The sequence below is a fragment of the Labeo rohita genome, chromosome 25, assembly GCF_022985175.1.
Source record: "Labeo rohita strain BAU-BD-2019 chromosome 25, IGBB_LRoh.1.0, whole genome shotgun sequence".
Taxonomy (NCBI): domain Eukaryota; kingdom Metazoa; phylum Chordata; class Actinopteri; order Cypriniformes; family Cyprinidae; genus Labeo; species Labeo rohita.
Window position 1 is genome coordinate 5,105,034 of NC_066893.1, and position 144,179 is coordinate 5,249,212.

Here is a 144,179-nt window from a genome sequence, read left to right on the forward strand (position 1 = left end):
ATTTTGAACTTCCAAAATGCAGTTTAAATGCAGCTTCAAACGATCCCAAATGCAGTTGTACCAAAACGATCCCAGCCGTGGAAGAAAGGTCTTATCTAGTGAAACGATTGGTTATTTTCATATAATACAATTGATATACTTTTCAATGTCAAATGCTCTTCCCGACCTGTTTTTTTTCTGGTTCATGACAGTTAGAGTATGTCGACAAACTCCCATCTCATGTTCTCCCTCAACTTCAAAATCGTCCTGTATCACCTATATTTACCTTGTTTGGTAAGGATGTTTGATCTTCTTCACATATTCACTTTGCAAGGACTGGGTCGATACTTCTGCAGTGATGTAGGATGATTTTGAAATGATTTTTGAAGTTGACGGAGAAAATACGATCTGAGTTTTTCGATATACCCTAACTATCTTCAGCCAGAATACACAGAGTTCAGGGAGAGCAAGACAAGACGGGCCTTTGAGATTAAAAAGTATTTAAATTGTATTTTTTTAATGAAAATAACCAATCGTTGCGCTAGATAAGGCCCTTCTTTCTTGGCTGGGGTTATTTACAACTGCATTTGGGATCGTTTGAAGCCGCATTTACACTGCAGTTTGGAAGTTCAAACTCAGGGCACCATATCAGTCCATTATATGGAAAAAAATGCAGAAACGTTTTCCTCAGAAAACAATTTCTTTACGACTGAAGAAAGAAAGACATGAACATCTTGGATGGGGGTGAGTACATTATCTGTAAATTGTTGCTCTTGGAAGTGGACTTCTCCTTTAAAAAAGACTTTTTTTTTGTGAGCTGTGCGTCATACCTTGCTGCAATATTGGCAATGGATGCTTTTGCCCCCAAAATTTCACTTAAAATGTCACTCATACAAAAATAAATATATAAAAATAAAAATAAAAAATCACTTATACAAACTTCTATCTGTATCTCCAGCCGCAGCTACCAGATCATTCATTTACCACTGTTTGCGGAAATATGTGAGCGGCGAAATCCAGGCGTTTTGGAAATCGCTCTGAGGGAAGATTTCTCCATTTAGCAATGGGTTCCAATTGTTCATGTGAGTTTAACCAACAGAAAGCTGCTTGTTTTGAAATAGTCTTCTTTGTGAGCTGTGCTTCATACATCTTTACACTATTGACAACAGATGTTTTTTGCCTGCAAAATTTCACCGAAATTTCTCCATTTACATTCCTATTCCCAAATGATCTGGAAATCTGCGTGAGGGGCATAAGATTTCCTAACTTAGATTTTGCAATGACTTCAAGTTGTTTACTCAAATTTGTTGCACTGACTGACAGAAAGTTGTTTGGTTTGAAAATGACTGAAGCTGGGTTTCATACAGTCCTGCAATATTGGCAATAGATGTGTCTGCCTCCACCAGAATCTCCAGCCGTAGCTACCAGATCATCATTTACCACTGTTCGTGAAATTTTGTGAGTGGCATATTTCCAGTCATTTCGATTCGGAATCCAAGCAATCTGGAAATCACTCTGAAGGCAAGATTTCTCCATGTAGATTTAGTAACAGGTTCAAATGTTTCATTTGAATTTGACCAACAGAAAGCTGCTTGGTTTGAAATAGTCTTCTTTGTGAGCTGTACTTTGTACATCTTTACACTATTGACAATGGATGTTTTAGGGATGCAAAATTTCACCAAAATTTCTCCATTTGCCATTAATTGCGAAATTTTGTGGGCGAAATCCTGTCATTTCGATTCCTATTCCCAAACTATCTGGAAATCTGCATGAAGGACATAAGATTTCCCCACTTAGATTTTGCAATGGATTCAAGTTGTTTACAAAAATTTATCCCGTTGACCAGCAGAATGTTGCTTGGTTTGAAAACAACTTCTTTGTGAGATGTGCTTCATACAGTCCTCCAATATTGGCAATGGATGCTTTTGCCTCCAAATTTCCAAATTTTGCCTCTAATGTCAATCATACAAAAATAAATCAATAAATAAATCACTCGTACAAATTTCGGAATAGTTTCAAGTTGTTTACTCAAATTTGTTGCGTTTATTAACAAAAAGTTGCTTGGTTTGGAAATGACTTCTTTGTGAGCTGCGCTTTTTGCTGCAATATTGGCAATGGATGCTCTTGCCTCCAAAATCTCACTGAAATTTCTCTAATGTCATTTACACAAAAAAAGGCATACTGGTCATTTCGATTTGGAATCCAAGCTGGATTTGGAAATCTGGAAATCACTCAAGATTTCTCCATGTAGATTTAGTAACAGGTTCAAATTGTTCATGTGAATTTGCTTAAAGAGAGCATTATAACTAAAATGGACACTCATAAGTGACTAATTGGGAACATCCTACTGCAGAAGCACATTGTGCTACACAAAAAGCATGTGACTCTCTAAAAAAAGCATATGTATCATAATGCATAATAATCTCAATAGAATTTGGTGTTGGTGTTCATGTTGCCAAGCTAATGGTGCAGATACAAATAGTCCTTTTAATTTGTGTGTGTGTTTTTGCCTTTTATTATGACAGGACAGTAGCTAGACAGGAAGCGAAGTGGGAGAGAGGGGGATAGGATCGGGAAAGGTCCACGAACCGGGCACTTAAAGCGTAACAGTGCTATATGTTGCCGCACTGCCCACAAGGCTATTGGTGCTTTTAAATGTAATTAAACAACCATTTTTAATTAGAATGAACTATTTTAATCAATATTTTACAGTATTAAAAAATATTTGTTGCAATTATTTGTTGCATCTTATCACTCACTATGTTTTAGTGAAGTGTAGAGATTAAGGAGTTGCCAGAAGTTGTGAAATGGTCAGGAAATACAAACTCAGAACCTAAGATTGATGGACGGAATAAAAAAAGTGATATTGTTGTAAGTGAAATACTATTTGTATGGTAAAGTCATCGTAAATCACGATTCCCGCTGTAATGTAGATCATTCCCAGCCTCTGCGTATCCTCAGCTGAGGTGAAGGTAAATAGTTTCAGAGGCAAGCCAGGAAAACAACTTTCAGTCAAAACAGATGGATTTGATGTCTGAATGAAGACATCATGAGGACGAAAAAGCAAAACATTTTAATTACAAATAGATTGGCTGCTATGATGTTGTTGTGTGGTCTTTTTGTAAACACCAAAGATTTGCTTTGAGACTAGATGGAGCTGTTCCCTTTGTCTGCCCTCCAAAAAACAGAATTACACAGGGCCAGGCCAATGTTTGTACAGAACACCAAACTCAGGACACCCCCAGGGGCAGAAAATGTTTGGTCACATGCCTTGTTCTGGCCTCAGATTAGCGTAGCTAACGTTGTTTTTCCTTTTCTTGTTACTAAGCCCAAAAGTCAAGGATTCACTTACAATAACATTAAATAATACGCCGCTGTTTTTGATCTCACTGGCTTTACCAAAAAAGAAAAAAAGAAAGTTTCATTGTCAGACAATAACAGCGTGAAGCACATTTAACAGAATGGGAAGGAGGCCAGTTGAAATTGTATCTGCATAAGAACTTTAAAAGATTACAATCTTCTTTCTAAATGCATATAATGCAATAACAGTGCATTTCGATTATCTCCTGTGTACTTTTTATATCATTAGATTGTGGCATAGAGCTTACCATCTTGACTTTTCAACCCCTGGAAAGCCTCAAAATAAACATCCTCTCTGTTTACAACCCAGTGAAGACCTGCTGTTGGTGTTTTCACATACTGTGACATCAGTGCATCACATTGAAGCTCAAAAATAGGATATTAGTTGTTTGAAAGTTGTTTACTCTTAAAAATGAGATACAGACATTAAATTGCAACAAAATAAACATGAAGACACCATAAATATATATATAATGGCATGTACTGGGGCTGTATTTCCCCAGAGGGACATTTACTTATTTGCTTATAAGTTGTTCATTTATAGCTCATGTGACTTAAAGAAGAAGTCCACTTCCAAACAACAATTTACAAATAATTTACTCACCCCCTTGTCATCCAAGATGTTCATGTCTTTCTGTCTTCAGTCGTAAAGAAATTATGGTTTTTGAAGAAAGCATTTCAGGATTTTTCCCCATATAATGGACTTCATTGGTGCCCCGATTTTGAATTTCCAAAATGTAGTTTAAATGCAGCTTTAAAGGGCTCTAAATGATCCCAGCCGAGGAAGAAGGGTCTTATCTAGCGATGTGATTGGTCTTTATTTTTTTTTTTTTCGAAAAATAAAAATTTGTATACTTTTTAAGCACAAAAGCTTGTGTAGCACAGGCTCTGGGATATGATTCGTAGCGTTGTGGATGCGCGTCTAAGTTCATCGTCTCCGGCTCAAAAATGTAGAGTATGGTGAAAAACTCCATCTTATTTTCTCCTACAACCTCAGAATCGTCTGACATCGTTGTACCTTTTTGTTTGTACTTGCACTTCCTTAGTCTTTGTGCGTTCGCGTTGAGTCTGTAGTTCCGCGTCACCTTTCGACATGATTCAATAGTACGTAGCGATGTGAACGTGCATCCCAGAGCCTGTGCTACACAAGCTTTTGTGCTTAAAAAGTATACAAATTTTTATTTTCCAAAAAAAAAATTGAGCAATCATTTCACTAGATAAGACCCTTCTTCCTCGGCTGGGATCGTTTGGAGCCCTTTGAAGCGGCATTTAAACTACCTTTTGGAAGTTCAACATCGGGGCACCATATGAGTCCATTATATGGAGAAAAATCCTTAAATGCTTTCCTCAAAAACCATAATTTCTTCATGACTGAAGACAGAAAGACATGAACATCTTGGATGACAAGGGGGTGAGTAAATTATTTGTAAATTGTTGTTTGGAAGTGGACTTCTTCTTTAAGTCACATGAGCTATAAATGAACAACTTATAAGCAAATAAGTAGTGGAGTTCTCCTTAAAATGATTCCAAATTTTCAATTTAATCTCATATTTTTTCTTCTAAAAACCTAAGGAGAATTAAAAAGATAGTTCAAACATTTTACCAGATATGTGACCTTGGACCACAAAGTTGCATTCACATAGTTGTATCTTGGCCAAACGATACATCATTGGATCAATGGAAAGCTTATTTATTCATCTTTCAGATGATGTATAAATCTCAGTTTCAAAAAAATTGACCCTTATGACTGGTTTTGTGGTCCAGGGTCACATGTGGTCACATATGTTGAATTTTATTTATTTTACTTTATTTCTTCCCAAATGAGAGTCAGTGGAGTCTAGTTACCCCAATGGACTTTTGTCATTGTATGGGCAAACGCATTTGCAACCTTTTTTTGTGTTCTTCAACAGAGAAAATCATACAGATTTGGAATGGCATGAAGGTAAGTAAATTAATAGATTTCATGATAGTATTTTTGTGTAAACTAATCAAATCTGAGCATATTCTTTGAGACTTTGAGATCTCAAACTTCTGATTTGGAGGCGTATTTATTCTCAGAAAAACCTTCTGTTTAAGAAGCATGGGCTTAAGAAATATTCTTCATTTACTCTCCATTTAATCGCATTGATCTCTAAAAGAAACAATTCAAATGAATAATGTTATTTTTCTTTTACATGGGTTTCTTAGACATTCATGGATAATAAAATGGGCTTCACTCTAAGAAAATCTACTTTAAAGTAAGTTTTTACATAAATGTCTTCAGTGCTGTTACATTATTTCACCTTTCCGAGTTATTATGGCTCCCACAGGCCTAGCAGACCATCTGCATGAAGGTGTCGAGCTAGAAAGATGAGTCCTCAGTGTGTCGTCCAAGCCTAACGTCTCACTTCGCGTGTGGAGAAGACAATAAATGCGAGGCTTTTCGTGGAAAGCAAGCCGATTCTACAAACGAGAAGCCTATTCACTCCAATGACAACAGCACTGACGCGAACTCCCGGGCACCGTTCGTCTACACCAGGGACTGCATGGCTTCTCACACAACAAAGTGCCAGCTGAACTAACATAACCTGGATTCAATTCTCCTGCAACCATTTCCCATCCAGTATCCACTGTGCGCAATTAGTACTGAGGCGTTTCGCCCTGGCCAAGAATTGTGATTTTTTTTTTTCCCCTTTATTTTTTTAACCATACCAAAACCCCCCCTAGCCGCCAAAAAAACAGTCCAATTATAAGGAACAATTCATCAAGTTGCAAGCACAAGTCTTGGAACGGCGACAGCTACAGAAAAACAAAAAATGTGCTTCTAACAGAAAGGGAAAATCTGTCTTTACAATCCCTAGGCTTCTCACTGCCAACTTTGTGCTGGCTGTTGGGTGAGCGGAAATGAAAGCGTGCTAGATTCTACCCCCCGGAGAATAACTCTAACCCTGCAAAGCGCAAATCAAACATACAATCGACGTCACAGGAAACCATTTTGAAGCCTAAAACCTCCCAATGGAAGATCCATTTGAGTGCCGCGGGTATGTGCGAGCCGCTACGCCTCCCTCTTTCAAGGCTTCAGCCGCAAAATAACCCAAACCATACCACACCGCCAGTGCTCTGAGGACAGGACGCCTTTCTCTTTCCTTCGCTCCCTCCCTATCGCAGTCGTTTTTTCTCGCCATCCCATCTCTCATTCTTGTGCTCGCTTCATCCAACACACGCAAAACTCCTCTCCTTTTCCCACTCTCTTTTGTCTGCTGCTTATCAACAAACACACGATTGTTTTAAACAAAAAGGCAATTGTGGATCAAGTTTATGCAGACTAGAGATTGAGGAATGGCAGCGCTTGATTAGAAGCACCAATTTGAATCAAGAGGTCTTTTTTCGAGACTCCCCTGCCCACAAACCAGGAGTTCTGGAGTCAGTAATGATCTGTATCGTATTGTGTTTAATTATCCAGGATCTGTGTGAGGCCTGGTGCCAAACCCTTGTGCTTTCGCCTTAGAGGACCACATGACCCCAACGCCTCCCCTTCCAGCCTGCTTGACATTTGAAAGATGGGTTGAAAGGTCAGACCCCAAGTAATCAAAGAAGTTTGTTTTGGCACTCCTTTCCCCTTACCCCCCCCCATCCCACTGGCTGGGGAAAAGCCTTGCCATCACCTCGCATGCCTCCCTGAGAAACAAATACGTCCTTAAAGATCATGGTGGGTTGAGGCCACACATTTGCTTCGGTCCAGGGTAGGCACCAGACTTCGCCGCTGAGCTAAAGGAAGTGGACGCAAATGAGAACCAGGACACATCAGAAGGTTTCCCTCTGAGCTAAAGGTTGGCTGAGGTTTCCAAAAATGTACAATTCATACACCGACCCTACAAAAACACGTGAAATTCTCTCGAGGGGGGTTTGCATTCCAATCACCTATTGGTCGCGCTTAAATGAGATCAGAGGATGTGTGCGTGTGTGTTCTTTGTTCTTTCAGTGATTAACAATGCAGCGCTGCCTAAACTATTCCCAGCAATCTGTTTGAGTAAGGCCAAGGGGGGCGTCACATAACCATTAAATAAAAAACCACAGCATTCTCAGACGTTTAAGAATCTCCAAAAGAAATCCTCAAACATTTATTGTATGTCCCGCCTGATATCACTTAATCAGACTCTAATTTTTCAAGTGACGCAATTCAATTAACCTTCCAGGTTCCCCAACTTGCATTAGAATCAAGCTTGGTAGAACCTTGGATTAGGAGAACCTACAGTAGTACAGCCAATCGCTGCAAGAAGAATGAACATTGTCTAAATGATTCTCGTCAGTATGATTCTGTTGATTATGTATTTTAAAGGAACAGATTGGGTGGCCACATACTGGCAAGACTAAAACCCTAGCCTAAAACCCTTTTCTGTCACATTCAGAACATCAAAACAGCCCCACCTCCTGTTCTTTGCGTTTCATTATGATTATTAGCTTGTTTAAAATGCAAATGCGGTTCTTGAACAGCTGCTTTGGACAAAGACCACCCAGTGGGTATAAGGCATTGTTGATTGCAGATAAGCAGTAATGGGGTGCCGGGGGAACTTATTTACCCCTCTGAGGCACACCACTATACAGGAGACTTGCAAACACATCACTGGTAAAAAATAAAATAAAATAGTGTCCTAATTTGGGTGTAATAACGTGTGTCAAGATGAAACCGATCTGGTGTAAGAAATGTAAACGTGCCGGATCACACATTTTCTCTGTGTTGAGACGTGCAACAAATACACAAGAGTTCTGAGATTTGACTGATTAGTTGATGTTTGGGATCTGCTAGCTCTGGTTGAAAGGCTTTTTCCAAGAAATAAATCAATGCAGGATGTCTCGAAGCAACTGGTTTTACCTGGTAATTACGTTAGCACTGCGTAATTATACTGCTTATTTGAGACTTCTGGTTCTTACTGAAGGGACAGCCGTACTGTGTGACCAGATTTTTTTCATTAAACTTAAATATTACTTACAGAACCTAATGACGCTTTTCTACTGCATGGTACGGCTTGGTACATCTCACTTTTCGGGGGGGTTTCCACAGTGTACAGTAGCTAGTATCTGGTACCTTTTTTAGTACCACCTCAGTTGAGGTTCCAAGTAGAGGTCTTCTCAGGTCCTAAAATCTGTACCTGACCCGAATCGACCCGAATCACAATGTGCATTAATTTTCTTTCTTTCTTTTTTTTTTAAAGAAAAACCCAACCCCAGAGAGACCCGATGAAATTAGACCCGAGTTCGATCTGACCCAACTGCATTTATTTTCTAACCCGAATGTAAACGGCATTGACGTGTCCATTGCCTGCAGCCCCAAGTCAGTAAAGAAAAATCCCATTTTCCTACTAACTGATCTGGGTTACATTTCCCATACAAAGACGTAACTTGCTGATTAACCTCTGTAGTATGTTGCATTGTTGTGGAAACGAACTAGCTTGTCATGACTGTTTTCCGAATACGGTCGCATCTCTGCCGTTTGAACCACAATAGTTCAACAATGTAGTGCCATTGTTAATGACGTCACCGAGTAATAACTTCTGCTATTTAACTGATTAGAGATCTCTAAAATTCTGCTATACTGAACATGGCACCTGATGACTAATTAACTATTTTTTGTTCCGTCATTTCGCTCTATTTGATGTGTGATGTGCGCACTATTCAAAAACGGCGCTTACAGAGGACGCGAAAAATACATAGATTAAAATTGCATTTATATTTAGACAGAATGAAAGATATAGATCACACTGCATGCTAGCTTGCTTACTGTGCCCAAGAGCAAACTAATACCAGACCCTTGACTGAGGCACTTGTCAACTTAGAAAAATGAAATGGCTGTATCGTGGTCATTACACAAGGTGGCAGCCAGTGTTGCCAAGTCCGCGGTTTTCCCACGGAATTGGGCTACTTTTTACACTGTTGCCGCGGGTAGTTTTTGATGTCCGCTAGTTGAAGCGAGTTGTTGTGAAAACCTGGCAACCCTGGTGGCGGCACAACTATAACTATCAGCCTATAATCCCACCCACTTTCGAAGCCCTACTAAACTGCATTGGAAAAGCAAACCGAGCCAAAGAAAAGCGAGTCGAGCTGAGTCATGCCAAGCCAACTCGTACCACACAGTGTAAAAGCGCCACATTGTACTATAGCTTTGTGCCAACATACACTGATAATTAATTAAAAAACTACTACAAGTAAATCATTTACAGTTGACTTGAATGAATGAATCATTTTGTAAACCTCATCAACCAATTTGTTGAAAGATTTGACATTACTACGCAGGAAGTTATTTAAGACTAAAGTAGACGTGGCATAATGGGAAGTTCACAAGCTCTGACGTAGCATCTGGCAAAATTGAATCTCAGCTACTTCCCCGAAATCCTGATTGTTTCCTTTCCTTTGTAAATGTAAAAAACAACATCATCTTTAGGTTTGGACAAATGGAGAGCAGGTGCTGAAAAAGCACAAACAGCTGGTTGTTGACACAAATCTTAAGGACCTTTAGTTTACAATTGTGCTGGGTTTGTTTCTTATTTTGATTCTTAAAAATATTGCACCCACTGTTATTCTGCAGCACCAAAAAACTGCTATTGCTAACTGCTACTGATAGCTGTCTGACAAAGGCAGTTGTTTATATTAGATACTCTTTTTGTGAGAGGGAAGATCCTTTACTATTTTTATTTGTAAACTGTGGTATATTAATAGTATGGGACAGTGGACATAATCTAAGCTCATTCCCCTGCACAATACAGCTGTGCATATGGGCACTTCAACAGAGCTTCCTGCTGGGCCGATAACACTGCTGTTTGTGCACTAGGCCAAGACAGAAAATGTGGGGTGACAGAGTGCATTGGCTGAGCTCAAATGAACCAACAGCAACCTGGGGGTGTCAGGAATGTCTATGGCTCCTGTCCAACCCTCCCGCTCACTATGGGCCTGCTCTGGTTGTCTTAGAGAACATCTTTCAGAGACACTAAAACACGTAGTGCGTGCAAAGATTTGTTTCTGAGCTATTTATAGGAAGAGTATTTATCGGGCCATTCTTTGCTGGAGATCACTCAAGGCGACAACATGCCTTGGAACTAAAGGAGCATCAATATATTTCCAGAATGTTGTCAAAATCGAATGCTTGCCCATTAGCTTCATGATCGACACTCAAATGTTGCCAGCAAGGAATTCTGCTAGGTTTGAGGCTGTGGAGAGATTATGTTTATTTTAAAGACCCAGATGTGTCTCTCCAAGGCCTAAGTATCACTGAAAAACAGCCACATCTACGAGTCAAGAATGACAACATATTTTATCATCAGGGGATGAAGCCCCCATTACAGTATGAAACAGCAAGACCACACAGGATGATTTCAAAAGCTCGCATTTATTAAATAGACAATAACCGTGATGTATTCATATTGTTGAAAAAGTTGGTTTATCTTTCTTGATAGATCTTATAAATTCTGCTTCTCTGAGAGAAACAAGCTAGTTTATAATAGGTCATCTGAGTCGTGCATATTTGGAGAAAGCTAGCAAAGATACTCCCTACCAGTAGACGCTTCGCAGGTATGCACTTGCGTGCAGCCAAAAATGTGGCTTGTTTGCGCAATTGTGAGGAGGAAGAAAAACTGTATTATCAAACAGATGAGGGATTCTGCATTCCAGTACATTTTATAGATTTTAACAGCTACGTAATCAGAGCATTAGGGTTAGGGTTAAAATGGGTCTAGGATGTCTGGACAAGCATCAGTGACAATCTAATGTAGCCAGGAGTGGAATGAGGGAAGTCAATTTCAAGTTACAGCTAGTGATGGGAGTGTGCGGAGTTTCAATTACGTCATCTTCTATCTTAAGCCGATGATGTCATGCCAGTTCCAAACTTGGCGTAAAAATAGGTTCATGCCCACTTTTCTTACAAGAGCCAGAATGAGAGGCAAAGAGAGTCTTTGTTAAATATTCAACCCTCTTCCATTAGCTTTCCATGGACGAACAGCGAACACGGCTCACTGTCAATTTCATAAGACATTAAAGAGCGAAGAGATTAGATGGGAGAAGAGCATGCGTGCGTCGGATGGATGACGCATCTTCCATAATCCCTGAGTTCTGTATTATTTTCCCTTACCTCCTAAAATCTGAGGTCACATTTTGTTTTTATCACCAGTAGGGGAGCATCATTTTAAAACAAAGCAATAATCTTGGAATACAACCATATTACTCCTATTACTGCTGGTCTGAGATCAATGATCCAAGGCTTCCCAAATCCAGAACATTATGGTCAATATCAGCGTGTTGGGAACATTATGTTAACAAATCAGGAAATCTGTGCCAGCTGTGTGTGTAAAGCTCAGTTAAATGCATTGTGTTTCAAGGTTTTTATAAGGTTTGGGCAAGAGAAGGGGAGTTGATTGGGTTGTTGAGGGGAGGGATGCTGGGACGAAGGGGGCCAACCTTGGCAACCACAGCGAGACTTCCCGAATATAACGTAGGCTCTCCTCATTCATTCAAGCAATGAGGATACTGGACAAAAATCCACCGTTCTTTCTTTGTTGTCCAGCTGGTCCCTTACAAGGCATTTTTTGTCTTAAATCAAATTGCTTTATTGCAATGCAGGGGGTGCTTGAGTGCAAGCACAAAACAGTGGGCAAATGTTATCAATATTGACATTCTCCCTGGCGAACACCAGGTTGGCTGGGTGAAGTAAGCCGCTCTGGTATGAGAGCTGGCAAGCCTTTATCCAACACATCTGTGGGGAATAGCTAACTCGAGAGCCAACAAAGTTGAAGAAAACACAAAAACAAGTCATGCTGTACTGCTTTATTGGAATTGAAGTATGCAGTTTTTTAAAACAGCTTTCAGGAACAACATTAAGAGCATGATTTCGCACGAAGAACCAGAGAATCACTTCATTAGATTGACAACTTTACCGCAAGAAGTTCATGAACTACCTTGACGATCCGCGAGGGGAATAGAAAAGCAGTTTGGGGGAACTTGAAAGAAAAGGAAGAACCTTGCAAGGAAGACGTCGTTTAAGCAAGTTTCGGAGACCTGTGGGAGGAGAACATAACCTGAAAGGCTTTCGTGACATGGCAGATGCTCAGGAGTGATCATATGCTACATAGACATTAGCGTTCATTGACGGAGCACATGATTCTATCGGAGTAATGGATTTCCAAGCCTTCTCTCAGACAGTGTGTCTTTCCATAGAGTCAGATCAGATCGCTGCAAACGGCCCTCTATGGACGCTGGTCGGATCACTGTAAATGGCTCTTCCTGCGCAAATACATAATCTACAATACACCACATTCTTCATTCAGCTGTTGCCTCTCTGAAGTCATTCTTCATTCAACACTTGTCTGTCTAGAGGCCAAACCATTCAGTAACTCCTCCTCTTCTGGGATCTGGTTTCTGCCTCTGACGCTCGTCCTCCATGAACTTCTCCTGCATCTCCTCAACAGAGCCCTCCTCGTGCTTCTTATCCTTCTCGGGAAAGATATCAGGAAACTGGAAGGTTTGCTGCTGAGCCTGTAAGAAAAGCAGGAATTGTTATATCAATTGCTGCCATGAATTGGTTTATGGGAAACAGTAGTTTTAAAGAACGCTTCGTGCTTCTTGTTAAAAGCAGTAAATATCTACGCTTGTAAAATCTTTAATGCTTAATGTTACTGACAGAAATTGTTAATCCATTTCACTTCACTAGACAGAACAACATGCCCTTTCCGCAGCTCTGCTCTCAGCCTCTGAAAAACTCCAGAAATAAATAGATTTGCCACATCTCAGGGGCCTGGTCCTTCTAAAACAATCTCATTTTTTTTTTTTTTGAGAGACAGGAAGGCAGGATAGGCCTTGTACATGACAGCATGTGCTAGTGCTGCCGGTCCGTCTCCATACCAGAGACCATCAATATTGTTCCAAAGATAAAACAAGGTGTGGCAACAGCAGGAGGAAACAGGGAAACAGCTAATGAAAAGCAGTGCCTTTCTAAAACAAATGCTTCTACTGGGATAATCTATTATTTGGGCCTGTTCTTTGTAACAAATGCAGCAACTTTTAAGTGAGCAAAGTGACCAAAGAATAGTGGAATAAAAAAGGAAGAAAGAAAGAAAAAAAAAAACCAAGTGAAACACTTAAAATCAACAGCTTGGCCTCCAAGGCTCAGCAGTGGCGCTCCAACCCTACCATCTAGGAATGCGAAACCCCACACTATAAACACAGAGTCCAGCCAAGTGAAAGTACAAGAACCAAACCTATTAAAAACAAGACCTTAGTAACAGAGTGCTAAAATGAATGCCAAAAAATGTCTGTTCCTTCACCTGTAGTAAACTCTCCCTGGAAAAAACACACTATGACTAAAGACCGGCAGGGGGACCTGCTCGCATGACAATCCAAAAGTGCAATTCAAAAGTTTGGACGTTCTAGCCCTGACTGATTAACAAAAACAAGTCACCACATGATTGTCCAACGGAACATTAATGCACCTTAAACAAGTGCCTTATTGTTGGCTAGCACTAATGTTTATACATAATGTGTACAAACTCTTGTCTCAGGCTATGGCAAACACTTCCGCAGTTTGATCTAGTAACAGAACAGTATTAGTATTACCATTTCAAATGTAAACGCTGCACTGCATATTCACATTTATTATGTAATAAAAGCAGTCGTTAGGAATAGCACATAATATATTATCCTGAAAGTACTGGATGCATCAATTATGCATTGACATGTCTCATTTGACTCGTTCCCCCTTCACCCCGTGTGCAAAAAGTACTATTATCTGAAAAAAAAAGGAAGACTAAAGGATGGAACAAAAATGTTGTTGTTGGGTTCAACCCAACATCTGTCCCTGTTATACTTACTGACCCTCCCCCATCCCTCTATAATTCAGGCCCTGAACTTACACCATAAACTGTACACATTCAGAGGCTTTACATCAGGGATAGACATGCAGTCTAAGCCCCAGTGAGCAAGAGAAGTTTCAAATTATATTAGGAGTTAATGGCTGGAAAAACAGTAGTTTTAAAAACATGTAAAAGTACAGGAATTAATGCATTAGTGTTTTAGCTAAATGTACTAATACTTTTTTGCACAATGGTTTGTGGAGATGTACTATTGCTTTTGGTCTAAAAGGGCCACTTCCATAAAAAAAAAAAAAAAAAAATCTTGATAATTTACCTACTCTCACGTGATCCAAGATGTTCATGTCTTTCTGTTTTTATTTGCAAAGAAATTACGTTTTTGGAGGAAAACATTCCAGGATTTTTCATCATATAGTGGACTTCAATGGGGTTCAACAGCTTGAAGGTCCAAATTGCAGTTTCAATGCAGCTTCAAAAGCTTTAACACAATCCCAACCGAGGAATAAGGCACTTATCTTGCAAAGAGATTGGCTTTTTTCAGCTTCACACATTACATGATCTTGTTGGAAAGGTCTGTGTACTTCAGTTAAAAAGGTAGGGTAGGGCGAAAATCTCATTTTCTCAACTTCAAATCATCCGACATCGTTTCTTCTTTTTTTCCCCATAAAGGGTATTTGACTTTGCATGTTCGCTTTGTAAACACTGGGTCGGGTACTTCTGCCTACGTCACAAGTGACCTTTCCAACGCACTTATGTAATGCCTGAAATCGAGCTAGTGCAAGATGAGCATTTGTGGTTAAAAAGTATACACATTTTTATTGTTCTGAGAAAATGACCAATCGGTTTGCTAGACAAGACCCTTATTCCTCGGCTGGGATTGTGTAGAGCCCTATGAAGCTGCATTGAAACTGCAAATTGGACCTTCAACACGTTGGCCACCATTGAAGTCCACTACATGGAGAAAAATCCTGGAAATGTTTCGGAGGAAAACATTCTTTTCCTTTAAGACATTTCACAAAAGGGGCACAGACTTACAAGAAGTTTCCTAGGAGGAACCTGAGTCATATCTAGCAACCAAAATATCAAACTTGGAGGTAGGCTTGGGCCCATAAGCAACCACCTAGTAATGCCCAGCAATTACTCAGAACACCATCTATCAAGCAATATCCAAGCAATCATCCTGTCATCCTGACATTAGGAACCACTCAGGACACCTACTAGGAAATACTTGGAAGGTTGTCATAGTTTGTCATCCAACATTGTGGTGGAAAATTGTATACTGCAAGCACCACTCACAATTGTAAAAATGTATTTATAAAAACAGGTGGGTGGACAGGGGAGCGTCTCTTTGAAAATAGTCCTTGGCAGTTCCGTTTGGTGACGCTAGTGTCACAGAAATCACAGACTTCACCTGATTAGTCTGGTTTATACAGCAATTAGTAGCCCACCTTCAAAATTCTTACGTGTTAGTGTCAATGACTAGAGTCTGGAGTCACCCTAAATCAGCAGCCGCCCTAACACTAGCACTCTTGGTGAACTCTAGTGACTCACATCCCACAATCACTTCCACGATCAGCCAAACGGGAACAGCTGGCATGACTTGGGCCAGTCTGAAAGGATTAGCAGTAGATGGGGTTTCCGTACATAAAGAACCACCCTCTCCTCTTTAGTCGCTGCCTTATCTCCACTGTTTGCTCTATGACGATGACGGCTGAACTGTTAGACAAACACAGAAGCTCAGACTTTTTAAAACGTGTCTGATGCTCTTCGTGTTCCCATAGATGAGAGGGAAAGGGAATTAACTAGGTATCTTCAGGAGACCAAAAAAAAGTCAGGTAACATCAGAAAACAGAATGAACTGTTTTGGGATTATCAATGAAAAGTTAACAAGTTCACTAGCAAAACACTCCTGCGGGAGTGGGATCAGGACCTGGGGGGTATGCCGATATCTCCTCAGAGATATTCATTTTTCTTCTCATATTTATCTCCATTTTCTTGGCAAATCGCTGCTGTGAGAATGGAATGATGACAATTGTGATTTATTTTGCACCATGTAGTTAAAGCCAAACAAAATGTAAAAATCTGAGACATTCTTTGCATGTGACTCCATTTTCAAGATGTTTCATGACGAGGGCATGTTTGCGTAATGTTGGAAGTCTATTAACAAGTTCATTACCAGACAGGAGAGCAGGAAATGCAGAGAAATGCTTGTAAACAGCTCCCTCTGCCAGTCTCACTGGGTGGGCCACACTGCTACTTCCTCTTGAGTCCACAGTCTTAGCTGACAACCGATACTCACTAACCACAGATATTTGGCTGCCCTAAGATACCTCATATCTCTTGGTCTTGACGCACACCATACCAAAAAATGAGGCCGAATCGAGCCAAAAGTCACAACTATGGTGGGATAGTGGGGACAGGCTCCTGATAAAGAGATGATTTGTAGCTTTAATGGTTCTTGCAAATCTAAGTGGTAATTCTGGGCAGTTCTATGGCTAGACAGAAATTCCAAAGCTAGTCTGAGTAGCAAAGACCCAGGTTGGGACAAACAAATGGAAAACTCCCAGACTTGACCACAAGGGAGGAGCCGGATGTTCTCAATGAGTGCATGACCTCTACTCCATCTCAATAAACTCGCAAATTTGGTGTGACCTTTAAACCACAGCGACCGACAAAATGCTATGTGGATGGGATTGTTTATGTAAATGTATGATTGTGTTTAAGTGGAATGCAGTCTATGTACAATCCAAAAATGTGTAAAAACAATATGGACAATGGGACTATTTGGGACTATTGTAGCATTTTGTTTTTGGGGAGTGTTGTAGCATTTCATTTGATCTTAAGAAACAACAAAAATCATGGGTTTGATTCCCAGGGAACTGAAATTCCCAGGGCTCCAGACCAACATTTGAGAGCAGTGGCACCAACGCCACTAAGTTGTACGGATGGCAGTGTCAGGAGCAGATTTGGTATCTAAATATAGACAATTTAACCATAAAATTACTACTGTTTTGCATTAACAATGCAGTTACCAATAATATTACATGTTCACTTCTTGTTTATTTCATGTTCATACAGATTTGACAGTAAAGCTGTCAAAAGCTGTAAATTTACTTTAATTAGTACATTTTTAGTTAACAGTAACATGCAACACCTATTTTTTTTTTTTATAGAAAATGTACATATTCTGCTCTTACTAAATGTACCATTATTCTTATATAGTATTATATGGAAATGACCAACAACTTTAGTGATTGTGTAATTTAGTCGCAAATTGAAACTGAAGTGAACGTTTGTGTTTTTCAAGGCACTTCGTAACTTTTCTTACTTCATACACAAAAAAAAAAAGTGTAAAGACAAAATCTGATTTCTTGACGATTTGATATTTTATAATAATGATTTATAATTTCAACATATAAAGCAACAAGTAGAAATAAATGACTAATAAGCCAATAAGTGCTCCTTTGCTGTCATCTGGTTATAATGGTGTTTTGATGTTTTTTTTTTTTTTTTATACATAAGCATTTGTTTACCAAAGTATATTTCGGTCATCCCATTAAAAATAACATTCAAATTGGATCATTTTAGAGCTTTAAAGTGCTGGAAATAGTTGAGTAAAAATGTGCTTAATTTCTCTCTTAAAAGATTGTATAAATCCTGAAATTAATAATGTAATAACATTCGACTTTTTATGAGACAACACCATGGTTACTTCTGGTTTTCTGACGTACGTCAGCATTGTTTATAACAGAGAATTCTGAGCAGAATTTGAACAAGTTCTCAGAGGAACCTTATTCTGCGGCAAATTCGACTGAATCTTGCAGCGCTGTGCAGTAACAATGTTGCGAAATCAACTTTGGTTCCCGAGTGAAGCTGCTCTGAGCTCGGACGAGTCTGTTTGCGTTGCGGTCCGAGCGGATAAACGATCCGCGGTGTGCAGCTCAAACATAGTGCGGTTTTGTTCTGCTTTTGTTTCGTTTGCCGTTTCATATTTCTCGTATGCAACAGAAATGTCAGCACTTACGAGTTGAACAACGTGGTGGACCGCTCACAAAATTTAGTCGACTGGCAGAATTTTATTTATTTTTTCCTGCTTCTATCTCTGTCTCTCACTATTCTTTTCCCCCTCTCTTTTCTTTTGTACACCAGAGATTGAAGGAGAAGTTCAGGAGCCTATATGCGAATGTAGGGGTTATCTTTGATTGCTGTTGACAGGGTCCAATATTCTGGGAAACCAAAAAATAGTCAAATGGTCGCAGTCTGGAGCCTTTGTAAGTCACTTCGGATAAAACCATAAACCATAAAAAGCTGACAGTCATGACAGAACGACAGAAATTCATTGTCTCGGAAAGCAAAGACAATTACTTCTACAGGTGTGGAATGGAACGAATGAGGCAAGTTTATTACTCCAAGAGCACTGATCAGTCTTTGTCCCTGCATTTGTTGCTCCCTCTGTGAAAAACAGCACAGAGCAATAGTGCTAATGTAAAGCGTTTCAGAGAGAACGAAGGATTTGGCTCATCTGAGGGCCAGCTGGGCCCGTGCCAGTCTGTCTGTCTGCTCTGCTTCACTCTGACGCCTTGACTGCCTCCCAGCAGAGGACCAGCGTTTGTGCATAAACACTTCCTTCGGGCATGGGTATAGTGGCCCAGCTGTCAAAACCTGACTGGCCACAGCAGTAGAGAACATGATTCATGCAATGCGTTCCCCGTGCCAAGACACAGCTGCCCTGCCAAACATGTGTGGGGGTCCAGAGCCTTTGTTCCCAAAACCACTCTAATGAATCCTCAACGCCAGGGAAAAGTGTGCGGAGGGAAAAATTAAACAAAACATATTATATTTCCTCAACGAGGACAGCCATAAGCCAGACGTTTTTGTACCCATTACTGTAAAACAGAAGCAGGTTTCCACTGCAACTAGGGAACTGTTTCTCGTACACACTGGCGTAGACAATCGGCTGGCACACAGTCTGGCTTGTTAAATCATTACGGTCAAGCCAAGCGCTCGGTCTAAAGGAAGGGGTGGCAAAGTCTCCATTCAGAGCAGTATCAGCCCTCGTGTCATTTTAAACCACTGAGTCACTCGTTCCATGTTTGCAGCGATGACAGTTGTGACCAGTCGACTTGTTCAGACTTGCCCAAGTTCTGGCTATTTTTTGGTTCCCCAGGATATTGGACCCTGTCAACAGCAATCAAAGATAACCCCTACTTTCGCATGTAGGCTCCTGAGCCTCTCCCTCAATCTCCGGTGTACAAAAGAAATGAGAAGGGAAAAGGAATAGTGAGAGACAGAGATAGAAGCAGGAAAATTGAGAAGGTGGTACCATAACAGGAAAAGCATTGCTAGTCTGAGTAATTTATTTTGAAAATGATACCGAAATAAAGCTGGGTGGTGCCTAGACATCGACACACTGATGAAAACAGCGAAAGGGTGGAAAAAGGTCAGGTTTAATAGTGTTTGAAGTAATACTAAGTGAGAGTGACTTGAAGGAAATGCGAGAAATACACAACTCATAAAGGACGCGGAGTGGAGGTGGAGGCAGGGCTTCAATATCATCTCCTTTGCTTGCGTCCGCTGGCACTCACAGAGGCTGTCTCGTAGTGGACGTACACTGGGGAGCCGAGTGTGTGTGTGCGCTCGCTTCAAACAGGATGCCAGAGACCCCGCTGGCCTTTCCATTATTCATGCTGTGCTTCTTTCATCCGAACACAGCCTTACGAAAGTCCTTGTGGTGGATGAAATACTGTACATTTGCAATTTAAAATTGGAGTTCAATAAAAAAAAACTGCCTAAAAATGCGCAACCAAGTCAATGTTTTGTACCTTATCCACCATTAAAAGAAAAAAATCCCATCAAATGTCTTATCTTTCCAATTTTACAATGACGAATTTACATCGCACCTTTTTATCTACAATGACAAATGAATAAATCATACCTTTTTGTTGCACAACTGTACCTTTTCTATACTAACCTAACTACAATAATAACGACAAACTTGTACCTTTGCTATAATACAATGACAAATTTACCTCATTACGTTTGCTACAATGACAAGCTTAAGGCCGCGATATATTTCAAATGAAACCGATTCCTATTTACATTAATCTACTTCTTTTTGCCCCCAAACAAACAACGAAAAAGAGCTTCATCTGAAATATATCGGGGCGTTTGCCTTGTAGCTTTTTAGTTCTACAATACAATGATACTTGCATCGTGTACTTTTTATATTTGACAATCTTACCTCGTAACTTCTGTTCTACAGTACGGTGATAAACGTGCCTTGTACGTTTTCTAATTGATGAACTTACCTTGTACCTTTTCTGTTTTACAGTACAAATTCTAAACGTACCTCAAAATTTTTCTAACAGACAAACTTACCTTGTACCTTTTAGTGTTCTACAGTGCTATGCCAAACTTACCTTGCGCCTTTTTAAATAATAACCTTACCTTGCACCTTTCTATTCTACAATACGACGATAACTTAGCCAGTACTTTTTCTACATTTCTAAATCTCAGTACCTTTTCTAAACAAACTTACCTCATAGCTCTTCTATTCTACAATTGTAAACTTCAAAACGTGTTCGAAGGCATGCAACACGTGAACTGCTCGTAGACATGTCAGTTTTCTTCTTTCATTACTTTGGCTTACAGTACTCTGAACTGCAAGCAATACATGACAGCAGTGTTGTAGGGCCCTGCTGCATTCATTCACCGCCACTGAAGCCAAACGTTGCCATCTAGTGTTGATAAGATCACAATGTGAACTTTCACGAGCCATCAACTTAAAACAGCAAAAATTGCAAGGGTGTTAATTTGTGCAGGGCAATCGGAGGGGGAGATGTGTGTAACAGGAAGGAACCCATTTGAATAGAAAAACACTAGTGTGCCTTAGCAAGGTTGAGTTTCACTCGGTTTTGTTCGGCGGTAATTGAGCAGAGTGTGCTCACAAGTTCAGGTGGAACATTGCGATCCGATCTGAAAGGTAGCCTGGCTACCAGCTGATCCAGACCGAAACACGGCCCCAAAAAACAACGACTCAGCAACAAGCTCTCAAACAACAACAAGCATCCATTAGTACCAACAACAGTTGCCTTGTCTTGCCAACTACTGATGCTTGCAACAAGACCCTTGTAGAAAAACCAGGGGGAGGAGGGGGCGAATATAAACACAAGCGGGCAAACTTGAGTGTTCCCGCAAAATCTTGGCTTTGCAGGGCAGTGTTTAAATGAGGTATGTAGTTGAGCGAAATGCCAAATTCTGGCAAGTTGCACAATGGTACAGATCAGTGAAATTTAGTGTAGGGGGTAAGTGATTCTGATACTATAACATGTGCTATGTGCGTTACGCCAGCCAGCGCGGGAAACTACAGACGCAACATCAACAAACAGAACCTTTATACCAGGACCGAACAGGTCACGGCCTTGCAAAGGGAAGCACAGGATATCATTGCATTTAACTACAGCGTTACTTGCAAAGCGGTCGTACGTAAAGCCTTGATATTGTCTCAAGATTTTATGTTGCTTAAGATTTCCCTGACCCCTGTCTGGACCTCCCTGTTCTGGCACGGCTCCAAGGTGCCCTCGCTCACCTCGCTTCATGTGTCGACTCCATCCGTAACCCCCTCCTCCTCCTTGATGAACTCTCTCTCCTCCCGCACTCCTCCCCACCGTGGGGAGGTCTGATGAGAGAGTGGCCGTCAAGGAACCGTACTAACACACGGCTTTTTCAACAGGCCTGGAGTTTGTAAAATCTGGGGGGTTCGGAGAGGGGGGACTCGTAGAGAGCGTTCCTCACCGTACTGCCTCTGGAATATTAGCTGATGTAGTGTGTTGGGGGGAAGGGCCGGCGGGGGGAACCGTCGAGGGTATCCAACCACAGAACACTCCCCCACATGTGGTGTCAATTAGGAACAATCTTGTTTTTACCCACCACTGAAAAGAAAGGAGGGCTTTTCTTGGGCAGTGTTTTTTTCCTCTTCGCAGACCTGCTGGAGGAGAAGAAAGGGGCCGGAAATTTGGTTTCATATCAGTGTTTTTCGCCGCAGTCTGAGATTTTTTAGCTCGCAAGTTATTCGCACGTAAATAAGCATGACTTTCTGAAAGACTGAACAACAAGGAAGTAGTTCTCTCCTGAAATGTTATGGCACTGAATCTGAACGAAGACAAATGCTAGGAACAGGATGCAGTAATTCTCTGAAGCCAAGTCCCTAACTGGGTTTATGAGAAGGTTAAATTGACGGCGGCGCAAAGCCACACAGGAAGTCATTCAACTCTTGACAAGAGGAAGTTCACCTTTAAATATTAATTTGTGTTTTGCTTGTGTATCCCATTACAAGCTGTTCTGTTTTGACAACTTTAATTATTTATCCCAGCCTTGATTGATGGCTGAAAAAACGAGAGCAAACAATCCAATGCTTCTCTTGAAAACTAAAAACCGTAAAGAAACAAAAGCAGCTTTCCCAAATGAATCAAAGGAGATCAGATTAAGGTATTTTCACGCCGGCATACTTCAAACACGGTCCGTATCAACAGCCCAGGGCTCAGCCCAAAAGCAGGTGTGAACCCAGCAGCGCGGTACGCCACTGGATCACGACCAACGCTAACGTTCCGATGCCCCGAGAAACAACTCTCGCATCCGCCCATGATAATAACCACAGCTCTCCGAGAACTTTGTACTGTAAGTCCTGCACAAAGTCTGGCATGTAACCAAAGACGACCTCTTGCCTTCTTGGCCAAAGCCAGAACCCAAATGATGCCTTTCTCAGGAGGGCAGGGGCGAATATGTGGGAGAGACAGAAACTAAACAAGCAGCGATGGGACTCAGGGAGTCGAACACAATAAGGTGAGGGTTTCGCATCAAAGAGTACCTGTGCCTCTGGGTTTTTTAAGGGAACATAAGCTGTGATGTGTCATCAAAACGAAGAAGAAACAAAAACGCAGAGCCCAAGCTTCGCATTTCTTATTGTGTTTAATAACTTAAACTAAAAAACTGCATCTGACCCAAGTACCCATAATCAATAAAATCTTAAAAAGGTTATTTGACAGTTGAAATAGGGCTGGGCGATTTGTCAGATTTTATTGATTAATTCGAATTTAATGTTTTGCCATGTTTTTATCTTATAGAAATCAATCGATTTTAAATCGAAATATTGCTAGAGCTGCCCTCGACTATAGATTTCTCTGGTCGACTAGTAGTCATTCATTTTAAGCATTAGTCGACTATTAGTCGATCACACGTACAGTCGACTGTCAAACGATTAATCGCGAACAAAACATTTTTTGAGTTTGCCTAATATATGTGTGTGTACTGTGTGTAATTATGTGTGTACTGTGTGTAATTATGTATATATAAATACAAACATATTCATGTATATATTCAAGAGATATTTACAAGTATATGTATTTATTTTAATTATATATATATATATATATATTTTTTTTTTTTTTTTTTTGTACATAAAAACATTTTTCTTAAATATATACATTACCAAGTATTTAATAAGTATTTATATATACATAAAAGTGTGTACTGTGTGTAACTATTATTAGGCAAACTCAAACTTACATTTTGTATGCGATTAATCGCGATCAATCATTTGACAGCCCTATTAATAAGCCATATAAATAAATGAGTCATTAATTGCCTACATACACAGCCTAAGCGCTCAAGTGCATGCAAAAAACCTTGCCACTGTGCACCGGCAGATATAATAATTAGGAAATTGTCAGGGAAAAACAGCAAGTAGGCTGCATTAATGTTTTAATAATTTATTGATCAACTAGTGCTTTGTTTTCGGTTTAAGACATTAAGTCGTCAACACTGAATTATCTCATCATGCATGTTTCATATGGATTACATAATCTGAGAATATTTGTTTTCTATTTGAATTGGTTCATTTAAAAGTAGACATTTCACTCTCTATAGATATATTTTTCATGACTGTAAGGCAAGTACACACAGAGTTTCGAAGTGACGCACACAAGTTCACAGAGACCGAGACGGCAGAAAGCGCATCCTGTTCGCTTTCATTATTTTACAAAAGCGCAACGTTTCGTTGTTATTCTGAGTGCACACAAATAAATGTAGTGTCTTTACAGCTTGAAAACATGTATTACTTTTATCTGTATGACCAAAAATTATGGAGTATTTTAAGAGCAAGTGACCGCACCGGCACCTCCATCTGTAATGTAGTAAATGTGCGGCCATGTAAATTTGCTACTACATACATCTTTGAGGTCGACCAATCCTCTTCTCATCAATTAACACTAGAACTACAGGAATTCTATAACTACTAGAATTGCCATAGTAGTCATTCTTAGACTGAACTGATTTCTATGTCATATTTACATTAGAAGCTTCTGTTGATGTTTTAAAATAAATCATTATTTGACAGGGACAATTGACAGTCAAAAAACTGGCCCAGAATTAGCTACAGAGCTAAATTCATTTGTTGTTTTCATAAAGATTTGAATGTCTGTCATCATATTTTATGAAGTCATCACCTTAAAAAAATACAATCCTTTTTGTAATATAGCCTGTACTTGTGTAAGAGCTACTAGTCCGCTCCCAAATGAATAACAGCAGTTGTCGATTTGGAGGCGTCCACTCGGCTTTTTTTTTTTTGAACGGGAATTTTAGTTTAGCAATAGAATATAAACACAACGTCACGACAGACGTGCATTTTCAACCGTGGGAAAAGTCGCAAAAGTTTAAATTATACTTTGTCTGTAATGTCAACGGTCAATTTGACCGCTTTGGCCATTCAAGGTAGAAATACTAAGAACTCTTAGTATGTTGTTGGTATGAAACTGTTAAACGTCATGTTTACACAGAAAAATCAATGGAAAACCAGCGCAATCGAATACAGAACTACTACTGCATGTCTGATATTTCATGTTTGCATTATGATGACAGGCTGAAAGCTCCTGTTCATCGTTTTTACAGAACATTTATAGTTAATAATAGTCTACTGGTGTTATACCTTAGTCATTTTGAATTTGAATGACCTTGACCTTTGAAATTGTTTTCCACATATTATTTTGTAACATATTATATGTATAGGACAAGTTTATACAAGTTCATATTGTAGTTACATTTTTTTACATTTTTATTTTAGATTTATATTAAAATTAGTTAAACATCAATATTAAATATTAAATATTAAATATTAAAAAAAAAAATTAAAAAAACAATTTTTTTTGCCATATTGCCCAGCTCTACTTTGAATTGTCCTGGGCGATCAATGAGGGAACTTTCTAAAAATCAAGATGGCAAGAAGAGGCCACAAGTACAGAAAAGGATTGTGACAATGCATCAGACCCTTTCAAATCCGGGACCCAACAGGATAACACTTACCAGTTGAACATATGCCACTTTGTAATCCGGCCTCTTTACTCGCTGGTTTAAGTGGTTTCGTTTCTTGTTTGTACCTTGGAAGGAGGAAAAAAAAAAAAAAGGAGGTGATGGGTATTTAGTTAAAAGATTATTGCAAAAATAATTAACAATTGCTCAAAATAAATCAATTTAACAATTAAATAATTAACACTAGGACGCACAAATTACGGTAGCCTGCATCGTTTCATACTGAAGTGTGAATAAAACTATGCGCATACATGTCAGATCTGCGTAACATTCAGCAGCGGTCACTCTTAAAGTAATAGCAGCCAAATAAGCTAATAACCCAGCTGCTGTGATGTCTGTTAATGAAAGAACAAAAGAAAAAAAAGATGAAATTAATAACTTTTGTAGCTTTAAGGATTCATCTATATTTAATTTAGTGTTTAGTGTTTGGTAATTGATTCATTGATTTCTTCAGTTGATTTCTGTATATTTCCTACTTGCTAAAGGGTACAATAATTGGTTTATGTGAAGGTTGTTTTAAGTTTTAAGTCTAATAAATATTAAAATTAACAGCTCTCAGTTACACTGCCATGCTGAATTGCTATAGTCAATGGTTAAATATTAGGGGGAAAAAAAATCCTAGAGACGTGATTTTCAAAAAAAATGTGTGATTAATTAGTTCACTTTTGTTTAATCGATTGACAGCACTTTTAACACCTAATAAGTCAACCAGCAATATCTGATCAATGCTGACTAGTAAGACCTCAGGGGATATAAAAATAACCTTTCTAACTCACTACTCTATAACTGTGCTGCAGCTGGGTATATTTACATTGACAGAATTACACCTTCAAAGAAGATTGTTATGTTTTGCAGAACAGCTCAGATATCCAATGTGTCTTTTAGGGTAACAGGGGGTTGGGTTTATCTGTTAAGAAGCCCCTGTCTTCAGTCCTGTTAACTGTGGAATGCGTGTTAACCGTTTCCCAGCTGGCCATGATGTAATTGCACAAAGCCTGCTGGGTAATATTCACAAGAACTCAGAGAAAGAAGTCAAGAAGTACATCTGAACCAAATCACTTCTCAAAAAACACGACAGTATAAGAAGGATAAAAAGATTAATTTATTAAAAACATATGACTCCGTGTGTTGTTTCAAATTAAAATATCTTTACAGTATGACATTTGGTTCATTCAGTCTGGAAGGTACTTCCGAGAGTTTAAAAGTATAGTATTTCATACTACAAGTTCATATTAACCATGTCTACTAAGCTCCAAAAAAAAGACCAAAAAATACAGCAAAGTGCAGTTCAACTGTGGTCTATGTAATAGGTGCTAGGCCAAAATATATGGTTGAAGTCAAAAGTTTACATACACCTTGCAGAATCTGCGAAATGTTAATCAATTACCAAATTTTTTTTTTACTTCGTACTGACCTGAATAAGGTATTTCAAGTAAAAGACTTTACATATAGTCCACAAGAGAAAACAATAGTTGAATTTATAAAAATGACCCTGTTCAAAAGTTAATTAATTCTTAATACTGTGTTGTTACCTGAATGATCCACAGCTTTTTGTTTAGTGATAGTTGTTCATGAGTCCCTTGTTTGTCCTGGACAATTAAACTGCCTGCTGTTCTTCAGAAAAACCCTTCAGGTCCCACAAATTCTTTGTTTTTTTGTGTATTTGTTCCCTTTCTGACAATGACTGTATGATTTTGAGATTCCTTTTTTTTTACAATAAGGACAACTGAGGGACTCATATGCAACTATTACAGAAGGTTCAAACACTCACTGATGCTCCAGAAGGAAACATGAAGCATTAGGAGATGAGGGTGAAAACTTTTTGAATTCGAAGATCAGGGTAAATTTCACTTATTTTGTCTTCTAGGAAACATGCAAGTATCTTCTGTAGCTTCTAGGGGTGTAACGGTACACAGATGTCATGGTTCGGTACGTACATCAGTTCGAGGGTCACGGTTTGATACGATTTCAGTACAACGAAAAAAAAAAAACAAAACAAAAACAAATCTACTATGCTAGGTTTCTTTTCATTTATTTTAAACAGACCGTAGTACAAATTACAATTTTTTCCGCCTACATGTGAAAATACTAAATATTATATCAAATTAAATGTCATATACATTTTATAAAATCTGCAGTACATATACACATACAAGGAATAAAAACTTGAAATATATTCAATGTAGTTAACTAATAGACAAGTGGGAAAAAACTGTGCGACACATAACGTAGCCCATATTTGCTGAGTTTCAGTTAAGTTTTGTGACAGAAAGGAAAATCAAATGGCACAAAGTGACATTCTATTTGTTTTTTGTTTAAGTTGATTTTGCTGGTATGAGGAAAGTTGAAGTAATCGTGCCGGCACACACACGCAAAACGTATCAGTTCCAGGCTTGACAGCACAGTTGGTACTTTATCAAAATAAAACACAGTGAACCAAACATCAGCAATTAATAATAGTTTAGCATTTGGATGCATCGCAAATATGGAAATATTATGGAATATTTGGATTTGTGCCGAATGAGAGTGTCTAGTAGTCTGTTTTCAAGCGCACAACTCCTGGCATTCGCTGTTCTTCTGCTGGTGGTTATCAAACGGAGTAGCAAATTGCATGTATTCGTTTTAAGGCCCTGATGCACCAAACCGAGATGCCTGTACCGTGAAGGTTTGGTACAAATACATGTATCGTTACACCCCTAGTAGCTTCAGAAGGGCAGTACTAAATGAAAAAAAAAAAAAAGATATTTAGGCAAAATCTGAAAAATGTATACATCTTTATTTAAGTTTTTACCCCTGGCTCTTAATGCAACATTTTTTTTTCCTTCTGGAGCATCAGTGAGTGTTTGAACCTTCTGTAATAGTTGCATATGAGTCCGTCAGTTGTTCTGAGTGTGAAAAGATGGATCTTAAAATCATACAGTCATTGTTGGAAAGGGTTCAAATACACAAAAATGTTGAAAAAACTAAGAATTCTGAGGGCCTGAAGGATTTTTCTGAAGAACAGCGGGCAGTTCAGGACAAGCAAGGGACTCATGAACAACTATCACTAAACAAAAACACACAGCTGTGGATCATTCAGGTAACAACACAGTACTAAAAATGAAGTGTATGTAAATTTTGAACCAGGTAATTTTTATAAATTCAATTACTATATGTGAACACCTTTTATGTGAAATATCTTTTTCAGGTAAGTAGTAAATAAAAATAACATGCATTTTGTTCGATTGCTCTTATTTTGGTAAAACAATTATCATTTAGGAGATTATGCAAGGTGTATGTAAAGTTTTGACTTCAACTGTTAGTGAGTGTTTACTGTCTCAGTATTTACTGTACTGTCACAAAGAACTGTTGTTATACAAAAAAACCCTTTTCTTTAGATTCCTCTAACATGGAAGAAAGTTCTGCAGCAATATAAGGTTTGAAATAATCCATCAACATTTTGGGGTGATATCTCTACTTAAAAACCTGCTCAGCTAAAAAGTTTCAATTGCGGCTTGTGTGATGAGTTTTTTTAAACAGGATTGGCAGTCTTCCTTTACTAGTACAAGGAAGCCCTAAACACACAAACACTCCCTCCATTTAGGGTCAGCTGAACGGTCAACCCGCAAAACAGGTGAGAAGCGCTTTTGTTCATGTATGCGAACCCTGTTTCCATTCCCGTACTCCCACCCAACATTATATAGTATAAATAAATATTCAATCAAGCTCTCTTTTGAGGTTGTGTGTTGGCTGGCTACTATTATGTTACAAATCCCAGGCCTGAGGGGTAGTTATAGAAACCCCTTCCAAAATAGTCGGTAGGAAAAAGAATAGACGCCTTGAGCCCGGGGGTTCCACCCGCGCCCCCCTTTTCTCTACATCCTTTAAACCATCAGCGGAGTGGAGCCCATGACGCAGAGCGGGACACCTTTCTCTGACGTGGTCTATTTCACCTAATGGGTGTTCCGCACTTTCTTCTGCTTTTACGTTGTGGCTGTAAAAATGGCCACTTTGCTTATTGGCCCTCTCCAGCGTTGGCGTGGAAACCGCACGGAAAAATCCCAGTGGCGTAAACCCAACTGGCAGCTCGTAAAAGTGGTTCCCTCTGCGTTAACCAGACGGTAAAGCCTGTAATAACCCCAGCATTATTTACTTACCCTTAGGCATTATTGTTTATGTCATATTGCCATAACCTTTATGCTTTAAAGGAATAGTTCAATTTTAAAATTATGTCATTTAGTCACCCTCATGTTGTTCCAAACCCATATGACCTATATTTTTGGAAAAGTAGATATATTGAAAAACTCTTTTCCATACCATGACAGCTCAAAGTGACCACAGCTGTTAAGCTCAACAAAAAAGAGAAAAACTTAAAAGCACCATTATAAGTTGTCGATACAAGTTAAAGGCGTATTTCACCAAAAAATTACAATTCTGTCATTAATTACTCACCCTCATGTAGTTCCAAACTCGTAAGACCTTCGTTCATCTTCAGAACACAACAATGCAAATTTCAAATCCACAAGGAGATATTTCGTTTTTACAAAATCCCTTTTCAAGAACTACAACGTTAGTTTTCCGCATGTGATGATGTCACAACGCAGTCCATTAGAATATCATTAAAATAAATCCCGCCTTGTTGGAGGGAGGGTAGGGAAGAGGTGGGGGATTAGTCTAACTTTAGCGATGCAGCGCGGAGAACCGCGTCAACGAGCCGCAGCGTGGCAGGAATAAACACCAGCACTGAGTACAGTGGCCACTTCAGAGCAGTAACGTGCCGCAGACGTGTGCAGTACAGGGGGTCGAAACACATGTCGAAGCCGCAATCTACTCCGGCTGGACATCGGAGCCGTAACGTGTCGCAGACGTGTGTGTAGTGTGGCAAGAGATTTATTCATCATACAGTGTAGAGAGCTTTACTTATAATGCAAGTGTTTTTTAAAATGCATAAACTTGCACTAGAATAGGCTAATCAGTAATGATGTTCTTTGATAATGGCTGCTTTTAGCCTTGTCCTGGCACTCCTAAGCTTTATTAACCCCCCGGAGGCCTCCTGTAGCGAATCAATGTGTTTTTGTAAGAAAAATATCCATATTTAAAACGTAAGAATCACTTTAATCTAGCTTGCACTAACAGTTGTACACGGAACTTGCTTCTTTGACAAGGGGTGTGGCAGCACTGAAACACCGTCTAAGCTGTTCGCCAATCGCGACGCAGTGGGACAGCTAACCAATCACAACACATTTCGTTTTTCGGAAGGTGGGCCTTCATTAAACCCAGAACTAATCAAGCTTTATATGCCAGACTGGGAGAAAGGTATTGTAATAACGTAAATTATGTTAAAAATAATGCGTTTTTCGAACCACCATTTATTTATTTATTTATTTTAAAGGGGTCATCGGATGCCCATTTTCCACAAGTTGATATGATTCTTTAGGGTCTTAATGGAAAGTCTCTAATATACTTTGATTAAAAATTCTCAATGGTTTTGTAAAACAACACCCTTTTTACAGCTCTGCAAAAATCATCTCATTCTAAGGGGTTGTTCCTTTAAATGCAAATGAGCTCTGCTCGCCCCGCCCCTCTCTTCTCTCTGTGGAAAGACGGTCTTGTTAACATTAGCTGCATTTAGCCACGTTTAGCCGCTAAACTTCCTAACTATCACTTTTATAAGGAAAGGCGATCGCAAAGATTCATAAAAAAACGTTCATACTCACTTCTGCTGTAAGTAAAGCTGGATCATGAATGATTTGCACGAACATAGACGGATATATGTAGATCGGGAGGCGCATTCCATTCACAAACAAACGTAATCTACTGCATCTTCAGCGGCTCAGATGTCGGGAGTAAATGACGACCACTATGTTCATTATTACATCCAGCAACACAACACCTCAATCGGAGATATTCTTGTCTAACTTACATCCCTGCTCCGGCACCAAAACATAGAAAGTTACTGGACTGTTACAGCTGGTCTAAGGTAAGAGCTCATGTCAATCAACTATCGTGGGAGCGGCCTCTGTGGGTGTGACGGCACACCGACAGGCATCTGAGAATAGCTCGATTTGAAAAAGGGGATATTATTTTTACAGATTAATTAAAAACCACTGCATGGATTTTTTATCATTATAGGGTAGATTTGTACATACACTGCCAACACACATTAATGTTCAAACAACATGAAAAAGTGAACTTAGCATCCGATGACCCCTTTAAGTTATATTTTTGGCCTTTTTTGGGCCTTTAATGGACAGGACAGTAGAGAGATGACAGGAAAGTACTGGGAGGAGAGAGGGGAGCAGGATCGTCAAGGGACCTTGAGACGGGATTCGAACTTGGGTCGTCGCGAGCACAGTTGTGCTATATGTTGGTTCACTAACCACAAGGCTACTGGCGCCCACTACATGGACAATTTAACAATGTCCGTACAACCTTTCTGGTTCTTGAACATGTCAGTTGCATTGCTGTCTATGCAGGGTCAGAAAACTCTTAGATTTCATCAAAAATATCTTAATTTGTATGGGTTTGGAACGACATGAGGGCGAATAAATAATGACCTTATTTTCTATATTTCTATATTACTACATTCAGCGTTTTCTGAAATCAAACAATATTTTTGTTAGGAGCAGACCTAAATTCTACTCACTGATAATCTTCCACACAGTAAGCTGTTAACTTGAGAACTACAAGCGGATCACTGAGTCACTGAGTTTAGAACGTAGATTTGTGAATGAACTGTTTGTCTGGTTTGCCAACCAGATGAACCAGTTCATTGAAAAGAAAAAGCTCAGAACGTACAATCCTATACTGACTAGGGCTGTGCAATTAATCAAAATACAGTTTTGATTTCAATTTCGGCCTCCAGCGATGCAAATGCAAATTCAGTAATCGAGATAAAATGGTAGGGGTGTGCGATATTGACAAAAAAAAATATCATCTCAATATGTTCTGGGATTTTATCAATAATGATAACTAGACAATATTTTGCGGAGTGTGTTATTGTGCTGGTATCTTAAGGACTACCATGGATGGCTGATTCTAAATTTTTTGATGTTCTACTTATTCTGTGTGGTGGTCAGTTCTCACTGATAGAAATTAATCTTCTCCAATAAGTTTAAATTGATTTTTACTTTTTATGGGCATTTTAACCTTTAAAAAGCCATTTTGTCTAAAAGTGTGCATTATCTTTTAAGTCAAATTCTTACACTTGGGCTGTTACCAAGCAAATGAAATCAGTATCAACAAAGTTCGTCTTTTTGGACATACAGAAGCTGCATCTGAAGTGGCATTTAGATGCATTTACACACTGTTTAATGCAGGTCATGAATGCGTTTAACATGCATTGTGGTGTCTAAAATGTAAGTCTCTTAATTCTCGTTTATTGAACTGTTGTAAAAAAAAAAAAAAAAAAAAAAAAAACTATATGAAGTGTCGGACTTCGATGTCGGGTGATTCTGAAGTTGTAGGAGAAAATAACATGGAGTTTTTCGCCATACTCTACCTTTTTGAGCCGATGAACAGACGATGTACTTGTGGTGATTCAAAGACGTGATTCAAGTACTGATGGGAAGTTCAGATCATTTTACCGACTCGGATCTTTGAGTCTCGTTCAGCAAAATGAACGAATCTTTTTTTTGAGTCATTTGACAGACCCATAAGATGAATGAACGACTCAATAAACCCGAAGACTCGAAACAGGTGAACTAATTCCAGAACAGAACCTTACAGGATGTTGTGCATGCACAACTGAACGAATGTAGATGTCATAGCATATGCATGCGCATTGCAGAGCTAGACAAGATGAGCATTTTAAGTTAATCGGATGCTAAGTTCACTTTAACATGCTGTTTAAACATTAATGTGTGTTGGCAGTGCATGTACAAATTTACCCTATAATGATAAAAATCCATGCAGTGGTTTTTAATTAATCTGTAAAAATAATATCCCCTTTTTCAAATCGAGCCGTTCTCAGATCCCTGTCATTGTGGCGTCACACCCACAGAGGCCGCTCCCACGATAGTTGATTGACATGAGCTTCTTACCTCAAATCAGCTGTAACAGTCCAACCTCCATGTTTTCGATGCCGGAGCAGGAATGTAAGTTAGACAAGAATATCTCCGATTGAGCGACTGAGGTGTTGTGTTGCTGGATGTAATAATGAACATAGTGGTCGTCATTTACTCCCGACATCTGAGCCGCTGAAGATGCAGTGGATTACGTTTGTTTGTGAATGGAATGTGCCTCCCGATCTACATATATCCGATTATGTTCGCGTGAATCATTCGTGATCCAGCTTCACTGCCAGCAGAAGTGAGTATAAGGGTTTTTTATGAATCTTTGCAATCACCTTTCCTAATAACATGCTAGTTAGCGAGTTTAGCGGCTAAATGCAGCTAAAGTAAACAGGCTCATCGCTCCACAGAGAGAAGAGAGGGGCGGGGCGAGCAGAGCTCATGTGCATTTAAAGCAGCCTCAACCAGAATGGGATGATTTTTGCAGAGCTGATTTTTGACAAGGTAAAAAGGGTGGTGTTTTACACAACCACTGAGAATTTTTAACCAAAGCATATTATAGACTTTTCATTAAGACCCTAAAGAATCATATCAACTTGTGGAAAATGGGCATCCGATGACCCCTTTAAAAAGGGACCCCTTTTCTGATTCACATCACTCCTGGCCAGCTTGGTTCATGGCTTATAGAGCTTTAACAAAGACTTTTTTAAAATCCATATTTGAAAAATAAATGTTAAGAAAAAACTTCCAGAACAAGCTGCACTTAAAAAGGAGGCGGGCACTAATGCACTAATGCAGACAAAATGATTGGAGAAGCCTGGCATGCTTTGTCAAACGTCTGACATTTTACATGTAATACAAGTCTTTTTTATTTCAGTGTGATCCTCACATAAAGCTGTTATGTGGCTTCAGGATTTTTCAGGAACTTTTTTTTGTTATTTTTGGCACCTTACAGATGTTTTTCACTATGAACTGTAATTGTATGAAAAAGATCTGCGTGGAAAATTAAGAAAATTCTCCATTTGTGTTCCAGAGAAAAACAACAGCCTACAGGTTTGGAATGGCACGATGGTAAATAACTAAATGACGAAGGTTTCAGGTTTGGTTGAGCTACTGCTTTAATACCGACTGTAAAAGGGAAAAAAACATGATTGTGTAACTCTTTTGGCAAACTTTTTGAAGAAATAAACAGGGCAGGGCATCTTAGGACAACTGTCGATCGGAACGCTACGGCCACGGATGGAGAGATAAGCAGCTGTGAGTGGAATCACGCAAACCACTCCTTCTTTCGCTTCCCTCCCTCAGTGTCTCCCACTTCATCCGAATTCCAAAAACACAGTTCCCTGAATTAGCCTTATTGTTTATACGTATATTTTAAACTCCCGCCCGGCTGTCAAGTATCTCCAAAACATCTTGTCAGTATTGATCATTCTCATTGACTAACATACATATCACCCCTATCTACAGATTTTTTGAAAACCACCCCTGGAGCACAAAAACAAGTGGTAAACACAGAACGCTGGTAAGTTGTTGTTGTATAAGGGCTTTATAAAGTTCAGGTCAGTTGATGGAACCATGACTGCTGTCGTCAGTTGAGTTTGGCTTGCGTTGTCAGGCTAGTTGACAACAAAACAGAGTGAGCAGAGGTGCAAAAGAGTGAAGGGGGGCTCACAGGACATGCTCTCGCATTCAAAAACAGCTGGCCGGAACGTACTGGAACGGACCAGAATGGAGAGGTCTGTTTGTTTTTTGTTTTTTTTAATCATTGAACATCTAAAAAGGCAACAATTATGACACAAGATGCTAAAAAGACGTAAGACGTGATGTCTGCAGAGTGTCTGTAGAGTGTCTTTCCAAAACAAAGCTGTGCAATTTAAATGCCTGGTATTACCAAATAGAACAGCAAACAGATTTTTCCCAAAACAGATCCAAAATGGGCTGCAGATACACAGTTTTACACTTTTCAAAAATACTTACTGTTTACAAATTACAAACTGTTTATATATACATTCATAAAAATAAAGGTGCTTTAAAAGGTTCTTCAAGCGATGCCACAGAAGAACCATTTTTGGTTCCACAAAGAACCATGTCTTTTTTACCTTTTTATAATCTGAAGAACCTTCTTTCGCCACAAAGAACCTTTTGTGAAACAGAAAGGTTCTTCAGATGTTAAAGGTTCTTTATAGAACCATTCAGAAAAATGCATTTTTAAAAGAAGAAGATGAATTCAATGTAACGACAAAGTTTTACTCACAGTACTGGATCCTTGTGCGTACAGCTGCAACAGGAACGCTGTAGATCTTCTCTAGATAATTTCTGACATCAAACTTGGTCATTCTTGAAGAAAATTGAAACAGACAGAGGTTCAGAGTTGCCATGGAGTAAGAGAGCAAAATATGAGAATCTATGGCGTACTGAAGTAAGACCTTAAGATTCATGTCATATGGAAACATTTAAAACAGAGATTCCCAATCTTTTTTGGGTCGGCAATCCATCGTTACGTTCCAAAAATCTTGTGACCCCACAAACCCACCCACATAACAAAATTAAAGATGAACACTTGAGGATCTCACAGGTGGCAAATTGCGCTCATCTGCATCTCTGGAGACCCTAAAGTTGAGACCCCTGAGTTTGATTTTGAAACATTCTGTTTTTCGAGGACTGAACTGACGTAAAATGCATTTTGTGACATGCTTTCTCGAACAAACAAAACAAAATTGTATCATTATGTTTTGAGTTAAAGAAAACCCAACGAGAACCATTCAGAAAATATGACGCCGGAGCTAACGGGAAGAACATAATGAACTGCTTTGAAAAACAAGGATGTTTGTTCACAAGTCAGTCCGTGTAATTTTTTTCTTTTGTAAAGGAGAGGGTTTCCAAGAAACCCAACAAACAGATGCTCCTTCGGAAAGAGTATTGTACGCAGATCTTTCCAAGTCAGCACCAGAGTGTGATGCCCAGATTTCATTGAAGTGGAGTGGAGTTTTGGCCGCGTAATTTATGTGAGAGAAAAGATGCGTACAAGCGTGCGTTTGTCTGTGTGAAAGTGAGAGAGCGAGGCGATTCCTAGAGAGCAGAGCACTCGAGCCACAGTGAGAGGAGTAGTTAGCAGACCTAAGTGCTTTCTGAGATCTTGGAGTGGAGAAGCTGAGATCTTTTTCAATTCCGGCCTACTGGTGACCTCGACAGCTTCCCCATTCATGACTAGCACTGTATAGAGCTGGAGCATCTGATGTTAAAAGGATAGTTCACCCAAAAATGAAAAATCTGTCATTAATTACTCACAAAAATTAGGATATTTTTGATCAAATCCGAGGGCTTTCTGACCCTGCATAGACAGAAAGGGTCCTACCACGTTCAAGGCCCAGAAAGGTAGTAAGGACATCGATAAAATAGTCCATGTGACATAAGTGGTTCAATCGTATGTTATGAAGCAACAAGAATATTTGTTATGCACAAAGAAAACAAAAATAATGACTTTCCATGTCGGTCATGACGGACATTCACACGAGTACCATGACGCAGGCTTGGAATAAGAGTGAGTAATAATGACAGAATTTCCATTTTTGCATGAATTATCCTTTAAATGTACAGGTGTTAGATCACAGGATTCAATTTTCTATCCATCTCTTTTTATGCTTTTTGAGGAGGATAGAGACCTGACGCAGAGTGGAATCTGAAGGATGGAAAAAAGAAAAAAAGAAGAAGAAAAAAAAAAAACCTTATTAAGCCTTGGTGCTCACTTGGGAAATACAGAGTCAAATCTTATTTTCTTTCTTTCCTTGATACTTTCATGACATCTTCCTCTTTATCTGTCAAAAATGATGAAATATGCTAATAATTATTTACATTAGGGCAGTCACTAATGGTTATTTTGGTAATCAAGTTGTTGGTCGGTTATTCTGACACTTAAATAATCTGATTTTTTTATTTTTTTTGGTGGCAATAAAAATAGACCTAAGCAAGCAATGGACTTTAAAATGACCTAAAATACATATACAATAGCAATGAGGCAATAATAATTTGTTCAAATAAAATATCAAAAGCAAGTAATAAAATGCTTCTCATGAACAAAACATCTCAATCGCACTAAGCTTTATAGTGATTTTTAAATGTTTAAAATTTCATGACGCCTTAGAAAATGTGTGTAATAATGCTTTTTCCCCATCCACGTATAGAGCTGGAGCCCTTTGATGTTAAAGGGATAGTTCACCCAAAAATGAAAAATCTGTCATTAATTACTCACACACAAATTAAGATATTTTTGATCAAATCCGAGGGCTTTCTGACCCTGTACAGACAGCAAGGGTCCTACCACGCTCAAAGCCTAGAAAGGTAGAAAGGACATCGATAATATAGTCCATGTGACATCAGTGGTTCAATCATATGTTATGAAGCAACAAAAATATTTGTTAATAGTTGTGCACAAAGAAAACAAAAATAATGACTTTCCGTGTCTGCCTTTGTTGTCAAGGGTGAGTTAGATGACAGGACGGAATTTTCTATCTCTTTTTATGCTTTTTTAGGAGGATAGGGACCCGACACGGAGTAGTATCTGAAGGCCAAAAAAAAAAAAATAAAATAAAATAAATCTCATTGAGCCTTGGTGCTCACATGGGAAATGCAGGGTCAAATCTTATTATCTTTCTTTCTTTGATAATTTCATGACATCTTCCTCTTTATATGTCAAAAATGATGAAAGATGCTGAAAATGTAATAATTATTTACATTAGGGCAGTCACTAACGGTTATTTTAGTAATTGAGTTGCTGGTCGATTATTCTGACTCTATCTTTACTCTACTTATTCTGGGATAGTTCACCCAAAAATGAAAAATCTGTCATTAATTACTCTCACACAAATTAGGATTTTTTTTTATCAAATCCGAGGGCTTTCTGACCCTGCATAGACAGAAAGGGTCCTACCACACTCAAGGCCCAGAAGGGTAGTAAGGACATCGATAAAATAGTCCAAGTGACATCATCAGTGGTTCAATCGTATGTTATGAAGCAACAAAAATATTTGTTGTGCACAAAGAAAACAAAAATAATGACTTTCCATGTCTGCCTTTGACGTGCATTCACAAGAGTACCATGACGTAAGTTTGGAATAAGGGTGAGTAAGGGTGAGTAATAATGACAGAATTTTAATTTTTGGGTGAATTATCCTTAAATGTACAGGAGTTAGATGACAGAATTGAATTTTCTATCAATCTCTTTTTATGCTTTTTGAGGAGGATAGGGACCCGACGCGGAGTGGAATCTGAAGGCCAAAAAAATAAATAAATAAATTTGAGGGCTTTCTGACCCTGCATAGACAGCAAGGGTCCTACCACATTCAAGGCCCAGAGAGGTAGTAAGGACATCGATAAAACAGTCCATGTGACATCAGTGGTTCAATCGTAGTGTTATAAAGCTATGAGGATACTTTTTGTGCACAAATAAAACAACTTTATTAAACAATTTCTTCTTTTCCGTGTCAGTCTTTGACGCGTGTTCACGAGAGTGAATTTCTGGGTGAACTATCCCTTTAATGTACAGGAGTTTGGCATCAATCACTTTTTAGGCTTTTTAAAGAGGTTTCGGACCAAATGTGGAGTGGAATCGACTCCACATGAGCAGCATGGCTTAACATATCTGGAAAATGACTAGGCCACATTGCTAAGACTTCATAATGGAAGGCAAAAAAAAAAAAAACACATGGTGCTAACATGGGAAATGCAGGGTCGAATTTGACCTGCAACATATCTCCATCCTATTTCTTTCTTTCCTTGAGAATTTCATGGCATCTTCCATGGCCATGCCTAGGGGGTTAGTCAGTTGATGAAAATATAATAATTGATTAAAATAGGGCTGTCACTAATGATTATTAGGGTAATCGCGTAGTTGATTATTCTGACGATTAATCGAGTAATTGGATACTTGTTTGTGGTAATATAGACTTATAATACATATATGATAGCAATGAGGCAATAATAATTGGTTCAAATAAAATATCAAAACCAAGTAATCCTGTGGTTATTTTGAACAAAACAGTTCAATAGCATTATGCTTTATTATGATTTTTAAATGGTTTTAATATTTCATGCAGGTTTTAGAACACGGTCTAATAATGCTTTACAAGGATTTTTGCCCATGGAATATGCCAGTTTGACACAGGCAATATGCAATAGAAGATTTTTTTATAATCAAGTACTTGAATTTAATCAAGGGATCATGACAGCCCTAGATTAAATCATAATATTGTACAATTAAATACTTTTCAAATTAAAATAATCAAAATAAAACACTTTGGCCTGCAACATATTGCAATCCTGTTTTCTTCCCTTGATAATTTAATTTTCCACTTCAATTATCAAAGACAAAATAGTGAAGAGTGACAAGGGTTTGCGAACCTCTGGGGGTTTGTCAGTTCATGAAAACGAAATAACTGATTAAACCATAACATTGTGTAACTGAATCATTTTAAAATAAAAACAATCAAAATAAAACACTTACTAAAAAAAATATTTCTGTTAATTTTGTGTAAAGAGTGTTTCAAATATTTTTTTTTTTAATCCACATAAGCAGCACAACTCAACGTGGCTTAAAAATGAATTCAAATCATTAGGCCACATCTCTAAAATGTCATATTAGTTGGTAGAAAACCACCATATTGAGACATGGTGCTCGTATGGGAAAAGCAGGGTTACATTTGGGCAATATATTCCAATCCTGTTTTCTTTTTTCCTTAATAATTTCATGACATTTTCCACTTTATTTTTCAAAGACAAAAAATGAGTGACAAAATATTGGGGTTTGTGACCTCATGAAAACAAAATAACTGATTAAACCATGACCCTGAATAATTAAATAAATTTAAAGTAAAAAAGTAATTTAAAAAAAAAAGATTTAATGTTTAATTTATGTAAAAAGTTAAATTAGTGTTAAATTATTGAAATATTAATTTATAAATATTTTAGGTCAGATCAGTAAAAAACAAACTGACTGAAGTCAAACCCACATGAGCAGCGCAGGTCAATGTGTCTGGTAAACAAATTCCAAATCACTAGCCTACATCTCTAAGATTTAATCTTGGAAGGTAGGAAAAAAAACTTAACACTGGGAAATACAGTGTTGAATTTGGCCTGCAACATATTCCAATCCTATTTTCTTTCCTTAATAATTTTATGAAATTTTCCACTTCATTTATCAATGACAAAAAAGTGAAGAGTGACAAAATACTGCAAAATTAAAAGGGTTTGTGAACCTCTGGGGGTTTGGCAACAAACAAAACTGATTAAAGTATGACATTATATAATTAAACAATTTAACAATAAAAACACTCAAAATAAAACACTTAAAGATTTATAATGTTAAATTTATGTAAAATATGTTAAATTATTGAAATACCAAGTTATAAATATTTTAGGTGAGTAGGGCAAAACAAACTAACTAGACTCAAACCCACATGAGCAGTACAGGTCAATGGAAATGAAATTTAATCACTAGGCCACATCTCTAAGGTTTAATCTCGTGAGATAGAAAAATAACATCACATTGAGCCTTGGTGCTCACATGGAAAATGCAGGGTCGAATTTGACCTGCAACATAATCCAATGCTCTTTTCTTACTTTCCTTGATAATTTCATGACAGTTTCCACTTCATGTGCCAGACAAAATATTGGAAAAATAAAAGGGTTTGCAGTCCTCTGGGGGTTTGTCAGTTGATGAAAACAATAATTGATTAAACCATAACAATTAAAATAATTTTATAATAAACACAATAAAAATAAAACAAAAAAATATTTCACATGTTAAAGATCGACAAAACAAACTGACTGGACTCGAACCCAATGAGCAGCACAGCTCAATGTGTCTGGAAAATGAATTCAAATCACTAGGGCATATCTTGGATTCATATTGGATATTGGAAGATGAAAAAAAAAAAAAAAAAAAAAAAAAAAAAAAAAAAACACACACACACACACACACACATTGAGCCCTGGAGCTCCCATGGGACATACAGGGTCGAATTTGGCCTGCAACATATTCCAATCCTATTTTCATTCTTTCCATAATAATTTTTGGACATTTTCCACGTCATCCGTCAAAGTTAAAATAGTGAAGAATGACAATATATTGCTATAATAAATGGGGTTGCAAACCTCTTTGTCAGTTCATAAAAACAATAATTCATTAAACCATAACAACGTACATTTAAAATAATTTTTAAATATGAAGAGTCAAAAAACACTTACTAAAAATATGTAATATTTTGTTAAAATGTGTAAAAAGTACCGTTACATTAATAAAATATTAAGTTACAATAATAATTTAGGTCAGAGGGGCAAAACAAACTGACTAAACTCGGCCACACATGAGCTCAGTGTGTCTGGAAAACGCATTCAAATCACTAGGCCACATGTTTGACACTTTATCTTGGAAGGCAGAAAAACAACAGCGTTAAACTTTTAAACTCCTGTTTGATGTGGGAAATCCAGGTCTGTGTTTGGCCTACAACATATTCCTTTCGCATTTTCTTTCCTTCCGTGATAATTTTGTGTCATTTTCCACATCACATATCTTACAAACCACGGTTTCCCAAACTGGGGTTCGCAAACCCCTGTGGATTAATGAGGGAACTGCAAATGAAAGTGAAGTAATTTATTAAATCATAGTATTGTTTTTATTTTAACTTACTAAAAAGATTAAATATTTTGAATAGTGTTAAGTTATTGAAATATTATGTTAGAACTGAAAATATGTTAGGTCAAAGGGGTTCAGCTGTCAAAAACGACTAGCAATTTAATTGCAATTTTAATAATCACTTAATACTATACTGCACATTTTTGTATCTGTTTGGATGACGTTTCTCAGTTCCACTTCACAGAATCAATTAAATGAAGCACTGGGCAACACGGTCATGACCTTCAGCAGATGTAAACAGTGCCTTGCGCCTGTGTGGCTTATCTTTTGTAAGCACTGACGTCTTATAAAGATAGAGACCTCCTTGTTGTTCAATCCTCTCTGCTGCGAATTTGAGCTGCCCCACCCTTCACACATAAACAGTCCACGCTCATCTCTAAACATGTGCGCTCACACCACCCATTTCAAAGGCTTTCCAAGTAGGTGATTTAGACGCAGAGGGACAAAACACTCCAAATTTTGAGGAAATCCAAATAAAGGGGGATCTTTTGTTAGCCCGTGACCTCTAGGTTACATTCACACCACTGAGACTATAAAGACGGCAAGAGAGTGGACAAATAGCTTTAATGAACTAAGAAAAGATCATTAAAATGAAATTACTGGAAGGAAAATGTAAATAAGAAGATGAAAGATCAAATGCTGATGATGGATCAAATAGTTAAAAGGCCCATAGGACGGTAAATAAACGAGGTTAAACAAATCCTGCGAGTACAAACACTTTGTAAAGAGGCCCTCTTTCACAAAAACAAGTGCTTTGAAATTCTTTGGCTCTGATAATCGCTATGCAAACCAGGTTGGTTTCAAGCAAAACAACTCCTTGCCAAAGTGGAGGGTCTCTTTGAAAAGTAGAAAGTGAAGAGGGGGATGTCTTTAATGTTTTAATGATACCTCTGCTGCTTTGTCTACTTTCGTGCTGTTTGCGATGGGACTGTGTCAAACGCAGCTCTGGAGGAGACAAAACACTTCCCGACATCCAATGAGGCCTCAGCGGTTCCAAAACAAGAAAAAAAAACTCCTCTTCCTTTGATTGCACAGGCACGAAATGTTTAGATTCAGGTGACAAGGATGCCTGGTGCAGATTAAGACACTTAAGATCACAAAACAGTCTGTAAAAACAAAGGCGTAAAAGCAGGTAGAAAAAAAAGAAGAAGCAAGCTTCCTCTGAGCACTTGCGCAAGTGATAACATATAGCCCAATTACAAACGTGTGCGGTTTGGAACACATACTGGCGGAATAATAACTGAGGAACAAGGCTCCACCGTCACTGCTTTAGATGTACGCCCTGAGGTTCTCCAGAAAACAAAGCAGACTTTGTCCTCTTTTCTTGTGCGGACTCCGATTAGACCCGTTATTAACAGTCTGACTGCCTGTTTCGTATTACACCGCAGCAATGCAATAATTACGGCTGTATTTTTAGTGACGTTTAACAAACGTCATCAATAAAGGAACGAGATGTCGGATTTTAAGTAGGTGAAAGAGCTGTAAACAAATCTGGGAGCTCCGAGGCATCGGCGGCCATGCGACCGCACACGGAAACGTCATCCCGCGTTTTGTTACAAAATGCTGTGTTGCATCTAACCGGCCTGCAATTATAGTTAAGCATCGCTTAAGATGCTTTAATTCTTTGTGATCATCATGCGCAATAAGATTCCCACTCTGCAATTTAAGGTGGCAGGACAAAATAGATGTGTGGGATATGTCTGCCACCTAGTGGAAAATAATGCACCTACATCATTGTAGACTTTCAGTGATTCAGTTGGTTTTTATGATGAAAATGACTTTAAATACTTACTCCATAGGAATGCGAAACTGTACGGTATCAGGTGGCTGTTCTTTGCCGGGTCTCACCAGGGTCAGATTGGAGGTGGGCCGGAATAACCTCAGCTGTGGGTTACCAAGCTGGTATAAAGGATATCTGAAGGGAAATTGCATAAAGGTACAAAAAAGTAAACCATTTCATTTATTTGTATTGCAAGGTATTTCCAAGTGATTGGAGGATGGTTTTTGAAGTCATCGAATTCAAAATTGAACAATTTCTAATAATTTATTTTATATTATTTCAAGCCGTTTCACTTGAATTGCTCCAATCCTTTACAGAAATGTAGAAGAATAGGCCTATGATTGCCATATTCAAGCGCATTAAAGAATAACACTGTACTATCATATGTGACCCTGGACTACAAAACCAGTCTAAATTGGTATATTTGTAGCAATAACCAACAAAACATTGTACGGGTCAAAATGATCAATTTTTCTTAATGCCAAAAATCATTAGGATATAAAGTAAAGATCATGTTCCATGAAGATATTTTGTTGATTTCCTGCTGCAAATATATAAAAATTTAATTTTTGCTTAGTAGTATGTGACCCTGGACCACAAAACCAAGCATAATTTAAACTGAGATTTATACATCATCTGAAAGCTGAATAAATAAGCTTTCCATTGATGTTTGTTAGGACAATATTTGGTCGAGATACAACTATTGGAAAATCTGGAATCTGAGAGTGCAAAAAAAAAAAAATTAAAAAATTTTTTTAAAAAAATTCTAAATATTGAGAAAATTGCTGTTGAAGTTGTCCAAATGGAGTTCTTAGCAATGCATATTACTAGTCAAAACTTAAGTTTTGATATATTTACGGTAAAAAGTTTACCAAATATTTTCATGGAACATGAATCCTAACGATTTGTGGCATAAAAGAAAATAGATCATTTTGACGCATACATTGCATATATCGCTGACTATCGCTACAAATATATCCCATGGTCCAGGGTCACATATGCATTGCTAAGAACTTCATTTGAACAACTTTTAAGGACAGTTTTCTCAATATTAAGTTTTTTTTCCACCCTCAGATTGCTGATTTTCAAACAGTTGTATCTAAGTATTGTCCTATCCTAACAAATCATAAATCAGTGGAAAGCTTATTTATTATTTATAATTTCAAAAAAATGTCCAGGGTAACATATGTAAAATCAACATGTCTTTACTATAATATTACCCATGTTCTGTGCTCAAAATACAGCTGAAACCAGCCTATGCTTCTTGGCTGGTTTAAGCTGGTGTTCATCCTGGTTTTTGAGGAGATCTGACCACTTCTGGTCAGGCTGGTCTTAGCTGGGAGACCAGCTAAAACTGGTTTTAACTGTTTTTCAGCAGGGGTATTGGTACCAGTGAACGAGAATGATGGTATTATTCTCCTACTATGTCCAAAAACATGGTATTGGTAAGCACAGTCGCCTATTACCAGGATACCACATCCAAAATATGATATTACCATGGTAAACGCCTGAAAACATAGTGACACCATGGCACTTTTTTGATAGAGTACTACAAGCACACAATGTAAACATACACAAGTAACGTTACACATTTTCGGAAGGACAACTAGTAATGTATCTTAACTGTTTTATACATAAACAACACATCGGCTCATATCTGCATAGTTACGTATAGTAAACAAACACAAAACACTTACATTATCCGTTTCGCCATGTCCTGTAACTGCTCTGGGACTTCTACAAACACATGTGCTGTTTTGATTTTATTTTCATGTGCTCAAGGTCCTCGAGCACCGACTGCTGTGAAAACTGCGCAGACAAGCGTCAGAAAATGTTCAAAATAAAAGTCCCGACACTGTTGTCGTTTGCACTGGACAGTGCAGTTAGATAAACAAATGTGCAGTATTTTAATAAACAGGAGAGTTAAATAAATCCACATATTTACTTCAAACTATGGCTTTTGCTTATAAAAATGGGGATATTAGTATAAATAAATATATATGTATTGCAAATACTGTTAGAACTTTTATTTTGATGGAAATGTCATAACGTCACCTGACGTCGTTTGACCCTTCTCTGCTCTCTGTTTCCTTATGTCACATTTTGGTAGCAGCTTTTGTGAGATGTACACAATTTTGTACAGGGTTTCAAAAGTTGTTGGAATAAAAAATAAAAATCGTTATCACATTTTATTTAATATAGTTCCAAAAAATGTTGTGACTTTCCAGAATCATTTAATATCTTTCTACAGACCTATTTAGAGATGCGTTCAAAAATATAACCAGTATTTTGTCTCCTGTCCCCTAAAATGTCCCTGTTTTACACTGCAAAACCCCAACCATCGCCTGCCGGTTTCCACAACACGATTGTAGTGATTATTTTCAACATTGTGGGGACCGCAATTTCAGGTTTTACTATCCTTGTGGGCACATTTGGTCCCCACAATGTAGCCAAAACAAGTACACACACACACACACACACACACACACACACATACAGTATCTTAACTACAACACCTGTGTGAAATACACACTAATGTAAATAAATAATTAAAAAAAGATCAACTAAACAGTTAAATAGAAAGCTTGCAACAGTTAGACTTGCTGAAAGCACATACTTTGTGCTCAGAATGAACTTAATATGCAAAATACTATGGTTGTAGGATTTATTTATTTATTTATGTATGAACAAACCACAACCTAAAGCATACTGTCGTAAAATCACACCTTGGAAGAGTCTTACATGCAATAGAATTATTAGAATTTATTTAAGAGTTTACATACATATCAAAATATTTCCTGAAAACAAAAAAGGAATGAGTTTTCTTTGAAAATGTATGTTTATGAATGTAAAATTTAGCAAGAAATAGCAACAAATAAATACGTTTAAAGTGGGTTTAAATCCAAAGAGTAACCAAAAAACAATTTTGGGGGTTATACTGAAGTTTGGATATAAGTTTTTTTTTTAATTATAAAAGCCACTATTAATAAATCAGGTGGTAGTTAAGTTTAGGTATTGGGTAGGATTAGGGATGTAGAATATGGTCATGTAGAATTTATAAGTACTAATAAACAGCCAATTATCTTATGTAATAATAGGCATGCTAATAAGCTACTAGTTAATACTAAGAATTAGTCCCTATACTGAAGTGTTACCAATAATTTACTTTTAACTACATTAGATAAAAAATATTTTTTTGTCGAAGAAGCCAAAAAGTCTTTCCATTCTATATCACTAAATATGTTATTCCAAAAGCTCACACAAGCAGGTAAGGAAATATAAGATCTGTTACTACTGTAGTATACTCAGCTGGCAAAAATGAAAATACATTTAGAAAATGGTTAGCTATTAGAAATTTGAAAATATTGTATTTATTTTGTTTTGTAATGTGGTGCATTGTATTAAAACCAGTTAGTCAGTTTGACCCGCAAACATCATAATAATTATATGAAGCGTGCACCAATTAAAAAAATTATACTATAAAAAATAAACTACCATTCAAAAGTTTTTAAAGATTTTTAATGTTTTTTAAAGAAGTCTTTTCTGCTCACCAAGCCTGCATTTATTTGATCCAAAGTACAGCAAAACAGTAATATTGTGAAATATTTTTACTATTTAAAATAACTTTTATTAAATATATTTTAAAATTTAATTTTACATGTATGTAATTTATTCTTGTGTTTAAAGCCAGATTTTCAGCATTATTACTCCAATCTTCAGTGTCACATGATCCTTCAGAAATCATTCTAATATGCTGATTTGTTGTTCAAGAAAATTTGTTATTATTATTATTATTATTAATATTAATATTTAAAACAGTTGAGTATTTTTTTTTCAGGGTTCTTTGATAAATAGATCCAAACATCAACATTTACCTGAAATAAAAAAAGCTTTTGTAACATTATACACTACCATTCAAAAGCTTGGAGTCTGATGATAAAGACATTTATAATGTTACAAAAGATTTCTATTTCAGATAAATGCTGTTCTTCTGAGCTTTCTATTCATCAAAGAAACCTGAAAAAAAATTCTACTCAGCTGTTTTCAACATAATAATAATAAAAATGTTTTTAAGAACAGAAAATAAGAATATTAGAATGATTTCTGAAGGATCATGTGACTGGAGTAATGATGCTAAAAATTCAACTTTTAAATAACAGGAATAAATTACATTTTAAAATACATTCAAATAGAAGGCTGTTTTTTTAAATAGTAAAAATATTTCAAATTTTTGCTGTTTTTGCTGTACTTTGGATCAAATAAATGCAGGCATTGTGAGCGGAAGAGACTTCTTTTAAAAAAACATTAAAAATCGTACTATTCAAAAACCTTTGACTGGCAGTGTGTATAAACAAAAAATGCATTGACCCTTTTTTAAAATTTAGATCATGATTGACATTTAATGATTTTTTGGCCATTGAACTAGGAATTATGCCATTTGTTTTCATTTAAATCCTGTTCACCTTGTGTTAAACGCAACAAATTTTGTCCCTTGAAAGTTATTAATATCAACACTGAACAGACATAACAACTGAAGACTTCAGTTGTAAAGATCCAGTCATAAAAACAGATTTTACTGAATAACGCAGAATGTCACGGAGTTTGTCAAAGTTTGAATGAATTAATCAAAAGTAGGTCATTACACTTAAATCAAACCGCAATATGGACTAGTACCTGTAAATATTACGCCGCAAAAATACCATTTAAATATGAATCCTGCATGTTCTGCGTGTCTCTGTTTTAATGAATGGAGCAGATGAGAGGTTTTGTTTACTACACACAGTGAAGGGCGTGTGACGCTTGCGGTGATTTTAGTGTGGTCTCACTAAATGAGTCACTTCATGAGCATTTGACCGGTCCATTTTAGGAAAACTAGCATTATATCATATACACACAGAAATGTAAAGGTAGACACAGCAACCCGTCAAAAGAAAAGTAACTTGAAGGCATTGTGCCAGATAAATATTACTACTGTTACTACTACTACTAAAATGAAACAAACATTATTTTTTAGGGTATAATCACACAACATTTCTTCCATATTTTAATTTTAATAGTAAATTTCCCTTTGTTTGCCAAAAAAAAAAAAAGGTTTGTTTAATTTTCAATAATTAAAAGATGAAATGAAATTAATATTTTATGCCTTCATTAGATAACCAGAACATTTTAAATATACAACATAGAATTTCTGAGGGTAAAAAAAAACCTTTCGTAAGGCTATTTTAAGAATAAATTTGAATAAACTAAGTATGCATTCAAACAATTAGACTTCCTAAAACACAGAATGTGATAACAATAAAACATATGGTGAGAAAAAATAAAACATAGGGCCCTAAACATGTCATTTTTGTTAAACCTTTGTTAAATTGAATTGAAATTGTATACGTTTCATGATTTTAATTATTTAGATATGCTCTTTGATTAATAAAAGTTAATGTAACCATTAAAAATTATTTTTTTTAATTAAAACAGAAAAAACGGAATTAAAAAAAAAAGAGTTTGGGAAAAAAATAAAACGAATTTCATCTCTACAATAGGTCATGTAAACTGAGAACCTCTTTGAGTTTTGTAAAGCTCTTTCCCAACAGAAGAGGGAACCCTTACCCACTGATCCGCAAACATTTACTAACATTGGCTCAAAATTTAAGGGTGTTAAAATAACCGTCTCCTAACAAGGACAAGCCTAAAATTGTGCACTGTTTTTATGGCAGAACGTACTTTTGGGTTGTTTGCTACTGCCAAAAAATGTGTTAGAATTGTCCATTTTGGAAATGATTCTCCATATCAGTTCTTTAATTTTTTGTGTCACTTTTTGTTTTACCAAAAATCTCACAATGATTATTATTTTCAGCAGAGACAAGCTGTACCTGGTCGTCAGTATAATTGTTTATCAGGTACCTGAGTGAGATTAGAAAGAGCTCTTGGGGTTTGGACAGTTGGCTGCGGCTCTTGTAATTGAATCACAGCGCGAGAGCTCCTTGTCTAGGTGCCAATGTTTAGCAAAGGGTGGGTTCGGGTGGGTTAGAGGAGACGTACTCGTGCAACTCGACTCCTCTCAACCTTCAAGCAAAGGTCTGTTCACACACTGTTTTCCAATGCTGCCATTTATAGATTGGCCCATGCAGTTTGTTTGTGACTGAAACTAATGCCTGTTCTGCAGTGGGGTAAAATATGAAATGATCAAAATGACTGCTCATCCTAATTAGCTTTATTATTTGTTAGTGCATATTCAGATTACTAGTACAAATTACAGTGCTTATAATATTAGACTCACTGTTAGTTGCCCTATCTATCAAGTGAATCTTCAATAAATTTAGTTTTCCTTATTTCGAGAGTAATAATTAATTTGTAAATTACTTTAAATTAATGTTTACCTTTAAATTTGCATGGAAAATTGCTCAACAAGGCAACTTGTTTAGCTGGATAAAATTTGTGTACCAGAAAAATAAATAAAAAATAAAGACTGGGGTTAACTGCGGCTGAGACGCCAGGAGTGCAGGCGCGAGAAAAGCTATGGAAACTTTCCCAGCTCGGGTTATATTAAATATCCAAAGGGAAGGGGAAATTGTAAATTGAAGATCCAGACAGGAAGATGGAAAAGTCTTTTTGCTTGAAGTGAATACTTGTGCTTGTAAAGGTCTGCAGGGTTTTTTTTTTTTCTTTCTTTTTAACTTTTGTCAAACAGCATTTTATATTTCCTTGAGGGACTGCCATGCCACTCATATTTTCCGTTATTGCATTGACTGGGATATTATGTTACATGAATGTACATGAAAAGATCTGCAACTGTAAAAATCAAGGTGGTCCAAAACATTCCAAAAGACTTGCTCCATGAGAATAGAAGAGATAGATGCATGTGCACAAGCAAAGAGTTGAGCGCTTCAGCGAGGGGCAAAACACTTTGAAGATTATCTACCCGTATTAATTAATAAACGCAACACTTTTGTTTTTGGCCCATTTTTCATGAGCTGAACTCAAAGATCTGAGACTTTTTCAGTGTACACAAAAGGCCTGTTTCTCTCAAATATTGTTCACAAATCTGTCTAAATCTGTGTTAGTGAGCACTTCTCCTTTGCCAAGATAATCCGTCCACCTCATAGGTGTGGCATATCAAGATGCTGATTAGACAGCATGATTATTGCACAGGCTTAGGCTGGCCACAATAAAAGGCCACTCTAAAATGTGCAGTTTTATCACACAGCGCAATGACACAGATGTCGCAAGTTTTGAGGGAGCGTGCAATTGGCATGCTGACTGCAGGAATTTGGCAGTACATCCAACCCGCCTCACAACCGCAGACCACGTGTAACCACACCAGCCCAGGACCTCCACATCCAGCATCTTCACCTCCAAGATCGTCTGAGACCAGCCACCCCGACAGCTGCTGCAACAATCGGTTTGCATAACCAAAGAATTTCTGCACAAACTGTCAGAAACAGTCTCAGGGAAGCTCATCTGCATGCTCATCGTCCTCATCAGGGTCTCGACCTGACTGCAGTTCGTCGTCGTAACCATCTTAAGTGGGCAAATGCTCACATTCGATGGCGTCTGGCACTTTGGAAAGGTGTTCTCTTCATGGATGAATCCTGGTTTTCTTTGTAAAGGGCAGATGGCAGACAGCGTGTATGGCGTTGTGTGGGTGAGCGGTTTGTTGATGTAAGCGTTGTGGATTGAGTGGCCCATGGTGGCGGTGGGGTTATTGTATGGGCAGGCGTATGTTATGGGCAACGAACACAGGTGCATTTTATTGATGGCATTTTGAATGCTCAGAGATACTGTGACGAGATGCTGAGGTCCATTGTTGTGCCATTCATCCACGACCATCACCTCTTGTTGCAGCATGATAATGCACGGCCCCATGTTACAAGGATCGGTACAGAATTCCCGGAAGCTGAAAACATCCCAGTTCTTACATGGCCAGCATACTTACCGGACATGTCACCCATTGAGCATGTTTGGGATGCTCTGGATCGGCGTATACGACAGCGTGTTCCAGTTCATGCCAATATCCAGCAACATCGCACAGCCTTTGAAGAGAAGTGGAAAATGGTGAGGCAAATGGTGGTCACACCAGATACTGACTGCTTATATTTATTTATATATAATACATATTTATATATCATACATATAAGTATGCGTTATTTACAATGTAAAATGTTGTTTAATTTAATTTTATTTTGTTGTTTGTTTTTAGTGCAACAGATAGAAAAAAATAAACAACAAATAAACATGGAAAATTTTCTTTATGTATTCATTTATTTAATTCATTTATCATTTTAATTACATTGTTTTATTTGTCCAAAATGGGGAAATAAATAAATACAAGTAGTACTGCTGATAATATTATTTAAGATAAAATGTTTTATTTATTTATTTAAATTATTTTATTTGGTTAAATGCAATAAATACAAAAAAGTAAATAAAATAACTTCTGCTGATAATATAATTTCATATGCAAAAAAAGGTTGTTTTATTTATTTACAATGACAAATGTTGTTATATTTATTTCTATTTTATTTTATCGTTTTATTTAATTGCACCAGATAAAAAGAAACAAACAACAAGTAAGCACGGATTTATTTATTGATTTATTTAAATAATTTAATTTGTTTAAGTGTATAACAGGGAAAAAAATAAACACAAAAAAAGTAAAAAATAAAATCCTTTTTACTGCTGATAATATTACTTCAAATGAAGAAAAAAAAAGTTATTTACAATGTAAAGAGTTGTTTTATTTATTTCTATTTTATTGTTTTATTTAATTGCACCAGATGAAAATAAATAAACAACCAATAAGCATGGAACATTTATTTATTTTTGTCATGTGCCTGGTCTTTGTCTTCTGTATTCGTGTTTAAGGACTTTTATTTTGTAGTTTTTGTGTCTTATTGTTCCCTGCTTCCCTGTACCTCTGTTCCCTTGTTTGTTGCCATGGATCTTCATTGAACCACACCCACTCCCTCATCAGTTACCCCGGTTACCAATTAGATCATTACCTCACCCTGTGTATAAATAGTCCTTGTCTTTCCCCTGTATTTTGTCAGTTGTTTAATGTCTGTGATGGTTGCTCCCTGTTCTTGCCTGGATTCTAAGGGTTCCCCGTTCTGGATAATTTGTTGTTTTCTTTGGATGTACAATAAACTCTTGCACATAGATCCTCGTCTCATCTCCGCTTCGTTACAGAACAACTGACCTACTATGGATCTAGCAGGAGTTTATCGCGACCCTCTGAGCACTCTTTGCTCAATTTTTCAAAACGGCCGACCGATCGAATATTATGTGGAGGAGTTCCTTTATTACAGCCAGCTAGTGCCTGGAGATGACACCAAAATAAAGGACTGTTTCTGGAGTGGACTCGATCCAGAGGTTAGTTTAAACTTACCGGATGAGGACCCCAGCTGGACCCTGTCACAGTATATAGACTTTGTTTTGCTGTTCTGTGAATCCCCTTTTTCTGTTAAGGAAGTAGAAAGGGTAATTCACAGCATGGTCGCCACTCCAGAGCCTGTCGCAAAGATGGCCGCCACGCCAGAGCCAGTCGCAAAGATGGCCGCCACGCCAGAGCCTGTCGCAAAGATGGCCGCCACGCCAGAGCCTGTCGCAAAGATGGCCGCCACGCCAGAGCCTGTCGCAAAGATGGCCGCCACGCCAGAGCCTGTCGCAAAGATGGCCGCCACGCCAGAGCCTGTCGCAAAGATGGCCGCCACGCCAAAGCCAGTCCACAAGATGGTCGCTGTCTCCAAGTCACGCCACATGATGACCCACGTGTTGGACTCACCCCTAATGGCTGTACGGACAGCTAAGATGGCGCTCCCTCTTGTTGCGGCAGCTACCCCTGATTCAAGTCAAGCTACAGGGCCGAGTCAAGCTACAGCAGTTGTTCCCCACGAGTCAAGCCAAGTCAATGTTGTTCCCGAGTCAAGCCATGTTGTTCCCGAGTCAAGCCATGTTGTTCCCGAGTCAAGCCATGTTGTTCCCGAGTCAAGCCATGTTGTTCCTGAGTCAAGCCATGTTGTTCCTGAGTCAAGCCATGTTGTTCCTGAGTCAAGCCATGTTGTTCCTGAGTCAAGCCATGTTGTTCCTGAGTCAAGCCATGTTGTTCCCGAGTCAAGCCACGTTACAGCAGATCTTCACAAGCCAAGTGACGTTATCGCTGCTGCTCTTCCCTTAATGGCAGTGGCCATGTGGTGTGTGTGGGCTACACACTGTGCTCCTGAGGTCACGCCTGTTCACAGGTCAGCCTCTGAGCTCTCGTCTGATCACAAGCCTGCACCAGAGCTCTCGTCTGGTCTCAAGTCTGCCCCAGAGGCCCCGTCTGGTCTCAAGTCTGCTCCAGAGGCCTTCCCCGTCGGAGAAGCTGCGCCAATGCCTCCAGAGGTGTCGGCGCCAGCCGTAGAACCTCTTACGGAGGGGGCGTTAACCACCAAACTCTCTGCTTCTCCCTTTTCCCTGTCTACATCCTCTGTCACTGTTCTCCCCAGGTCCCAGTCGATGACGCAGCCTCCTGTTCCGCCCGGAGGGCTGCTCCGCCTCCTGTTCCGCCCGGAGGGCTGCTCCGCCTCCTGTTCCGCCCCGGAGGGCTGCTCCGCCTCCTGTTCCGCCCGGAGGGCTGCTCCGCCTCCTGTTCCGCCCGGAGGGTTGCTCCGCCTCCTGTTCCGCCCTGGAGGGCTGCTGCGCCTTCTCCCTCTATTCTGTCTGCCTCCTCTGTCCCTGCTCTCCCCAGGTCCCAGAGCGTGATGCAGATTCCTGTTCCGCCCCGCAGGGCTGCTGCGCCTCCTGCTCCGCCTCCTGCTCCGCCTCCTGTTCCGCCTCCTGTTCCGCCTGGGAGGGCTGTTGTGCCTCCGGCTCTGCCCTTGGGGGCTCTAGTGTCGCTGGCTCTGCCTCCGGCTCCGACCTGGAGGGCTGTAGCGCCGTCTGTTCTGCCTCCGGCTCCGCCCTGGAGGGCTCTAGTGCCACCTGTTCTGCCTCCGGCTCCGCCCTGGAGGGCTCTAGCGCCGCCTGCTCTGCCTCCGGCTCCACCCTGGAGGGCTCTAGTGCCACCTGCTCTGCCTCCGGCTCCGCCCTGGAGGGCTCCTGAGCCTCCTGCTCCGCCCTGCTGGGTACCGCCTGCTCCGCCGTGGAGGTCTTCTCTCATGATCTGGTGGTCCTCAGCTCCTCCCATCTGGCCGACTCCACCCTGGCCTCTTGCTCTGCTTCAGTCCCTTGTTTATCTCCCCTTACATGGACCTGGCCCTCCATCCCTTCCCCAGTTCTGCCTGAGCTCCTCCCCCTTCCTGGACTGGTATTTCTGTTTGGAGCGTCTGGAAGCCACTCTTTTGAGGGGGGGTTATGTCATGTGCCTGGTCTTTGTCTTCTGTATTCGTGTTTAAGGACTTTTATTTTGTAGTTTTTGTGTCTTATTGTTCCCTGCTTCCCTGTACCTCTGTTCCCTTGTTTGTTGCCATGGATCTTCATTGAACCACACCCACTCCCTCATCAGTTACCCCGGTTACCAATTAGATCATTACCTCACCCTGTGTATAAATAGTCCTTGTCTTTCCCCTGTATTTTGTCAGTTGTTTAATGTCTGTGATGGTTGCTCCCTGTTCTTGCCTGGATTCTAAGGGTTCCCCGTTCTGGATAATTTGTTGTTTTCTTTGGATGTACAATAAACTCTTGCACATAGATCCTCGTCTCATCTCCGCTTCGTTACAATTTTAATTACATTGTTTAATTTTTATTAGTGCAAAACAGAGAAATTAATACAAAAAAAGTAAATAAAGTAACTTTACTGCTAAAATAGTTGTATTATTTATTTATTTGCAATGATAAATATTGTTATTATTTCTATTTTATTTTAGAGTTTTATTTAATCGCAACAGGTTGGAAATAAATAAACATCAAGTAAGCATGGAGCATTTACATTTGTTTTATTAGTGTTAAACGGAAATAAAAAAATACATATATATATATATATATATATATATACTGCTGATAATATTATTTCAAATGCAAAACAAGTTATTTGCAATGTAAAGTGTTGTTCTATTTATTTCCGTTATTTTATTGTTTTATTAAAGTGCAAGATATGGAAATAAAAATAAATAAACAACAATTAAACATATTGAAATTATTTATTTTTTATTTATTTGCACAAAAGAAGAAAATAAATGCACAAATAATGAAATAAAATAATTGTACTGCTGATAATATAGTTTAAAATGAAAAATGTATTTATTTTTATTAAGTTTTGTTTTATGTGTTTAAGTGCAAAATAGAGAAATAAATAAATGCAAAAATCAAATAAAACTATTTTACCGCTGATAATCTCCTTTAAAATGGAAAGTGTTGTTTATTGATTTTTATTTTATTTTATTTAGGTGCAACAGGTAGAAATAATTCTAATAAATAAATAAATAAATAAAATAAAATAATTGTTCTGCAGGTAATATGATTGAAACTAAAAAATGTGAAAGAGAAACATTTTTTGCCAGTGATCTCTGACCTTTGGACCCCACTGTGTGAATATACCAATTACGTATGATAAAACAGTATCAAAGTTTAGTGCCATTCGCTGAATTATTCACTATATATACTACCGTTTGTTTTTCACGCTCCATGCTCACAGTCTGTGGAAAGCGGAGCCAGCCACCAATCATTCAAGCTGTTATTTATAGCACTTCTCAACGGAGTCGTATAGTTGATGTGTAAATTGAGACTCTTCCTTTGGACATGGCCCCAAAGCACGCTCAACTCTGACCCTGAGCCAAGGCCACTGTAAAGTTGAACTTGGCTTAGTCACAAACACGTAACCCACACACACACACACACACATTTGCAGGGAAGTGCAGAAGATGCAACTGGCAATCCTTATCTGCCGTTCTGGAACAGATTTTTGTGTCCAAATCTGAACATTAATCGAAATGAGAAAGTCAGAAGAGTGAAAGGAAAAGGGGGGCAGTCAGTAGTCAGCTGATAGGTGAAGTCGTCTAGTGGTTATGTGATTATTGGAGAAGAGTGAACAGCCAAGGTGAGGTTCCCACAGCCTTATCCAATGACCACAGCCCTGCCAGCAGAATCCTGAGGTGCAAAAGGGCTGACTTACAGAATCTGAGCCAGTCGCAACTAATCTTCAAGGCATTTAGGCTATCAGCCGCTTCAACACATCACTGCTTAACTATCACAAGTCCTTTCTCAGGAGTTTTCTGAGATACATAAGTAGGTAGGTAGGTAGGTAGGTAGGTAGACAGACAGACAGACATATAGACAGAATGATAGATAGATATAGATATAGATAGATTAATAGATAGATAAATAGATAGATAGATAGATAGATAGATAGATAAACTAGGTAGAATGACAAACTACAGAGACAGAACCACAGACTAATAGACAGACAGACATATAGATAGAAACGACAAACTCGATATATAGACTGAGAAAGAACCACAGACGGGTTGAGACAGACATATAGAGAGATAGAGAGATAGATAGATAGAATGACAAACCAGATAGACAGAGATAGAATGACAGACTGATAGATAAATAAACAGATTGATAGAACGACAGACAAATAGATAGATTTAGATAGATAAATGGACAGATAGATAGATAGAAAGACAGACAGATAGATAAACTAGGTAGAATGACAAACTACAGATATAGAACCACAGACAGACAGACAGACAAACAGACAAACATATAGATAGAACGACAAACTCAATATATAGACCGAGATAGAACCACAGACAGACAGGTTGAAATAGATAGACAGATAGGTAGACAGTTAGGTAGATAGGTAGGTAGGTAGGTATAGACAGACAGACATATAGACAGAATGATAGATATAGATATAGATAGATAGATAAACTAGGTAGAATGACAAAATACAGATATAGAACCACAGACTAATAGACAGACAGACAGACAAACATATAGATAGAACGACAAACTCGATATATAGACCGAGATAGAACCACAGACAGACAGGTTGAAATAGATAGACAGATAGATAGATAGGTAGATAGGTAGGTAGGTAGATAGGTATAGACAGACAGACATATAGACAGAATGATAGATAGATATAGATATAGATAAAGATAGATAAATAGATATATAGATTATAGATAGATAGATAGATAGATAGATAGATAGATAGACATAGGGACAGATGCAGCACATGGTAAGCCCAACACAATGGCTGTTGACAGATGAGATTCCATAGGTGGCATCTCCCGTCATCCACGTTGTCCTGTCATTAATCATGTCATAAGTCATGAGGGGATTCCCATTGCTTGTGCTTCATATCTGCTGCTCTAGAGAATCACACTTACACTGATACATTCAACATGTTCAATGTCATAAAGTATCCAGACTACATTATTAGTTAAAGGTTTGGGCATGCTCGAATGAAATTACAAGTCTTGTAATGATAAACATTTCTGCACAAAGATTTTTTGTTGTTGTTGAAATTCTCAGTTCATGTATTTTTGTTTTGAGCAGATAGTGAAGACACACTGATTGCATTTAATCTGGATTATGTTATCAGACGCCACAAATTGAGTACTCCAAATTGGATTATATTACATTTTCTTGAAATATATTTTAAAAATGTTGGCAGTTACTTTTCCAGTAAGTTTGTAATATGCTAATAATATTTTTTTAATGTAAAATATTCAGAAAAGCAGTGAAACCAGTATGCATGTGGCAGGACATAAAATAGACACAGTTCCATAAAAATATATATTTTTTGTTTTAATTCAGTGTGTTTCTTTCTTTCTTTCTTTCTTTCTTTTTTTTTAAAATCTAAATAACTTGTTTGTCATTGTGGTAAGTTTAAAAAATGTTAATAATGTTTGTGTTTGTTTGTTTGTTTGTTTTTTAATTAAACACAAAGAGTAAACTTGTCTGTGGGCTTGTCACTTATTCAAACTAGCCGATTTTTTCCCCACCATCCCGGACATTTTATTTGTCATTGGCCCATAAAAAGTCCACAAAATACAATAAACACACACAATATAATATAATGATATAGTACAACACAATTTAGGAATACATACAATTGTACAATTAAACATAATACAATTGCATACGTACGATGCAACGCACAAGTGCGTCATGATGCAGATGCAGTGCAATGTGCAATTTTGCATATATTAAGCTGAAATTTCAGTCGAATATTAGATCAAAAAGAATTGGAGTTTGCGGGTAATGGTTCCCGCACCTGCTTAAACAGTTACAGGACGCAGAAACATTGTGCGCAGTGCTGATGCATGTATGCGAGTCCATCGCTCTGCACGCGCGTCTCCAAATGCCAAGCGCGTGCACTCATAGTGAGAATGGGAGATTCTCCGTACACTGCGCCCTGTCCGGCTCCTGACCGGGGGCCCCGGTAATCGTTAAGCTCGCCTAATCATTTTCTCTCGTACCTTTCTGAAGAAGCAGTATGGAGTTACGTCACAGCAGCGCGCAAAAGTGCAGGCCAAGCAAATAAGCCGCTGAGGAGCTATTTGTAGGCATTGCTGCCAAACCCGGGTAAGGCTGCTCACTCTTCTGCGATCAATGCTTTAAGCACTGGAAGCAGCATGCATTACTTTTCTGATTTATTCTGGAATGATTCTGTTTGGAGAACCTGACCTGGATCCGTTGATGACCGGCGGCCGGTGCGCGCAACAACGCAATTAGATCCAATTCAAAAATTGACGTTCACGGACAATCGAACGCGCGGAGGACCGTGACATGATGACGATTCTGCATGTTTTAGCAGAGAGACTGTTACTTTTTATCATCACTTGCGATTAGATCGTTTTTTCTTCGACTTCGTCTTCTTTGTGAAATCATCATGCCACACACTCGCAACAGGAACCCAAGTCCAATCCCAGAGGTGACATGGGACACGGGGTTGAAAGAGATGAACGAGACCTGGAAAGGGGCTATCGCTTGCTTGGGAGTTGCTGTCTTTTTTGTCATGACAATTGGGATCATTTATTGGCAAGTTGTGGATCAGCCCAACAAAAACTGGATCCTGAAGGGGAGCTTTAGTGGGCTTATTTGGGAGAGACGGACGCAAACTCTGGTCATACAGACACTGACAGAGGACAAGACTTTTGCGGAGATAGACGTGGAGAACGTGGGGAACACCGATATTGAGGTTCCGTTCGTGAGGAACATGTGCTGGCTTAACAAAACCGAGTTCTGCTACACTTGGGATTCGGTCGCAGAGGTGAAGATATCTTTGGAATCAGATGAGGACTCGGATACTGAGTGCTACAGTGTAACCTGGACTCCAATTCACTGCCATGTGGACCTGAAGGTAAAATGCAGTTAGAACTTTTAGTTTAGAACACTTTTGAAACGTTCCAAAAAGAACCAAAAATGTTTTACAGACTGACGTCACTGAGGAACCTTTTTAAGTTCCACAAAATAACTCGTATTCTCTTTTAAAACACAAATAATCGTATTCGTTTTTGAAGAATCTTGCAAGGTGTAGAATTTTTATTCAAAAAATTCAAGAATCAGCAAAACTCTGTATGGTGCGAACATTATTCGCGCAGAAATCAAATAATCGCAGCTATCACACATTAACCTAAAAACTGTTAAACAAAACACTACATTTTTTATAGAATATTTATAATACGCAAGTGTCAAGTGCTAATGTGTTTGTTTTGTCAGTGACCATCCTAAGGATAAGTACTCGCTACAGTTGCCGCGATTTTTGTTCGCTACGGTTTATTTATCGCTAGATAGAAATACTTGCCCTGGCTATTTTAATTTATTTTTCAAAGCTATGTTTGAAATCCCAATTAAGACATAGCCCTAAATGTATACTTCTTAGATAGATAATAGATCTTAGTATTTTTGTTTTGGCTTCCTTTGGGGGTTTCAAGTCCTAACGAAGTGTATACAAACGATTATTTAACGGTTTCTTGTTTCACAGTGTTACACAAGAATAAACATCTGAATAGCTCTTTGCTTGCATTTAGCTTTAACCTTTTTTATGTGTTATTTATTAGTGGCTTTTATTTGACTTATTCGTTTTTATGGGGCTTGTATTGTTATTCATAAAAATGTGTTTACTTTGCATTTAGACCTGCCAAAACGTTTTTAAAGCAGGGTTTAAAGTTCACCAGACTATAATGGCCACAAAGATACATTTCGCAGATATCCGATAAGACAAGGTCTTTCTTTGTTCAACAAAGACCTAATGCAGTTCGGAAGTTTGCGAGCTTAATCCCTTCATTTCCTACCTCAGTAATGCTCTGTCGTCTGTTATTTTAGATTTAAGCCTAAGAACACTTTGTTCAGTCCAATCCTTTGACTTGAAGGTATTCTGCACCTGTTTTCATGCATTATGTTCGCCAAAAGCGTCTTAGCTGGATGTCCAGATTTTGCGCACAAATGAAAACCTTATACAATCTATATGAAGGAACTCACTTTAACTTGCGGTGAACGATTGTTTTCCTGTGGTATAGATGAACCATAACAATACATTTTAAGCGTAGTCACCCTCTTTCTCTCTCAGGACTGTTTCTCCATGGTGAATATTTCATGGTACGGCGGTGCCAGCGTCCATGCGCCCAACTGGCCGATAAACGATGCCAACATTTCCATGCAGCCCTTCACAGTCAGCGACCTTAGGGACAACCCTTCTGGCTTCGGATCAGTTTTAGAACGCTACTTCCTGGGATCCTCAGGTAAGCAAAGAGGAGCTCCGTGTCACTAACTGTCACCTCCTTAGCCAAATTTGGCCACGCTGCCCTTTCACACTTTGTTGACCAGTCCAAACACACATTCATTTGTGACTATGTACACAATTCAAAACTGCCTCGGGCCTGAGATCACGGGGCTCTACTGTACATAGAGAGCGTAACACAATACGGATGGTTACTTCTGCTTGGTGAAAGATTGCAAAACAAAGGACATCGGACTTGAGCCTGAACCCACTGGTATTTGTCAGCAGATGCCTGATGTTTATATCGAGAGTTAATTAAGCAAACAATCTCAGGAAGATTTAAATAACCATTGTGTTTATGTCTGGCTGATAGCTTGATTCGAGGCAGGGTGGGAGATGTTTATGTACACATGCGTAATGCATTCAAACCACTTCAAATTTTCAACGAGTTTAGTCTTGCAGTAGTTATTGTGAAATAAGTGTACATCATGAAAATATGTGCAAATAAATTTTTGAGTTGGTGGTTTAAATGAACTCACTGAATATGGCAGAGAGTGATTCTGTCTTGAAATGCAGCATGTTTTTTTTAAGTAGTTTAGTGAAGTATTTATTCATTGATATGCACAAACAAGAATCGCTGTCAACCTCCTGTATAGCAATGTGTCAGTCCCTTTAGCTGGAAAAGCAATAAAATTTAAGCTTCCCAGATGCATGCGTCATTATTGACATGTGAAGGAAGTTTGAAACCATCAAGACTCTTCCTAGAACTGACCATCTGGCTAAACGTGGTATTCTAAGAATCTGAAAGGTCAGGGAGGTGACGAAGAGCTCCTCAGAAAGACCTCCAGATTACCTGTGTAAAGATGGGAGGTCCTGTCACTATCCATCACTGCAGCACTTCATTAATCACTTTCAAACGAGTTCGCAAAGTGTGGTCCATAAAGTGCTTATTAAATTAATCAACTAACCAACTTTGAACATTGATCTAAATGATTCACTCATTTAGATTTATTAGCTAAAAGTAACAACGTCTAGTTCATTTCAGTGAAACAAGATAGAAGCAGCAGTCTAGCCATATTATGGATCTGGAGCTTTTTTTTTAATGTAGAGGCAATAAAAAGGCAAGAGCGCCCAACAAATTTAATATTGTTTTTAGCATAAACGGTCATACCAGATGTAGTTGAGTATTTTGTGTATATTTAAAGGAGAAATACTCTTTCAAAACAAAAAGTCACATATAATGTACTCAACCCCTTGTCATCCAAGATATTCATGTCTTTCTTTCTTTAGTCGTAAAGAAATTATGTTTTTTGAGGGAAACATTTCAGCATTTTTCTCTATATAATGGACTGATATGGTGCCCCGATTTTGAACTTCCAAAATGCAGTTTAAATGCAGCTTCAAACGATCCCAAATGCGGTTGTAAATGATCCCAGCCGAGAAAGAAGGGTCTTATCTAGCATAACGATCGGTTATTTTAATAAAAATAATATAATTATATACTTCTTAATGTCAAACGCTCGTCTTGTCTTACTCTGCCTGGACTGTTTTCTTTTCTGGTTCATGACAGTTTAGGGTATGTCGAAAAACTCCCATCTCATGTTCTCCTTCAACTTCAACGGTCGGAGTTTTTCTAAATACCCTAACTGTCTTGAGCCAGAATACACAGAGTTCAGGGAGAGCAAGACAAGATGAGCATTTGAGATTAAAAAGTATTTAAAAAAATATTTTTTAATGAAAATAACCGATCATTTCGCTGGATAAGACCTTCCTTGGCTGGGATTGTTTGTAACTGCATTTGGGATCGTTTAAAGCCACATTTAAACTGCCTTTTGGAAGTTCAAAATCGGGGCACCATACCAGTCCATTATATAAAGAAAAATGCATAAATGTTTTCCTCGAAAAACATAATTTCTTTACGACTGAAGAAAGAAAGACATGAACATATTGGATGATAAGGGGGTGAGTACATTATATGTGAATCTTTGTTTTGAAAGTGGACTTCTCCTTTAACGCACACAAGCATTGTACAAAGTGTTGTAGTATGTGAGAGCATGATGCTTACTGTAGTTGTAGAAAGTGTTTTCATCTAAACTTTCAATATTTCAGATGCTGGTCAACAAGATTGGTCCACTGGTTACTCCACTTTTTGCGCACATGACTGTTTTTTTATGTGCATCGAGGAATTTTTTCAGTAAATGTGTTTCCATTTTATTTTTTTGCACATGTTTTCTTATACGATAAAAAATGTATCTGCCTCAATTGAGTGCTTACGTTTTTTTCATTCAGTTATTATTATTATTATTTTTTATTTGTGCACATCTTGTGGATTCCATCCTGCGTCTTTTTTAAATGCAATTTCCCAAAATGGGCATAAAACTAGATGGATGGAAACATAGCTATTGACATACAGTATGCAATTGCTTTAAAATTACTGCTGGTAAAAACATAACGAAACAAAACTAAATAAAACAGTGTATTTCAGTGGATTCCAATAGTACTTGTTGCAGTTCCAAGCTGGAGCTTTCAGATTACTGCTGGTAAAAACAAAACAAACAGTGTATTTCAGTGTATTTCACCTAAAACAAATAAACCAGGTATTTCAATGGATTCCAATAGTATTTTGTAGCTTTCCACTCTGTAGCATACAGCTGCTGTCCATGAAAAAAAAAAAGTTTAAAAAGAAATAAAATCAAATTAATAAATAAATAAATAATGCCAATTTGTCTTAAATGTAACATTCAAGATTGATTCCTGTTTAAATGAGAAATGAATGTGTTGATTTCCATTAAAAGTAATGACACACCTAATAAGTTATTTTTTAAAATGAGTAACACAACATTAAAAAACATTATTTTAGTAGTTAAGTTTCTTAACATATTTGTCAATAAGTTGCCACTAGTTATCACACTCATAGTGCAAATGTAGCACTTTTTGGGGCACAAAAGCATCACTAAATGGTAATATATGTTCACCAAGATAAGTAACACAACACTGTAACACATTACTGTTAGTGGTTAAGTTTCTTAACACGTTTGTCAATAAGCTGCCACTAGGTCTTACACTCATAGTGCAAACATAGCACTTTTTGGCCCCAAAAGCATGCTGGACAGGCTTTGACATTGTATATGTTCAGTAAATGGTTAATAGATGTTCACCAAAATGAGTAACACAACATTATAACACATTACTTTTAGTAGTTAAGTTTCTTAACACATTTTGCCAAAAAGCTGCCACTAGTACTCACCCATAGTGCAAATGTTGCACTTTTTGGGCCTTAAAAGCATGTTGGACTGGCTTTGACATTGTATATGTTCAGTAAATGGTTAATGTATGTTCACCAAGATGAGTATTTGGACCAGCATTTTGACATTTTATATGTATATTATATTTTATATAATATACATTATATGTTCACCAAAATGAGTAACACAACATTGTAACACATTATTGTTAGTGGTTAAGTTTCTTAACACATTTGTCAATAAGCTGCCACTAGGTCTTACACTCATAGTGTAAACATAGCACTTTTTTGACCTCAAAAGCATGTTGGACCAGCTTTGACATTTTATACATTCAGTAAATGGTTAATATGTTCACCAAAACAAGTAACACAACATTGTGACACATTACTTTTAGTAATTACGTTTCTTAACACCTTTAACATCAATAAGCTGCCACTAGTACTTACACTCATAGTGCAATCGTAACACTTTTTGGGCCCCAAAAGTGTGTTGGATCAGCTTTGAGATTTTGTATGTTAAGTAAATAGTTAATGTGTTCACCCAACTGAGTAACACAACATTGTGACACATTACTTTTAGTAGTCAGGTTTCTCAACACTGGTGGCAATAAGCTACAACTAGTGCTCACACCTCAAGTGCAAACATAGCACTTTTTGGTCCCTAAAAGCACGTCAGACCAGCTTTATCATGTTATGTGTTCAGTAAATAATTAATATATGTTTACCAAAATGAGTAACACAACATTGTAACACATTACTTTCAGTAGTTAAGTTTCTTAACACATTTTGTGACAAGCTGCCACTAGTATTTACACTCATAGTGCAAATGTAGCACTTTCCGAGCCTTGAAAACAGAACTGCTTTGACATTTCATATGTTCAGTAAATGGTTGATTTATGTTCACCAAAATGAGTAACACAACATTGTAACACGTTACTTTCAGTAGTTAAGTTTCTTGACACATTTTGCGACAAGCTGCCACTAGCATTTACACTCATAGTGCAGATGTAGCACTTTCTGGGGCTTAAAAGCATGTCGAACCGGCTTTGACATTTTATTTATTCAGCAAATGATCAATATGTGTTCACCAAAATGAGTAACATGACATTGTAACACATTAATTTTAGTAGCTCAGTTTTATAACACATTTGACAAAAAGCTGCTACTAGTACTCACACTCACAGTGCAAATGTAGTACTTTCTGGGCCCCAAAAGCATGTTGAACCACCTTTGATGTTTATATGTTAAGTAAATTGTTAATATATGCTCACCAAAATGAGCAACACATCATTGTAACACATTACTTTTAGTAGTCACATTTCCCAACACTGGTGCGAATAAGCTTGTACTCACACTCATAGTGCAAATGTAACACTTTTTGACCCCCAAAAGCATGTCGGACCAGCTTTGACATTTTATATACATAGTAAATTGTTAATTTATGTTCACCAAAATGAGTAACACAACATTGTAACACGATACTTTCAGTAGCTAAGTTTCTTAACACATTTTGTGACAAGCTGCCACTAGTATTTACACTCATAGTGCAAATGTAGCACTTTCTGGGGTTAAAAGCATGTCGGACCAGCTTTGACATTTCATACGTTCAGTAAATGGTTAATAATGTGTTCACTACAATGAGTAACATCATTGTAACACATTACTTTTAGTAGTCACACTTCCCCAAGACTGGTGCAAATAAGCTTGTACTCACACTCATAGTGCAAACATAGCACTTTTTGGGCCTCAAAAGCATTCCGTACTGGTTTTGATATTTTATATATTCAGTAAATGGATAATATATGTTCACCAAAATGAGTAAAACAACATTGTACAACATTAATTTTAGTAGTTAAGTTTCTTAACACATTTGGCAATAAGCTGCCACTAGCACTCACACTCATAGTGCAAATGTAACACTTTTTGGGCCCCAAAAGCTTGTCAGACCAGCTTTGACAATTTACATACCTAGTAAATAGTTCATTTATGTTCACCAAAATGAGTAACACAACATTGTAACACATTATTTTCAGTAGTTAAGTTTCTTAACACATCTTGTGACAAGCTGCCACTGGTATTTACACTTATAGTGCAAATGTAGCACTTTCTGGGGTTAAAAGCATGTCAGACCAGCTTTGACATTTCATACATTCAGTAAATGGTTAATAATGTGTTCACTAAAATGAGTAACATCATTGTAACACATTACTTTTAGTAGTCACACTTCCCCAAGACTGGTGCAAATAAGCTTGTACTCACACTCATAGTGCAAACATAGCACTTTTTGGGCCTTAAAAGCTGTTGTACTGGTTTTGATATTTTATATATTCAGTAAATGGATAATATATGTTCACCAAAATGAGTAACACAACATTGTAACACATTACTTTCAGTAGTTAAGTTTCTTAACACATCTTGTGACAAGCTGCCACTGGTATTTACACTTATAGTGTAAATGTAGCACTTTCTGGGGTTAAAAGCATGTCAGACCAGCTTTGACATTTTATACGTTCAGTAAATGGTTAATATTTATTCACTAAAATTAGTAACATAACATTGTAACACATTACTTTTAGTAGCTCAGGTTGTTAACACAATTGACAAAAATCTGCTACTAGTACTCACACATAAGTGCAAAGGTAGTACTTTCTGGGCCCCAAAAGCATGTCGCACCACCTTTGTTTTATATGTTCAGTAAATTGTTAATGTATGTTCACCAAAATAAGCAACACATTACTGTAACACATTACTTTTAGTAGTCACATTTCCCAACACTGGTGCAAAGCTTGTGCTCACACTCATAGTGCGAACATAGCACTTTTTGGGCCTCAAAAGCATGTCGTACTGGTTTTGATATTTTATATATTCAGTAAATGGATAATATATGTTCACCAAAATGAGTAACACAACATTGTACAACATTAATTTTAGTAGTTAAGTGTCTTAATACATTTGTCAATAAGCTGCTACTAGCACTCACACTCTTAGTGCAAACGTAGCACTTTTTGGCCCCCAAAAGCATTTTGTTTACTTAGTAAATAGTTCATTTGTGTTTACCAAGATGAGTAACACAACATTGTAACACATTACTTTTAGTAATTAAGTTTCTTAACACATTTGTCAATAAGCTGCCGATAGTACTCACACTCATAGTGTAAACATAGCAAATTTTTTTTGACCCCAAAAGTGTGGTTCACATGTTCACCAAAGGGACTTTGCTATGATCCCTCATGCTTCGGAGCAGCAGGCGTGCCATGCGAAGCTTGTGCGGGTGGGCAGCTGGTCTCTAAACATGGCTACCGCTCAGAGCCGAGACACTCTCACAGCACCTCGTCACCCACGCACAATCCAGCAATTAATAACCCTATTTACTCAACACAGTCACGCTGCTTTTTTTGTGCGGCCGCATTGTTTGCGCCCACATTGGTGTCTTCCAAGTTTGCGTGTGAGCTGAAAGGTGAAAGTGGTAATCTGCGTCCCAGACAGCTGAACAGAATTAGATTAGAGCGAAAGGGCATGCCATCAGCTAAGGACATAATATTCATCATGTGACATAAACAAAGGCCTTTTATGATTTCCTAGATCATTGTTTGGCCCAGCGAGTGTTATGTAATGCCGTGAGCAGTTTAACCGAAACGATCGCATGATTTTAATCCCTTTTCCACCTCGCTAGAGGACGGCCTTGATTTTGTCGAGTGCTCTCAAACCCCTCTCTAATTGGCTCACTTTTAAGACAGAAATGTTGAGCTTCCTGCCAATGCAGCTGTCCCGGGTTGCCAAGTAACCGCAGACATATCGTGGTATATAATGCCCAGTGGCATAACAATGACAACCATGTTGGCTCAGATTCGTAAGGCGACCCAGCAGCTGCCTGTGGCCGCGGCTTTCGCCTGCTATTGGTCGACGGTGTGTTGATAATGGACATAATTGTTTTTCCTGAGTTGCCGCTCTGCGGCCAAATGGTGTGTTGTTGCGCAGGCCTGTAAAACGAGCCCCCGTCGACCCAGGGCAAACCCAAAGGTAAACTTTTCAGCACTGTTTATTTACATTTAGGCCTTGAAATCGGATAGTGGTTTTAAACAGGTTGGTGATGTCGGGCTTCGGTCATGCGATGTCTGTCAAATAGCTTTGTCCACTTTGTTGATGAGAGACATTACTGAAGTGTCTGGGCAAGTTGTGTCTTTTACTGGGTTCGCTGACAGTTGTGTCTGGTCCAACATGATGACTGAAAGAAACTTAAAGAGACGGAGACATATTTAGATTTTGAAGGTTTCCAAGTAATGATTGTTCCTCCTTGTCTATGTGTGAAAACTCGACCTATATTTGCTATATGCACCAAAAATAAATAAATAAGTTAATAATTTAAAACCAAGAAAATAAAGTTTATTTAATAATTAATTAATCAGATTTATTTTATTGTCATAAATAGACATTGACAAGGTCAAATTTTGCAATTGGAGGATAAAGCAGATCACTGGAAAAGGGCTAATTAAATTTCACTCTTTCAGTCAATTATTTTGTCTTTCCAAACTGTTGCAGTCAAAATCAAAATACATTTTTGACTTAATAAATTCAGTTGCTTAAATTTGGTGTGTGCAAGCACTCACATACACACATACCAAAATATGATGACAAGATACGAACCTTAAAATTTCCCAAATCACACTTAAAAATGTGAGTGAAATGTTTTTGTTTGTTTCCTTTTCTGCTGCGTTTCAGTAGAGGCAGGGTCTGGAAATCTTGTGGTGTTGCGTTGTTGTGACTTAAAGGGATAGTTCTCTCAAATATGACAATTGCTCCATGATTCACTTACCCTGAAGTCATCCTAGTTGTGTGTGACTTTTCTATTTCAGACGAATTCAACTGGAGTTATATTAAAAATGTCCTGGCTCTTCCAAGCTTTATAATGGCAGTGAATGGCTGTTGAGATTTTGTACTCCAATAAAGTGCATCCATCCATCATAAAAAGTGCTCCACACAGCTTCAGGTGGTTAATAAATGCTTTCTGAAATGAACTGATGCATTTGTATAAAAAAATATCCATATTTACAACTTTATAAACTGTAATCTAGCCTCAGCTACTTGGCATACTCACATTTACGAGAGAACAGCGTTCCAGCGGATGACGTAGGACGAAGCCGAATGCTGAAACACAAAGGTGAGAACAAAACAAAACACAGTCACAAATTATAAGTACAAATAGAGGATTTGTAAAGTTAATGTTGGAGGATTTTGATCTAAGTCAAGTGGAGACTGGTTTTCCTTTGCTGTAAACTACACTTGGTTCTCAGGAGTTACCGGAAGCTAGAGATTACAGTTTATAAAGTTGTAAATATGAATATTTTTCTTATAAAAACACATTGATTCACTTCAGAAGGACTTTATTACTTTGCGGAGCTGTGTTGAGCGCTTTTTATGATGGATGGATGCACTTTATTGGAGTTCAGATTCTCAACACCCATTCACTGTCATTATAAACCTTGGAAAAGCCAGGACAATTTTTTAATATAACTCAGATTGTATTTGTAGTCATATACACCTTGGATGACTTGAGGGTAAGTAATTCATGGGGTAATTTTGAATTTTAATGAACTATCCCTTTAATTCTTTTGCAGCTCAAAAATGATTGGTCGAACTGAATTCATGCTTCTGATCAATTATTTAGAAAACCAACTAAACCAAGTTTCCCAAATCAGGACTCCGAACAGGTTTCATAACAAACCTTAATATTACCTCCTACCTGCACACGTCAAAATACAGAAAAACATTTTTTTAAAAGTGTATGCAACCAAATTTGACCAAATATACCACAATTAAGACCGATAGATCGACAGTTTTAGAAAGTCTGTTTTATAATATTATATTTTATTGCAATCCCCATCAAAGAATTATGAATAGTACACAGTGAATCAAAATTCACTCATGTTTTCATTTTGTACAATGCCGCATTGCTGCCACTTTTTCAGCCATTTTTTCCACTCAATTATGTTGTAATAATGAGATGTTATTTAAACAATATATTTCTTGTAATAACGAGATGTTAAAACGTAAAACAATATATTTACTTGTAATGACATGTCATAAAAACAATGCTTTTCACATTATAATGAGCTATTATATGTTTAAAGGGATAGTTCACCCAGAAATGAAAAATCTGTCTTTAATTATGTAAACACGTTGACTGACACAGAAGAGAAGAAATTGTTAAAGGGGTCATCGGATGCTAAGTTCACTTTTACATGTTGTTTGAACGTTAATGTGTGTTGGCAGTGTGTGTAGACAACCACCCTATAATGATAAAAATCCATGCAGTGGTTTTTAATTAATCTGTAAAAATAATATCCCCTTTTTCAAATCGAGCCATTTTCAGATGTCTGTCGATGTGGCGTCACACCCACAGAAGCCACTCCCACGATAGTTGATTGACATGAACGTCTTACCTCAGACCCACCCTAAATCAGCTGTAACAGTCCAACCTCCATTGTTTGGATGTCGGAGCAGGGATGTAAGTTAGACAAGAATATCTCTGATTGAGCGATTGAAGTGTTGTGTTGCTGGATGTAATAATGAACATAGTGGTCGTCATTTACTCCCGACATCTGAGCCGCTGAAGATGCAGTGGATTACGTTTGTTTGTGAAGGGAATGTGCCTCCCGATCTACATAAATGCATCTATATTCGCGCAAATCATTTGTGATCCAGTTTCACCTACAGCAGGAGTATAAGGTTTTGTTTATAAATCTCTGCAATCACCTTACCTAATACCGTGCTAGTTAACAAGTTTCACAGCTGAACACGTTCAATGCGGCTAAAGAAAACAATCTCTCAGAGCAGCTTGTCACTCCACAGAGAGAAGAGAGGGGCGGGCGAGCAGAGCTCATTTGCATTTAAAGGAACAACTCATTTTGACAAGGTAAAAAGAGTGTTGTTTTACACAATCATTGAAAATTTTTAACCAAAGTATATTTTAGACTTTTCATGAAGACCCTAAAGAATCATATCAACTTGTGGAAAATGGGCATCTGATGACCCCTTTAAATAACGTCATTATTTTTGTTTTCTTTGCACACAAAAAGTACACTGTAAAAAACAACTTAAAGTAAGTATTCATGCTGCCCTAAAATTTTAAGTTTACTCAATGCAAATATCCACATTTTCATATAGTACAACTTAACATTTCATGTTGACTAAACTTAAAATTTTAGGGCAGCACTAACACTTACTTTTCTTTTTTTTTTACAGTGTATTCTTGAAGCTTCATAACATTACGGTTGAATCATTGATGTCACATGGACTATTTTAACGATGTCCTTACTACCTTTCAAGACCACCATTTCTGTCTGTGGAGGGTCAGAAAGCTCTTATGTTTCATTAAAAATATCTTAATTTGTGTTCTGAAGATGAACAAAGGTCTTACAGGTTTGGAGCGACATGAGGGTGAGTAATTAATGACATCATTTTAATTTGTGGCTGAACTATCTTTTAAAATATGCAATAGATATATACAACAGCATTATGTGAGTGAGGCGTAATTATGTGAACATCTGTAATTTTGGAATTTGTATTTGGCAAATCAAAATCAGACATTTGCAAATAATACAATAAAACAGTTTTGAACTTAAGACTTGGCCTGCATCAACATTTGAACTTATAAATCTTGACCACACTGCTCAATTAAAATACACAAATATGAGTACTGTTTTTACCAAAAAAGCATGCAACAGTTCTTTTCATTTTGAAAGCGGCAGAAAATAGGGCTAAATCTCAAGCTTTTTATCTGTAGATGCTTGCTGACTAGTTTAAGTCAACTTTCACCTTCACGGAAAGTTAACGGGATTTTTAATTTAATTTCTGTCAAGCTAACGCCTAGGCACAATGCAAAAAGTGTCCTGTATTTGTACAAATCACTAACCTTCAGTATAAGCAATAGTACTAGTGATGCAAGACCTAGAAAGCACCACTAATGAACAGTTGTGTGACATGTGAGACCGAAGTCATGTAGATTGGCAATCAGAGCTGATTTTTTTGTATCCGTCCAGAGTCAGACGCTTTGAGTTTTACCTTTCAAACACTCTGAGGCCCCATTCTTAAGGTGTGTATAACATGGAATCTGCACAGAGGCGAATAAATAACTGTCATTTGCTGACGTTTAAGAGACTTTTGGCTTGAGTTATGAGCAAGGTGGGCTCTACAGAAGTTGAAAAAGAGGGGGAGCCGTCTCTTATTTTTAGAATAATTCCCCACGGTAACTGCTACCAGCTTTCCTGAAATATTTTCCACTCCGTCTTTAAAGCAAAGATGAATAACAGCATCCCATCTCACTTTTTTTTTTCACCTAATATGGCCTGGATGGGAGCAGAGAGTGGAACAATTTTTGAACAATAAATGAATGATTCTCAGAGTATCATATAACTTGATATAAGGAAAATTATGCAAAGAAGAAAACAGCTGAAAACAACGTAGTTGTTAGCGGTTTTAGTCTTTACTTTGTCTTCCACGCTAGTCAGAGTTGTGAATTCGCTCATATTTGCAGATTCAAATGCATTTTTTGTATGTTTAAATAGGATTAGTTAAATAAATATTCAAATATTTCTACTTAAAGTGATAGTTCACTCAAAAATGTCATTCGATAGAGTGTTTCTACTGTTTTTGTCCATTCAGTGAAAGTCAGTGTGGTCCAAAACTACATTTCATTGTAAGGAAAAACAAAACACTCTAAGATTTATTTTTAGTAGTTTGTGTTCCACACAAAAAGGAAAGCCGTACAGGTTTGAAACGCCATGACAAATTTTTTTTTTTTTGCATGAGCTGGCCCTTTAAGAAACATATGCATTATCTTATGGTAAAAAGTTTGGCTCATTTCCTTCACTTGGCAAAGTCTACGGCAGGTGCGACAGTTAGTAGATGTTACACCCTTACACGCTATTATTTTTAAACGCTAGCCACGACAGCAGCCTTCATTTCTCTCCAAGTCTAATCTGCAGTGATAAATAGAGGGAACTGGTGAAGTTTGCCAAAGAGTCTGTCTTATTAAAGAGACCGTTTTTTCTAAGTCTCTCAAATATAAAAGGGAGAAGGAAAATAACGAGACAATGAGAACAAAATTTCATTGCTTTGTTGACTGCATTCATCAAGTCATCAAACAAATATGTTTTATTTCCCTTAATTTTTGATAAATATAAGTTTACACCATCTACAAACTTGCATTCAGTCACAAACTAGGTTTCCTATACTGAGTGACAGCTAATTTTGGGCTGCATACACATGAATGTTTTCTTTATAAAAAACTTTGATTTCTTAATATTGTAGTTTACCCAAAAAGTGTAATTTCTGTCATTAATTACATTCCCCTCATGTCGTTCCAAACCCGTAAGACCTTCGTTCTTCTTCAGAACGCAAATTAAGATATTGATTAAAATACGAGTGCTTTCTGACTCTGTATAGACAACAATGCTCAATGTTCAAGACCCAGAAATGTAGTAAGGACTTTGTAAAAATAATCTACGTGACATCAGTGGTTCAACCGTAATTTTACGAAGTTATAAGAATACTTTTTGTGTGCAAAGAAAACAAAAAATAATGACTTTATTTAGCAATTTCTTCACCGTCGCGTCAGTCTCTGATGAGCGTTCACAAGTATCACGACTGTTACTGTTATAGGTCTCTAAATTATCATCATGATCAAAACTGCCGAAAAACCTGTTGTACACAATCTACTACATGCCTTCTGTCATATAAATGACAGTTTATACTTTTTTAGCAAGTAAATGAGATTTTAATGTACTTTAGTTGTAAAAACATTTTTCCTCAGGTCATGTTTTGTCTATTTTTGCTGTGAAATCTTGCTTGTTTTTTTTAAAGTAAATGAATTACTTTTATATTGTTAGTAATATTTCGAGATGAACACTTATTGGACGGAAGCAACTTAGGTTTACTTGAGTATCCATACATTTTTTAAAAATAATTATGTTAAATGTGAGCATCAAATACACTACCAGTCAAAAGTATTTGAGCAGTAAAATTTGTAATATTTTTAAAGAAGTGTCTTCTGCTCACCAAGCCTGCATTTATTTGATCTAAAGTACAGAAAAAACAGTACAATTGTGAAATATTTTTACTATTTAAATTAAAAAAAAAATATTTGGATGTATTTTAAAATGTAATTTATGCCTGTGATCAAAGCTGAATTTTTAGCAAAATCAGAAATCATTCTAACATTCTGATTTGCTGCTCAAAAAAATGTTTATTATTATTATTATTATTATTATTATTATTATGTTGAAAACAGATGAGTAGAATTTTTTAAGTTTCTTTGATCAATAGAAAGTTCAGAAGAACAGAATTTATCTCAAATTTAAGAAAAAAAAAGCTTTTGTAACATTATAAACATAACATTATTATTTAATTAATTTACTATTAAAACTTTACTATTTAAAGCATCCTTGCGAAATAAAAATATTAATTTCTGTAATTTCTATAATAAATGTTGATCTTTGGATGTTTGTATTCATCAATCTGAATCCTGAAAATATGTGCTCAACTGTTTTAAATATTGAGAGTTATAATAAATGTTTCTTGAACAGCAGATCAACATATTAGAATGATTTCTGAAGGGTCATGTGACACTGAAGACTGGAGTAATGGTGCTGAAAATGTAGCTTTGATCACAGGAATAAATTATATTTTAAAATATATTCAAATAGAAAGCAGTTATTTTAAAATAATAAAAATATTTCACAGTATTGCTGGTTTTGTTGTATTTTGGATCAAATTATTGCAGGCTTGGTTCTTTAAAAACATTAAAAATCTTGCTGTTTAAAAACTTTTGAATGTTAGTGTATGATTTTGATGCATATTTATGTGTTCATCTTTCAATCATCACTGTATTGCATTGCATTATATGTTTTGTTTCCACACACAAAAAAAAAAAAAAAAAAAAAAACTACAGAGCGTTGATAATAAAACTAAGCATTTGAATAATCTTACAAAGACATATTGGGAGGTATAGAGTGATACCTCCCAATATGTCTTAGTAATATTGATATTTAAATGCATTTTATGTAAGTAGTCTGCTAGAAAGATCTCATTGATTTATTTAATCTTACTTTTTAGCCATAAAAATATCTACAATTGCACCAAATTGCATATTGGAAAATCATGGAAAATGAGCCATAAAAACCAACCTGACGTATCAAATATGATGCTCAAAAACAAAACAAAACAAAACAAAAAAACATGCAAACTTTCTTTATTATATTCTGTCTAAAGATACACAAACTAATCCATTAAAAAAAAAAAAAAAACTAGAAACCACAAAATGGTACCAATTATGATTTCACCTGAGTTTAAAAGTTGAAAAAAGTGAATGTCAGTAAAAATGTTTCTTTTAATCTAAATCACATCTGAATAATCAAAAACCTAACTTATAAAACAATGTACTGCTCATTGCAGGAAAACAGTTCCTGAGATTTATTGTTTTATTTTAAAATCTCATTTTGAAGTCGTGGTGTGAGTTTGGGTGAGGTGAGGGGCAGTTGGATGGACGGTGCTGTGTGTGTCTACACTGGGGTACATTGACATGGCGGTGAAATCCGAGAAGCAGGAGGAATTCCAGGGAGGGCAGCTACATCTGCGCACACAATTATCTGCTTCACATAATCTCAACTTTTCAGGTGCAGAAAGACATCAGAAGCAGCCCTCGCATACCACCCACCTTCTACAAAAAAACTTTGAAAATATAAAGATTCAATTATAAATCCCAGTGTTTCCTGTTCCAAACGTCTCAGGCTTGGAATTTCCATGATCCATCAGGCTGTAAAGGCTGCTTTTACTGGGGCAGGTCGAAAGATGGTATTTGGTTTCGTTCATGCTGTGTCTGCCATTCACACAGAGTCACGAATGGAGTTACAGGAGTTAACGTGTGATCTGAAATCACCTGACGTCTCAGCAGTGTCTCATGGTGAACTGAATGTCTCGAACCAAGGCTATGCATGTCAGCATCATTGACTGAACTCCAAAATGCATTACGATGCATTAAGAGCAGGGGGGTGAAAACTTTTGAAAATCAGGGTTAATTTAACTTATTTTGTCTTCTGGGAAACATGTAAGTATCTTCTGTAGCTTCTGAAGGGCAGTACTAAATGAAAAAAATATCATGTTTAGCCAATATAAGAAAAAATGCACACATTTTCATTCTGTTCAAAAGTTTTCACCCCCTAGCTTTTTCCTTCTGGAGAATCAGTGAACATTTGAACCTTCTGTAATAGTTGCATATGAGTCTCTCAGTTGTCCTCAGTGTGAAAAGATGGATCTCAAAATCATACAGTGATTGTTGGAAAGGGTTCAGATACACAAAAATGCTGAAAAACCACAGAATTTGTGGGACCTGAAGGATTTTTCTGAAGAACAGGCAGTTTAACTGTTCAGGACAAACAAGGGACTCATGAACAACTATCACTAAACAAAAACACAGCTGTGGATCATTCAGGTAACAACACAGTATTAAGAATCAAGTGTATGTAAACTTTTGAACGGGTCGGGAGATCTTATTCAGGCCAGTACTAAATAAAAAAAAAATGCATTTTGTATGATCCCTCTTATTTTGGTAAAATAATTAACATTTTGCAGATTCTGCAAGGTGTATGTAAACTTTTGACCTCATCTGTATAATCAAATAGAAAACAGTTGTTTTAAATTGTAATAACATTTCACAATATTATAGTTTTTACTGTGTTTTGTAACAAATACAGGCAGTTTGATGAGCAGAAGAGACTTCTTTCAAAAAAGAAAATAAAACAAATGTTTCCAACCAAACTTTAAATGTCTTTTTTTATTCTATAGAGCATTTGATTGGACAGCAATTTGTAAACGCTTCAAAGTGCATGATGATGTCATCAATATTTTTGGTTAATCTCCTAGGACAGAGACACAGAGGGTAATTTTTAAGTGTATGGACCCAATTTGTGCAAGCGCAAACCCTCATTTGGTGTTAAAAAACTACTGTCAGGATTTACTAAAGACATGCTGTGAAAAATTTGTGATGAAAAAACATGAACAGAGTTATTTTTGCATCTGACTTTATTATGCATTTTTAGAAGTGTCCCTTTCAAACGCCAAACAGATGGGAGGAGAGCATTTAAATAAGTATGTGATTTAGGTTTTCTGAAGACAATTTAATAATACTTGTACCATTATTTAATGTCCCAAATAAGCATGTCTTAAAGGGGCAGTTCATCAAAAATGTAAAATTCTGTCATCATTTACTCACCCACAAGTTGTAACCTGTATGCATTTCTTTCTTCTGTTGAACACAAAAGAAGACATTTTGAAGAATGTTGGTAACCGGACAGTTGACGGTGGCCATTTTTGTCAACTAGAAGTATAATAGCGTATAGAGAACTCCAATTTTGGTTTATTCGGGTATTCAAAATGTAAAAGCTGACCGTTAGTAATCCAACGTTGTTGTTTTTTTCATAGGTGTGTCAGTTCTAGTGGCCCCGAACATCCCGCTTCATGTAGGACTGGAGAGCAGACAGCAGTTCTGTTTGCAGACGCCGCCCAGTATGGAGCGCATGCCGCTGCAGTACACCGTGTGCGTTGGACACAACATTCGAGCCGTCCATCAGGAGTCAATGCAGCAGCTCTCCACAGCCAGACGAGAGCTGCCAAACATGGATGTCTTAAGGTACGACAACTTTGCAAAGTCACTTTCTACTTTTTTTTAAACTTTGGATCTCTAGGGATGCACAAAGTTTTATGCCAGCCTTAAAATTTTTTTTAGAGATGCACCAACCTGAATTAGCCGATTTTCCTCATGAACGGCCCAGACCACTCACTGGCCGGGAGTGTTGGGGGTAATGCATTACAAATAACGCAAGTTGCGTAATATTATTACTTTTTCCAAGTAACTAGTAAAGTAATGCATTACTTTTGAATTGACAAGAAAATATCTGAGTTACTTTTTTCAAATAAGTAATGCCAGTTACTTTTCCCCCCATTTATTAATTAAAATCTCTTCTTTCCCCATGTTGAGAGAAATCAGGAGTAAGATGTTAGTTCTAGAATAAATGTGAACATGCATTAATTCATCTCACTCACAAAAAAACAGATTCAGTATTCCTCAAAATGAATAAAAACAGTGAAATTCAACTCAGAATATGATGCAAACCTGCAATAATTAAATGTGTTAAATAATACAAAAATCCATTTAATACCATTTTATTAACTGATGTCTTTGCTGCCAACCCATACTAATAAGTAAAAATTACTCAAGATAATCTAACATTTGTTTTCCTTTTTTTTATTGCTGACTTTGAAGAAAAAGTTGACTTCTTGACTGTCTACTGTACAGACGTGAATTTACTATTCTTAAAGCCTGAGGCTTTTGGTGTTGAAAGGCTTTTACATTTGCCAAAAATATAACTTTTTATATTAAAAACAAACAAGCAAGCCCTGTCCAGATTTAAAAAGTAACGCAAAAGTAAAGTAACACATTACTTTCCATAAAAAGTAACTAAGTAACGTAGTTACTTTTTTAGGATGTAACTCAATAGTCTAATGCATTACTTTTAAAAGTAACTTTCTCCAACACTGCTGGCCGGTCAGTCTGCCAATTCTGAGCCGGTCTGTTTTGACGTCACACTTATGGTGACTGATCATGTATTGATGTTGTGCCAGATGAGGCACAGAGTGTGTGAAAGAGACTCGTGCAAAAGTCAAAACAAACAGAAAGTTACAGATGCAGTAGGAAAAAAATAAAAGATATTTATAATATATGATTTAGGTAAGCAACATTACACAACATTTCCCGAAATATCAACACAATTACAATGTGACACTGATTTTATACAATAGTAGTTTAATAAACAAGAAGTTAAAAATAAGTGACTTACATTTTAGGCACATATTGACTGTTTTTTCTCAATTTCATTGACGAAAATAGTTCCAATCAGTGGTGTTTCGTTACTGAACGCATCCGCATTTTTGAATGAATTGAGTGAGTCGATGATTCAGTAACCCGTTCATAAAGACAGTCACTTGCCTCGTTTCTGAATGAATCAGTCATTTGAACGAATCGGTTGAATGAATGACTAAATGACTCACTCATTAAAACAGTCATGAACCTACTGGTGGTTTGGTTTCATTTTTAAAAGTCTGATTGTATGTTTCCTAATATCTCTTATTTGTATGTATAAAAAACATTTAACACATTAATCTTATAAAATTATTTATGCATTTTAGGTTTTGCAGCATAAATGCATTTATGGCACCTCAGCTTCATGAAACAGTCTGTGTAAATACATTTAATGCCACTTCAGATGCGACTTCTGTTTCCTCTGCAGATTGGGTTTGTGGATACTGATTTCATTTCAGTGGTAACAGCTCTACAGCTTCTTACTATTCTAACTGAATTAATTGATATAATGTAAGAATTTGATGTAATAAAATGGGAAAAAATCCCATTTATAAACAATGGAAAATGACATCTGTTTTGTTACAGCAACTAATTTCCCCCTCTTTGCAGTCAAATAGCACCTTATTTTGAGAGTTGTTTAAGTGAGATAACATCTGTAATTTAGTCCAGATTGGGGAAATTATAATGTTTAATAATGTTTTTTTCTTTTTTTTTTTTTTGCTTAGAACAAAAGTTGATTTTTGTTTTTATATGCTGTCAGTTATAGTTTTTTGAAAGCAAAATTGGAATCGGGAAAAAAATCAGTATTGGCAGGTCGCACTTACAGAAAAATCGGAAATCGGAATTGGCCAAGAATATCGGTGCATCTCTATTTTTTTTATATCATTATCTGTCCAATATTAGAAGCAGAGACTTTTTTTTTTTTTTCATTTTAATGTATGCTAAATTGATTTCTGAATTACTTTCAATTCTAGATTTATGTGAGTGAGGGTACATTCAAACAACAACAGTGTACTAATACTTTTTCCTTCATGTTTTTTTTACGTATATGTAAGTTTTGCGTATAAACACAACCTTTGTTCACAGACCCACAAAAATGAGTAAAAATGTATTATACATCACCCTTTTTACAAATTTATGTTTTCGTAGCGACGACACAGAGATAATAATGGTATGTTTGTTTTTTTTTTTTGTATATACACTACCGTTCAAAAGTTTGGGGTCAGTAAGACTTGTAATAGTCTTTAAAGAAGTCTCTTATGCTCATCAAGGCTGCATTTATTTGATTAAAAATATAGAAAAAAAAAACAGTAATATTGCAAAATGTTTTTACAATATAAAATAATGTTTTTTATTTTAACATACTTTAAAATAGAATTTATTCCTGTGATGAAAAGCTGAATTTTTATCAGCTGTTACTCCAGTCTTAAGTGTCACATGATCCTTCAGAAATCATTCTAATATGCGGATTTATTATTAGAATGATCAATGTTGGATAATATCAACAGTTGTGCTGCCAAATATTTTTTGGAACCTGTGATTTTTTTTTTTTTTTTCAGGATTCTTTCATGAATAACAAGTTTAAAAAGTACAGTGTTTATTCAAAATATAAATATTTTATAACAATGTAAATTATTTATTATTAACTTTTAATAAACTTTTAATTATTAACTTAATACATCCTTGGTGAATAAAAGTATTAATTTCTTAAAAAAAAAAAAAGAAAGAAAGAAACAATAAAAATGTACTGACCCCAAACTTTTGAACGGTAGGGTATATATATGTAATTTTCACTCAAAAACCTGTTTTCAAATGTTTGCATTTTCAGGCATCCAAAATTCTGTTATCGTGTAAATGAATGGCCAAAATGCATTCTAATGTTTTCCATCTATAGTGAAAAATGGTGTGGCGTAAACACCCCTTTATAACAACAATAATAACTTGTGAGGTCACTTTCATTTTCAATTCACAGGTTTAACGAGAGCTGTCTGTCAGAGCGCTATACTGCATCATTACACAAACAGACAAACGTCTGTTTTCCGTTGTTTACCACAGGCATAGTCTCCTAGATAACACGAATAATGCAGCCTATATTGTAGTTTACATTTAGAAAAGCGAGCGCAGCGCAAATGTTCACGCACTGTGCATAAAACAGACTGTCATCGGACTCCTCCTCTTTAGTAACTTCATCATCCGATCCTTCATCTCTGGATGTGAAATAGTCCGTTATAACATGGTTTAGGGCACTGACATCACCAAGATTGAGACGAGTAAGATCGGTTAAGTGAGCAGCTACAGTACTTCAGACTGTGTTGTTGCGCTCCGCCATCTCACGATAATAAAAAATACATTTAAAAAACGCTTTGTACCGAAGTTTACACAGGACTGGTGGGAAATGTGCATTGATACACCTTACTAAATATGTTATGTGTTTTATTTTGATAGGTTAACTGTTGTTGTGGTGTTAAGGGAAAGCATCTCCGCAGCTCGTTCTTACATAAGAGAAAGACCGTCATTTCTGCTTGCTGCAATAAATCAATATTTTTCTGCACTAAACAAGTGAATTTTGTCAAGATTTTTTCAGAGCTGATAGGCAAGATGTTATAGAATAATCATTTAATGAAAACCTAATTTTGAGAAAAAAAAAGCCCCTGACATTCAACCTATTTTTCGAATTTCCTGAAAACGTCCCAGTGCAACATCTGACGGGTTTTCCCAGATCGCATCACATATTATCTGTTTTAATTTCAGTTTTAGTTCAAGTTTTAGTAATTTAGTTGTTTTTCTGATTTATAGTTGTTTTTTTGTTTTTGTTTTTTTGTAAAGTCTGTATAGTTTTAGTGGTTTTTAGTTTTAGATTTAGTTTGATTTAAGCACTTAATTAAACTTTCAATGAAAATTTTAAATACTATCTTGGCAACTAGCTATAATATAATAGCTTTTTTTATATATATTATTTCATATTTACATTGATATCTAGTCATTTAGCAGACACTTTATCCAAAGTGACTTATAAATGGGAACAACAGAAGCAATCAAAACTAACAAAAGAACAATAATATGCTATATAGTGCTGTGACAAGTCATTATTAAAGGAGAAGTCCACTTCCAGAACAACAATTTACAGATAATGTATTCACCCCCTTGTCATCCAAGATGTTCACGTCTTTCTTTCTTCAGTCGTGAAGAAATTATGTTTTTTGAGGAAAACATTTCAGGATTTTTCTCAGTATAATGGACTGATATGGTGCCCCGATTTTGAATTTCTAAAATGCAGTTTAAATGCAGCTTTAAAGGGCTCTAAACGATCCCAGACGATGAAGAAGTGTCTTATCTAGCGAAACGATCGGTTATTTTTATAAAGAAAATACAATTATATACTTTTTAATGTCAAAAATACTTGTCTTGTCTTGCTCTTCCCTACCTCTGTTTTTGTTCCGGTTCATGACAGTTAGTGTATGTCGAAAAACTCCCATCTCATGTTCTCCCTCAACTTCAAAATCATCCTATATCGATGTTTTACCTTTTTTGTTAAGGGTGTTTGATCTTCTTTGCATGTTCACTTTGCAAAGACTGTGTCTGTACTTCTGCAGCGATGTAGGATGATTTTGAAATGATTTTTGTAGTTGAGGGAGAAAATACGATAAGTTTTTCGACGTACCCTAACTGTCTTGAGCCAGAATACACAGAGTTCAGGGAGAGCAAGACGAGACGAGCAATTGAGATTAAAAAGTATTTAATTTTTTTTTTTTTTTTTTTTTAATAGATAAAACCCTTCTACCTCGACTGGGATCGTTTACAACCGCATTTGGGATCGTTTGAAGCCACATTTAAACTGCATTTGTGGAAGTTCAAACTCAGGGGCACCATATCAGTCCATTATATGGAGAAAAATCCTGAAATGTTTTCCTCAAAAAACATAATTTCTTTACGACTGAAGAAAGAAAGACATGAACATCTTGGATGACAAGGGGGTAAATACATTTTCTGTAAATTGTTGTTCTGGAAGTGGACTTCTTCTTTAATAAGTAATTTTTTATGGTTTTAGTTTTACTCATAATAACCCTGATATGTTAATGTAGTTTAATCTGAGAACTCTACTATGTCTCTGAAGGCTGCCTTTCTGGAAGCTTCTAGCAAACGTGGACTCAGGGGCCAAGCTAGAGCGCGAGCTGAGAACCTTCTCAAACCGGCTGAAGCGGCATCACCTGGGGGAGGGAGTCATCAGCCTCGACGAACATTCCACTGCTCTCCTCGCCAACATGGTGGGTCACGCGCTCATTACCACTCCACATCACCCTCTGCCTGCTTCCTGCAACACAATAACATTTGAGTGTTCTGTATATCAACTAGGGATTCATAAAAGAAGTGTTTTTGAGAGAAGTCTTTTTATGCTCACCAAGCCTGCATTTGTTTGATCTAAAATACAGCAAAAGCAATACAATTTTGAAATATTTTTACTATTTAAAATAACTGCTTTCTATGTGAATATATTTTAAAATATAATTTATTTCTGTGATGCAAAGCTGAATTTTCAGCATCATTACTCCAGTCTTCAATGTCACATGATCCTTCAGAAATCATAATAATATGCTGATTTTCTGCTCAAGAAACGTCCCCTATTATCAATGATAAAATAGTAACACATAAATAAATAAATACACTAATAATAATAATATCATGAATGGTAATAATAATGAAAAACATCATCAGTGTACTGCACATGATAAATAGGTTGTGAGAAAGCTGAAGTCATGTAGTGTCAGATTGTTGGCTGTGGTGATCTGCAGTATATTCCTCGTCTCTGACCTTCAGTGTGTTGTTTAATCTCCGGCCATCAGCGGCTCCGCTCTGCACCTGTTGTAGCTCCGGGCCTTCAGGCCTTCATTTTCCGCCTCAACACCCCACTGGCTCGCACAGCTCACACAGCCAACTGGAGGCTTTTCCTGCATGTACATGTTGAAAATGATCATCTATCATTGATTTTTTTTTTTTTTTTTATCTTTAATGTTTACATGTTTTTTAATTTATAAATGGCTGAGTGCAAATAAATGTAATCAGTAACAAGGCTATTATCGTTAATTAAGACCATAAAAATGTTTTTGTGACTTCAAGTAAAATAAATGTTAAATGAAAAAAACAAAAAATTTAATTTAGCTAGTTGTAAAGGAAACAATTCTCATTTTTGGCAAGTTTAAACAAAAATGTTTCATTTTACAAAAATGTAAAATTCTATAAAAACAAAAACAAACAAAAACATAATAATAATAATAATAATAATAATAACTAGGTTTTTTCCTTTATTATGATATCAGGATAGTTGTACCTCCCTGATTTTTTTAAACTGTTTTACTTTTTTACTTTAATTTAAAAAAATAAAATAAAATAATAGATCCTGAAAAAAGGGCATCACAGAGGGTTAATTATTATTATTATTATTAATACAAAATATTGTTAATTATAATAAATATTATTAATATTGATTATTATTTAATTTTAATAATTGTAGGAAATATTATTACCATTATTATTTAATAATTAAATTAATGTTAACTGAAAATATATATACACACACACAATTTAGTTACTAATTAAAATAACTAAAACAGAACAAAAAATAACAATAAATACTATACTAAAATAAATATAAATATACACAGTAGATTATATATATATATATATATATATATATATACACACACACACACACACACACACACAAACAAAAAAATAGATTTCAAAATATTGACTAAAACTATAATCATATGTAAGTTATTAATTATTATTAACTATATATATGGCTTTTTCCTTTATTATGATATCAGGACAGTTGTACCTCCCTGATTTTTTTTAAACTGTTATACTTTTTTACTTTAATTAAAAAAAAGAAAAGATCCTGAAAAAAGAGCTTCACAGAGGGTTAATTATTATTATTATTATTATTATTATTATTGCTATTAATATTATTATTATTATTATTAATATTATTATTAATATTATTAATGGCATATTAATGAGTATTATTAATATTTATAATCTAATTTATTTATTTATTTATTTTTTATTTATAAATACAAATATATACAGTAGATTATATTTAAAAAATATATATATACAAACAAAATTGATTTCAAAATATTGACAAAAACTATAATCATATGTAAATTATTATTTATTAACTAAAACTAAGACAAACAAGTAATTATACTAAAATACAAATACATACAGTAGATATAAAAAAAAGTAGAAAAAAAAAACACTTTAAACTTAAAATAAAATATACAAACCAATTTGATTTCAAAATATTGAAAAAAACATAATCATATATAAAGTATATAACCAAAATGGATATATACAATATACATATAACCAATTTAACTTTAAAGTGAAAACAAAAACAACTATAATCATATAATCATATCTGCATTATACTAAAATTACACTGATCAGTAAGAGTATATTCATCTAAATGAATAATATATAGTTGATTATACTCAAAAGGAATTATATGAAGAGTCTTCAAAATGTCTTTTTGTGTGTTCGACAAAAAATAATACCAGTATGGATATCTGGAATAACATGGAGGTTTAATAAACAACATAATTAAAATTCTTGTGTGATTTTTTAAAGAAACTGATATGAATAAAAGGCTAAAATCATTGTTAAATGTTACAATTTGCTTTAGCGTCCAAACAGCATGAGTGTCAGCTAAAGTGCATGCCATGAGTAGCTATATAAACTATATACAAATCTCATTTAGATCCTTCTTAAGCATTAAGCACTGTGCATATGTAACTGTGTACTAAAAAGTCTTTGTTTAATCAGATTTTGAAGTCTTATTAGCCTTCAAACCGAATTATAAAACATAATTCACCAAACTATTTTGATCCATGGTGGAAAAAACCCAGTTTAAACAGACAGGTCACCCAAAAAACAAAATCATTGTTTCAGTCGTCATTTTCTCATTTTGTGTCTTCAGTGAGCACTAACGATGCATAAATGACACACTTCGCTGTTAATTTTCGTGCGGTTGATGGTGAGGTTTCTGAAGAACTCATTATGATCACAAACACAGGCCAGGGTCTGGTAGAACGTGTTTCGTTTTGATACGGAGGTACATACCAGGCAGAGTTACCGGGGGATGCGGGAACACTGTGTTCGAGTAGAAATATCTCACGTTAAAAGCCACCAGCTGGCCTGTTAAGTTCATTCTAACAGAACAAAACAGTCCGAGCTGCTCGGTGGACATGAAAGGCTTCATTTTTCTAAGCGGATCTGCAGCCGGTGAGCAGAGGTCAGGATCTGATCCTCTGAGAGAAAGACACACATCTCTGGTTCACTGAAATGCCAGCAGGAAACTGGTTTTGAATGAGGTGATACTTGCTGTGTTAAGCAGACTGATATGTTGCACCCGTGCGGGCCATCTGTGTTATGTTAGCTTTGTGTTTTTACCACTTTTTATGCATTTCTCAAATGCTTTTGTCCAAGGTTTATAGTGCATTCAAGATGTATATTTTATCAGAACACACATGAAGGATGTTTTAGTGTTTGAGCTATAAGAACAGACTGTAAACTTAAAAACTTGAACCTGAATTTCCCACTTGAGCACCACAGCTTAATGTTTTAATGTTGCATTTGCTGTAACCACAAAGCCAAGACACCAGCAACGCTTCTTAAGTCACGTAAATGGTTAAACGGCTAGTTTACCCAAAAAATGAAAAATCTGTCTATAAGTACAACAACAGCAACAAACAAATAAAAACAAATAAATCCAAAAAATGTCATGTGGTGTAACCATTAAATAAAATACAATGACAGTTGTCTTACACCTTGAATATATCTTCACTTTTGAGAATATTTAAAAAAATACTTTAAAAAAAAAGAATTATTAATTCATATATCATTCGTTGTTTTTAAGTGTCGCACCACTTGACATTTTACAACTTGAACTGCCATAAAAATCAAATTTTCTTACATTTTTAAGAGACGTAATGACATCATGCTAATGGTATTTATCACAATGTCAAATAAAAGTTTATATTCTGTTTTCACATTGTTTTGGAAAACTTTCATGTACTGATAATGATAAAAGGCATAGTTCACCCAAAAATTATTCTGTCATTAATTACTCACTCTCATGTTGTTCCAAACTCGTAAGACTTTCGTTCATCTTCAGAACACAAATTAAGATATTTTTGATGAAATCCGAGAGCTTTCTGACCCTGCATAGACAGCAACGCAACTAACACGTCATGCGTTTGTGAACATGTGTCGAACACTGACACAGAAGAAAATATAAATCATTGAATAAAGTTGTTATTTTTGTTTTCTTTGAGCACAAAAGGTATTCTCGTAGCTTCATAACTTTATGGTTGTTCCACTAATGTCACATGGACTATTTTAACGATGTCCTTACTACCTTTCTGGGCCATGAACTTGTCAGTTGCATTGCTGTCTGTACAGGGTCAGAAAGCTCTCTGATTTTTATCAGAAATATCTTAATTTGTGTTCTGAAGATGGTATTTTTCAACAAATGTTAAACTTTAATAAATCCAAAAATGTCATGTGGTGTAACCATTAAATAAAAAGTAATAACATAATTTTCCTATACCTTGAATATATCTTCACTTTTAAGAATATTAAAAAAAAATACAGTGAATTATTAATTCATAAATATCATTAGTTGTTTTTAAGTGTCGCACCACTTGTAAAAATATCTTAATTTGTGTTCTGAAGATGAATGAAGGTCTTACTGGTTTGGAACGACATTATGGTGAGTAATTAATGACAGAATTTTCATTTTTAGGTCTGCTATCCTTTTAATATCACAATATAGTTGGGTCAGCGACAAATAAGAGTGCTGATGTTGTTGTTTTTTTTTTTAAGAAACATTAAACTTGTAAATTTGGTGTAACCATTAAATAAAAAGTAATATCATAGTTTTCATTCACCTTTAAATTTTAAAATAAATAAATAAATAAAAATGAGAATTGTTGATTCATATATCATTAGTTGTTTTCAAGCGTTGCACCACTTGACATTTTACAACATGAACTGCCATAAAAATCAAATGTTCTGACATTTTAAGAGACATATTGACATTATGCTAATGGTATTTTTCACAATGTCATATAAAAGTGTTTAGGCTATATTCTGTTTTCACATGGTTTTAGAAAACTTTCAACAAAAGGTTAATTTAAATAAGCTAAAAAATGTCATGTGGTGTAACCATCAAATAAAACGTAATGCCATATTTTCTTACTCCCTGAATATATCTTACTTTTGAGAATGTTTTACAAATATATATTTTTTTTAAATGAAATTAATTAATTATTAATCGCACCACATGACATGTACAACCTGATTTAACCTTGCCTCGTTATAAAAGGTAACATTTTATGATATTTTAAAATATTATTGACATCATGCTAATAGTACATGTCATAATGTAGTTGGGTCAGTGTCAAATGAGAGTGTGTGTATGGTTTCACGTGGTTTTGGAAAACATCTATAACTTAAAAATCTATAACTTTTTTTGAGAATTTAACTAATTTATATTAATTAATTATATTAATTAATTTGTCATTTATAAATCAAATTAATTATTAATTCATAAATATCATTTTTTGGAGAGTTGCACCATATGACGTTTTTCAACCTGAACTAACAATGCCTTGTCATAAAAGATAAAACGTTATGATATTTTAAAGAGTTATTGACAACATGCTAATAGTATATATCATAATGTAGTTAGATTAGTGTCAAATCAGAGTATTCGTTTGCTGGTTTCATGGTTTTGGAAATCTTCTATACCTTTTTTAAAAAAAAAAAAATATATATATTTATTCATTTATTTTGTATTTTAAAAATCAATTCAATTTATAGATATCATTATTATTTGGGGGAGTCGCACCACATGACATTTTACAACCTAAACTGACCGTGCCTTGCCAAAAAAAAAATCTAATATTTTAAGAGACTTTTTGACTTGAGGTTCTGCAAAGGCCATCTTTATGGCATAATTTGTTTTTGCATGTTGGTTGCCCCACATGGATTCAGCAGACAAGTTTTTAAAATATTAATAAGCGCTGAAGTAGCTTTGCAATAAATAAATAAATAAATAAATAAATAAAATTCTAAGAATATTAATACTTATTTATTAATAACAATTATTCATTATGGTATTAGGACAGTTAACACCCTGATACTTCTTGCCACAAAATATATATATTTTAATTAATAAAATTTAATATCTAAAAAGTTCATTAGTATATATTGACAAAAAAGGATTCCTACCTATGAGCCAGCTATTTATATACAGTAATTATTTAACTGATTATTAATAATAATAATTATAATTATAAATTAATTGATTGAGTTTAAAAAGTATGTATATTTATAGTCTTATATAGTCCCTTTTTTATTGTTTTTTGGCCATAACATAAAAATAGACATCTGCACCGGCCAGAAAAAATATCATCTGTGCATACCTAAGAATTTCCAATTTTAGTCTGTCTTGATTTATTGTTCAGATTAATTCATTATGTTTTATGACCACATGCTGGTTTAAAATATTTGACTAGTCAGGACATTGTTCTTAGGCATGCATGCCTGATTGATCCCAAAACAGTATAAATAACACAGAGCGGTTCGTTTCACAGCCGAATTCCTCTAGAAAGATCAGAGGCAGGTGAAAGAGAAAAAAAGCGAACTTGCTGCCAAGAAAAGAATGTTCTCTATGTCTAAAATACTTAAAAGGCTTATCAGAACATTAACGTCAGTGTAATGCTGACTACAGCCCTCCTATTATAATAACTCATGACTTAATGAGATTTTACTCTTTTGATTTTTTATTTGCAGATTTATATCTTTTTCCATACAAAATCTTCTGGAATACACGTTCCCGTCCATTACACTTACATATTGCTATATTGCAATAGCTGTATGCATTGAAAAACTAGCTATAGGCTCAATTTGTAAATTAGACATTGAAATATTTCATAATGACCTAAAATAACATAAACCATAACAAAAATGTAAGATCACCCACCGTGAAGCATAATTCTATGTGCTATCTGATACACAAACCACACTTTCCCATATCCCAACCTGAAAAAGTCTTACCACTAAATTGCAGTGGAAAACCTTCCCTTGTGTGACAGTTATACGAAACTCCAATTGGGAAACAATCCCAATGCAGCCATTTTTTTTTTTTTTTGCTAGTTTCCATTTTAGCTTGAAATAACACAGTCATAAGCGGAACCAACAGCTTGACTTGGAATGAATTTGGTTATAAACACACTTGCCAGTATTCGCTATTTATTGCACAGATTCCTCATAAGCACAGCGTTCGGCGTGCCTGTACAATATGATTAATATAAATGACATTATTGTTATATTTTCTCAGACGCCGTGGCTCTGTTATGGTAAAAACATTAATAGGGGCTGAGGTATTATTTTCAGTGATGGTAAAAAAAATAATATTTTCCATACTGTTCAACAAAATAAGAATTTGGAAACTTTAACGCTGACAGCTGCCGTTGTCTGTAATACCTGGTCGCATGCAAAAGCAGACTACAAACTGTGTGTGGTTAAGGAATAGTTCACCCAAAAAATAAATAAATAAATATTTGCTGAAGATTTACTCACACTCAGGATATCCTAATGAGTTTGCTTCTTGATCAGAACAGATTTGGAGAAATGTAGCATTACATCACTTGCTCACCAATGGGTCCTCTACAGTGAATGGGTGCCGTCAGAATGAGAGTCCAAACAGCTGATAAAAAACATCACAATAATCCACAAGTAATCCACACAACTCCAGTGATCCATCATTAAGGTGTATTGATTTCAAAACTCATAATATTGCTTGTCCAGTAAAACAGTTCTCTGGTCTGAACCAGGAGAGAAATATGCACAGATCATGCAATGTGTACAAGTGAAAAGAGTCCAAAACGGATCTAAATAAATCATGTCAGTAGATTTTTGATGTGAGAGGACAATGGAGGATGGGCTTTTTTATGGATTACTTGTGGATTATTGTTGTTTCTCTTTGGACTCTCATTCTGACGGCACCCATTCACTGCAGAGAATGCATTGCTGAGCAAGTGAAACAATGCTATATTTTTCTAAATCTGATAAAGAAATAAACTCACCTACATCTTGGATGACCTGAGGGTGAGTACATTTTCAGCAAAATTGAAATTTTGAGTGAACTGTTCCATTAAATAATGTTTTTAGTTTTTTCTTCCTGTGACAGGGCAGTCTAGAGAAAAACCCCAAGAGTTTACTTTTACTTAAATGCCAGATATAGTTTGATTAACTAAACAATAATAACCAGATTTTATGCATAATGGTAAAACATTTAATTATAAACAATCCCAAAATATAATGGCACTCTTACTTTGAATTGTGTTTGCTTTATTTGTATATGCTTTAAATGTTATTTTATTTTTATATTTTCTGACTTCACTTTTAATTCACAATCTGTCTATAGTTTTTATTATTTTTTATTTCTTATTTTTATTTTATGTATTTATTGTTAATTAGCTTAGTTTTAGTTATTTTAGTACTGCTACTGAAATGGTACACTTAAAGTTCAAGTTTTACTTTTTTATATTACTTACCATTTATTTTATTTCCTTTATTAGAAATATATATATATATATATATATATATATATATATATATATGTATATATATATATATATATATATATATATATTAGTGCATAAAGTAACAGTGTCAGGGTGGTACCAACTGTCCTAAAATCATAGTAAAAAAAAAAAAAACATTAAAAGAATGAAATTCTTGAAAATAAAGTATTATTAAATCATTTTGTAGTATTATTAAATCGTTTTATCATGTTACATGTCAAGTGGTGCAACTCTTCACAAACTTCATTGCATCTGTCAGATGTGTACACTCATATGTATTGAAGGTGTAAGGAAATTACTGTTATTACTGGATAATTACAGTACATGAAATTTACTGTATCTAAAGTTTTCTTGAAAATTGTATAAAAGTTGTATAAAAGAAGATTTTTGGACACTCTTATTTGTTCTTGACCCATATGCTTATACCTGTGCATTACTATTATTTACTTTTTATTTAAAGTTTAAGTTTTACTTTATTTTATATCACATAGCATTTATATTATTTCATTTATTACAAAAAAAAAATATGGTTATAGTTTTAATTAACAGTAATAACTGCATGATGCCTTTTTGTCCGGATCTATTAATTTATTAATTTATTAAAAAAAAAAAAAAAAAAAAAAAAAAAAATCTTACAATAACTTAGCAAAATCACTTACTTACTTATCCAAAGCGACTTAAAAATGAGGACAAAGAAGCAAAATAACATAAAAATGATATTTTTGGGGAATAATGTCAGGGTGGTACAACTGTCCTGATATCATAATAAAGAAAAAAAAAAATCATCATTAAAATTAAATTAAATGGCAGAAACTGTTTCTGTAACTGAAATACCAGTAATAACCAGATAAGAGAAATGCATAATATGGAACTTTTAATTATAAACAATCTTAAAATACAATGGTTTACGAATACAAATACTCTTATTTTGAATTGTACATGCTTTACTACTTCCAGCTGCCCACTGAAAAGGTGAGGGAGATAAAATCTGCAGTCTTACAATTATCTATAACATATTGCAATATAAATACAATTAAGTACATATTGTTATAATTTATACATGTGTGATATTGCAAGACTGGAGAACGTTTTAATTTTGAAATGCATAACGATCATATTTAGTTCAGTTTAGTGTATTTGTTTACAGGGGCAATGCACATTAATAAACATGACAGTAAATGTGCCAGAATTAGCCAAAAAGGCTACTTTTCACCTGTAGACCCTTGACAGAATGTTAAAAAGTCACACTAAAAACAAAAACAGAGCATTTTCCATACATATACACATCTACAATGAAAAGAGAGTAAAAAGTAGTATTTAGTATTTCGTTTATTTAATGAAATCATAGCTTTTTGAGGTTTAATATCACATTAGCCTGTTTTTCTTTCTCGAAATTCAAGACTTCTTAAAATGGTAATTAAGACTTTTGTTGTACCATTCTGTCTCATTTTTAAAGACCACGGATCTAATAAAAACCTGTTTTTATATGCCATGTGGTCAATTTGTGTTAACTGTGATTTATAAACACTGCTGAATGAAACTGAAAACCTTGATTTTACCAAGATACTTCATACTATTATTATTTTACATGTTATAAAATGTTACATTTTTCATGTTTGAAGTTTTTCTTTGAATGTGTAGGTCAGAATTTTTTTAGCACTTGGCTTGATTTGCAAGGTTCTGTGTAATGTTCTGCACCAAAATGAATGACCAAACAAACTGTTTGCCATCTTTGCTAATTATTTGTTGCTTTTCTAGGACCACAGCTACCTCAATAGCAAGAAAAGGACGTCTAAGAGACAGACGAGGGACCTCCCTTTTGTAAAGCTTCTTAACATTTCCATCACGCTGTCCCCGTACCTGAGCGTGGACTCGCAGCAGTTCCAGACCTCCATTCAAGAAGGCATTGAACACTACTGGCTGAGTCTGCCCTCAGGACCACAGGGCCGACCGGTAACACTCACTGCTTGCTTATCAGCACATTTGTTTTGTCTTTTATGCATTGAGTTATATGGGTCAACCACCAGCATAAGTCTAGTATCATTGATATACTACTATAAGGTCATTCTGTGTCCAAATTTAGGAAATTTCCTCAGCTCAAATTTTTAATTTTGTTAATATATTTTCTGTAGAAAGACAAACATGAATAGCGATAAAAGCTAAAATAATAAATGTCACAGATGTATATTTACTGAGTAATCTACTGGTTTGTATAGGGTGGTCAAAATGACCATTTTCACCTGAGATTTGAAGCCAGATGACAGGGGTGTAAAAAATAAAAACAAAATCAAAATTTTGAGCCGTGGTTCTCTGGTTGAGTTTTTTGTTAATATTTTGATTTAGATTTAATTTTTATATTTTCTGTTTTCACTTTAGTCTTAAAGTTTTAGTTTTTTAAATATCTATATATTTAATATAATATAATTTTTATTCATTATTTTCAATTTAGTTATTTTAGTACATCAACTTAAAGGGAACATTTAAAGTTTAGGTTTTATTTTATATCACTTAAAATTTATTTTAAGCGACAAATGTTTTTTTTTTTTTCTTATTATTGTTTTAGGTTTACTTAACGATAATAATAACCCTGCTTGATGCCCTTTTTCCCGGATCTATTAATTTATTAAAAAATATGTAAAAAAAAAAAAAAAAAAAAAAAAAAGCAGTTCAATTCAAAAAGCTAAATACATTTACATCAAAGTGCATCAACTCAAAAAGCAAAATACAAAAAATAAAAAATAAAAAATAAAAAATAACCACATGGCATATTAATTTATTAAAAAATACATTTAAAAAGCAATTCAGACATACAGTGATTTGAAATCACCTATGAATATGTTCTACATTTCTGAATCATACTGATATATAATTATATTCTAAAATATTGATATATTTTGGTACATAAAGTAAAAGTGTCAGGGTGGTACAACTGTCCTGATATCATAATAAAGAAAAAAACTCTTTAAATGAATGAAATTCTAGAAAAGAAACTATTATTAAAGCATTTTACTGTATTTTTATATCATTTTATCAGTTTATATGTCATGTGGTGCAACTCCCCAAAAACGTAACGGTTTTTATCATTTAAATTCTTCAAATTCTGTCACAAAAATCTTTATTACCTTAAAAAAAATATTTATATATGAAAATAATTAAGATGTGTACAGTCATTTGCATTCAAGGTATAAGGAAAGCATTGTTATTACTTAGTATGAAATGTGCTGTATCTAAAATTTTCTTGAAAATTGTATAAAGGTTTTATCAAAACCATATGAAACCAACATGATTTTGCAAGATTTTTTGGACACTCTTACTACTTCTTGACCCATATGCTTATACTTGTGCATTACTGTTATATATTTTTTATTTTTACATGGTCTCTCTTTTATAAGGTGCCTCTGTTGACTCAGTGGAAAGGAAAGTACAGTGTGAAGCTCAACATCACCAACCCAGAAGCCACGAACTGGTTTCTGGACAAAGTGGACAGCTTACATAGCCATTTGGGCATGGAGTACGTCATCCTGGAAGGCGGTGAGGGAAACCCTTTCGAGGAACAGGCCCTGCGCCCCCCTCTGGCATGGGTTGGGGATGAATACATCAGACTCTTGGCTGACCTGGCAGAGAGGATCGGGGACAATACCATTGTGACCTCAGGAACAAGGTATTTGGTTGATTTTTTTTTTTAAATTAACCTAATTAATTTATAGTTTTCACATGACATCACACTCTTACTGGAACACCCACCTGTAGGGCAAAACAAAGTGTTCCTCATGTTTTACAAGGTTTTACGAGGTAGTAGTAATGTAGTACGACAATGATATTAAGGCCAATTTCAGTGTACACCTTTTTGATAATGCATACTTCGTACAGGCAAGCAGATGAACCATTATAAAGAAAACACTTTGCGTTCATATTCCAGGCTCATCTGCTTGCATGTATAAAGTATGCATCATCAGTAAGGTCTATAATGAATTTGATCTTTTAATATCACTGTTTTAATACATCAAGGCACTGTAAGTGTCTTTAACATATAAGGTTTTAGAATGCACCAGTGATTTTAGTGATTGAAATATTGTGGCAGGTGCTTTTTATGCATTGCAAATGGCAAAAACTTGCATTTTTTTGTACACATATTTTTGTTTTATTTATTTGAGAGGTGATTAAGTATTTGTGGATTGGAAAACTGACAGGCTTGTGCTGCAATTCTATAGATGTTTTGCCCTCCAGGTCTTTGAGCCAGTCATGTGACTAAAAATTATGAATTACTGTGATTTTGCCAAGTAGCATGTTGGTCCTAATAGTTAGATTTAGGGCTGAGAATTGGATTTTCAGGTAGTATGGTTAAGTTTGTTTAACTGGAGTGTTGTTAAAGGATTAACTGTATATGATAATTAAAGAATTTGTCCCATTTGGCAAAATCATGACCGCCATCTTTTGTTCAGACAGGGAATCAAAATCCAAAATCCATTCTTGGCATGTCTGACTCAAATTTGTTTAGTTGTAGTCGTAAAAAAGTACCAAATCTGATTTTTTTGTAAGTCTGATCCAAAACACATGTGTACGTGTGTTTTAAAATCTGTTTAACTCTTTCTCTGCTATTGATGGAATTTTCCAGCTTTCCGTGTTTTCACTGTTATACGATAGGAGGCGCTATTACACATCTTTTAAAAGAGTACAGAATCTGTGGATCAAAACGCACAGAAGAAGAAGCAAAAACAAGTGATCACATATGTGAACAGATTAGTGCTGTCAAACGATTAATCGCGATTAATCACATCTAAATTTAAAGTTTCTGTTTAGATGTGTATGTCGATTCGTGGATCGATTTTGAGATCTTCCGAATGTATCGCAATTCTCTCTGGAATCGATTCTGAACTTAGATTTTAACAGCAGATGGCGCTCTAATCTAGTTTTTATCTGCAGACTCAAATACTCATGAAGAAAAGTACTGAAGAGTGCTTGTGCTTTCGGCTAAATCATGTAATTTCACCTCGGCTAAGAACGCTTTTATGATGCGAGATTAATGTAAACACAGCCCACTGTGAATACTCTTGTAATTTGCTTCAACCTTTTCAAATTTTATGATTGATTATTTCAGGTTTAAGTGTGCGTAAGGATTTGGAAACAAGCAAAGTACGGCTGTTTCTAAAGCATGCAGTGCCATCTGCTGTTCAAAACTAAGCTCAGAATTGACTTGAGAAACAATCGCGATGCATCTGGAATATCAAACAGAATTTTTTTGATAAACAAAAATGTTTATTTTGGATGCAATTAATCACGATTAATCGTTTGACAGCACTAAAACAGATGCATACAGTATGTAAAATAACATGATCATCAAGCATTAAACAGCATATAAATGCATGCCTAATGCATGAATTGTCATGACTTATATTGAATTATATTACTTGCCCACATTCATAAATACATGAAACTAGAATAAAAGTGTTTTTTTCTGTTCTTTCTTTTGACTAATTGCATGTTCAGATATCAACCAGATCGCATAGCGAAAACGTACCTGTGGGAACTTTTTTGCAAGACGTGAAATATGTACTGCCATGTACGTTACATGACATATTTGATGTGAAATGTGCACTGAGTGATGAGAAAAAGTGATAATTTTTCCCCCAGAACAGATGAACGCACATATGCTACATTTTATGTGACGTTGGTTTTGTACGAGTCACCGCAGTTCTGACTGTCCATTGAGTGGCGCTATAACTCTAATGTTCCGTGACGTTTTAAAATAACGTACCATCTGCACTACACCTAAACCTACCCGATAGTATGAACAAAAGCGAATGTAACAGAAAAACGCAATCGCAAGCATGCCATTTTAGGATGTCATGTTTTTCTTGGGATTCGTACACATGGATTGCCTGCTGAGCTACCGAGCAAGCTTGTTACGTCCGGAAAGCGAAATATATGGAGCTGTAATCATAACTGTGTATGAAAACGATTACAAGTGCTCACCATTTTACCGGCTCTAGTGGACATTTCTGTTGGAAACTGCAGTAAAATGCACTTATCTGTACTTATTTCACGTCTAGCGAAAACATTCCCGCACAGGTACGTTTTCGTCATGAGATCAGGTAGTCAGATACAACAAAATATTCTGTGGGCCATGAAAGTTTTGTAAAAACAATCAAAACTGCTAGGAGTAGCTGACAACTTGCTTTTTTAAAAAAAAGTGTGGGGAAAGAGTTAAAATGGAATGAGGTTGCATGTTACCAGCTCTGTGGATATGCCATGTGCAGTTAGAGGCACAATTTCCATTTTTTTTCTTCTCCTTCTACAGTGATGATAGCTACTCGTCGTTGTTGTTTTGACTCTTTCCCTGCCATTGATGAAAATTTCCAGCTTTCCCTGTTTTCACTGAAAACACGAAGAAGAAGCAGTAACAAGTGATCATATATGTAAACAGATAACGAATAATCGTGATTAATCGATAAATCGATGCAGAATTGATTCGTGGATCGATTCTGAGATCTTCAAATGCATCGCGATTCTATCTACAATCAATTCTGAGCTTACATTTTAACAGCAGATGGCGCTCAGATCTAGTTTTTATCTGTACACTCAAATACTCATAAAGAAGAGTACTGAAGAGTGCTTGTGCGTTCGGCTAAGTCATCTAATTTCACATCGACTCAGAATGCTTTTATGACGTGAGACTAATGTAAACACGGGCCACTGTGAATACCCTTGTAATTCGCTTCAACCTTTTTGAATTTTATGAATGATTATTTTAGGTTTAAGTGTGTGTAACAATTTTGAAACAAGCGAAGTGCTGCTGTTTCTAAAGCATGCAGTGCCATCTGCTGTTCAAAACTAAGCTCAGAATCAACTCGAGAAAGAATAGCGATGCATTCGGAAAATCTCAGAACCAAACAGAATTATTTCTTGATAAACAAAATTGTTCATTTTGGATGTGATTAATCACAATTAATCGTTTGACAGTACTAAAACAGATGCATATATTATGTAAAATAACGTGATCATCAAGCATTAAACAGCGTATCTGTGGGCACTTTTTTGCAAGGCGCAAAATACCTACCGCCGTGTATGTTACGTGACATATTTAATGTGAAATGTCCACTGAGTGATGCTAAAAGAGTGTAAGTTTTTTTTCCTCTAGAACAGATGAACGTACATATGCTACGTTTTATGTGACATTGGTTTTGTACGTGTCACTGCAGTTGACTTGAAATGGCCATTGAGTGGCGCTATAACTCTAATGCACTATGACGTTTTAAAATAACGTACCGTCTGCACTACACCTAAACCAACCCGATAGTATGAACAGAAGCGAATGTGACATTAAAAAAACACAATCGCCCGCATGCCGTTTTAGCTTGTTTTTCGATCTCTCATCTTTTAGTCCTTTCATCGTGAGTCATGCTTTTCATGGGATTCATACACATGGATTGCCGGCTGAGTTACCCAGTAAGCTTGTTACGTCCGGTAAGAGAAACATATGGAGCTGTAATCATAACTGTGTATGAAAACGATTACACATGCCCGCTGTTTTACTACCTCTAGTGGACATTTCTGTTGGGAACTGCAGTGTAGGTAGTCAGATATTCATACAACAAAATACTCTGCGGGCCATGAAAGTTTTGTAAAAATGAACAAAAGTGCTGTGAGTAGCTGACAACCTGATTTTTTTTGGGGGTGGGGGTGGGGAAAGAGTTAAAATTGGTTTTTGGCAGATTTTGTGAATGAGGTAGCATGTTATCAGCACTGTGGATATACCACGTGCAATTAGAGGCACAATTTCCAGTTTTCCATCTTCTCTTTCCACAGTGATCATAGTTACTCGTCGTTGTTGTTGTGACTCATACAGTTTGTCATTTTCATGGCAAGACAATGATGTTGATTATGGTTTGGATAATTGGATCCAAAATGTCAATACAATGTTGGAAAAAAATATTGGATTTTAAACAAATTGGAATTGTGTTGATGATGATTGAAATCATTTTTGAACCATCTGATTTTGTTCGCACAGGTCCAGCCACAAAGCCCTCTTCATCCGTATGAGTGCGCTACAGTCAGACTGGAGTTACTCCGGCCTCAAGGGTATCATTCCATCCCTGCTGCATCACAGTCTTCTGGGATATAATTTCTTCATTCCTGATGCAGTAGGTAATACCTGCCCACACTCACACATAAATGCACATGTACTTTTTGTGAAAATGCATACCATAGATAAAGACAATAAAATTTAATCAACTGTCTTCTTTAATCCTTTACAAAAACAAAAGACCCCTGGCACACAGTTGCACAGTGCACAGTATGATACGAATAAATCTCATAAAATATCTCCAGAACATTTCCAGGTCACATTTAAAAAAGAGATATATAAAAAAATATGCGGTTTGGTGCAGATGCAGATATTAATATAACCAAAACATAATGAGCAATTCTGACAGCTTGTAATATACTGAGCCTTGCAAAAGTATTTATACCCCTTCATTTTTTCACATTTTGTTATGTTGCAGCCTTATGTTAAACTGCTTTAAATAACTTTTTTTTCCATGTCAAAATACACTCCATACACCATAATGACAAACCAAACAACAGGTTTGTTACAACTTTGCAAATGTATTAGAAATAAAAAACTTAAATGATTCCATTGCATAAGTATTCATACCCTTTTCTGGGACACTTGAAAATGGGCTCAGGAGCATTCATATTGCTTGTAGATGTTACTGCACTTTGAGTGGAGTTAACCTGTGGCAAATTCATTTGAATGAGTATGATTTGGAAAGGCAAACACTTCTCAATAAAAGGACTAACAGCTGAAAATGCATATTAAAGCAAAAACCAAGCCCTGAGGTCAAAAGAACTGCCTGTAGAGCTCAGAAACAGGATTGTGTCAAGCCACACATCTGGGGAAGAATTTAGAAAAAATCTGCTGCATTGAAGGTTCAAAGAAGGATGTAGCCTCCATTATCCATAATGGATGAAGTTTGGAACAACTAGGACTTTTCCTAGAGCTGGTCTGCTGGCCAAACTGAGCAATTGATGGAGAAGGGCCTTGGTTAGACTGGTGACCAATAAGCGGATGGTCACTCTATTTGAGCTCCATGATCATATACAGTAATGGCCAAAAATATTGGCACCCTTGCAATTTTGTCAGAAAATGCAACACTTCTCTCTTTGTTCCAACTGCAAATGTTTTGGTATTCACATGCTTATTGTTTTTGTTTGCACTGCAACAACACACAAAAAAAAAAACATAGAAGAAAAGTCAAACTTGATAAAATTTCACAAAGAACTCAAAAATGGACTGGACAAAATTATTGGCACCTTGTCAAAATGGCATGAAACAACAGCTTTTTTTAAGCATGTGATGATTCTGTAATTTGTATTTAGACACACCTGTGACAAGTAACAGGTGTGGGCAATATAGTAATCACACTTGCTATAACAGTTAAAATTGGAGAAAAGTTGACTCAACCTTTGTGTTGTGTGTCACACTGAGCATGGAGAAAAGAAACGTGTAAAGAGTTGTCTGTGGATTTGAGAGAAAAAATTGTGGAAAAACATGGACAATCTCAAGGCTACAAGTTCATCTCCAGAGATCTTAATGTTCCTGTGTCCACTGTGCGCAGTATTATCGAGAGCTTTACAGCCCATGGCACTGTAGCTAACCTCCATGGACATGGACAGAAGAGCAAAATTAATCAAAATTACAACGAAGGATTGTTCGAATGGTGGAAAAAGAACCCTGATTAACTTCCAAACAAATTCAAGCTGATCTGCAGACACAGGGTACAACAGTGTCAGCTCACACTCTCCGTCACCATCTGAATGAAAAGGGACACTATGGTAGGAGACCCAGGAGGACACCACTGCTGACACAAAGGCATGACACATGGCACTGTTTACAGAAAAAGAAATAAGGCCTTCAAAGAAAAGAACACAGTCCCTACAGTCAAATATGGTGGAGGTTCAAAGATGTTTTGGGGTTGCTTTGCTGCTTTTGGCACTGGATGCCTTGAATGTGTGAACGGTGTCATGAAATCTGATGATTACCAAAGAATTTTGGGGCGCAACGTAGTGGCCAGTGTCAGAAAGCTGCGTCTCCACCAGAGGTCATGGGTCTTCCAGCAGGACAATGACCTGAAACACACTTCATAAAGCACTCAGAAATGGTTACAAACAAAGCGCTGGAGAGTTGAAATGGCCAGCAATGAGTCCAGATCTGAATCCCACAGAACACCTGTGGAGAGATCTCAAAACAGCAGTTGGGAGAAGACATCCTTCAAATCTGAATGACCTGGAGAAGTTTGCAGTGGTCCAAAATTCCAGTAGAGAGATGTAAGTGTTACGAATCTAGTCGGTGAGCTGCAGACCGCTCACCACCAGACATCGCTCTCGCCTTTTTGTCACGCACGGACTGTCACACTACACCCCGGACTACACTCCCCATCAGCCATTGCACTTCACCCCCGTCCAATCAGAGACAGTATAAATACCCCGGTCTTCCTGTCACTCTTCGCCGAGTATCGAATTGTGTTCATCATTCATACAAAGCGTTTTTCCTTGTTAGTCTGTGTCTAGTTTCCTTGTTTTTGTCCATTCGGAACTCTCGCCTGTCTGACCACTCTTTTGCCTAGCCCTTTACGGATTACGTTCGCCGCTGTATCGACCCTCGCCTGCTATATGGACTATTCTTCACCTTGCTGTCCAAATACCTGTTTGCCGTTGTTTGACCCTGCCTGCCTGACCATGTCTATGTCACGTCCCTTCAATAAAAGTATGCAGATGGATCCGCTCGTCTCTCGTCTCGTTCCCACTGTGACAGAATACTCGGCCACAAAAGGATCCAGCAGCTTTTCACCCGGACATTCGGCAGATATGGACTTTGACTTCACTCTCTTCAGGATCAAACAGGGACAACGTTCACTCAACCAGTACATCCGTGAGTTCTTAGCCCTAGCTAACTATTCTACTCTCCCGGACTGCACCATAATTGAGATCTTTTGTGATGGCGTGAATGAGCCGTTAAAAGCAAGGCTGAGACGCGAGGGTCCGCGCTCTTCGCTAGTGGCTTTCATGAACTTTGCGTTTATGTGTGTGGGCTCGCCGTGTACTGTGGGAGTCGCGGAGGAGGAACGCGACAACGCGGACATGGTAGCCGCGAACCCCTCTCGCAGATTGGCGGTCACGCCGGATCGCGACCCCACAAACACGTTTGCCGCCTGGATCGCCCGTGAAATGGCGGCCGTGCAGGAGCGCGCTCAAGCAATGGCGGCGACAGCGGTGCCCGTTCACAAGATGGCGGCAGCGCCGCGCGCGCTCACAAGATGGCGGCGACGGCGGAGTCTGTTCACAAGATGGCGGCGGAAACAGAGCTCCGTCACGTCACAGCTGCCATACCAGAGCTAGATGGAGTTACAGCTGCATTTCCTGAGTCAAGTCAAGCTTCCAAGTCAGGTCAAGTTGCAGCTGTACGTCCTGAGTTAAGTCAAGTTCCCAAGTCAAGTCAAGTTGCAGCTGTGTTTCCTGTGTCAAGTCAAGTCAGAGCCATCGCACCTATCTCAAGTCACGTTACAGTCATCTTTCCTGAGCCAAGTACAGTCAAGATGGCTGCCACGCCAGAGCCACTGCACAGGTTGGCCGCCGTCTCCAAGCCACTCCTCAAGATGGCCGTCATCCCAGAGCCGGTTCACAAGATGGCCGCCATCCCCAAATCTGTTCACAAGATGGCAGCCCTCCCACAGCCCGCTCACATGATGGCCCACGTGCTGGACTCACCTCTAATAGCTGTATGGGCAGCCAAGATGGAGCTCCGTCGCGTTACAGCTGCTGTTCCTGCAAAAACAAGTCAGGACACCGCTTCATTTCCAGTGTCAAGTCAAGCGTCTCCCAGGCCAAACCAAGCTAAGGCCGCTCTTCCAGAGCCAAGTCAAATTGCAGGTGCATCTTCTGAGTCAAGTCAAGCTCCAGCTGCCACTCCAAGGTCAAGTCAGGCCTCCAAGTCCGGTCAAGCCTTTAAATCCGATCAAGCTTCCAAGTCTGGCCCAGCAACAGGGTCAGGTCAAGACACAGTCGCTGTTCTCCACGAGTCAAGCCAATACACTGCTGTTCTCTACGAGTCAAGCCAACACACTGCTGTTCCTCACGAGTCACGCCAAGTCACAGCTGTGCACCACGAGTTCAGCCAGGAGCCAAGCCAAGTTACTGCTGTTGTTCCAGAGCCAAGTCACGTTACAGCTGTCATTCCCGAACTAAGTCACGTTACAGCTGTCGTTCCTGAAACAAGCCAGGCCAAAGCTGATCTTCATGAGCCAAGCCAGGTCACAGCAGATCTTCGTGAGTCAAGTCCAGTTTCCAAGTCCTGTTTTAATGCAGCTTCAGCCTCCAGTCAAGCTTCAGCCTCCAACCAAGCTTCCGAGTCAGGCCAAGCCAATACTGTGATTCCAGAGTCAAGCAAGTTCACTGCTGCTGCTTCAGAGTCCAGTCAATCCTCCAAGTCACGCAACGTCAGGGCTGTCGTTTCTGAGTCGAGTAAGGTCTCAACCGACATTCCCGAGTCAAGTAAGGTCACAGCTGGTCTCCGTGAACCACGTCAAGTCACAACTGAGCTTCATAAACCTAGTCTTGTCTCGCTCACCCACCCAGAGCCAGGTCTTGTCTCGTCAGACCGCTCCGAGCCTAGTCACGTTTCATCAGACCGCCCAGAGCCCGGTCACGTCTCGTCTGACCACCCAGAGCCTTACCAGGCCTCGTTCGACGGCCCAGAGTCAAGTCATGCCCCGTCCGACTACCCCAAGTCAAGCCACATCTCGTTTGACCTCCCAAGACCACGACCTATCGGGATAGCCAGTGCATTGGGCCCACCACAACCTCCCGCTGCTGCTCTACCTTTAATGGCGATTGCCATCTGGTGTGTGTGGGCTGCACACTGTGCCCCTGAGGCCACGCCTGCTCATAAGTCAGCCCCTGAGGTCGCGTCTGCTCACAAGCCAGCTCCAGAGGCCACGTCTGCTCACAAGTCAGCTCCTGAGGCCACGTCTGCTCACAAGCCTGCTTCTGAGGTCACGTCTGCTCACAAGCCAGCTCCAGAGGCCACGACAGCTCACAAGTCTCCTCCAGAGCTCCCGTCTGGTCACAAGCCTGCTCCAGAGCCCCCGTCTGGTCACAAGCCTGCTCCAGAGCTCCCGTCTGGTCACAGGCCTGCTCCAGAGCTCCCCTCGGACGGAGAAGCCGCGCCAATACCTCCTGAGGTGTCAGCTTCGGCTGTAGATCCTCCCTTGGAGGTGGCGTCCCCTTACAAGCTCTCTGCTTCTCCCCCTATTCTGTCTGCCTCCTCTGTCCCTGCTTTCCCCAGGTCCCAGACCGTGACGCGGCCTCCGGCTCTGCCCCGGAGGGCTCCTACTACGCCTCTGGCTCCGCCCTGGAGGGCTCCGGCGCCTCATGCCCTGCCTCCGGCTCCACCCTGGAGGGCTTCTGTGCCTCCTGCTCCGCTTCCAGCTGCACCCGGGTGGGCTCCTGCTCTGCCGGTCCTGTCTCAATCACCTGGTCCTCCAGCCCTTGCCCTGTCTCGCTCCCGCCCCACCACTCCCATGGACTGTTGTTCTGTTGGAGCGTCTGGAAGCCGCTCTTTGGGGGGGGGCTATGTTACGAATCTAGTCGGTGAGCTGCAGACCGCTCACCACCAGACGTCGCTCTCGCCTTTTTGTCACGCACGGACTGTCACACTACACCCCGGACTACACTCCCCATCAGCCATTGCACTTCACCCCCGTCCAATCAGAGACAGTATAAATACCCCGGTCTTCCTGTCACTCTTCGCCGAGTATCGAATTGTGTTCATCATTCATACAAAGCGTTTTTCCTTGTTAGTCTGTGTCTAGTTTCCTTGTTTTTGTCCATTCGGAACTCTCGCCTGTCTGACCACTCTTTTGCCTAGCCCTTTACGGATTACGTTCGCCGCTGTATCGACCCTCGCCTGCTATATGGACTATTCTTCACCTTGCTGTCCAAATACCTGTTTGCCGTTGTTTGACCCTGCCTGCCTGACCATGTCTATGTCACGTCCCTTCAATAAAAGTATGCAGATGGATCCGCTCGTCTCTCGTCTCGTTCCCACTGTGACAGTAAGAAACTCATTCATAGTTACAGGAAGCGATTGATTTCAGTAATTTTTTTACCAAATATTAAGTGAAGGGTGCCAATAATTTTGTCCAGTGCGTTTTTTGGGTTCTGTGTGGAATTCACAGATTTGACTTTTCTTATCTGTTTTTTGTGTTGTTCCAATGCAAACAAAAAAATAAACATGTGAGTACCAAAACATTTGCAACTGCAACAATTTTCTGAGAGAAGGGTTGCATTCTGACAGAATTGCAAGGGTGATGATATTTTTGGCCATGACTGTATGCAGATGGAAGAAACTTACAGAAGAACAAACATCACTGCAACACTCCACCAATCCGGTCTTTATGGCGGTGTGGCCAAACTCAATCCTCTCATCAGTGAAGACACATGAAAACACACTTGGAATTTGCAACAAAGCACCTAAAGAACTCTCAATGAACTCCTGAATTGTGAGAAACAGATTCTTTGTTCTAATGTACCTCAATTCCAAGCATCATGTTTGAAGGAAACCAGGCACTGCTCATCACCTGCACAGTAGCATCCCTACAGTAAAGTGTGCTGATAGCAGCCTCATGCTGTGCGGCTGTTTTTCAGCAGCAGGGACTGAAGGACTCGTCAGAGTAGAAGAAAAGCTCAACACAATAAAATATAGAGATAGCCTTAATGAAAACCTCAGACTGGGCAGAAGGTTCACCTTCCAACAGGACAATGACCCTAAGCACACAGCAAGAGAGGCTTATAAACAACTCTGTGAATGTCCTTGAGTGCCCCAGCCACAGCCTGGCTTTGAACCCAATCAAACATTTCTGGAGAAAACTGAAAATGTGTGTCTACCCCCATCCAAGCTGATAGAGCTTGAGAGGTGAAGAGGTGAGGAGAAGAATGGCAGATAATTGCCAAATGCAGATGTGCAAAGCTTGTTGCATCATACCCAAAAAGACTTGAGGCTGTAAATGTGCTTCAACTAAGTACTGAGTTAAGGGTATGAATACTTGTGCAACATACCTATTGCAGTGTTTTATTTGTGATAGATTTGCAAAGTTGAAACAAATCAGTTTTTTAGTTTTGTCATTATAATATATGGAGTGTAGATTGATGTGGGAAAAATGTTATTTAAAGCAGTTTGAAGAGAGAAAAATGAAGAGATATGAATACTTTCACTTTAAATCATTGTAAATATTTATAACAATGTAACAGACTACTTACATAAAATGTAAAAAACCAAAGTTGCTTCCATCCATTTCATACATACACTTACATATATTAGATGTATATTATATGTTATATCTGTACTAATAATATGTTTTTTACATTTACTTGTACAATATTTCCAATTCCACTAAAAGGCCTTTAGGCCTTAATTAGAAATAGTATAAACCAGTGGTTCTCAACTCCAGTCCTCGAAGCCCACTGCTCTGCGCATTTTGTAGGGTTAAGCACTTTTCCCCTCCAAATTTTAATGAACATAATATCATAATGCCAGAAAATCATGATTGTCCTCAAAAACTTGGAATTTCTTTCTTTCTTTGGGATTTTTTTTCTCTCTTTGTTGTATTTTACTGTTTGTTGTGCAGCACTTTGGTCAGCCTGCTTAAACATGCTCTAGAAAGAACTGAACTTAAACTTGAATTCTTGACATGTGAATGCATTTGTGGGACTTTCGATCGCAGGAGGCTCTCTCTCTGCCGAACTGGTTGCTGACGACGAGCTCTTCGTTCGCTGGCTGGAAATCGCAGCCTTTCTTCCTGTCATCAGCTTCCAGACACCTCCATGGGTCTTTGAGAAGGAATGGGTGAGTGCCCCAAGGGCGAGTCCACGGCCCCATCCGGGTTTTAGCTTTCACTACAGTTCCTTTCCCGTTGAGGTCAGAAAATAAGGGATAAGATGGAGCCAAGTGGGTCATACTATAAGACTAAGTTCTCAGGACGCAAAACTGGATGCTATTTGTTAGACATTGAGTTAAACGCCTCAGAATCGGAGACGGTTTCTTTTTTCACTCCTAACGTAACGTTGGGAATTTAATACTCATTCGCTCCATGGTGTACCATGAGAATGCTTTTCTCGAAATACTAACTAAATACATGCCAGAATATCCTGATATGTTTGAGAACTGAGAGCCCGGTTTGAGTTGAGGACCGGCGCAGAGGATCCTCCAGGTGGCCGTTTTTCTTGCATTTCAGGGTGTAATTGCTTGGCCTTTCCCCAACATCACCTGTGGTTAAGGGTCCATCTGGTCTGCATTAGTGTCTCTTTCAAATTTATGACTCTCAATCTCAACTGTAATGAGACCCGCTGCACCAGGAATGATAATGAATCGCTGGATAAGAGGAAACGAAAATTTCCAGGGACAATTACAGGTTTCATTTGTGATTTGACTTCACAGTCTAGAATCGGTGGTCATTGTTTTTTCTAATCACTAATAGGAGTTGATCTTTCAATGGATTTCATGGCTAAAAATGGACTAATGTACTTATATTTAGCAGGAAGTACAGGAACAGTTGACTAAAAAATTAAATTCTGAAAACTTGTTATTCACTCGCCTGTTGTTTCAAATTCCTTATGCCTTGCGCATTTGGTATCCGCTGTAATATTTGTTCAGTAATATTGCACTGACCAAAGACTTATGTTCAGCAATTTTAATTAAGCCACCATCACTGTGTTTTGTTTATGTTTGGAAGACTACTTTGCAGAGCCCATTCTTGAAGGGTTGCCATGTCCTCTTATTTTAAGCCTGCTTATTAAGCATCTTTGGGCTTGTTGTTTGGGTTTGGCTCATAAAGCGATCCATTTTATGGAGATAATAAAGTAGGAAGGTGCAGGTGGCTATATTTTGGTATGTGGCCTATTTCCAAGATAACATGTTTGGATTTGAGTTTTATTGTGGGTTTGTTCTTATTTGTTTTGTGTGTTTTCTTTTTTTGTTTTTCTGGCAAGATCTAGCAACACAGTCAAGGCATATCCTTTGATTTCTTGCAACGTATATACAGAAAAGACTCTGAAATACATCATTAACGGCTAATTGTTCAGTTAGTTTCCATATATATTGCATGAAGGTTCTGTAAATGTGGTTGCCACTACCTCAATTTTCCAGGAGTTCATTAAGTTTGTAGAATATGGTTGTCAGTCCTGTGAATTACTTACAGCGTTGGCAAGTCTGAGGTTTTCCCGTGGGCTACTTTGAATACGCTGTTGCCACGTGTTGAAGCAATCCCAATAATGTGAATGTGAATTTTACCAGGGGAACCCCACCATCTTGTATTTTACCCCCGAAACGTGAACGGGCTAGTTATGAGTAGCATTAGAGTAGGTTTTGTTGTGAAAACCTGCCAACCCTGATTACTTAACTGTGTGTGTACAGAACAAAATTAAAAACTATAGTGAAGTGAAGTGACCAAAAAGAATAAGAAATCAACAAAAAACAAACCTGTATTCTAAAGGTGATCTATACAACTGAAATGTATGATGTTATTCTAAAAAAAAATAAAAATAAAAATAAATAAATAAAGACTCGCACATACAGTATATATTTTGAAAATATTTACATGTATATATTTTTAATTAATTACAATATTATTTAATTTAATTAACCCCAGCTTTTCAGGAGTTCAACAAATTTTGAAGAAAGCTGAGGCTTTCAGGCTTCAGAAAGAACAAGAAATCAACAAAAACCAAACATGTATTCTAAAATGGATTCTATACAACTGAAATGTATGATGTTATTCTCAAAAAAATAAAAATAAAAAAAATAAAAATACTTACACGTACAGTATATATTTTGAAAAATATAAATATATATATAAATATAAAAATATATGTATTTACATATATATTTTTTTATTGATATAATTAATATTATATATATATATATATATATATATATATACATTTAATATATAAACATAACATTTTTCTTAAATATATCCATCCATGTGTGTATTTATATACAGTATACATAATAAATATACACAGTACGCACACATATATTATGTAAACAAAAACTTTTATTTTGGATGCGATTAATCGCGATTAATCATTGCACAGCACTAGTTTAGATACATGATTAACAGCTAAGTGTTCAGTTAGTTTCTATACACATTCCACAGAGTTTCTGTAAATGAGGCTGCCACTACCCCATTTTTTCAGGAGTCAGTTCGTTTGTAGAATATGGTTGTCACTCCTGTAAATTACTGACAGTGTTGCCAAGTCTGTTGTTTTCCTGTGGAGTTGGGCTACTTTAACACTGTTGCTGCGGGTTGTTTTTGATGTCTGTGGGTTGAAACGATCCCAGTAGTGTGATATTTATCTCCTGGATTGAGAATTTTTACCAGGTGAACTCTGCCAAAAAACTTGTATTTTGCCCACCAAAAATGTGAATGGGCTAGTTATGAGTAGCATTAGGGTGGGGTTTGTTGTGAAAACCTGGCAACCTTGATTACTGAACTGTGTGTGTACAGAACAAAATTAAAAACTATAAAGTGAAGTGACCAACAAATTTAGAAGAAATCTGAGGTTTTCAGGCTTCAAAAAGAACAAGAAATCAACAAAAACCAAACTTTTAAAAATAAAAATAAATAAATAAATACACACACATACAATATATATTTTGAAAATACTTACATGTATTTACATGTATATATTTTTATTGATATAATTAATATTATATATAAATATATTTAATATATAAATATAAATATATATATTTTTTTTCTTAAATATATCCATGCATGTATTATATATACCTAATAAATATACACAGCACACACACATATATTATGTAAACAAAAACTGTTTTGCTTTTGTTGCGACTAATCGTGATTAATCATTGCACATCACTAGTTTCAATACATCATTAACAGCTAATTGTTCAGTTCATTTCCATACACATTGCAAAGAGTTTCTGTAAATGCGGTTGCCAGTACCTCAGTTTTTCAGGAGTCAGTTCGTTTGTGGAATATTGTTGTCACTCCTGTGAATTACTGACAGTGTTGCCAAGTTGGTGGTTTTTCCACAGAATTGGGATATTTTAACACTTTTGCCGCAGGTTATTTTTGACGTCTGCAGGTTTAAGCGATCCCAATAGTGATATTTATCCCCTAGAATGCAAATTTCACAAGGGGAACCCTGCCAAAAAACTTGTATTTTACCCCTCCGAAACACGAATAGGCTAGTTTTGAGTAGCAATAAAGTGGATTTTGTTGTGAAAACCTGTCAACCCTGATTATTGCACTGTGTGTGTACAGAACAAAATTAAGAACTGTAAAGTGAAGTGATCAACAAATATTGAAGAAAGCTAAAGGCTTTCAGGCTTCAAAAAGAAGAAGAAATCAATGAAAACTAAGCATGTATTGTAAAAGTGATCTATACAACTGAAATGTATTATGTTATTCTCAAAAAAAAAAAAAAAAAAAACTTACACATACAGCATATATTTTGAAAATACATTTACATATACATATTTTTATTGATATAATTAATATTATATATAAATATATTTAATATATAAACATAACATTTTTTTTTAATATATCCGTGTGTGTGTATTTATACACAGTATACATAATAAATATACACAATACGCACACATATATTATGTAAACAAAAACTTTTATTTTGGATGCAATTAATCGTGATTGCAAGGAGTTTCTGTAAATACGGTTGCCACTACCTCAGTTTTTCAGGAGTCAGTTCATTTGTGGAATATTTTTTTATCACTCCTGTGATTTACTGACAGTGTTGCCAAGTCTGTGGTTTTTCCACAGAATTGGGATACTTTAACACTGTTACTGCAGGTTGTTTTTGATGTCTGCAGGTTGAAGCGACCCCAATAATGTGATATTTAGCCCCTAGAATGCAAATTTTACCAGGGGTAAATAAATAAATATTTGCACGTACAGTATATAATTTGAAAATACATGTATTTACATATATATATTTTTATTGATATAATTAATATTATACATTTTTATTGTATAAACATATTTTTCTTAAATATATCCATGCATGTGTGTGTATTTATATATACATAATAAATATGCACAGTACACTTTATGTAACAAAAACTTTTATTTTGGATGCGATTAATGGCGATTAATCGTTGCACTGCACTAGTTTAAATACATCATTAACAGCTAATTGTTCAGTTAATTTCCATACACATTCCATAGAGTTTCTGTAAATGCGGTTGCCACTACCTCAGTTTTTCAGGAGTCATTCATTTGTAGAAAATGGTTGTCACTCCTGTGAATTACTGACAGTGTTGCCAAGTCTGTGGTGTTTCTGTGGAATTGGGATACTTTAACACTGTTGCCGCAGGTTGTTTTTGATGTCTGCAGGTTGAAGCGACCCCAATAATCTGATATTTAGCCCCTAGACTGCAAATTTTACCAGGGGAACCCTGCCAAAAAACTTGCATTTTACCCCTCCGAAAGTGAATGGCCTAGTTTTAAGTAGCAATAGGGTGGATTTTGTTGTGAAAACCTGGCAACCGTGATTACTGCAGTGTGTGTGTACAGAACAAAATTAAGAACTGTAAAGTGAAGTGATCAACAAAGTCTTGACATCCCTTTAACTGCCTTTGGAATGTAAATGCGGGAAGAAGCATTGTCTGATTAATGAAAGAAGCATTCTTTTGAGTCGGCTCTTTCAACTGAATCAGTTTATCAGGTCCACAAAACCATCTGAATAATTCATTCTTAAATCAGACTGACTCTGCATGGAAAAAAGTCATAACACACTAATTTTTTGTCCAAAGTCTAATGGAATGACATGACGGTGAATAAATGATGACAGAATTTTAGGGTGAATTATCCCTTTAATAACTCTACGACTTCTATTTGAACAGTGAGAAAACACTATTGGAACACTCAATGGTTTTGATCTTGGCTCACAGATATCATCTGGACAGTCTTAACCCTCTTAAATCATATTTCATTAGTATTAATATTAAATGTGTTGATCATACTGAAAGGCTTTACTTGCCTTTATTTTCCATTCTCGTTGGATTATTGGCTTCTGCAGGCAGCGTGTGTGTGTGCGTGCGTGTGCTAGCTTTTGTGTGATTACCCAACACCCATTAGAGACTCAATGACTATGTTGGGTCTAAATAGGAGGAAAACGAGACTAGAAGCCGCAGGCCTGTTTTCCCCATTTAAAATTAGGCCGAACAGGCAGTTATTCAAAATTCATCTCATGAAACTTTTTTTCATCTAAAGAATACATTTTTTATGAACGTGGTTTTGCTTTGTTTCCGTCACCAGAGGCTGGCTAGGATGTTAACTGAAGGATGTGACCTCTCGAGGAATGTTAGAAACGAACCACAGCAGAACTAGATGAGAATGGTCACAAAACTCACATCCTCCTTTATATAAGTTTTATAAAGTGTTCACTGACAGTTTCATCTTCTTCCTAGGTCCTAAACCTCACCAGATTGTACATAGCCAAGCACCACGACTTTGTCGTTCCTTTGATACTCAAATACGCAGAGGAATGGCAAGATACTGGAAATCCTATCTACAGGCCACTGTGGTGGCTGAGTCCAAACGACCCGGTCACGTTCACCATTGATGATGAGTTCCTCATTGGAAATGAGGTAAGCTGCTTCTAGAAAGATAAGATGTGCAAGTCACTTTTTTACTAATTGGCCCATTTAGGAGTAACCTGAGCTTAAGCACTTAAGCACCTGGGCAAAGACGTGGTGACCTTTCCCTAAATCATTTGTTGGTTTTGAAACAATACAGCCCAAACCTCCAGCCCTAACCTGAAATCAGTAGATTATATGTTTTCAGTGGTAATTTTGACAATTAAATTTCTGACGAGATGTTAGTTAATGAAGGGTTTTCAGAGCCAAAATTTCAGTTGCACATTATTTTACTCTTTCCAGTAAACTCTGCACTTATAATGAGGGAATTTCCCACAAACATTCATTCACTTTAGCAATTTGGGTCAATAATTTGAAATCCTTCTCTCAGGCTGATTGTTTCTTATGCTGTTGTGTGTAGGGTAAGCTACTGCGCAACCAAAATGACTCCATAACACCATCTAGCACGTAAAGCCCAACGCTACGATAGACTACGCTAAGTCCTAACTGTTGTTTAAAGGATATGCGATTTGATTATCTAGTATATCGCATAAACCAAACAAAAACACATCCAGAGAGTGCACGCATACACCATGAGGTGCAGGTTACGTGCTACTGCATGAGCACATTTAGAGTTTGCACTTTCACTGCATGATTTAGTCTATTAAAATACATTTAGAATTCAAGATAATCCCCAGATAATGTCTGTTACATTCACATGACGGTGTTTTGTTACTGAATCAATTAGCCATTTGAATGAATCTGTTGAATGAATGACTCGATTCTCCTTTTTCCCCCTCCAAAATTATTTCAAATATTACTATTAAGTGTTTTATTTTTAAAATATCAAAACATCATTTATGAATGGAAGCCAGTTCTCCCGCTGAATAATTTTTTTTAAAAAGGTAATTGTGACTTTTTTTCTCAGAATTGCAAGTTTATATCATGCAATTCTGACTATAACTTGCAATTGCGAGTTTATAGGTCGCAATTCTGAGTTTGTCACAGTTCTGACTTTATAATTTGTAACTCTGACTATAACTCGCTATTGTGAGTTTGTATATTGAAATTCTGAGTTTATCAATTCTGACTATAACTCGCAATTGCGAGTTTATATTTTGCAATTCTGGGTTTATTACTCACAATTTCAAGTTTATATCACACAATTCTGACTGTAACTCGCAAGTGCAAGTTTATGTCTTGCAATTCTGACTTTATAACTCAAATTCTGACTATAACTTGCAATTCTGACTTTATAACTCGCAATTCTGACTAACTCGCAATTGTGAGTTTATATCTCGCAATTCTGACTTTATAAATCAAATTCTGAATATAACTCGCAGTTGCAAATTTATATCTGCAATTCTGTTTATATCACACAATTCTGACTGTAACTCACAAGTGCAAGTTTGCAATTCTGACTTTATAACTCGCAACTGTGAGTTTATATCTCACAATTCTGACTTTGTAACTCGTAATTGTGAGTTTATATATCGCAATTCTGAGTTTATCAATTCTGACTATAACTCACAATTGCAAGTTTATATCCCACAATTTTGACTTTATAACTTGTAATTCTAAGTTCTGAGAAAAAAAGGCAGAATTGTGAGATAAAGTGTCACAATAACCATTTAATTTTTTTATTTTTTCTTCAGTGGTGGAAATTAGCTATCATATTTGTGCATTTGTAACTGCTGGTTAAGTGCATTCCTGTCCTGCAGTAAACAATCTTTATAAATGCATCTAAATGCCACTTTAGATGTAGATTCTGTGACACCCCTGCATTGCAAACTAATTTTGTTGATACTGATTTCATTTGACTGGTAACAGCCCTATAGTGTCTTACTATTTAAATGTATTACTTACATTTAAGAATTTAACACAAAAGATGATGTATACATTTAATTAGGTTGGGAAAAAATGGCGTAATAAAGGTAAAAATGCTCTTAAAAGGTGAAAGTCAATTTAAACTTATTGGAAAATTTTATGTGTCACTCCTGCAAACTAATCACCTCACAGAATCAGAAGAATATCAAAAAACAAGGCTAAAAACAAGTAAAAACAAGGCTTTCAAAGTGTTCTCTGTCATTGTATACTTGAAGTTTGAAGGGTTTTTTTCTTCTGCTTTTGTAGGTCCTTGTTGCGCCGGTTACTGAAAAAGGAGCTTTGCAAAGAGACATTTACCTCCCGGAGAGTGACTTTCAGTGGCAGGACACTAACAATGCCCAAGTGTTTGACGGAGGGACGTTTCTAGAAAGTTACCCGATCGGCCTTGGGGACGTGGCCGTTTTTGTACGACGGAGATCCTGAGGCTTACTTACCACTTTTTTTCTATTTTTTGAAATTTTCACTTGTGCTGATCTCAAATTGCACTTTCCATAAAGACCATTATCTGTGTCTCAAGGAATCTTGAGATTAGGTAGAAGATAATTTGCACTTTAAAAATCAAAGTGGTTTATACTTTCTCATGATTTTTAGATCCCTCTTGTTTTTCTCCGCTACTTGTTTTGTTAATTCATAAGATTTTTTTGGACTGTTTTTCTTCAGAACACAGTTTACATTTGATAGATTCTTACAGCCTCTTAAATAGCTATCATGATATGGAGCTAGAAATCAAACTCTTTGCTTAAAAACAATCAATGGAATTTTACGAAGACCAAACAATCGAAAAAAATCGAAAAATTAAGAAAGACTCTACAAGGAAAAACCAACGTGCTAAATGGATGAAGATGAACTCATCTCATCTCAGCCAGGTTTTTACTTGAACTTTACTGAATATTTGCTGTAGTTTTGTAATGTTTTACCTGTACCTCAAGCTCTCATGGTGTTTTTGACGACTATTTTTCGACATGAACTGTGAGAGAAGCACTTACTGATAGAGAAGACTGAAACTAAGGGCTTTTAGGGTGAATAGCACTAATATGTTTGTCTAAAAAAATATTGAAGATCAATCATTAGTAGTAGAATATGAGCCAATGTCAAACAAAACTTTCATAGCTGTACAGTCTTAGTTTAAATGCAACACACAACAAACAATGGACAAACTGTTATTTCATAATGGTCGTTTTTGAGAGATTTTGATATTAAGCTGATTTTAATAACTATTTGTTTAGCTTCTTACAATTGACCAGATTAACCATTATAATATTTCTAGATCTTAGGTAATTCATAAATACGTAATTAGGATATTATTGAGAGTAGAATTAGAGTTTTGTATTTATATAAGTCAGACTAAACTTGATCATTCATTGCTTTAACTTTGGAAATACTTTGATGACTGTAGCGGCATTTGTACATGGTGTCCCATGAAATAGAGTTGCTAATTGTTATAAAGCTGAATTCCACCATTACAAATTATTTGGGATAACGGATGTAGATTTTATTTTTTACAGCATGAGGGCAACTTTTGTTCTGTAGAATTGTGATTTAATGAATTTGAGCAAAATGCACATGCATTTTATAATTTGACAGAGGTGATGTCTGGCAAGCTGTTTTAACATTAAATCTAGAAAACATACCATATCCATTTCCATGCTACTGTTACTAGTATCTATTTCATTAGGTACTAATACTTACTATTACATAGGTTATAGAATCTAATGAAAAGTAGTAGTATTTAATAAATATGTACTAGTATCTAATAAATACTTACTAGTACAATGTAAAGAGATACTAGTTGCTACTGGAATACATACTAGTAGTAAGAACTGAATAGTTCATATGTGAATGACAGATTCCTATAAAAGTCAATGATAAAAAAGTGAAATACAACTAGTATCTTTAAAAAGTTACTAGTAGCTACTGAATAAGCACTAGTATCTAAAGAATAAGCACTACTAGCTAATGAATAAGAACTAGCTGAATAATAAGTACTAGTAACTAAAGAATAAACACTGGTAGCTAATCAATAAGAACTAGTAACTAAAGAATAAGTACTACTAGCTAATCAATAAGAACTAGTAACTAAAAAATAAGTACTAGTAACCAAAGAATAAGTACTAGTAACTAAAAAATAAGTACTAGCAACCAAAGAATAAGCAGTACTAGTTAATGAATAAGTACTAGTAACTGGAGAATACGTACTAGTAACTAAATAATAAACACAAGTAGCTAATGAAAAAGAACTAGTAGCTAAAAAATAAGTACTAGTAACTGAAGAATAAGGACTAGTAACTAAATATAAACACTAATAGCTAATAAGAACTAGTAGTTAAAGAATCAAATAATAAACACAAGTAGTACTGTTAAGTAACTGAAGAATAAGGACTAGTAACTAAATATAAACACTAATAGCTAATAAGAACTAGTAGTTAAAGAATCAGTACTGTTAACTAAAGAATAAGCACTAGTAGCTAATGAACAAACACTACTAGCTACTGAATAAGAACTAGTAGCTGAAGAATAAGTACTAGTAACTAAAGAATAAGCACTACTAGCTAATAAATAAAAACTAGTAGCTGAAGAATAAGTACTAGTAACTTAAAAATAAGTACTAGTAACCAAAGAATAAGCACTACTAGTTAATGAATAAGTACTAGTAGCTGGAGAATAAGTACTAGTAACTTAAAAATAAGTACTAGTAACCGAAGAATAAGCACTACTAGTTAATGAATAAGTACTAGTAGCTGGAGAATAAGTACTAGTAACTAAAGAATAAGAACTAGTAGCTATTGAAAAAGAACTAGTAGCTAAAAAAATAAGTACTGGTAACTGAAGAATAATCACTAGTAGCTAATGAGCAAACACTAGTAGCTAATGAATTAATATTTTAAAAATAAGTACTAGTAACTAAAGAATAAACACTAGTAATGAATCAATAAGAACTTGGAACTAGTAACTAAAAATAAGAATAAGTAGAATAGAATAAGTACTATTAATTAAAAATGAGCATTAGTAGCTAATGAATAAGAACTACTAGCTAATAAGAACTAGTAGCTAATGAAGAAGAACTAGTAGCTAAAAAATAAGTACTAGTAACTAAGAAATAAGCAGTATTAGCTAATGAACAAACACTAGTAGCTAATGAATAATAACTTGTAGGTAATGAATAAGAACTAGTAGCTAAAAAATAAGAACTAGTAGCTAAAAAATAAGTATTAGTAATTAAAAAATAAGCGCTAGTAGCTAAGGAATAAAGACTAGTAGCTAATGAATAAGAATTAGTAGGTAATGGATAAGAACTAGTAGCTAATGGATAAGAACTAGTAGCTAAAGAATAAGTACTTGTAAATAAAGAATAAGCATTAGTAGTTAATGATTAAGAACTAGTAGCTAATGAATGAATATTAATAGCTAAAGAATAAGCACTAGTAGCTAAGGAGTAAGAGCTAGTAGATAAAGAATAAGAACTAGTAGCTAAAGAATAAGCACTAATAGCTAATGAATAAGTTCTAGCATAGATACTATTAGCTAAAAAAAGTACTAGTAGCATTGAAATAGATACTAGTATGTTTTAAGGATTAAATGTAATGTCAGCTTGCCATAGGTGCTGCTACTTTCACTGAGCTTTTGAATCTCTCGGGTCTTGACAAGGTCCAACCTTAGAGCATTGGTTCCCGTGCTAAAACACTAAATCACAATCACCGCCGTGTGAAACTACAGTGCAGAGAGAGAACGAGAACTTGATCAGTATCACCTGATACACGTGGCCTACTGGGAATGTCCTCTTAATCCTCACTGTGATTTTGAATGTTTACTGTATCCGCAGGTTTCTCAGGTCAAAGGTATCAAATCCAAAAGAAAGAAAATGTCTTACGCCCCAGTGCACCGTTGATGTCTTAATCTCTTGATGCTCTTTTCATTTGAGCATTTAAAGAGAGACTAATCGTGATGATCTTATGCAGAGTGGTGTTTCGGGAGCCTTTTTTTGCTTGTATTTTATATTAAAATGCTGTGCTATGAAAACAATAGGCTGAAATGTTCCCTGCTGAGACTTTTTTTAGGAATCAGGTGCCGCAAGCCAATCAGCAAGATGCATATATCACATGACTGTGCCTTTTTCTGTCTTCTGTTAATCTGAAAAATAGAGATGTCAATCTGCAATAAAGTTTACATTTTGTTACTGTAGGAGCTCATTGTTTGAACTCTTGCTTACTGACTAACTCGCATGAAAAGTGTAAAGTATCCCATTATAATTTCTTCTTTTGAGTTTGGGCTGAAAAGCGACTTGAATCTCAAACACTTAATTACCATTTGCATAATAGGCATACAGTATGTTATGTGTAATACTGCATGGAAATAGAAATGCATGAATCTTGAGATGTGAGCTGTTTGAAAGGGTGTTGGAATTCCCACCTTTGTCATTGTAGAAGCAGCCACCATCTAGAGCCTTCAATAAATTGTAAGTCTATATAGTTTTATTGCTTGTGTGCACAGGGATATGCAAGCGAGCGTCCGTGCTCTCAAAGTATCATTGGCTCTGCTGACGATGAAAACCCGCACTAATTCCACTTAAACCCAATAAGAATTATTTATAGTAGCAGAAAGCATGCAAACGGAATCATATGGAAAACACATTCAGGGGCCCCAACCTCACCTTACATTGGCCCTATTCCATTACAGGCTTTTCTGGAACCATACAGCCACACACACATAACACAAGAGAGGTTATGCTTATTATTGCTTTTACAAAATAGTATATATTGATTGAGTATGATAGTATTGAATACTATTATGTTCTCAATTCTTGATTCTTGAAAATGGATATTGGCCTTTTACTGATAGCTGATAAACTTTTAAAACTTCTTCACTTCTTCTGAGCACCTAGGTTGATAATTGGTTATTTATGCTTTTGCTGAACGCATCTGTTTGCATTATTTCAACTTATTATTATTGTGTTTAATAGTGGAATACATGGTGAAAAACTACATCACCCATGATGCTGTAGAAAATTCCACCAATCAGAGAGTCACAGTGAGCACAACTCACTTCCAAAAGAGATCTTTCGCTCAAACCATTGCAGTGAAGCACCCCTATGCTCTCAAAATACTTAAATATACATTATCAGTCAAAAGTTTTTTAATATTTTTAAAGAAGTCTTTTCTGCTCACCATGCCTACATTTTATTTAATTCAAAGTACAGCAAAAACAGTGAAATTTTGAATTTTTTTTTACTATTTAGAATAACTATTTTCTATTTGAATGTATTTTGAAATGTAATTTATTCCTGTGATTTTTAGCTGAATTTTTAGCATCATTAGTCCAGCCACACGATCCTTCAGAAATCATTCTAATATTCAGATTTGCTGCTCAAAAACAATTATTATTATGTTGAAAACGGCTAAAAATAATTTTTGTAGGTTTCTTTGATGAATAGAAAGTTCAGAAGAACAGCATTTATCTGATCTGAAACAGAAATATTTTGTAACATTATTAATGTCTTCATCACTTTTGTTCAATTTAAAGCATCCTTGCTAAATAAAAGTATTAATTTCTATCATTTCGTTTCATAAAAATAAATATAAAATAAATTCAAAAGCTAGGTCTATATATATATATATAGCTTGTTATTTTAAATAAATACTGATCTTTGGATCTTTGGATCTTTTACATATTAATGATAATAATCCAGTTTCTTAAACAGCAAATCATTTGACACTGAATTCTGCAGTAGTGATGGCTTTAATCACAGAAATAAATTACATTTTTAAAATATATTCATATAGAAAGCAGATATTTTAAATAATAAAAATATTTCACAATATTATTGCTTTTGTTGTATCTTGGATCAAATAAATGCAGGCTTGGTGAGCAGAAGATAGTTTTTTTTAAAAAACAAAACTCTTACTGTTCAAAAACTTTTGACTGGTAGTGCATACATGCATATTTTGCAATTAACTTCAAATATTTTTTTCCATAAATGCAACCAACTTTATATTTCTCCATCGCAATGCTTCACGGGATCACAGTTCTTATGCTCATTAAAGCATTAAGTAGCCTTTTCATGTTGTGAACTTGTAGCTGGCTTGGTTTATGCTCACGGTTCATTTAAAATGCTTTTTAAATATCTCTACAGGAAAAATAATTGGGAAAATACTTCCAAAACCAGTGCCACTGAAAAAGTGGGCAGGTGCTAAGGCACTCTGTTGGTCAATAAACCAGGTTGCCACACCTCCAAACTCACACCATTGGTTGAGCCAATGTTGCTGTTACACTTTTCAGGGAGATCGATCAAACTGTGGCTTATAGTTACTACTGGTGTAACTATTTTAAAATGCAAATTCCACTTCGATGGACTTTCCCCATCATCATCAAATCTTTCCAACTTGTTTACGCCGTATCGATATTCTCTGTATATCCTTTATCGGTCCTTCTGTTTTCTATGGAAACCCATCACTGCCACTGAATTAAATATAAAAAAGGTAACTGCGACTTTTTCTCTCACAGTGACTTTTTTTTTTTCTCAGAATTGTGAGATATAAACTCACAATTGCGAGTTGCACAGTCAGAATTGCGAGACATAAACAGGTACTTATTCTCCCATTGCTCTGCTGGTAAAGCATGATGATACATGTGGTTTATTGTCTAATTTTTGCTCTTCCCATCAAATAAACAATACTACACTACTAACATGTCTACAGAGGCGGAAGCCAATGAGTGTGAGAATTTTCTATGACGTTTAGTGAAACATTGCGAAATAGACTGAGGGGGTGAACAACACCACACGTACAGTTGAAGTCAAAAGTTTACATACACCTTGCAGAATCAGCAAAATGTTAATTATTTTACCAAAATAGGAGGGATCATACAAAATGGATGTTATTTTTTTATTTAGTACTGACCTGAATAGGATATTTCACATAAAAGACGATTACAACCTTTTCCAGCAATGACTATATGATGTTGAGATCCATCTTTTCACACTGAGGACAACTGAGGGACTCATACACAACTATTATAGAAAGTTCAAACACTCACTGATGCTCCAGAAGGAAACACGGTGCATTAATAGCCAGGAGTGAAAACTTTTGAACAGAATGAAGATGTGTACATTTTTCTTATTTTGCCTAAATATCACATCTTTTTCATTTAGTACTGCCCTTCAGAAGCTACAGAAGATACTTACATGTTTCTCAGAAGACAAAATAAGTTAAATTTACCCTGTAAATTCAAAAAGTTTTCACCCCCCCAGCTAATGCATTGTTTTTTTCTTTCTAGAGCATCAGAGTGTTTGAACCTTCTGTAATAGCTTTATATGAGTCTCTCAGTTGTCCTCAGTTTGAATAGATGGATCTCAAAATCATGCAGTCATTTTTGGAAAGGGTTCAAATACACAAAAATGTTGAAAAACCAAAGAATCTGTGGGACCTGAAGGATTTTTCTGAAGAACAGCAGACACTTTAACTGTTCAGGACAAGCAAAGGACTCATGAACAACTATCACTAAACAAAAAAAACAAACACAGCTGTGGATCAATCAAGTAACAACACAGTATTAAGAATCAAGTGTATGTAAACTTTTGAACTGGGTTATTTTTATAAATTCAACTATTATGGACTATATGGAAACATCTTTTATGTGAAATATCTTATTCTGGTCAGTAGTAAATAAAAATAACATGCGTTTTATATGATCCCTCTTATTTTGATAAAATAATTAACATTTTGCAGATTCTGCAAGGTGTATGTAAACTGTTGAGTTTAATTGTAATTCAAACATATTTTATCCACTTTATTTCGCAACACATAAGTAATCTGTTTTCTGTGCAATAGGTAAATAACTGGAAGAATAACAAAGTGCAGTAAACTGCAAAAACTTTGCTATCAACCATTATGTTTACAAATACGATAATAAAATGATCAGAAAGACCTGTTTGCAGCATAAGGGGTTGATTTTGAACAGCTAAAATAACTAGAAGCAGATGACATCGGACGCCTCACAAAATTAAGTTAAAGAGACCAAATAACTGATTGTGTTCAACAGAAGAAAGAAACTCACAGGATTGGAGCAGCTTAAGGGTGAGTACATTTAAAAGGGTCATCAGATGGCCATTTTCCACAAGTTGATATGATTCTTTAGGGTCTTAATGAAAAGTCTCTAATATACTTTGGTTAAAAATTCTCAATGGTTGTGTAAAACAACACCCTTTTTACCTTGACAAAATCAGCTCTGCAAAAATCATCTCATTCTGGTCAAGGCTGCTTTAAATGCAAATGAGCTCTGCTCGCCCCGCCCCTCTCTTCTCTCTGTGGAGTGACGAGCCTGTTTACTTTAGCCACATTTAGCCACGTTTAGCCCCTAACCTTACTAACTAGCACATTATTAGGAAAGGCAATCGCAAAGATTCATAAAAAAAAAACCTTATACTCACTTCTGCTGTAAGTGAAGCTGGATCATGAATGATTCACGTGGACGGATATAGATGTAGATCGGGAGACGCATTCCATTCACAAACAAACGTAAACTACTGCATCTTCTGCAACACCTCAATCAGAGATATTCTTGTCTAACTTACATCCCTGCTCCGGCAACGAAACAAAGAGGGTGGACTGTGACAGCTGATCTGAGGTAAAACGCTCATGTCAATCAGCTATTGTGGGAGCGGCCTCTGTGGGTGTGACGCCACACCGACAGGCATCTGAGAATGGCTCGATTTGAAAAAGGGGATATTATTTTTACGGATTAATTAAAAAACCACTGCATGGATTTTTATCATTATAGGGTAGATTTGTACATACACTGCCAACACACATTAATGTTCAAACAACATTTAAAAGTGAACTTAGCATCCGATGACCCATTTAAGACAGAATTTTAATTTTTAAGTGAACCAGTGATATTTTTATTGTTCAACAGATGAAAATTGTGAAAGTGATTCCAGCAATATCATTACTCTATGCAGCAGAGGTTGCGCTAGACTTTAACATTGTCCGTTATTTTAGGCCATAGGCCAACAGCGCAGTGTTTAAAAACAACAAAATACGCTAGGGCTGAGTAAACAAAAACAAAACAAACAACAACAAAAAAATTGATTCTCATTTTAATGAACCAAAATCAATTCTTAAATCACAATCGATCTTCTGGTCTATGCTGTTTTAAGTTGATGAATAAACAGTGCATAGTCTTCCTTCCAAAAAAATAGCAATAGGCTAGGCTTTGTGCTGTAGTGAATAGGCCTATCCAAATGACTGCAGTTGTTTTTACATTAAAATAAGGTGGATTTCAAACTATTATCTTTATCTCATGAGAGTGTACACCATTCAGATGACTCTTCACAAAAACATTATTTATTTCTTAATGTGTAAAACTATTTAAATGTAACTGGATACATGTGGAACATCCCCCATCTCCAGGCTGAAAGTGTTGATGGGGTTCTTGGCAGACAAGAACGCAATCCCCGAAATATAAGATGCAGTGGAAATGAGTTAGTGAATCCATGTCTTCACTGGGAATACCGCTGAGAAATGTGTGGACTTCCTGTTTTGCCCTTCTGAGATATTTGTCACCTTGCAATGGTTTTAAGAGTCTGCCTGATATATCTGTGGACCAACAGAAATATCCCCCTTGTGGTTGTATAACTGTCTATGCATTGGGATGTGTTACAGGTACACTAGTAGAAACTGACCTTTTGTAAAGTTCCAGTTACTTAAATGTTTAATGACAAATTAGAAGTGACGATCTCCACTAGAAATTTGATTGTGAATTTTATGGAGGCCTATTATTGTATACTTGAGTTCTACCTTTTAAGTGGTGTTTAACGATTGTTTTGTGAGCTTTCTATAGTTATAGCTTAAAGTTTTTCCAAAGTGTACTGTTTAACAGTCAGAGCTTGAATGTATTAGCGATATTAGTGAAGAGAGTGGTTTGTGTTTCTTTTGCAAAGTTGAATATAGGACATCACAGCCATTTTAAAAAGTAAAAACATAATTTCGTATTACAGAGAAGAGATTCACACCAACAAACCCTCCACAGTAAAATCACAGACTGCAATTAAATATGAACATTTTACATGTTGAATACACGCCCTCTACTGGACAAACCAACAACGTACTTAATAAAATCAGTTTACATTTCCAAACCTTCATTTTGCCATTAATTGTAAAAATCCAGTGAGATATTTGTTTGCACAAGGACACTTACAACAGAGATCTGATCTCATCATCATCATCCAGTCTGTCTGGAATGACATGAAGAAACAGAACTAACTGAGAGACTAAATCCAGAAGAACTGTGGCAACGTCTTCAAGATGCTTCAAGACACCTCCCTGCAAAGCTACCTGAAAAACTATGCACAAGTGCGCCTAGGGCAAAAACTACCTTGATGGTCACACCAAATGTTGATGTAATTTAGTTACTAGAAGTTAGTTGATCAAGTCATTCATCATAAAGTGGCAAATAAAAACAGGAAGTGCTCATAATACAAAATTTCAGGCATTGTTCAGATTAGTGCATGCTAGATGGGGGATCAAGGATAGAACTGAAGTCAAATGGTGACGAAAGCTTGAAGACTGTCAGGGATTTAGATGGAGGTGGGAAGATCATTCCACCAACCAGGAACGGTAAATGAAAATGTTCTGGAAAGTGATTTTGTGCCTCTCTGTGATGGTGCCACGAGGCGTCACTCACTTATAGAGCTCAGACTTCTGGAGTGAATGTTTTAGCAAATTTTACAGCTCCATTGGCGTGATCCTAAAATCTGACAACTTTACAGCTCAGATAATATAAACAGATTTTAGTGCAGAAATATGTGATTTCAAAATATTACAATACTTATATTTAGAATTTAAAATCCTTCAAATATTGGTTCATTTTTTCATTATTTATTTATTTATTTGTGGTAATCAACTTTTTTTTTTAAATGCCATCAGTATGCTTAACTTGACTCCAGAATATTCTTTTAAAGACTGTTTTTAATATCAACTTATAAATATGTTAACATGATCTTTTTTGTAATCTTTTTTTAACCCCCAACACCTGCAAAAAGTAACAGTTCTGGTACATAATAAATTCTTTTTTCTATTTCTTTATTTTATTCCCAGAATTAAAAAAAAAAAAAAAAAAAAAAAAAAAATCTGGAGTCAACCATCTGAGGAGTACTGGAGAGTCAAATCAGGTGTGACTCAGCTTTTGAAATTCAGATGCATGACGCTGATTGTTGAAAAAGGCTTTGATGTTGTGGACAACTCTATTATGACTGAGGAACAACTTTACTTTGTAACATCGCCCCCTTGTGGAGGTCTTTGACTCAATATGAAATTTTTTTTTTGTCTGAAATACGTCTGGAATCAGGTTATCCCACGTTTCTTAAGCACGACTGCAAAGAGTTAGAACCAAACGGCTTTAGAGACATAAAATAAGTAAATAAGTAAATACATGAATGAATGAATGAATGAATGAATGAATACTGGCGTAACAAACAAGAAAACAAGCAAGCTCGCTTGTTACCAATGTACAGTATTACTGCTACAAACTGAACACAACTTAATATTCCTGTAACAGGAAAATACTCCTGTATTTTTTGAAAGTCGCTAACAGCCAATCAGCATCGAGAGAGACGGTAAGTGCGGTCACATCAGGAACGTTCTAAATTTTGTGACGAACACGAACAGAATCCCAGCTGCTGAAACTCGCTCCTGCACTGCTGTCTCTGATGAACAGTCTTTTTTATAATTTTGTGGAAAATAGATTTAACCTGCAAACTGCAGCAAGACCATCAAACAACTGTTAAAAGCAACAAATCAGGGGTCCTCAAATCTTTTCCTGGAGTTTGGCTCCAAAACAGATTAAACACAACTGCATGAGCAAGCTGATCAAGGTCTTCATTATTGCTAGAAAATCACAGGTAAGTGAGTTTGATCAGGTTCATGTGTGAAACCACAATGTTTAGTGTTTGTGTGAATGACAATGTGCACCTTCTGTATATGTTAGTATTTAAAAGCTGCTTGTGTAGGGATTTGGTTCATCATGTCATTTTCTCATCATCACCTGCTTTTGGTGGTTATCAATGTATTATAAAGGTGTTAAACAGATTTCAGCATTTCATATCAGCTAATGAAATGACAGTATTTAAATGTACATTTGTGTTAAACACTTAAAACCTAAAATGTTGCTACCATATTTTTGTATGGTAAAATTCTGGCAACCGAAGCTGCCAGTTTTTCTACTGTAAATTTTACATACTTTTTTAATAGTGGCAGGGCACCAGCCCTCCAGGACCATATTTGAGGAACCCTGGTGCAGACCATCAAAAAGCAGTGAAGACCAACATACCAGGGTTCCTCAAATCTTGCCCTAGAGTTTAGCTCTAGCCCACATCAAACTGAGCAAGCTGTTTAATGTCTTCTGGATCACTAGAAAAATCACAGGTAAGTGAGTTTGATCGGGTTTTGAGCTAAACTTTGCAGGGCACCAGCTCTTCAGGACCGTATTTGAGGAACCCTGGTGAAGACCATCAGACAACAGTGAAGACCATCAAACAACAGTGAAGACCAACATACCAGGGTTCCTCAAATCTTGCCCTAAAGTTTGGCTCCAGCCCAGATCAAATAAAACTGAGCCAGCTGATCAAGGTCTTCAGGATCACTAGAAAAATCACAGGTAAGTGAGTTTGATCAGGTTTTGAGCTAAACCCTGCAAGGCACCAGCTCTTCAGGACTGTATTTGGGGAACCCTGGTGAAGACCATTGAACATTAGCGTAGACCATTAAGCATCAGTGAAGACCATCAAAGATCAGCGAAGACCATCCAACATCAGTGTAGACCATCCAACATCAGCATAGACTATCCAACACTAGCGCAGACCATCAAATATTAGTGTAGACCATTCAATGTCTGCGTAGACCATCCAACGTCAGCATAAACCATCCAACATCAGTGTAGACCATTCAATGTCATCGTAGACCATCCAACGTCATCGTAGACCATCCAACGTCATCGTAGACCATCCAACGTCAGCATAGACCATCCAACGTCAGCGTAGACCATCCAACATCATCGTAGGCCATCCAACATCATCTTAGGCCATCCAACATCAGTGTAGACCATCAAACATCAGGGTAAACCATCCAACATCAGCATAGACCTTCAGACATTAGCATGGACAATCCAACATCAGCATAATCCATCCAACATCAGCATAGACCTTCAAACATCAGCGCAGACCATTCAACGTCATCGTAGACCATCCAACATCAGCGTAGACTATCCAACATCAGCGTAGACCATCAAACATCAGCGTAGACCACCCAACATCAGCTTAGACATTCAGACATTAGCATAAACAATCAAACATCAACATAGACCGTCAAACACCAGCATAGACCATCAAACATCAGTGTAGACCATCCAACATCGGCGTAGACCGTCAAACACCAACATAGACCATCTAACATCAGTGTAGACCTTTAAACATCAGCGTAGACCATCAAACATCAGCGTAGACATTCAAACATCAGCGTAGACCTTCAAACATGAGCGTAGACCATTCAACATCAACGTAGACCTTCAAACATTAGCGTAGACCATCCAACATCAACGTAGACCTTCAAACATCAGTGTAAACCATCCAACATCAGCGTAGACCTTCAAACATCAGCGTAGACGATCCAACATCAGCATAGACCTTCAAACATCAGTGTAAACCATCCAACATCAGTGTAGACCTTCAAACATTAGAGTAGACCATCCAACATCAGTGTAGACCTTCAAACATCAGCGTAGACCTTCAAACATTAGCATAGACCATCCAACATCAGCGTAGACCATCAAACATTAGAGTAGACCATCCAACATCAGTGTAGACATTCAAACATCAGCGTAGACCTTCAAACATTAACGTAGACCATCCAACATCAGTGTAGACCTTCAAACATTAGAGTAGACCATCCAACATCAGTGTAAACCATCCAACATCAGCGTAGACCTTCAAACATCAGCGTAGACGATCCAACATCAGCATAGACCTTCAAACATCAGTGTAAACCATCCAACATCAGCGTAGACCTTGAAACATTAGCGTAGACCATCCAACATCATCGTAGACCATCAAACATCAGCGTAGACCTTTAAACATCAGCGTAGACCATCAAACATCAGCGTAGACCATTCAACGTCACCGTTGACCATTCAACGTCATCGTAGATCATCAAACATTAGCGTAGACCATCCAACATCAACGTAGACCTTCAAACATCAGCGTAGACCATCCAACATCAGCGTAGACCTTCAAACATTAGTGTAGACCAGGGGTGCCCAACCCTGTTCCTGGAGATTGACTTTCCTGCAGAGTTTAGTTCCAACCCTAATCAAACACACCTGTCTGTAATTAGCAAGCGCTCCCTGAGATCCTAATTAGCTGGTTCAGGTGTATTTGGTCAGGGTTGGAGCTGAACTCTGCGGGAAAGTCAATCTCCAGGACAAGGGTTGAGCACCCCTGGCGTAGACCATCAAACATTAGAGTAGACCATCCAACATCAGTGTAGACCTTCAAACATTAGAGTAGACCATCCAACATCATTGTAGACCTTCAAACATCAGCGTAGACCTTCAAACATTAGAGTAGACCATCCAACATCAGCGTAGACCTTCAAACATTAGAGTAGACCATCCAACATCATTGTAGACCTTCAAACATCAGCATAGACTTTCAAACATTAGCGCAGACCATCCAACATCATCGTAGACCGTCAAACATTAGCGTAGACCATAGGGGTGTGACGAGACACTTATCCCACGAGACGAGACGAGACACGAGACTGGGTTCACGAGAACGAGACGAGACAAGATTTTTAAACTTTTCTTGAGAAATTCTCAATGATGAAATATATAGGGGAAATAGTCTTTTATTCAACTGAAAAAGACAAAATGCAAAAAAATGTAGGTGCATTTCGAACTTTATGAACTTAAACTTCCATTTTAATGAATTATATGCAGTAATAAACAACATTTAAACAAGAGCTTCACGATTCTGGATAAACTGAGAATCACAGTTCCCCCTCAGTCGTACACTACGACATTACGTCAATACTGACGTATTTGGGGTGTCACTTGGGAGCCCAATCACCTCTGAGCTTAAGAAAACAGGCCAATGAACATTGGCAAGTGGAATTTGCATGCCAAGCCACTCCCCCGTACACACGGGTATATAAGATGGTGGCGTGCATCCACTCATTCAGATTTTTGCTTCGGAGCCGATTGCTTTGTGAGCTGCTTCTACAAAGAAGAAAGAAAACTTTTCATCGCTGTGGGAAGTTCTCGGCTGTGTGGAACATCCCTTCTTTGCATTCAGCAGAGAGATCACCCTGCTGCGCTAACAATGCTAAAAGTGCTGTGGTCCTTCCCTGGGCAATCCAGCCTAAAAGAGCAATTTTCCTACAGCATACACAATCATTGAGAGTGTCTTTTTCAAGACACATCTCCGATTGTGTGCTTTTAGGGAGCGATAGTTTCCTTATTTCCTCATGACGGTCACAATCGCTGTCTCACAGGTCTGGGATGTAAACAAATGCATGTTGAGATGGCGTTTTGTGGATGGGTTATGCCCGCTCTGCATGGGCATACTCATTATTACACTCGGTCACCGCTTACATTTAATATGTAAGCCGCCTTTGTGTTCTACCCTTTCCAGTTTCGTGGGTCACTAGACTCCCGACGCTGCATTGGCTTAGAACTATTGGAGACCTGAGGATTATAGTCTGGATTGCTCCACCGGGTCAGTCCCCACGGAGGTCCGGCTCCTCTCAGCGTACTACCGTTGAGTTTCTGAGTGCTGATGTATGGTTCGTCCTAGCACGAGCCTTACATCCCATTTAGTGCTCATGAGGAAGTTAACATGTCTATCGCCGCATCAGTGGAGGGACTATCGTCTTCTGATGCCGAAGATTCTGCTGAGCAGCTCCCCGTTGTGGCAGTTGCACAGTCAGAGTCTGAGGCTAAGTTGACGGCCATGTTCCCCTGGGCAGTCTCGACCGCCAGGCTGGAGGTTGGGTTCTCCGCCTTCCCCTGGCCGTTCGTGGTCTGACGATTGGTTTCCGGCGATGGACGCGGCCCTTGCTGCGCCCCCCTGGTGTCTTTTCTCCCAGAGGTTCATGAAGAGCTCAGCAACATGCTCAGCTCTTCCCCCGCACTTCCCTCGTGGTGGGGGTGGCCTGGGAAACACGTTGACGTCCCCCGGTGGAGTGTGCGATTACGGTGCATTCGTGCTCGTGATATGCCGCCACCTGATGGGGCTGTCCGTGCTTCCCCCCCTTAGCCTGTAAGTGTCTGCCAGTCCTGACTGTAAAGCAGGGCTCACAGCACTGCAGGCCATGCCGCCTCTGCCCTGCACGCTATGGCCCTCCTGCATTATTTCAGGCCGTAATTCTAACGTGTACAAGGGTAGTTCTGACTCGAGGTTGATGCAGGACCTGCATACGGTGACTGAAAAGTCTCGGTGCAGTCCCTCGGTCAGATGATGTCCATTTTTGTGGCCTAAAAGTGCTATTCTGGCTGGACCTAGTGGAGATGTGTGACACCGACAAAGCTCGCTTTCTTGGTGTTCTGCCTCTCAGGCCAGCCTCTTCGGCGACACTGCCCAAGACTATCCCAGTGGTCTTGAGCAGTTCACACGCAGAAAAGAGTGCCTGTGGAAGGGCCGCGTTTCCTCTGCCTGTCGCCGAAGGCGCCCCCTGCTGGCCCTAACAGGAATTGCTCCGCTCCCCTTCGGGGGCGTTGAGCTGGCCACATCTAGGGGGCGCAGTCTGCCATTGGGTTGCCTTGCGTGAAAGCAGAGTTTCCTGAAAGCAGACTACCCGAGGACTGGAGGGATTGTTCTGAGGATACCCTTGGGAAGAACAGGGGCTTTCTCCACCGCTGTCGCCTCTGACCTACGGGTCAGCAGGTACGCACTCTTTCAATAAAAGAGCAATTTCCTCTATGTCCCTTGGGATTCCTAAAAAAAAAAAAACGCTGGGTTTGTTTGTGAATGACGCACGTCCTCCTCACACTCAGACCCAGCACATGGTCTCGCCATCTAAGCTGGGGTTGCAGGACGCATCGCTTCCTCGCACTCTAGTAGCAACAACGCGGGATCGTGGATCAAAGGTAAGCGCTGCCTTGCTTCCTGGGTTGAGCTATTCTTACCTATAAAAAAAAAACGGTGGTTTTCCACTGCGGAAGTATTGGTATCGTCCCTGTGACCCTATTTTTTGCAGGCAGCAGTCTGGTTACTAAATTTACCTGCTGGTCGATTTGGTCTGTCCATACAACCTGAAAAGAGCAGTGGGTCTCGCCCTATCCTGGTCCTTGTGTTTCGATTCAGTCCCCTCTTTGGGCTACCGTTCGGTGGCTGAAAACAAAGACACATGTTTTTAGTTTTCAGCACCAGGATTGGGCTACAGCTTTCGACCTGAAGGATGTGTGCAGTTATGTCGATTGCCTGACGCAGTTTTTGGTCTGCCTCAGGGGTCAGACGTATCGGTACATGTCTCCCCTCGGCTCCCTGCCTCTCAAAGTGATCCATTCCCCTGCACTTTACAAACTCGCGGGGCGTGCCCTGGCCCCACTAGGGAGATGGGCACCTGGATCCTCAACTATCTCAACGACTGGAGTAGAAATACCTCACTCGTGAGATTTTTTGGAGGCGAATACAGGGACTTGGTGCCTTCGCACCTCAGCCACTGGGATTTCGGGTCAACTGAGAGAAGAGTGAGCGCTAAAGAACAGAAATAAGATCTCTCTCTTTTCTTAGTACGGAGTTGGGTCTGGTCGAGATATGTCAGCAAAAAAAAAAAAAAAAGGGGGTCGGTGCTGAACTCCCTGATTCCTTCAGGCACATGACAGCAGTCCATTTAAACTTTGAGGCTCCTGGGGCATATGGCAGCCGTAGCTGCGGTTTGGCCGCTTGGCTGCTCCATATGAGATCGCTTCAGCACTGGCCGCATGACCGGATCCTGAGATGGGCATGGCACTGTGGTACACTTTGGGTTGGCGTCCCCCTCAGTGTTGCCACCTTCTCAGCCCTGCTTACACCCTGCGTTCCTACGGGCAACAGTGCCCTTAGACTAGGTGTCGAGGCATAAGGCAGTCAACAGATGCCTCCAACACGGGCTGGGGTGCCATTTGCAACGGGCAAGCAGTCTCGGGCTCCTGAACAGGACCTCGACTGCAGTGACAATAATCGCCTAGAGTTGCTAGCAGTGCTTTGTCCTCCGCCGATTCCTACCGATGATGTGGGACAAGTGCACGCTAGTCCATAAGGACACCATAGCCACGGTATCGTACACCTACTACCAAGGTGGTCTACGCTGCCGTCGCATGCTGCAACTCGCCCGCCATCTCCTCCTCTGGAGTCTGACGCAGCTCAAAACGCTGCCCTGGAGGAGGCAGACCTGGCCTTAATGTGGCTGTGTCCCGTTCGTGCCATGCACGTTTACGTGGACTGCACCCGGAACTTAGATGCTCCGAGCAGCTCTTGTTTGCTTATACCTCACAACCTCGAGTGAGGTTGGCCCATTGGGTGGTAAGTGCCTCACCTTGGCTTCTCAGTGCCAAGGTGAGCTGTGTCCCCTAAGAGTCGAGTCCTCTCTACAAAGAGTTACTCCTCCTAGGTGTGGTGCACAGAGCCTCTCTAGCAGACATATTAGTAGCTGCGGGCCAGGCGACACCCATCACCTGCGCAGGATTCTTTTTCCTGCGCTGAGCCATTCCTCCCGTGTGTTGTGCAACTTCAGGTAATTTGCGGGAGGACAGCTCGGTGTCGGCTTGCTGCGCCATTCCTTACGGATCCGTGCGCTTTCTCCCAGTTGTTCCCTTCAGGGAACTCTGGGTCCTCCATTGCCCCGCAGTCCGGATTAGGACGGAGTGGTCCGTGATTGTGCTCCGACAGGGGGTCTCCTTCGCCCCCTGGAGGTCATGGCATAATGTCTCAGTATTTTTTCTCCACGGTTTATCCCACCGTGTTTCCCTAGTATCTTAACAGATATTTATTTTACCCAGTTCCCACATGGCTTAAAATTCGTCATTGTGCTCCACCCCCCAACGGTTGCTTCAGATACCTGGCACCCCTGGTGGGCCGTTATCTGGCTTACAGGGCGTTGGGAAGGTTACGTGTTGAGCTTCATTTGTCCTGACACGCTTGCCTGTCAGCATCTGTTCCTCAACTACGTAACACGGTTCAGGATTGTGGCGTTTTCCAGAGGAGACCCCAAATACGTCAGTATTGACGTAACGTCGTAGTGTACGACTGAGGGGGAACGTCTAGGTTACATCTGTAACCCTCGTTCCCTGAAGGAGGGAACGGAGACGTTACGTCCTCCTGCCACAATCCTGAACTGCGCCGAATGCCGGGTTGCGTCTTGGCTCCTCAGCATAAAACCTGAATGAGTGGATTCACGCCACCATCTTATATACCCGTGTGTACGGGGGAGTGGCTTGGCATGCAAATTCCACTCGCCAATGTTCATTGGCCTGTTTTCTTAAGCTCAGAGGTGATTGGGCTCCCAAGTGACACCCCAAATACGTCAGTATTGACGTAACGTCTCCGTTCCCTCCTTCAGGGAACGAGGGCAACAGATGTAACCTCGACGTTGTTTTTAATAAATTGGAGACCATGATTCTCTCACGATTCTGGAGAAAAAAGATTAGAAACTAAACAAAATAACGTAATTTACTAGTGGTTCTGACAACTGTTCATTGCTTAATTCTTTTAAAAACATAAAATAATAATAAAAAAAAAAACATTCCATGAAAGAGAGTTCAGTGTCTCACTCCATTAAGACTTGTTTAACTATTGAAATCTCCTGAATGAATGATTCAATGACATAATTTTTTAAAACTAGAGTTGTCGCCACCTCCTGGGTGAAGAGGATAAGCGTTACAATACATACAAGTGTTAAGATAGTTTCGTTTTGATCGCTACTGTAGACAATAAGTGTTTATGCACCAACTATAAACTTTTATCCCAGTACTTCTATTATTTAAATGTCTGTAACACAGAAATAATGATTATAATGTGGTTGAAAAGACTTTTGTGTTTTTTTCATCAGCGTAGACCATCCAACATCAGCGTAGACCATCAAACATTAGAGTAGACCATCCAACATCAGCATAGACCATGAAACATCAGCGTAGACCTTCAAACATTAGCGTAGACCTTCAAACATTAGCGTAGACTGTCAAACACCAGTGTAGACCAAAAATAACGCTAAAATAACATTAACAAAAACAACAAAAGTAATAATAACAAAAATAACAATAAAATAATATTAACAACGAAAATAATAACAACATAACTATAAAATAATAACAACACTTGCGAAATAACAATAAAATAACAGCCAAATAATAATAAATATAACAACTATAAAATAACATTGACAATTAAAGTAACAAAAATTACGATAAAATAACAGCAACATATAACTATAATATATATATATATATATATAACTATAAAATAAGATCAATAACATCAACAACAAAAATAATAATAACAAAAATAAAAACAAATTATAATAACAACAACAAAAATAACAATAAAATAATAGCAACAACAAAAATAACAGTACAGTAATGTTAACAACGAAAACAATAACAAAATAACTACAAAGTAATAACAATAGCGAAATAACAATAAAATAACAGCCAAATAATAATTAATATAACAACTAGAAAATAACATCAATGACAAAAAATAACAAAATAATAACAACAACAACAAAAATAGCAAAATAACAATGATTAAAAACAGTAAAATAGTAATAAATATAACAAATTATAATAATAACTAAAATAACGCTAAAATAACATTAACAAAAACAGCAAAAGTAATAACAAATATAACTAACAATAAAATAATATTAACAACAAAAATAATAAAAAATAACTACAAAATAATAACAAATAATAACAACAAAAATAATGAAATGACAATAAAATAACAGCCAAATAATAATAAATATAACAACTATAAAACAACATCAACAAAATAATAACAAATAAAGATAACAAAAATAACAACGCTAAAATAACATAACAAAAATAACAAAATATCAACAACAAAAATAATAAATGTAACAACTATAAAATAACATCAACAAAAACAAAAGTAAAATAATAACAAATAATAATAACAACAAAAATAATAACAAAAATAACAATGATAAAATAACAGCCAAATAATACTAATTATAACAACTATAAAATAACATCAACAACAAAAATAACAACAAAAGCAATAATAACAAATGTAACAAATGGCAAAATAACAACAAAAATAAAAAATAATGACAGCAAAAATAACAAACACCAAAAAATAAAAAATAACACAAATAAAAATAAAATAATATAAATAATATAAAACATATGAAAAAATATAAATGATACAAAACAAAATAACAAGAAAAAAAAACAGTAGTAATAACAACAACAACAACAACAATACTCATACTATTTTATTTTACATCAACAATAAAAACATTAATAACAAAAACAAATAATTGTCTTTTTATATGAGGAATTAATATTCAATGTAAACAATATAGACCAAAATAAGCCTACAAACTAATGATAAAATATAAAAAAACTATGTAAAAATAATAAAATATATATATTTTTTAACAATTTAATAAAAGCCATATTTATGAAAATATTAAAAAAATCCATTGCTTATTTTTATGCAAACTATTATCTGTTTACCTCATTAAAATAATTTTGACTATAAATTTGACTACTGGTAAATTGGTAATACAGAAAATCAAAAATCTGATATTGAATGAATTTAATTGTAATGCTCTGCTCTTTCTACTAATAAAGTTATTAAATAAAGTATTATGACTGCTGTCCTGTGGTGATTACTATGCATGACATTTGTGTGTGTGTGTGTGTGTGTGTGTGTCTGTGTGTGTACACATATAATTAATCACATATAATATATAATTAATATATTTTTATATATTAATATAAACACATGTTTTTCTGAAATGTAATAACATTAGACTTAAAAAAAAATAATAATAACAATAATAATTTAAGTGAGCCTAAAACAATCACTACATGAACCCATTACAATAAATATCATATTTACCTACCTGTGCCATTCATCAAGTAGGAAATACACAGAAATTGAATAAAATGTAGTTATAAAACATTAAATTCTAAATTAAATATAGATGCATAGCTGCTGTTATTGTTGACCTCAACTCCAAACTCGTTGCAATGTCAGCTCAGTCCAGTGGATCCCGTCATGATCTCCACAGATGTTCCTGTCACAGTTCTTGTCTGTAGAGCTTGTTGTGAATTTTTTTCTTAGAGACCAGGAGACGTTTTTGGATATCTTGAAGCAGAAGTTTCTCTTTATTCAGATACTCGCTGCTTGGCACTGCAGTCATCAAAAAGTCTTCTCTAAGGCAGTGATACATTGTAGTTTATATACATTTAGGGGGCAGTGCTTAGATCTGGAGACAAAGCACCTGGGTGACAACCCCCAACAAAGCATGCAAATGAAGTATTCAGGTATAGCAGCCTGCACCATTTACACCAGTCCTAATCCAATCATCATAACTACTCAAAGACTGGGCAGAGGCACCAAGAGCCATTACCATCAAAAGGTGAACATCTCAGTAATCTGGCTCATTTGACTTACAATAAGAGAACAGGAACTGGCAGGAACCTCTTGCTACAAACTTTGCTTGAGAGAATCATTTGTCTGATGTCATCATATTTACCTTAAATGCTAAATACAGTGTACTGCACCTTAGGTTTTCACGCGATGTTATGTCAGAACATAGGATCAGCATATTTTAAACAGTTTCTTAAATTTGTAATCCTTCAAGCTGAACTTACACTGTACATTTGTTTGAAGACATTTCCTCATTTTAATATACACTTATATATACACAGGAGGTATGTGTATATATAAAGATATATACATCCAGTGCCCATTTACATAATCAAATCAAATGTAAAGTATACAGATCAGGTCAGATAAATGTTAAAAGTCTACTTTTATTGTGCTGAAATGTGTTTTGAAGTACAGTAACAATGCCAAACAGTTCCTATATCACACCTTTGCTGCAAAAATGAGGTCTATTGTGGAAAAAAATGATACATATATATATATATATTTTGATACGTTGCACAAATCAAGTTAAGTGACACTTTCCCTTTTAATTGTTTTAAGTTGCATCCATTTATGTTAAGAATAATTATTATTCTTTAAATCCATAGGCCCACTTTCAGAAATGTTTGATAAGGAACCGATAAATAAATAACGCATCAGTATGTAATGCTGCAGACACCTGGTCATTCCTAATGTTACGGAGTAAGTGCTAATGTGTGTGTTTGTTTGTGTATTTGGAGGGGAGGTCAGTTTGAGAGCGAAATAATTAGGAAGTGTATGTTTATAGTTTGGGGAAAGAGACTGTGTGTATCTTTTCTCTTACAAAATACACACCATGTTTTTTTGTTTGTTTGTTTGTTTGTTTTTTGCCTAGTACAATAGTATTTTTGAAGTAGCTTGGATGACCATGTTAATTATACTTATATGGTAATCTTACAGTACCATGGTAGAGTACCAAGTAATATTGTATTACCATCTAATACCATAGTACCACCACCACGGGCGATTCTAGGATTTTCATTTTCAGCCCCCAATGAGGATATAATAATGAAAAAAATAAAATAAAACAAATAAAAATATAAATAAAATGTTTGAGTAATAAGGGTGGTTTACTAAACTTATTGCAGTATTCCGTCAGATTTTCAGATGCCAGATTTTCCATCACACAAGTGCTTCAGGTAAGTGATATTTTGGCATTTTAAAGTAATTTTATTTAAATATTCAGGATTATGTGTCAGCATTTGTAATTATAAAATTTTTAGCTATTTGTTTAGTTGAGAAAAGCGTCAAGTTCATTTTACTTTGTTGAACGTGGTGTTTGCGTAGCCCTCCGACAGATTCCAATAATCACGCAATCCGGGTTAATGCAAAATCACTTATTTTAGATAGAGATTGATTTGTGAAAACGTTTTTAAAGCATTTTTCATGTGTTCAGTGTTTTTCACTGCTCTGTGGTGTGGTAAAACATACAGGCTGTCTTGACGTCAGGCAAAGCCATTAGAAAAATCATCTTACATGTAGTAATCTACAAAATGTTTCGTAGTCTTGTTTGTTTATTTTTTTGTTGTTTTTGTTGTTGTCCCAGTTAACAAATTTCCTTTGCCCCAGATCTGGCCGTAATCTACAGATAAAGTGTGGCCCAGTGTAACGCCATGCCAGCAGAGGGAGCCCTCACCCACTGACTGACTGTTGCTGCTCCCTCTGCTGCTTCATTGGTAACTTCCTGTTTGGTGGCAATAAAAGGAGGCCATTACCAAACAGGAAGTTGCGAAGTATTGTTTTGCTCTTGCGGACTCTACCAAGCGGTTATTAAAGCTCGCACTTGGATCTTATACGCTTCCTACGAGTCCTCATTACACCCAGATTAATATTTGTTCACTGGACCGAAATTGGCCCTTATATTTTTAGCCAGACTTGAATCAAACCAGAGCCAAAACTCCGTCGTTCATCAGTACTTGATGCAATGTTGAGAAAATACTTAGAAAATTTAAATAATTTTTGTATTTCAAGTCAAATGCTGTATGCCCAGGAGGAAAGTATAACCTTATAGCATATATATGTTATATATTTATAAGAACTTTTCTAACTCAATTCTGAGTAACTGTTAAGCGCATTGACAAAAGTAAATTATTTTATTTACATTTTTGTTGTTAAGTGTGTGATTTACTTTCTAGTTAATACGAATTTTACATATACAGTCAGCCGCATATGGGCCACATTAGGGCAGTGAGGTCTTAACATAACTCAGCCTTACTAAAATGAAACATAAGGTCTGTAACAATCCCGACCTCTGTGGTTCCCCCCGATCGCCACCAGAGGTCATCATCACCGGAATTCTAGTTTTCACTCCATTTCCCATAACCCCGTACCTGACTCTGACCCCATGGACTATCACTTCCTGTTCCTCTCCTATAAATACTTCCGGGTTCCACATCACCTTTGCGAAGTCTTGTTTTGCCCCGGCTAGCATTACTGAGCGTTTACTTCTGTGTTGGATTGTTGTGGATTGACTCTGGACTGCCTTATCGTTGTCTGAACTCTGCTGCCTGCCTTTCTGAACTCCTCGCCTTGTTTACGGACTATTGTTTACTCAGTCTCTGCTTTACTCTGCCTGCCCTGACCCATCGCCTGTTTACCAACTCTGAGTATTGTCTAGCCTCCGTTTGGCTCTGTTGTATTGTGTACCGACTCTGCCTGTCTGACCCTGCTTTCTATTAAACGCTGCAAATGGATCCCGACTCTGTTGACCCATCATTACAAGGTCCATATATGGGCCACATAAAAATGTATTACTTGGTTCATGATAGGTGGAGTTATGGCTCTGGTTTGGTTCAGTTCTGGCTAAAAACATATGGGCCAATTTTGGAACGGTGAACAAATACTAATCTGGGCCACATTTCTGGGTGGAGATACAAATTACTTTACTTAACATGTGTACATTTATTTAACATCTTTTTTTGTTTGTTTGTTTTTGGTTAACATTAATGACACAGAGGTATTTCATTAGGAATACTGTCCCTTTAAGATGGAAGGCATGTAAAACTGACACATTCAGTTTTCACCCACCTGTTTACGTTCACTTAAGCCATACTCAACACGATGGACATTTGGACTACTTTGTGTGTATTTGAGAATTGAGAACTGATCATGCGCTGTATGAAAACTGAAGAAATGGAGTGTGAGCCAGAGAGAGCACTTCTAGCAGCACTATTCTGCCTATCCCACCTTCAATAACTTTAAGTTAATAGACAACGAATTGTGACTCCTGGGAAAAACGAGACGTCTGGTCACCCTATTGCTAACCCTTCAGGTAGGGGCATAGCCACGGGTGTGCCAGGGTGTGCCGGTGCCTAAAAACAGACGCAGAAATATTTTTTATAATCGTATATACATGGGCGGTGCTAAAGGTTATTTTGTGTAAACCTTAAGATGACTAATGTGTTTGTCTGACCTGGTGAAAAAAATCATCAAAGACAACTTCCATGTAAAAACCTTTGAGAATATGTGGAATTCATATAAATACATTGTTATGAATATAACCAGAGTGAACTCAACCTTTTCAGGCTTGAATAAATCGCATACAACCCACAAAGATGATTACAGTCCCCTGTACAATTCTCTGCTATGACATCAACAAACATGACTTTCATGTTATCCATCTTAAAATGCACCTGCAAACCTGCATGTGCGTCATAGCTATAGGAACTGTTGATAAGATTGGAAAAATCTTACCAAACTGGTTCACTTCAACTTTTTTGTGACATCTGACCAAAGGCTATTTTTCCCCACTGCAACAAAGGATATTTAACAGTCTTAGTTGAGGCATATGACAATAATCTATGATAGAAGAATATTATAATTAATATTCTTAAGTTAAGAATGTAATGTTTAACACACCCCATTGTGTGACCTGTAAATTGGACAACATTTTATGTTTGATGCATTTACAGTGTTTGTGGGGAAAAAAAAAAAACAGTGTCTAGAGGTATAAATACAGCCTCTGACGAGTACTGTCACACAAACACAAGAACACATTCATAGCAGTTCCTTAGTTCCTGTTTCTTTCTGTTTGAAGTTATATAATTTTGGTGTTTTGTTATACAGACTTCATTATTTGCTGGGAATACAAAGAAAAAACAGGAAGATAAAATGGGAAAATCACAATCAACAGAAGTCCCATCACAAGGTGAGTTTTGTCACGCTGAAATTTAAGACAGAGCAAAATTGAACTACTTAAATTAAATATCTAAAATTATGCAAGATTTTCTTCATAAATACTATTCACAATTTCAGCTAATTTTATCTTAGATTGTATCTGTGACATAAATGGGTTTGTCTGCCTTGTTCACTAGAACAAGTCATACTATATATTTTATTTACTTAGCTTTTTATTTGTTTTCATCATCTTAAAACACTCAAGTCCATGTTAGTGCTAAAAATCAATAAAAAAACCCACCTAATATTAAAGTTAAGTATACTTTCATATTGCAATAACTTTACATTCAATCCTTAAATGAATGTTTTTTGTTTTGTTTTTTTTATTTTTTTATTGGTTTAATGGCATCTTTTTTGACTGAAGGTGAGTATCACTGATACCAGTACTACGGATTTTATTTATTTACTTAACCATTGACTATAACCTTTTAACATTACAATATAATTGAGAGCTATCAATTGTAAAATTTATTAGATGTTAAAATGCCAACTTTTAATTTAAGTGAACTTAAAACAATCTTCACATAAACCCATTAAAATAAATATATTTACCTGTGCCCTTCAGCAAGTAGGAACCACACTAAATTTAAATACAGATGAATCCTTAAAGCTACAAAGGTTATTGTTTTTCTCTTTTTTTCTTTTGTTCTTTGATTAACAGACATCACAGCAGTTGGGTTATGTTATTTTGGCTAATATTACTTTAAGAGCTACCACTGCTAAACATGATGTGGATTTGACGTGCATCGTATTTTTTCACAAATCTTCACCTTTTCGGACCCACTTCAGGTCTTAAATTATTTACGAACGAGCTGACGTGTTAAATCAGGTGTGTTAGATGAGGGAGACAGTGTTGGGGTGCTTCAGGACAGTTTTGAAAACCACTGCATTTCAGAGACATGTTCTTAAATGTAACTCATAAATAACAAATAATTATATGCATGCACATTTTTAAGGAAGCTTTAATTTTCTTTTCATGACTTAATTGACAACATAACTATGACAATGCATGCCCCTTGTCCTTGTCACCTGTTCCATTTCTGCGATCGTTTGACTAGTGCCTGGCGCTGAGGCAAAGTAGGAGTGTGCATCTCTTTTTTGATGTGGTTATAAAAACGTTCTGTTTAAATAAAGGCAATTCTTGTCAAGAAAATTTGGATGAGAAAATAAATGCAAATATGACTATATACACTGACCTAAATTCTAAATATTTTTTCTATGTACACAAAAGGCCTGTTTCTCTCAAATATTGTTCACAAATCTGTCTGAATCTTTGTTAGTGAGCACTTCTCCT

General features: G+C 36.9%; 3 protein-coding genes across 4 annotated transcripts in view; 2 read left to right on the plus strand and 1 right to left on the minus strand.

Annotated features, from left to right (window-relative positions):
• Nucleotides 1-12,114: 12,114 nt before the first annotated feature.
• Nucleotides 12,115-45,806, minus strand: mrpl23 (mitochondrial ribosomal protein L23). Its single transcript, XM_051100136.1, has 5 exons — nt 45,687-45,806; nt 44,002-44,124; nt 35,775-35,857; nt 25,524-25,597; nt 12,115-12,837 (listed from the first exon to the last, which is right to left on the minus strand). The coding sequence occupies exons 1-5, from the start codon at nt 45,701-45,703 to the stop codon at nt 12,673-12,675; spliced, it is 462 nt and encodes a 153-aa protein (XP_050956093.1). The 5' UTR covers nt 45,704-45,806; the 3' UTR covers nt 12,115-12,672.
• A 13,443-nt stretch (nt 45,807-59,249) lies between these two features.
• On the plus strand, nt 59,250-118,353 carry si:ch211-236l14.4 (SITS-binding protein). Of its 2 annotated transcripts, XM_051100125.1 has the most exons (10): nt 59,253-60,280; nt 61,490-61,661; nt 78,360-78,567; nt 83,912-84,062; nt 94,212-94,406; nt 95,846-96,114; nt 100,462-100,598; nt 108,233-108,354; nt 113,971-114,150; nt 116,272-118,353. In XM_051100125.1, exons 1-10 carry the CDS (start codon nt 59,810-59,812, stop codon nt 116,446-116,448), a joined length of 2,082 nt encoding a protein of 693 aa, XP_050956082.1. In that variant the 5' UTR covers nt 59,253-59,809; the 3' UTR covers nt 116,449-118,353. The 2 variants fall into 2 exon arrangements, with proteins under 2 accessions (XP_050956083.1, XP_050956082.1); XM_051100126.1 differs by lacking the exon at nt 116,272-118,353 and having other exon boundaries at nt 59,250-60,280; nt 100,462-100,594; nt 113,971-114,113.
• A 24,353-nt stretch (nt 118,354-142,706) lies between these two features.
• Nucleotides 142,707-144,179, plus strand: part of LOC127156956 (interferon-induced protein 44-like) — a 22,931-nt gene continuing 21,458 nt past the window's right edge. Inside the window, exon 1 of the mRNA XM_051100133.1 lies at nt 142,707-142,856. Coding sequence (XP_050956090.1) covers nt 142,820-142,856 — 37 coding nt within the window. The 5' untranslated portion in view covers nt 142,707-142,819. The remainder of the gene's footprint in view (nt 142,857-144,179) is intronic.

Coding starts and splice junctions, on each gene's coding strand:
- si:ch211-236l14.4 (XM_051100125.1), top strand. CDS start 59,810: ATGCCACACACTCGCAACAGGAACCCAAGTCCAATCCCAGAGGTGACA. Junction 61,662..78,359: donor CTACTTCCTGGGATCCTCAG/GTAAGCAAAGAG, acceptor TTTTTTTCATAG/GTGTGTCAGTTCTAGTGGCC. Junction 100,599..108,232: donor CTTCATTCCTGATGCAGTAG/GTAATACCTGCC, acceptor TTTCGATCGCAG/GAGGCTCTCTCTCTGCCGAA.
- mrpl23 (XM_051100136.1), bottom strand. Junction 35,858..44,001: donor CAGTTTCGCATTCCTATGGA/GTAAGTATTTAA, acceptor ATTTTCTTCAAG/AATGACCAAGTTTGATGTCA. Junction 12,838..25,523: donor AAGTGGCATATGTTCAACTG/GTAAGTGTTATC, acceptor CTTTTCTTACAG/GCTCAGCAGCAAACCTTCCA.